This window comes from Pagrus pagrus, assembly GCF_965226575.1.
Source record: "Pagrus pagrus genome assembly, chromosome: 13".
Classification (NCBI taxonomy): domain Eukaryota; kingdom Metazoa; phylum Chordata; class Actinopteri; order Spariformes; family Sparidae; genus Pagrus; species Pagrus pagrus.
Window position 1 is genome coordinate 24,746,974 of NC_140197.1, and position 121,115 is coordinate 24,868,088.

The following is a 121,115-nucleotide window of genomic DNA, read 5'->3' on the forward strand; positions in this document are numbered from 1 at the left end:
TAATATCAATTAATATGGTAATGCGGTCAACGTTTTTTTAATAACAAACTGTTAACAAAACAATATAAAGTCCTACACTATGTAATACATACTAAAGATTCAGGATTAAATGCTACCTAAACTGAATGTAAACATAAACCATAAAAAGGGTGAATACGATATGGTAAAATAATAATTCCGAGTGCTATATTGTAGGCAACGAAGATGATGTGACGTTTGTCGGCGTCTACACCAAACAAATGTTTTCTTACATCAGAACAACATTTGTAAGCAAGGACATCTCTGCAGCGCTTCATTATAATGATGCTTTGTCACACATTCTACCTTAATAAAGAAAAATTGCAGCTTCTTGCAATTTGGATATTGCATTTAGCTATACTGCGATTTTAGTTATATTTTGATTAATTGAGCAGCCTGAACTGTAAAGGAATTCAAAGGATTACATTCATCACTGAGCACAGACATTCATTTCTCATATGACTACATTTCATGTTAATGAAAAGGCAGTGAAGGGGATGTACAATAGAGATCTCTTTATTATAGTGCATTTATCAGATGTTACAAGATGAGTTTAAAAAAGCGCAAAAGGTAATCAAGAAATACATATGCACATACCTTGTCATTTGTACAGAAACGATCTTGAAAATTAAAGCTTCACATCTGAACAAGGGTAGGTGGATGTCAAGTTAAAATACATTTTCTTACAGATTATATACACATTTGTAATTCTTGCGGCATACCAGATCATGTCACTTATCCTATGAACTCTACAGATGTTTACCTAACAGACAAAGGACAAAGAAAGCCCAAAAGAAGAGTCAATCAGTTACTCAAACTTTTCAAGAAAACACCTAAATGTCCAGTTGTAGAAACAAAAAAAGGGGAAATTAATATTCCTTTAGAGGTCAGTGTGATAGTATGACCTTAGAGTCATGTTCATTCAGTCAGGACTGTGCACAGTTCAAGATGATAGAAGAGCCTTGGGTGAATGGATATGTTGGAAATGGTCTTGTTACTGGGTTAACTGGTGCAGCATTCATACTTGCACACTTAAACTGCTGGTTTAGAGCAATATGAAAGGTTATTGTTGAAGTTCTTTGCAAAGGCTGATGGATAAACTGCAGTCTTCACATAGGCCTGTGTTGTTCAAGCTGATGAGGTTGTGCAAATGGCATCAGAGGGCGATGTCAATAACCCCAGGGGAAGTGCCCGAGCTACATGTAGGAACGATACCATAAAGCCTGAAGCATAGAGGAAGCATTTACAGTGCCGATTCTTACAGCAGGCCAGCGCAAACACTTCCAGTTCAACTGTACCGTCTATCACAACGCTGACGATTTGTTCAAGAGCACGTGTGTCCTCACATGAACAAAAGGAGGAGGGCAAATCTAGAACTGAACACAACGAGCCCTTTCTGAATCCAACCAATTGGTCCCGAGAGCATTTTACTCAAAAGACTGCACACCTGGCACGTCAGCTTGCGCTTAAATAAACCAGGTCAAGTACATTAACAGTAACGTAAAAAAAACAACAACAAAAAACAGACCCTTACTGAAAGAACAACATACAAGAGAGAAAAAGACTATTAGTAATTAAAAAGCCAGAGTGGGAGCAACTCTAAAAAGGCCTCACTGTTCTAGTGGACTGAATGTAGCTGAAACCCACACATCCACCAATAGTGCCACACTTGACAGACCTCCACATGATTTTAACATGAAACATTTATTGCCTTTTATAGACCCAGACATGACAGATATTTTAATCTCCATGAAAATAAATATCAGTCAAAACCATGATGGGAGGAAACTTATCTACAGGAACCGCTTCTGAATACAATACAATGACCATTAACAGGAAGATTTAACGGGGCACTATGTAGTTTCGGACAACAAAAATTCAAACTCAGAATATTTACAATATTGATGATGCACACTCAGAAATATTTAATTTTTTCCATTTTCTGAATAAACAATGTAAGCTTTTCTCACAGGAAAATAAGGTACCCACAACACTGTTTGAAGCTAGAAAGGTGGCAGGGTCCACCAAATATAAACAAAGTAAAACAGTATGAGAATGTGTTGTTGGTCTGTTTATTCAGTGATGAAAACAAATAGTTTTTTTTATTTAGGCATAAAAAAAAAAATCAGTCGATGTGCTTCGGATTAAAAATGTTTCCCTAAAACTACATAGTGCACCTTTAAACTAAGAATCTGAAAAGTTGAACTGTTGAGAGAAATTGAAGCAGTCGTCACCAAAAGTCATAATTTTCAAATGAATGTGAACTGCTCTGGGATGTCAGGTATTTTATTGTATCAAACATGACACGGTTACACTGCGTGGCTTCTCAGAGTGAATTAACTGTTGTCAACAAGGCCTTAATGTCACTAGCAGATGTATAAACTGAATTAGTGGCTGTTGAGACCAGTGCCTTTGGATGTGCTGAGAGTTAACTGTTTTCAAGGCACAGCAGGGCTGCTCCCACTCAGCTCTCACACATATTCATTCATCCTAAAATAGTCATTCAAACACACCCACACAGAACACAGAGATGCTGGGAAGCACTGGCCAACAAGTCCAACGCTCCAGATGAAAGAGAAGAAAGTAGAGGAGAGTCAAACCAGGACCAGTGCTGCCTCCCATCACACTGCAGACAGAGATGACAGACAGGAGGTAGAGTGATGGATCATTTTTGGTTCTTAAGCTGGTTTGAAAGCCAGTCTAGACCCTCGTAGAGACCATCTCCACTAGTAGCACACGTGGCCTGGATATACCAGTGGCGGTTTCGCAGGGAGTGCAGGCCAAGCTTGTCTGTGATCTCCGCTGCATTCATGGCATTAGGCAGGTCCTGAAAGAGCAGAAAACACAACACTTAATTGAAACAATAATTGCTCATTTTCAAACAGCTCTGTATTAGGCCTGGGCGATATGGCTGAAAAGTATATCACAACAGTAAAGTAAATTTCGGTCGTTATCATTTTTAATGACCTGTGCTTCTTTCATCATTTTCCAAGACCAGGCGAATTTGGTTGAGTTTAATTCAACCATTTTATCAGGACACACTGGTAATATTCTCTGTCATACCGCGGAGCTGACCTGTCCTTTTTTTTTTTCACCATTTCCTTTCCGTCAGCACTCATTTGGTTGTTAAAGAATCAGCCAGTGGTAGAGCTAGTATGGCAGATTGTGAGCCGTGGTTGTCCCGATGGTCACACCAACCACTTTGACTTTTTGTAACTGCAGCGTCTCTGGGCTCGTAGGTAGAGCTAACAGGCTGGGTGGCAGAGCAGCAGCAGCCTGCCCTGCGGACAGTAACAAGCCCAGTGAGACTCCTCCAGTGAGGAGCAGCTTGGAGGATGAGTGACCCCGATAGGAGCAGCAGATGTCCAGGACAGAGGCCAACAAGGTCAGTGTGTGTGCTGGCCTAGCTGTGGTTCAAAGTCTGCCATATCAGACCGCAGACATTACCAGAATTACTGTGTGAGTTAACCGTTTGATTAAAGAATAGAGAACGGAACCCACGAAGCAAACAGTTTACAGGCAGAGAAGGGCTGGTTTTGTAAGAACTGCTGTGGGCTCTGTAATAAAGCCTCACTCAATGCTCTTCTGTTGTTTCTGATTCATGTGTCAAGCCGGGCAGGAAGTCAAACAAAGCAACAACGAGAAATCCTGTCGATTTTCAAAATGAAACACTTTTCAAAAAATACTATTTTCGATAATTAAACACCCCGATTGACAGAAAACTACTCATTGCCATGAAGTGGACATACATTTACAGTCGTCAGGAAAACATGGCGTTGTGATTTTATGCGGTCATTTACTTTCCTATGGTGAAAAACAGCTCCAAGTGTGACTACAGAACAGCTGACGAGCAGAGCCGTTTGCCGACCGGCGCGGAGAAATTCGTGTCTGGTGTGAACAGAAGCGCCGTGGCAAATTCTCGCGCGGCGCTTCGGCGTCCTGTCTGAACCTAGCGTCAATCAGACCCACATTTTCCAGGAGCTAGCAGAAAACTATTAAGTTTATAAGATTTATTTATTGAGTATTTGCGGACTGAACCTTTCGGTGACAAGCCCATTTCTCTAATCTTTATGACGCAGCTGCCTCTGCCATCTTTGTTTCTTTAGTAGAGTGCCAAACCACTGTTCATACATCAATGGTCAAGTGATGGAGACCAAGTTCTCCAACTAACGGGGCTTGTTTCATTTATTCTTTTTTTTTTGACAACAGTGACTCAAACTCACCTGTTTGTTGGCAAACACAAGCAGCACGGCATCCCTCAGCTCATCCTCAGCCAGCATTCTCATCAGCTCTTCCCTTGCTTCACCAACTCGCTCTCTGTCATTACTGTCCACGACAAAGATGAGGCCTGAAAATGGAAAAGAGGTGAGGATTGTACGAAAGAAAATAAATTAGCCCAAAATTGAGCTAAAGCTTGAAGAACAGACTTGAAGAGCTCTAGAATCATCAAGAAGACTCTCACCTTGTGTGTTTTGGAAGTAATGCCTCCAGAGTGGCCTGATCTTGTCCTGACCACCGACATCCCACACTGTAAAACTGATGTTCTTGTATTCTACCGTCTCAACATTAAAACCTGCAGATGAAAGGGAAAATAAAGAGATGAAGAGTGGTTGCACTGCATGGTCTCTTGTTTCCAGTCACTTAGGTGTAAGCTATGAATTTGTCATTAAGATGCAGGAGAGGACTCACCAATGGTAGGGATTGTGGTAACAATTTCTCCCAGTTTGAGCTTGTACAGGATGGTGGTCTTTCCAGCTGCATCAAGTCCTACCATCAGGATCCTCATTTCTTTCTTTCCAAAGAGACTTTTAAATATGCTTTGAAAAGCCCCCATCTTGGCTCACCTGCAGAAAGACAAGAAATATTAAGTGCTAGGGTACCTAAAAGTGTGGATACCATACGAAGACAGAGAGATAATCAAAGTGGTAATTTTCCAACTTTGGAAGCTCATGTCATGTCATGAAAGGCCCAAACCAAAATCAAAAAATTGTGGCGATGAAAGCTGACTGTGACGTTGCCTGTGTCTCAGCTGAACAACACAACACACCGCAAAGACTACAGCTGACGGCCGACTGCGTGAGAGGAAATAACTATATACCACCAGTGATAGGAGTCCTATTTGTTATTCAAAAAGGGAATCTGAAAATACTGCAGATATATAAACCCATTTTATGATACAGCAGCATCCCCCATATTCATAGAGTTGTTCAACGGCCAACTGTGGGTTTTCCTCCACCTACCACCTGCTTACACCCTGTTACAATCGTTTTAAGTCTTTTACACAATGTTTGTTGACAACTACAGACAGCGTGCCTCAGCTTGTTCTGCTCAGCTGTGTGTTAAATGCACAGGCTAAGAGTGTAACTGGGATTAGCACCATTAAGTAAAAGAGAGCACATTCCTCCAGTTTAGAAAAGGCGCAAATGAGGAACTTGGATGACAACATGCCTTCTGGCTGTGTTGGATTCTGGACAGCTGCATCTATTGTCAGTGAAGAAATTGCTATCACTGGCTAGTGTGTGACAGATTTGTGCCTACATGATTGTTGGCTGACATGCAAAAGGTCCAGTCTAGGAAAAAAGCCTGTTTGTTTCTGTTCTGGGGGGTGGACACGAAAACTAGCATTTCACCAATTATGTTTTGAGTTAAACTGTAGATGTATAGTAAATACTTACAGTACATCACAATCTACTGTAGGGCTGCACTTTTAATAAACTGAGAAAATAATTCAGATCAATTAATTAAAATGTGCAGGTTATAAAGGGTCACGATTTATCCGAACTGAAGTGGATGTCTCTTAAACTTTTTTGTTGGACCAACAGTCCAAAACCCAAAGATATTCAGTGATATCTGCTATGTGTTGTCCACCTCAGCCTGCTGCTCTCCATATTGACAGCTGGCTCTACAGTGCAACACTTCACTGCATGATGAGCGAGTGAACATTTGAGTGTGTGAATGTAAAAACTGATTGGCGATTATTATCAATCGACTAATTGTTGCAGCTCCATTATGCAATATTTCAAAATAACTTCTGACACTACAGTATGTACTCATGACCAGCAGCTGAGGCTGATCATATGTCAGCCACATTTCAAGCTCTCCAATCCAATCTTACAAGGACGTTTACTGAAACTACCCAATAAACGCACACCATTATAGAGGGTGAAGAAATGAATGCAGACTGGTTCAACCTGATTATTTTATGTGCACACAGCACCAGCAAGTTAACAAGCAAAAACCTTATTCGCGCCTGATTTCTTAACATTACAACATTTCCTCACGAGCATACATAGCAGGTAAAACAGTGTGGTAATACCACCAAACTTGTGCAACTGCCTCAACTGCCTCACCTGACTCCACCTGAATATCTGCATGCAACAGTACTCTCTCACGGTCACGTTAGTGTATCAGAATGCAATGTGGTTAAATGCCAAGGATTGATTAACAGGGAGGCTCAGAGTACATGGAGGGGCTACTACTAACTTTATCCTCGGCTTTTATGATGCATCTATGCTTTGGTTTAACATAACAAAGACAGAGTAGATCATGTTGAGAAGAACATTATTTTTAATGACACTGTAAATGTGCCAAATAAAAGTTCACCTTGACCTACATTTAAAAAAAACAGACTAAAGACAGGAACACCTTAAAGACAACATTAATCATTTCGGTGCAACACATTTAACAAAGACCTGGCTTGTTTATCCAGGTGACAGCATGACAAAGCATGCAAACAACTTTGCTTCTGCTCTCCCCATTATGTTTTCAGTAATCCAAACATCCCAAACACACAGATGTGGGAGGTAATTAGCTAAAGCATAATCAAGTATACAAACAATACGATATTAGGATTTGCTAACTGAGTTTTAATTTGGTAAAGTAAATATAAAAGGTGTCTGGTCCTGTCTGTGTCATTTAGGATTCTGCAGGCTGTGAAGGCTGATGACTATAAACTACAGTCCTGTGATGTAGCACAGCCAATTATGAGTCAGCTGAGGCAAACTGTCAAATACAATGACAGATAGAATGAGAGGCTGATATTGCCACATCTTTCTTAAAAAATACACAATAGGGTCATTTATAGACAAAAAATGAAAAACAGTTGTGCAGCCTTGACACGTGCCAGGTAACACAATCGAGAGCTTAAGTTATGCCCCTTCCGGTGGACCACCATGGGACATTATTTCGGAAAAAATATGTATGGTTGTGAATGGAGAGGGACAAATAAAGTTCTGCTCCTGCTTGAATTGTTCAATGAATTACACACAAGATGTTTGATCATTTAAAAGGTAATTTTTCAACTTGAGAAAGTCACAGTTTGTCATAAAACAGTCTTATGTAATATAAGACTGTGAAAATAGATAATTCTAATCATACAAACCCAAATGTTGCGTTAGTGCTGTCATCTCATTGAACAGTCAACAAAACCCTTAACCTTAACCTTCTAGAGCTCCTCTGTATATTAACCTGCTTGATGGACTGATTAATTCTCCTCTCACATAACTGCAGTTGTCAATATGACCAGATTTATTGTAAGTTTCACATATGCTAATACTTTTCTTTGGGAATATATACATCATCAGACTTTTTTTCCCACCAGCATTAACATTTAACATAATTTCTGAAATATTCAAATCCTCAATCAGTCATTTAGGGTTGGGTGTGTCTTACACGCATGAGGACGTGCTATTAAACAGTCCCTTCTTTGAGTAAACATGAATGACAGGTTCTTGTTAACGCAATAAGATTAAGGAAGTAGTCATCGAGGTTTTTGGATAGTACTACAGAATAAGTATTCACAGTCTGAGACCATTCAAAACCTTAGTCAAACATAGGGCGCAATATAAAATGTAACGTGTCTTTATTGACTATTAACTGAGAAATGACACCTATAGTTACAGCACATATATGGATTAAAAAGGGCATCATCTGTTTTGCATTGCTAAAATTGATCATTTTGAATACTTAAGGTCGGTCACTTGAATCCCCCGCGATCAAAACAAAATGCTAGCATCGACATCTTTACCATCGTCTTAATGAAGTTACACATTTGTTGACACTAACGGACTTTGAATGAAGTGTACGTGTTCCGATATCCCTTAACAGTTACGGTGAATTAGTCTGTGGTTGGGTAATTAAGTACATCTAAACTCTCATTGTTAGTGAGATGACATAAGCTATAGTGCTAATAATCTATAAAGTTTTAGGTTGCTTGCCACAGAGCAGGAAGAGGAGCTGGCGTTAGCCCCGTGCCCAAATGGATACTCGTTAATGTTAGCTAACGTTTCCTCCTAGCCTAGCTAGCTAGATCTTTTAGGAACCAAAGATGAACGTTGAGATTAACCAAAACAACGCACAGTAGCGAGACCCCGTACGCACAAAGATGACACTGTCTGATAATTTCCCTGACTATTATTTAATATGAGTTTATACTTGGAAGTAAAATGTCAAAAACTTCCTCATCACAGTCGTGCTAAAGTTAAAATTGCTAAGGAAACCGCTAACCAACTGTCCCAGGTGTCCGGCTTCAAGCCACCACAACTCAGAGGGAAGTGTAACTATAAAGAAACCAAAAGGCTCTTTCGCTCCATCCTTATTTAAATTAAATTAATATATATGACACCATTATATTAAATGTTTCCAAATAATAATTTAGATACCTTTTACTATTGCTTCTCGATCCTTCGCCGCTGGTCCTGTTCAACAACAAAATGGCGTTTTCCGGCTTCGTCGTCGTCTTCTTCTTCGTCATCACAAGCGTCCGTTTCTTCTTCGTGGCATTTCAATGACGTTGGCGGACGTCGAAATGGTGCTATAGCGACACCACAGGGAATGAAGCGAGCTTGCAATAGTCTGTATTGTAAAAGGGTCCAACTAGAGTACAAGGGGTACAGCAAGGGTCACACTAGAGTAAAAATAAAGATATTGTGTTAAATTATTACTTTATTATTACTTTAAAAGTTAATTAAAAAGTCTGATGCCAGTCTAACCAGTGTGACCGACAGCTTGTTGTACGAGTACATCCTGTCAGTGGGAAATATCACTGAAGCTTTGGGTCATTCAAATAACCAGTGTGACTACATTCTGACATATTTTAATAACATAAGCCAATGCAAACCAATGTGTCATTTAATATATTTTTTAATGTAATGTGTTAGAAATACCAAACATCTGTAACTATGACGGCAACTGATTTGTATCTGGGACCAGAATTAGACCTGAGGCAGGCAGCTGCTTTTAGGACTTCATCCGACTCATGGTGACTAAAGCTGCAGCGATCAGTCGATACATCAATTAGTCGATCGTTTTGAAAATTAATCAGCAGCTATTTTGATAATTAATCATTTAAGCCATGTTCCAGGCGAAAACTGCCAAATACTCTCTGGTCCTAGTTTCATGATTGTGAGGATTCGCTGCAAGAAATTTGAGGACGTCACATCTGACTTTCTGTTGATAATTTTATTTAACTTTGACTGTTTTCAATTAAAATTCTTACATATTGCACCTTTAAGGCGAGTCAAGTCCCAAAAAGAGTTGAGAAGTTTATAAAAGCGTATTTATTTCTTAATTTCATCTCAATAAAAAAACAATCCCTTAATTTATTTTCTGTTGAGAAAAAAAAAACAGTGACTTGAGTCCACTCGTGCCCAAGTCCAAATCTCTGGCCTTTCCAAAGTTTAACTCCATGTTCCCAGATTGAGTTTCTATATTGAATCCACTAGATGGGGCTCCGTGGTTGGCTTTCCTCTAAATGAAGGTTGACAGAGCATGGAGTGTAGTTTGATTGGAAGAACAGACCATAAGGCCTTTAATAACACACTGCATGTTAGTGTCCTTTAATCTCCGACTTCATGAATCATTTATTTCTCATCCATAAGGTTCTCTTGAATGCAGAAGGCTTTAATTTGTTCTTCAAAGTTGATGGATTTATGCTGCCTATCACAATGATTATAACTAGAATGGGGAGATTCTCTTTTTACCTCCGCCAAGGAGTTTATGTTTTCACCTGTGTCCATCTGTTGGTTGGTTGGTTGGTTTGTCAGCAGGATTACACAAAAACTACTGAACAGATTTCCAAGAAACTTGGATGGAGGATGGGTCTCGGCCCAGAATAGACCCAATTAACTTTTAGTGCCGGAACATTTTTGTTAATTTCTCAGGGAATAATGCATGGATCTTGATGAAAAAAAATCAGCGATATTCAAGTGACTGGTATCTATGACTGAGCACAATTTCATGTGGATAAAGGGGAGCATTGGGTCTTAGTGGAGGTATGCGCTCTACTGAGTGCCACTGTAGTTTTGAATTTTTCTTCCCCACGGTCAGGGATGCAACCTGTTGCTCAAGGACACTTCAGAGTGGAAGTTTGCTGCCATTCTGGGTTAAACTTGAGGTCTTGTGGAGGGTCACCACCACCACCATGTTGCTTTTAAAGATGCTGGGTGTCATTTGTCAGGAATGCTGATCGGAATGTTAGAAAATCAGTGGCTACATAAGGAGTCGAGACAGACCAAATAAAATGGGCTCAGTCTGATGTTTTGATTCCAGCCCATAACCAGGATGACGGCACACCTGGACATACAGTGATGGGCACCCAGGTGTATTATAGATGTCTATATCACAGCAGGTAAACCCAGTCATTTTGCAGCTCTGACTACCTGGGTGGCGTTCCAGTGGGAGGGAACATACAGTAACAATATTGGAGAATCCAATGAGGGTGCAGTGAGATGATGCCCCCCCTCCCCTCCCTTCCTCCTGTCCCAAAGGGCCCTGCCTCCCAGCTGGGCCTGGCTGCACCAGATTGAAAGTCTGTGTGCATGTGGGGCCCCTTAAAGAGGTGCGCCGACCAGACGGCACGGACTTTCTCCGTAGAAGAATCAGCGAGATGAAGAGCAGCGCCAACCCGGCACCATGCGCTCCAGGCTCCCGCGGACCGCCTGCCTACTGCGACTCATCGCGCTCTGCATCCTCCTCTCGCACTCTGCAGCTTATTTTGGGTCAGCAGATTTTATTTTTTACTTCTCTCCAACTCATTTATTGATTGCGTTTGTTGCTTTAATCCTCGGAAGGGATCATAACAATAAGCTTTACAAACTTTAGCCAAATTACGCACGCGTAATTGTGCACAAACTATTGCGACAAATCGTTATTGTGCTGTTCGAAACTTCTATACTTTCTGCAATTTGTCATGCTAATTTTGTTGCGACATCATCAGTGGTAATTAAATGTGTATCTCAAACTAATTCATCTGAATTATTTGGGCATTTTTACGCGTTTTTCCTTGTTTTAGTTTTTCCTGTATGCATATTTTCATTTTTCACTGTATTGGCATTAATCAGGAGAATTAAGACAAAACACCAATTTTTGTTAAATCCACTGACGGATAAATGAACATTTCCAGGTGGAAAGACTGAGTAAATAACGCAAAAACAAACCACAACACACAAGTTAAAAACGCAACTTTATAATGTGTTTCCTCTCTGCTCTCCAAGGCTGACAGGTCGGGAGCCCTTGGTGTTTTTACCGGGACCGTTCTCCAATGAGCCTCCGACAGGAAAGGCCCACCTTAAGCAGTGCGAGCAGATGACTCTGACCAGGCGGCAGAAGAGGCTGTGTCGCAGGGAACCTGGTTTGGCCGAGACGCTGCGGGAGTCGGTGCGCCTCAGCCTGCTGGAGTGTCGCTATCAGTTCAGGAATGAGCGCTGGAACTGCAGTCTGGACGGCCGAGGGAGCCTTCTGAAGAGAGGTAGGTCGACCATCCAGCCTGTAACTTCTTAGCACTTTGTTGGGTGCTTGGTTCTGACCTGAGAACATCAAGTTACGCACTCTATCTTATCTTTGTTTTTAACCTGAGACAGGTGCACAGCATAACACTCATCTCTGTGATATGCAGTTTGTTATGAATAAAAGCGTCTGTCAAGATAAGGTGTCTCTGGGCAAGACACCAAGATGGGATGCTGAACAACATCAATTTATCTTGAAACCAAGTGATTATCTACAGCAGGAGGAGTGAAAGTGGAGACATTTGTTTGTTGAAATTGTGCATCCCTAGTTTGGAGGCAGGGATAAAACATGATTTCTTTCCAACTTTTATAAAATATTGACAGTTTTTATTATAGGCTTGACACACAAGCCGAATTCAAATATATATTTTCCTTAAAAAATCATGTTAATGATAATCGTTTTTGGACTGTACATGTCTGTGTATGATCATAAACTTTAAAGGCGCACTATGTAGTTTGGGAGAAGAAATTTTAATCAGAAGAGAAAGATTTTTTTTATATAGCTTAATAAACTAAATAAACAAACTCTCTTTGTTTTCATGACTGAATAAACAAACTGACCTTAAAGGACAACACAGTTTCATACTGTTTTACTTTGTTTTCCTCTGAGAACAGCTTGTTCATTCAGTTTTGGAAAAAATTAATATTTCTGAGTTTGTATTATTGCCTCATTCATATGTTAATATTAAAATTCTGTTTGAATTTCTTCTCCCAAACTACACAGTGCCCCTTTAAGATGTTCTGCCCAGTCCCTTTACTTTACAAGTTTTCAAAAGATACAACCATTGATTAGCTACACTTGAAAAAAAAAAATGTCCATACTAAATCACTAAGTCCCTTGCAGGTCTACTGTATACAGAAAACGCTTCCAGGCTTTATGCATATGGATATCAGTGTGTGGGAGAACATGAACAGGTCAGCATGGAGGTAATGAGGGAGTAGAGAGCCCAGAAATGTGGTGCGGTGGTGGAGAGCGCTCGAGCCCTGTGGTTATTTTTATCTGGGGAAAGCGCCCATTCCCAGAGGAAAAGGGTGGCTTGATTGCCCACTTTCATCTGGGAAAATCCTTCCTAGTCAAAATAATAATTAATTGGATCAAAATATACCCTGGGTGAAGCAAATAACAGTGTGTGACCAAGAAGAAAAGGTCAGGAGAGGAATGATGACACGAGAAAACGTGCAGAATAATGCTGAGGTTGTGTTAAACCATGACAACGTAGTGAGCTCTTTGTAAACATTATGGTTTTAAAGGATTACTCAGACGCACAAAGGACAGTTTGGTGATTGCAAACTATCAATTAATCCCTTAAGTTATAAGTAGTTTGTACTCAGAACACATGTTTTTAATGCCACTAACAGGTCTTGCATTCAAAGCTCTTTAAAGGGGCACTACGTAGTTTTGGAGAAGAAATTCTAACACCGAATTTTAATATTTACAATATTAATGAGGGAATAATACAAACTCAGAAATATTTATTTTTTTCCATAGCTGAATAAACAAGCTGCTCTCAAAGGAAGACACTGTTGGAAGCTAGAAAGGTGGCAGGGTCCGCCAAATATAAACAAAGTAAAACAGTATGAAATTGTGTTGCTCTTTAAGGTCAGTTTGTTTATTCAGTCATGAAAACAAAGAGTTTGTTTATTTAGTTTGTTTAGGCAGAAAAAAAATGAAGCTTTTTCTCTTCTGGTTAAAATGTCTTCCCCAAAACTACATACTGCTCCTTTAAATTCGTCCTTGACAAAAACAAACTGATGTACATTTTAATCTCTCTCCATCTATCCCAGCATTCAAGGAGACGGCCTTCCTGCTGGCGGTGTCCTCTGCGGCGCTGACCCATGCGCTCGCCAAAGCGTGCAGCTCAGGCCGCATGGAGAGGTGCACGTGCGACGACTCCCCCGGCATCCAGCATCGAGAAGCGTGGCAGTGGGGGGTCTGCGGCGACAACCTGAAATACAGCACCAAGTTTCTCAAGAAGTTCCTCGGCCAGAAGAGGGTCAGCAAGGACCTGAGGGCTCAGGTCGACACCCACAACATCAACGTCGGAATTCGGGTGAGTGTGAACGAACAGACCCAAAAGGAGTGGAGCAGAAATGTGACATTGAATGTAAAGAGTTGCCTCCCAAGCCCGAGGCGTCAAAAACATCCTTTACCTGAGCTCAATTAGTTGGGCTGCAATTTTACACGACAATTATACCTCTGCCACACTCCTGCGCCATCAGACGATACAGAATCGTAATCCTCACAGTGCCAGCCAGACAAACGCCCCCTTATTTGCTGCCGTCGTTGGCCTTGGCGGATAACACAGAGGCAGAGGGTGAGGCAGTGCAGCAGGGAGACAAGACGGCTGTGGGATCGTTGGAGCCAGGTGTTCTCAGGCATGATAAAGCTTGCTGTGCGGGCCTACAGAAAATTAAAGGTCTCACGTCGGAGAGAACGATTATAACCGTGGCCTCTTTTTAATATACGAGCGAGCATTTTTTTCCACTTACTGGATCGCTGTGCTCTTCATAAATCCACCTAATGTTCATAACCGTCACTGTGGAGCTCCGAAATAGCAGGCCCCAGGGTCCTGGAGCTCACACCTAGATTGAGCCAGAGATGGTGGAGACAGCGAGAAAAAAACCCAACAGGAAGAAGTGAGGGCCTTATCTCATCTTTGTTGAGTTAAATGTTTTCCTCACTTTACACCAAGAAGAGACCACGAGACGGTTCACAAAAACATGAAGTGGTCAGACCCCCCCCTCGTCTCTCAGTAATGGTGCTCTGAAGCCCCCCGAGGGGTTCATACCTGCAAAGGGAGGAACTTAGCAGAACTTTTCAACCCACAGGTCCCCTCTGGCTCCGTCTGTGTGACCTGTCTCTGGCCCCCGCCAAGACAGCAGCTCTCAGGCTGAGTGATCGCGCCCTCGTCGCTGACCATCGAGCTCAGTGAACTATTAACCTATCACAAACAAAACGCTGCTACATATTTTTTGGCACTTCTTTGCGCAGAAATTCTTATCAATGTTTTCCATGAGCAGGCATGTACAAAGAACAGGGTGGAGAGATTCCACTGTCTGCACTGTTTGTCACCTCCGCCTCAGGCTTTCGGAAAGGAGCAGACAGAGCTAGTTTCAACACATTGAGCAAAAAAAAAAAAAAAAAGAAAAAAAAATTGCAAGCGCTGTCAAAGTGAGAAATGTGAGGTAAATGAAAAACGACATGCTGAACAGTCCCCGCCAATCCATTATGTCAAAATTTTTGACTGAGGTGAGCTAAAGGCACCCTCTCTGCAGACCACTACCCACCCTGCAGGAAACTGTCTCACCCTGTCCAGATAGACCTCCCAGATAAGAGGCCAGGTAATGAATCAAACTGGAAAGGAACTGACATGTCTCCCTTTTTTTTTCTCCTCCCTCCTCCCATCTCAGGCGGTGAAGAGCGGCCTGAAAACAACCTGCAAGTGCCACGGCGTCTCCGGCTCGTGTGCCGTACGGACTTGCTGGAAGCAGCTGTCCCCTTTCCACGACACCGGGCGGCTGCTGAAGTACCGATACGACACTGCAGTGCGAGTTCTGAGCGTCACCAACGCAGCCACTGGGGAGACAGAGCTCGCCGGCCCACGTCGACACGGCCAGAGCCTGCGCACTACTGATCTAGTCTTCCTCGAAGAGTCCCCCAGCTTCTGCAGACCCTCTCGTTACTCCCCTGGTACAGGCGGCCGGTCGTGTGCCAAAGACACCAGCTGTCAGAGTCTGTGCTGCGGACGTGGTTACAACACGGCCATGCACCTCACCAGCCTGTCCTGCCACTGCCAGGTACGCTGGTGCTGCCACGTGGAGTGTCAGACGTGTGTGAGAGAGGAGGAGGTGTACACCTGCAAAAACGCATAACAAACTACGAGATAGGAGAAATATAGGCACAGACATGACTGAACTATAAGCGCCTATAGACATTTCACTGAGGGATCCCACATCAGAGCATGCATTCACAGATCTGAACTCTGACCTGTATGTTATTCGGACCTTCACACGGCAGCCATTTTCCTCTGACGTCACGCTCAGGGTGGGAGTCTTTGTTTGGATTAAAAGTCATTAAAAGGTAGGGAATCTGATAGATCGTGATCATTTCACCCCCTCCCAAAATGATCAGCGACTGGAAGTAAGTCAAAAGTGAAAATCTGGAAGGCTATGGAGCCATATTTCAACACATTCGGTGACATTCGCTAACCTGAGCATTAAACCATCATACAGCGTGATTTCCCTCAAGATTTTCACTGTCCATCATCTTTTCAGTTGCTTGTGAAATTTGGCCATATTTCAACGTAGAACAACATAATGTGATAAGCCATTAGCTTTAGGGAGACAGCAGCTAACGTTAGCATTTAACCACCTGCTAGCAAACATTACATTACATTTAATATTTTTACACGATATGACAGGAAAGGTGTAGGCTAAATGAATTATAAAATATCAGCGCGCATCTTGGACACATTTATTTAAGCCTGGAAGTGAAACACACTGGATGCAATCAAACAGTAACGTTAGCTAGGAAGTGGTTGAATGCTGACGTTAGTGAACGGGTTATCAAATATGTTGTTTTACCTTGAAATATAGCCTCTCCAGATTTTAACTATCTACACTGATCAATTGGGAAGAGGTGAAATGATAATGATTTGTCAGATTACCGGTTTTTACTGCTCCAAACCTGGAACACACCAGCACGACAGTTGAGTTTCCCATCCTGAGCGAGATGACAGGAAAATGGCCTCCCACGCTAACATGGTCTATAAACACTTATAATATTGCTGTTTATTTGCTACTCATCACCGATTTGATATGCAGCGGCTTACTGTAGGTGAGGATGTTTTCTAACTCTGCTTCTTTCTCGCTGGATGCACTGAAACGCCGCTCTTCTGGGACGAAGGGGAAACAAGCTCTTAAAAAGAAAACTGGTACTGGACCGGATATCACCAGCAGTACGACGTCTGCAGGGGAGCTCTGACAGTGACTTTGTTGTATTTATTGTATCAGTCATCGTGTCTGTTGTACTGCTGCTTTATACTTTATCCTTCTTGTAAACAAGTGTCGCCACGGAGGCTAAAAACGGCCTTAAAAGGAATCCACCTGTCTGTCCGTCTGTCTGTCTGTCTCTCTGTCTGCTGTGTTACGGTTCATTTCTGATTATAAAGCACTTAAGTTGCTCTCGCTCCACACGATGCAAAGTGTATAATTAACCATAGAAGATAGAGGAAGTGTTCATGTTTAAATAGAATCACTGGAAGCCGCCGATATACATCATAACTAGATGCATTATTGTGCGAAGACACAAGCTGGGTTTCAGTTGCTCTTATGGAAATGTCTATGGAAAACATGCAGCCTAATGTGTGCTCAACAGAACAAAGGGAAATACCCGGGGTAATGGCAAGGGAAACACCAAACACTGTCTTTGAAAAGCAAAGAATGAAAAACACTTAATTTCTCAACATACCAGCCCTCCTCTTGTTTTCCCTCTATTTAAAGAAGCACACACTATGCTACACTTTCATGTTTAAAATTGCCTTTGAAGTGGGCTAATCGTGCTCCTTATTTCCCCCCAGATTGCTAATCAAAGAAAATCACCATGTTTAGTCTCTTAAAGAACTCTTATGTGTCCATGTGTGCGGGTCAAAAGTGCGCACCGGGACCCAAAAGGTTTATTTTATTGGCCAGTTTGAGCTTTATATATATATAATATGAATATAACTCATGTCAGGGTTCCAGCTGTATGACAACGTGGAATCGTAACTTTCTACCTCACTTCATCTTCTGGCAAATATCCGTAAGATTTATGAGCTATGCAGAGCTACAGTAAAGATCATATTTTAGATTTGTGTACAGTTCCTTTTGAATTTGGTAATATATGTCTCCATATTTCAAAAGTTTTTTTTTTTTTTCCAATCTTGCTGCATTACATTCTTATTTAAAATAAATAAGGTTAATAAATGGAAGTACGTTTGTAAGAGCTGTGTGTTTGTTGTGTCTTGTTCACTTGCCTCAGGCGGTCGACCTCAATCTTACACACACACACAGACACACACACTCCACACGCAATGGGGAAGCGAGCACGATACACCTGCCTGAAACTCCCTGCGTCTATCGAGCAAAAACCACTTCCTGTTGATTCGCCCTGCCCTCCTTTTCATCTGAAAGGACTGCGGTCTCGCTGCATCACCCTCAACCGCCAAGTAAAAGGCGAGGGGCGGGTGGCTTGAGGTCACGCTTACAGGTGTTGTGCCTCCAGCCAGCACACCAACCGCGATGACAATCATAATGACGATGATGATGAAGATGATGACTGCTGTCTTGCACAGCGTTTGACCCCTAATTCACCATCAGAAAGTCACATTTGGCTGCCCCGGGATGACGATGAGAGCAGTTTACGTGCTATTATCCGTGAATCATAACTTTCCACTCGTTTGCGCGGCATCAGTGAACCTACAGCACACAGAGGGCCTTTGTACGAGGCATTTATATTGTGTGCTCTGGTGCTTTTGATGTTGCTCTCTAATTACTATGATTACACATTATTATTCCTTATTAGAACATCAACCAGAGAGCCCAAGTATTGCAGTGAATTATGAGACAATTTGAAAATTACTGAGTTTTTATGACCTTAAACATCACATTAAAGGATGAACTGTGTATGGGATTATTGGGGTAAATTATCTCTCGGTGTGATGAGCACACTTGCATGCCTCGGGGGCAGGAATTGCCAATTTTGTGTAACTTATTAGGAAAAACGGTCCTCAGTAGAGCTCTGTCAAGGCCCAACAGTCCCCTTTTGTACTCACACATAGATACCAGTCGTCTAAATACAATCTTTCATCAAGATCGATGCATTGTTCCCTGAGAAATTAACAAAAATGTGGAAAACACTGCCTATCTTGCAATGTTAGAGAAAGTAAGTTCCCATATCCAGATCTCAACCTAAACTTAAAGGGGTCTATCCTGGGCTGAGACCCACCCTCCATCCAAGATTCATGGAAATCTGCTGAGTAGTTTTTGTGCAATCCTGCTGACAAACCAACCAACAATCCAACAGACACAAGTGAAAACAGTCTAACTATCAGATTGTGCAAATGACCCCAAATTCTTACGATATGACGAGGAGTGAATAATTAGAGCTGCAGAAAAAACATGTTTTTTCTTTCTTTCTACATCTATCCTAAAGTTATTGTTTTGCATTCCTAAAATGCAGCAATCATTGTTAAAAATGTATTTTCTTTTAGCACTCAAAATAAACTGAAGGATGAAGTGTTATATGGGTTGAGAATACATTACACCATGAAAAACTTGGCAGAAGAATATTACCAAAAGATGAACGAGACAAAAACACAGACATGATTATTGAGAGTCCTTCTTCTAACTGATAACAAGATATATAGAGATAATAACAATGAGGCATTCATGTTTTTTCGGTTCTTGCTGTGTGAGTAGCGCAATTGTTCTTACTCTTTTGTTCAATTACGGTTACAGACTCTCTCGCCACCTCCCCACACTCGTATTTTGAGTGGATATAATTGCTAGAAAAAAACTAAAACACACAATAAACAAAGTTAAAGATGAATTTCAGATTTTTTTATAGATATTGCAATAATATAATTATCACAAATGCTTTAGACCGCGATAATCGTTATCATGACAGCCCCGTTTTCAACTGATGTGATCTAAGAGACAGTAAAATAATTGGTAGATTCCTTATCGCCTCCTTTAAATGTGAACATGTCTAATTTTTATTTATATGATTTCCTTTTCTTTCCTCTCTTTTATGATTTACTTTTCATTCACTATTAATTTACAGTATATTTTCAGGTTGTTGTCTGTCTGTCTGTCTGTGGTTCATATATTTCAAGTACCGTTCATCCGATCTACTTCACTTTTGGCAGGTTTATTGTTGAGGACCTGAGGAAGTGCAGTGTCGAATATGGTGCGATTTGGACACGCAACACATTCAATATCAATCAATCTTGAATAACAGTGAACACCGCTCTGTGCCATTGCTCTGGCCTCATGGCTCTGTAGACTGAAGCTGGGCTCAAGCCTGATCCCTCTCACGTGATCTCATGGAGATGCAGACATAAACACAGTGAAGATTAGTGTGGTGCAACAACTTGCTGTAGTAACACGTTGCACTGAGAAAAAAAAAACAAAGACAGAGGATGAGTGGGGAGACACGATCAACACAGGTTTTCTATTTTTCAGCTAGAATCGAAGTCAACAGTAGTATGCTAGCTAGCTAACGTTAGCCTCAAGAGCTAGAATGTTTACATGTCAGCTACTCTGGGATGTCTCTCTCATTGTTTGCTGTTGTGGTCCAGCTCAGAAAGAACGGCTGTAATCATCCAGATTTTAAATCATAAGAATATCAAACATGTTTAATATTATCAGGGCGGCCTCGATGAGTGTGTGAACAGTTTAGGGAGGTTCAAGTCTGGATCTGTAAACCCTCACATTACCAGCCGAACAGCATGTTTTGAACAGGCACTAGTTTGATTAAAGGAAATAAAAAGAATTTCAAAAAACAAAACAAAACTGTGGACTGACTGAAAAATAAATTGTCACAAAGCTGAAAACAAGGCTGTTCCTTTGATCCATGCAACAATATGTTTTTGTCTATCTAACAACAGCATCATATTGCCAATACAAACCTTCGTCTGCATCCTTTGCCTCAAAATTAATTTCCCTTCTTGGACAACAAAGTCAACAACTTCACTTCAGTGACACGTAAATGCGTCAGCTGTCTCTCTGGTGTCGGAGGTCAAACAAGTTCACATGTTGTGATTACTGACTCACTATATTAACTCCTCGTATTATAATATGGCGGATCAATATTTAACCTCACTCAACATGAATGCTGTGTTTATAAAAAAGCCTCGTTCTTCTCAGCAGAGCTGTGGGATAAGGAGCTAGAGCGAGAGAGTGGAGTGTGTCGCGGGGAGCAGGGTGGACCGGGGTTGAGATATTGAGGGACATAAAGGAAAAAGATGAGGATGGAAGGATGAGAAGGGATAGTTTGTGGCCCCAGGAGGCCTATCCCCTGCTGCTGCTGTTGTTGTTTTATAATGAACTCCTAAAGCCTTCATTTCCCTCACTACCCTGAGCGGAGGGGGTGCAGCGATGGGGGCTGCTGAGTCCACAGCCGGATTCGCACGCACAAGCCCCGAGGGTGGCTGCTTTGAGCAGGGTGGGGGGTTAGACGGAGCAGGGGTGCAGTGTGCAGTGAGCTCCTGTGTGTGTGTGTGTGTGTGAGACAGTCCTGACAGGAGACAGGTGAGGGCAGAGAGGTTTTTGCATATGTGTGTGTGCATACCTGCCATGTGCACACCTGTGGTCACTTCAGTGGGAGTGATATGTGAATGTTTGTAGTCAGGTTTTCCTGTGCGGGTGTGGGCTACAGTCGGCCTGCTGTATGCTGGAGCTTCCCTCCGTCACCCTGACACACTGAATGACACAGATAATGTAGGGTGACGCTGGCGGTAACACTATCTCTTGTGTCTGCGTCGGCCTGGTTCAGGTAAAGGTTACTATGGGCAACAGTGCACCGTGCTCTGATAGATGAAGATGAATTGGCACACCGGGGTTGAGACATTTTTTTTTTAGATATGTATTATATTTGTGTTGCTTGGCAAAAAGATATTATCCAAAGCAACGTACATAGCTTTCAGGTTTATACATCACTCATTTGTCGGAACAGTAGATGTTAACTGAAGCGTGGACGGCTCGGTAGTAGTTTGCTCAAGGACACAAAGTGTCGTCCCGTCCTGTAATCGGAACCTCTGTGCCCGAGGTGAAACATCTTAACCCTGCAAGACTTCCGCCTCCGAAGAGAAGGTGCTTAGATAGCATCAGTGCTCGGCCTAATCCCCACACCCCGACATGGCACAGAGAGAAAATTAAACGATGAAGAGGATGAGAAGAGCAATGGAGAGGAAAAAAAGAGGGAAAAGAAAGAGAGGGAGACGGAGAGAGTTGTGAATACGGCATGGGGTAGGAATTTGGAATGTGAAATGACTAATGCAATTGCTCAACCCACAACAAGAACATGCACTGCCTAGAGCTACGACAAGGCTGAGTGCATACCTCTATGGGGGGGCTGAGCTCAGAGGTTGGGTGGACGGGGATGGTGGCTGATGAGACGCACGGGTGTAGAGAAGGTGTGCGACGGTCAATTGAGCAGCAACAGCAGGGTTGAAATTGCGGATTCACACCTGAGGACAGAGGAGGAGAAGATCAGAAGATTGTAAGGGTATGAATAGTAATAAACTTTAGACAAACATCAAAACATTTAGGCAGACATTCTTGTAGAATTAAGTAAACTGTAAACTGGCCAAAAATGATTGCCATCTACTCAACCTCATGCCGATGGAACGTCAGGTGAAGTTTCAATGTCCACAAAACATTTCTGGAGCTTCGCAGCAAAACAGCGTTCTCCTAAACAACTGAAGTAGATTGGGACTTGTTTTTAATCCAGGGTAATCCAAGGATCCGGAAGCAATGAGACCCCCAATTGATTTGAATTGATTGAGATACTATTTGCACAATTTTTTTTTTAAATCTTCACTGTTGCTGCTAAGCTAAAAAGGCTAGCGTGCACATTGAGCTCAACTTCGCAACAAGGGTGTAAGTAATATCTTTTCATAACAATTTGGGATCTCGAGGCTTCTGGAGATTTGGATGACTATTATTTGGAGCCATGCTGTGTGTTTGTTTTCGGTTGTTTTTTTATGTTTATGTAATGATTTTATGCTGTGATGCTCCAGAAATGTTTTGTGGACTAAGAAACTTCACCCAACTTTCCATCGGCATTGGGGTGAGTACAAACAGGTTTTCAACAAACTTGTCAAGTGACGGAAAGACAAAAACAGAAAATGGTTTAAAAACGGCTTGATTCTTGACGATGTGGATCACTGCAACAGCAACACAAAGCTTAGCACAGGAGATAGTGTTTGTGACTTGTTTTCACACAGCAGATATGCTGCGAATGGCTCCTGGTATCCCCCTTGACCAGTCCACTGTGAATCCCCCCACTGGGAATCTCTGGGGAGGAGGTTGTTCCCATGCTGCCTCACTGAAGCACCTGCAGCACTAACAGCGGGGTCTACGTTGCAGCCGCTGTGATAGGGCATGATAAGACCTCATCCACCTTCATAACTGACTCCCCGTGCTCGATATATGGCACTTCTCTGCCTTTCTATCAGCTGCAAACACACCCACACTGACCTCCATTACAACCGAAACAAAACTTTCCCAGAGAAACATCGTGCGATGGAGAAAAAACACAGATAAAGAGCAGAGCTATGTGTTCTCTCAGACAGCAACATCTCTCAGAAATAAGTCTGGAATGTCTTCTGTGATTATTTTTGTCATTTCTGCAGCTACACAATTAAACTGTCTGTTGGCTTTGTGTCCTGAAGTGCTCTCACTCATTAAATCATCACTGTCATTAAAGGATTCAAATTCACAATAACGTGCCTTCAAATCTTTTATTATTTGAGCTCCGTGAACTGCACGCTGACTAGCTGACACATACGACTTGATCATGATGGGAGTGTGGTTGAGAGTGGGCGCAGGCTGTGGGTAGGAAGCTGTCAGGCAGGGGAAGCCCAGCGTAGGGCTGTTTGTGTTCCCGTCATCCAACCGCAGGGGTGGACAGCATCTCTCACCCCGAGAGGTCCGGGTGTCACAGGTGGTGTGGCCACAGGGCTGAGTGTGTCTGAGTGTCTGACAGCTGTTTGATCGCTCGATGCTCTTTGAGGTCAGACAAAATAAAGCAGAGAGGCAGAACAAGAGAGGGAAACGCTGAGGCCGACCGCCTTCTCTCGCTGGGAAAGGCTGAAAGCAAATAAGGTGAAAGGACCGCTTCAGGGGCGGGTTTAGAAACTTTTGCGTGCCGTTGTGGGATTTTTGCATCTTTCTACAAACATTTTGCGTCCATTTGTAGTTCTGTTGTGTCTCTTCGTGATGGCATTGCATCATTCTCATTCACATGTGGTCATTCTGAGTTTCTTTGTGTTCATATTACATCTTTCCACAGCCATTTTGCATCCCTTTGTAGTTGTTTTGCATCTTGTGTCATTTTGTGCCTCTTTGTGGTCGTTTTGAGTCTTTTCACAGTTGTTGGCCACCCTTCACGGACATTTTCATCTTTTGACAGCCGTTTTTGCATCACTATGTAGTCATTTTACATCTCTTCTTGTTCACTTTGTGCCTCTTTCTGGTCATTTTGAGTCTTTCAATAGTCATTTGTATCGCTTTGTGGAGATTTTGCATCCTTTGACAACCATTATGCATCCCGTCGTAGTTGTTTCGCATTAATTTGCGGAGATTTTGCAACTTTTGACAGCCATTTTGCATCCCTTTTTGTAGTTGTTTTGTATTCATTTGTGGATTTTTTGCATCTTTCTACAGCCAATTTTCATCCCTTTGAAGTTATTTTGCATCCCTTTGTATTTATTTTTCATCTCTTCCTAGTCATCTTGTGCCTCTTTTCGGTCTTTTTGAGTCTCTTTCTGGTCATTTTGAGTTTTTTCAGTTAGTTGTCTCCCTTTGTAGTGACTTTTTATCTTTTGAAAGCCATTTTGCATCCCATTGTAGTTTTTTTCTTTGTGTTTGTTTTGCATCTCTTCAGGGCCATTTTATGTCTCATCCTAGTTGTTTGGCATTCTTTAGTGGATGTTTTTTCTACAGCCAATTTGCATCCCTTATTTTTCATCCCTTTTTTGCTATTGAGTCCCTCTAGAGTTGTTTTGCATCTCTTTTTGGTCATTTTGAGGTTCTTCGCCTCTTTGTGATATTTTTGGTCTCTTTGTGTTTGTTTAAATTTACAACAAAAAATGTTCCAGTCACTTCACATAGAGGATCGAACACTCACAGGTCAACTACCCCTCACCTTTTCTCTCTGGTGGGGTTGGGGCTGGGGGCTGTGCCACCCCTAGCTCCGCCTCTGGACCCCTTTCCCACCAGGACCCACCGAGACACGGGGGAGGCTGTGAGTTTCTCCTGTCATTTCTCTGACAGGCCCTCATTTGCTTTCATTCAGCGTCTCATCACGGCTTCAAAGACGAGTGGCTCATCTCCCTCGAGGGGGAGTGAGAAGATCAGCGTGCCTCCCAAAAAATGACTGGTATCCAAAAATTGTTGACCCAAGGCGATTTCGCTCCTCATAATTGGCTTCTTCACTCTGTCTGTCTTGGGCAATCATTGGAGAGTTATGGTGTATTATATTGCCTGGAAAACATCATTAAGTGTGTTGCGTAGAAGTGACTCAATAACATGTCATTTTCTCTTGATGAACAAAACAGTGTTATTGAGGGTGGTGGTGGCAGAGTACACTGAGTGCTTTCTTCCTCAATAACTCTGCGGCCATGTTGTCTCACCGGGACAGGGAGACTGATCCAGTGCTAAATTCTGTTTGGTTCCAGCTGGACCCCCCAAAGGAGCAAAGGAAATAGCATTCTTTGACGATCCAGTGAAGCGGCCACACACACACAGACACACACACACACACAAACACACATATATGTATACTTTCCTTTTAAAGCACTTAAGTACAATGTCGAGGTAGCTGTAATTGAATTGAGAATTAAATTTAATGACCTTTTATACATCTCAGAGGGAAATGTTACACTTTTTCTCCAATACATTTATTCGTCAGCTAAATGTACTAGTTGTTCTTCAGATCAAGATTTTATATTTAAAGATGTTTATAAAATAATCAGAGATATAGATTAGACCTACAATACAGTTGTTCAAGCGAGTCATGGCTCATTTTGTGCTTCTGTGTGCATCTTTTAGTATCTTGGGGGCATTTTATGTCTCTTTGTAGTTGTTTTGTTTTAATTTGTGGTTGTTTGGCAGCTGTTCTTGGTCAATTTGCACCTTTTTGTGGTCATTTTTTGTGTCCTTGTGTTAATTTAGCTTTTTTCTGAGTTATTTTATGTCTTTTTTTAATTGTTTTGTGTTACTTTGCATTTCTTCTTGGTCTTTTGTGCCTCTTTCTGATCATTTAAAGTCTCTTAAGGGCCATTTTATATCTATTTCTAGATGTTTTGCATCTCATTAACGGAAGTTATATATTATATATAAATATAAAAATAGTGCTCAAATGGTAATGAATCAATTACAATATTCCAATCATTTATTGTAATAAGCCTACATGATAATTACAACACTCTGAATTGGGCCACCAGGCATAAATAGCATTTTTAGTTTTGATAAGTGAGATAGATGACTTCTTAACAGAGTATGTTTACACTGTGGTATTTCTACTTTAACTTATATAAAAGATCTGAATTATTTTCCACCAGTGTAAAGCGCTAATTCAAAAACGTTTCGAGCAGACAGAACCACAACTTTGCACCATAAATGTGCATTAAACTAGAGCAGTGACTGCATCAAACTAGGTGTAACTACATGTGATCTCTGGGTCAGTCTGAGTGGCGTGATCGTGCTCCACACCTGGAGTCTGGATTCCAGTTTGTGCCCGTGGTGCTCAGGTGTGGAGGAAAACCAGTAAGCTCATCTCATCCTTTCCTCAGGGCTGAAAGATAAACGACAGACAGGGAGAACCCCACGACCTTGACGAAGAGAGAGCGAGGGAGAGAGAGGTAAATGTGTCTCATGTACTGTTTAGAAATGGTTTGAGGGGGGCCTTGTTTCTGCCTTTCCGTACTTCTCCTCTATTCTGCGCAACAGTTAAAGCTGTGCACATCCAACCACTGCCCTGGGGATGTGTTATGACAACCGAAAACGGTGAACAGCGAGAGCAAGAAGTGGCATGAACAGATCTCAAGGCATCTGACATGTGGGGGTGGGTGAAAAGGACCTCTGTTGAGAAGTGTCTAGCCTGAAGATACAACCATCAACTCAAGTACCATCAGGCAGCCGCGGAAAACTGTCTGGGCCGATTTCTGATTGCTGTGCTGAATGAGGTAAACAAACAAACGGGAGCTTGTAACAGCTCACTGCACTTATTAGGTCAAAGGATGCTTGGGTTTTTCTTCGCTTGCTCTTGGTCTCATTGGTTCTTCTCCCCCCTCCCAGTTTGGTAGACAGCGCTGGGATGGAGGGTTGGATCAAGGTGATTGAGATGTGGTTTTGTTAAGGTGCCAGGCAGCGCCCCGGGATGATTTTCCTCACACTAAATCACCAAGAGACTATTGTGAAATGTTCACGGTTTGTTCTGGGAAATACAATCAAGCCACTTTCACACAGTGCTCCTTGACAGGAAACTTCACAAACAACCTGTCTCCTTCCTCAGACATCCTCTCTGAATAGTTTGATATCATTAGTTTTGGTGTCTCTGATTGACCGCAGGCGAGAGGGAGGCTTCTGGACGGACAGACAGGAATATTCTGACACCTATCTGTGGAAAAAGAGGATAGCCTAATTAGACTGAATCAGCCTGAGCTGACAAAAGGTAGCCTCGGGACACTTTTCACAGTCTTTCCTGTCACATGTCTACATGTCAACAGATTATGCTATTTGCTCTCAGAGCTCGTCCTGGTAAGGGGAAAGAGTCTCTGCTATCACACCTGTCAGCTTTTAAGTTTAAGAGAATATCAAATATAATGGAAAATACAGCCTAAAGGATAGATTTAAGTGTGGGAAGTTTAGGAACAATTGAATCACTTGAACTGAAATGTTGATTTGGGATGCAGGATTCAGTGTCTGCATGACATTCAGTGCTAACATTTAGTGTCCTGTTTCATCTTAAAGGGGCAATATGTAGTTTTGGGGAAGGACTTGAATTTTCAAAAAAATGTTAAATTTTTTTTATGCCTTAAACTAAATAAATGAAATCTCTTCGTTTTCATGACTGAACAAACTGAATAAACAAACTGACCTTAAAGGAGAACACAATTTCATTTTACTTTGTGTATATTTGGTGGACCCTGCCAGCTTTCTAGCTTCAAACAGTGTTCTGGAGACCTTATTTCCCTCTTTATTCACTTATGGAAACAATAAATATTTCTGATTTTGTATTATTACCTAAAATTTGGAGTTTGAATTTCTTCTCCAAAACTACATAGTGCCTATTTAATCATGTACCACAGCATGTAGGATTATAAAACCAAGTTAAAATATGCATTTTTATCAGTTTTCTCACCTGCTGGTCTGCTACTTGACACTAGGTGGTGTTTCTTCAGCATTTTGGTGAAAGCTCGTTAATTGAGAAACTATTGTAATCAAAAGAGGGCACTGACTATGATTAGTACCCTTATAACTGCCTTAACCTCACAAGAATTACAGATAAATAGACGATACCGGAAATAAAACCCCAAATACAGATCTCATTTACATTTTCAGGGTCGAAAAATAGAAACAGAGTGAGCCCTCTTCGTTTTTCGCCTCTCTCACGCTGACGCCGCAGCACTTCCGCTTTCCTATTTCCGTACACAAACACTCGTCTGATGACGTGTACGCTCTACTACCGTTAGCTAGCTAGCTAGCTTAGCCGGCTGTCAGAATTAGGGTGTTGTAAACAAGTAACGGTACAAAGCGGAGGGAAACTAAACACCTCAACAAACCGCGGAAGATGGAGACTCTTTACCATCAGACGAACAAGTGAGTGTGTCTGTTTCTTCGGTAACTATGACGACTCTTGGGTAACGTTAGCTAACTTAGCTAATTACCTGCGATTTAACTTTAGCTGTATCTGTAGCAGCATGGGGGGATTATTGATCATTAAAATCGTCAGTTAATGGTTCGTTTATGTTTGTAAACGTTTAAAAATTGCCAGGTTATATTTTGAATGACGTGTCGGTTCCTATCAATTAACGTTATGTTTGTTCTGGATCAGGCAAATCCAGGAGGTCCAGTCTCTTATGGGCAATCTGGAGAAGACGGATCGTCAGTCAGTACACTGTGAGTTGGACATCAGGAGACACTGTTCTGTGTCGAAGTTTAACTATAAGCCCATTTTCCTTTGAATGGTTTCATTCAGTATAGACTCCTTGTTATGGCTGCTCTCATATAATGACAGGAGTGGGGAGGGGGGCGGTGGTGTCTCCCCGCCTGGTTCATTGTTTTCTGCTCTGGGCCAGGCTGGTGCCAGGACAGGAAGAATTAGGGTGGGTGCAGTGACAGAAGCTGGGAGGGCTTCTTCAAGATAATGGTGGGAGCCAGGCAGCAGACAACCCCCCCCACCCCCAGCTTATGACATCAGCTTGTGTTTTAACCCACAGGAGGATGCAGCACACTAAACCTTTATGTTGGTTAATGAGAGAGAGACAATCTACTGATAAATACTAGAGCCTACTTCCTGTTTGATCTTTGGAGCTGATGCCCACAAATGATCAAACACTTCACCTCAAAGATATGAAATGGAGGCAGGATGTTTTAGACTTTAAAAGTAAACTTCATTGTCGAAAATAGAGCAGTGGACTGTAACGGTAAACTATTTGATTATTTTGAAGTACTGTATCCAAAACGTCTTTTCTTCTATAATTGTTAAAAATCAAAGTTTTCCTTTTTGGACATATCGGACAACACATACACGGATACTGATATATCTGTGATCATCGACATCGACCGATACATTGTGACAAAAAATCACATTGTGATGATTTTAACAGATAGTACGACTGTGATTTGATTCACCCATAATGGGAATGATCATTTTTGCAGTGCAGTGTGAATCGTACAGTCCTGGCCTCAGGTTAACCCTGGGTTAACAATCTGTGTGTGAAAAGGGGCAAATTTTTCCCAGGGTCAACTCTTAGCCAAGGGCTAAAGATATGCGGCCTGAAACGCCCTTATTAAATCATTCATCTTTGGTACCCTAAAGAATTGCAGCTTTTCCGATTTGGATATTTGATAATATTTTGATTAATTGTGCAGCCCCGGTAATTTTAAAACAAACGTATTACATTTAACAAGGGTGAGGTTTTACCTAATCATTTGGAATAGATCCAAAAGGAAAATATGATGTAATGTTTTCCTGTAATTATACCAATTGAATCATGTCTCATTTGTATTCTCTCTCTTTCGTGTCCTTCTTTCGTTATTCAAGTGTTAGAGAATGAACTGCAGGCGAGAACCGACCAGATCTTCACTCATTTAGAACGTCTGGAGATCCTGGCCAGCAAGGAACCACCAAACCGCCGCCAGAACGCCAAATTGTGAGTTTGGATTCCCTCATTGGATGGTGACCCGAAAGCGTGAGAGCTGGCAGGGTGAACCATATCTCATAAAGGGTCTGGGAGGGTGGAGAAGATGAGGCAGGCAGCCCTGTCCTGCCCTGTGGCGACGCGGCTCTATGAAAACATTTCCTCAGAAGCCCCGTCATCACCAGCATTCCTGCTGCATTGGGCAAAGATTCATTTCCGAGCTGGGTAAACAGGCCTTAGGGGACATGGCAGCACATCCCATCCTACAGCACCCCTCTGATCTCAGTGGAGCTCCAGTGGGGGCTGAGTGAAGTCAAGGAGGGGGGGGGGGACTGTGAGATTTGAGGGAAAGGAGATATCTTCATCAACCAAGAACAATTATGAATAGTGAGACCTATGTGTAAGATGAGGTGCAGTGACACACTGGCATAAGATGTATCAAGGAGGTGAAGGAGCATCTGTTAAAACAGAGAGAGCGTTTGTCCACTTTGTAACGAGCTTTAATCAATTCACTGTATTCTTTGCTTTCCCTCAGGCGAGTGGATCAGCTTAAGTATGATGTCCAGCACCTTCGGACCGCCCTGCAAAATTTCCAGCACCGACGCTACGCCAGAGAGGCCCAGGACAGAGAGAGGGAGGAGCTCATGAGCCGCACCTTCACGACCAACGTAAGACGGACGATATTATATCGTTATCGCAGAATGAGACTATACAACGTATTAGATTTTGGATATTGGTTAGATAGTGGTATAGGGAAGTGAAGTCGTCAAGTAGTCAATGGGGAGAGAAACTATTTCATCACGTTTGAATTGTGCCATGAATCACACACGATGTCTGTAGACTTTCTAATTATCTACAGTCTTGTACTTGATTAGTTTGATGACAAACTGCAACTTTCTTTAGTTGAAAAATTATCTTTTTAATTGACAAACAGGTAAAAAGGTGACGGTGTTCAGCTCCCTCAGTGTTACATTCAAATGGTCTCAAGCTGAATCATCTGGATTTGAAGAAAAGTGCTTGTTCTTGTTCCACAGGACGCAGATACCTCCATCCCCATAGATGAGACTCTTCAGTTAAACTCCAACTTGCACAACGCACACAGAGGCATGGACGACCTCCTGGGCAGCGGCAGTAGCATCCTCAACGGCATCAGAGATCAAAGATCTACACTGAAGGTAAGAGCATGTGATTGTATAAAAGGCAAGTCAACCATAACAGAGAAAAAACTTCCCTTTCTATTTTTTTAGGATAAATTAACCAGTAAAGCTAAAAATTCAGTTTCCTGACCCGGTTTCTGGTCTCCACAGTGATCACAATAGTCTCATTGTTAGTGTGCATATGCTCAGTTAGAGGGTGAGTCTGTGTTTCCAGGGAGGAGATGGTCTTCCTGGTTTTGCTTCAGGCCTCCTCTTATCAGGGTGTGTCTGTTGATCGGCACTTGTAGCCCGGTTGTCTAGCCATGGGAAACTTCTGACGGAGCGGCGCGTCAGGGAGGGTGTTGGCAACTCCCAAAATCAGATGAATTAGTGTGGATAATTGCATTGTTGTCATGTAATGCCTGAGTTTTCCCAAAACATCGTGTACGCGAGGCTGTGATCAGTGCTGATGACATGGCTCTGTTTGGTCTCCACACAGGGGACCCACAAGAAGATGCTGGACGTGGCCAACATGTTAGGGCTGTCGAACACAGTGATGAGGCTGATAGAAAGACGAGCCACCCAGGACAAGTTCATCATGATCGGAGGCATGCTGCTGACCTGCGTCTTCATGTTCCTGGTAATCAGATACCTGGGCTGACCACCTCTAATCCATCCATCCATCCACATCGGTGGTTTTTTTTGATCAGTCGTGGACATCTCTGCAGCACATCGTCATCCCTCATGATATGAAGAGTGGCAGAATTTTTAACATCAGATTTAAGTGATTTTTATAAATGGTGCCATTGCAGTTTGTTTTCCACAAATGTAAATGGTTGAAGACCTTAATTACAGACAGTATTTTATTCCACTTGAAGCTCCGACAGAGCGTTGAACTTTCTGATCGTAGGTCTGCTGCTTTCCTCAGATTGCTGCCACTCATCCGTAATCTAATCAAAACCACTCGGAAACTGTAAATCCCTCTTGTGACTGTACCCAAATGGCTTTTTAAAAGTACTTATACAAACTGATCTTTGCTTTTGCCTCCAGTGAAAACCTGTTTGTTTCACTCCTTCATTTGTCAGTAATGTGTCGTCAGTGTCATTCTGCCTTGATAAGCGTTGTTCATAGAGAAATAGACGTACTACTGTGCATATACTCATTCAAATTAATTTAGTTTTATGTGTAGCTGATTTTACACACCAGCTACAAACAGGATGGCAACAAGGATCTGTTCAGAAAACAGCAGTTATTTTGTAATTGTTCTCCATTTACTCTGCTTTGGTCGAGTCTCACTATGTGAGTGACTTCATTCAATTAATAGAATAAAACATGTTGAATTTCCTTGGTATATCTTCATCAAATGACTGCTGGTTAACAAAGTCCAGTTCTAACTGATATTATGAAGAGCTTTTCCTTTCTGTTAGCAGCTAGGTGTGTCAGCTCTCCTGTTGATTCATTTTTATGGATTTGCTGCTTTCACAAGTCTGTTCAAGGAAACTAGGGCACCATCTAGTGTTTGATATTCAACAGTGACCTCTGCAGGGATTGCTTGACTTTCCCCAGTCAAGTGAAGTGATGCTGATGTTTTATTCCCTCCACCAAGGAGGTTATGTTTTCATTTGTGTCTGTTTGTTGGTTGGTTTGTCAGCAGGGTTACACAAAAACAACTGAGAAGATTTACACAAAACTTGGATGGAGGATGTGTCTCAGCACAGAACAGAGCCTCATAACTTTTGGTGCAGATTCGGATAAAGGGACGGATCCAGGGGTTTATCCCACCGTAAACATATTTGGGAATTTCTCAGGGAATACTTCATGGATCATGATGTAAAAAAATTAGGCGTATTTAGGTGGCTGGTATCTATGAGCGGGTACAATTTGGCATGGTTCCTAAATGGTCAATTTAAATTATAGGTGGTTTAAAAGTTAAAGTAACGCAGGGCTACCAAGTTTGATACTGGATTAGGATTGAGTTAATTAAAGGCGACTGAGTTTATAAAGTGTCAAAAAATTGTGAAAAACCCAAAGCGACACCATCCAATTGCTTCTTTTGTCCAATCAAAAGGTCCATAACCCAAAAGACTCTTCTTTAACTATCATTAATAACAAAGACAAAGAGCAAATCCTAACATTAAAGAGGCTGGAACTGAAAATGTTTAACCTTTTCACTTGAATTATGACTAAAAATTATGAATTTTCTTTCAATCTAACCGTTGCAGCTCTACTTGAGACTGCAGAGTGCTCAGAGGATTTTAATATTTACATGTGAATTTCATTAACCCAACATATGAAAGAAAAAAAAAAAAGACATGAACTCAAGATTTTATTTGCTGAAACAGTAAGTTTTTAAAAAATACAGAGTTGCTACTGTTTGACAGATCACTATTCCTTTGCCATCCCGGCTGAGATGGGAATTTAGAAACAACCTTGATAAAATACATACATGTAGCCACCTTCCTTCCACCCTTGGAGTTCTGCGTTTTTCCAATGCCTGTCTTAAACCTCTAGAATGTTAATAGGTTAATCTACAGCAGTTTTATTTACAAAATTACACAAAAAGCAAAACACAGCCCTTCTTTTGAAGAGCATTTTGGAAAATAATTTAAAAACAGAAAAATACAATTATTGCAGTATACTACAATCTTATTGTTACATGATGCAAGCGCATCATCTCGATGTACAGATTTCAGTGCAATTCGTTCAGGCGTACCCTCACCACAGGTAACATGAGCTTTGCCTCAGAGCATCGGGGTGTTAGGACCCCTACATCACATCTCCCCTCGCTTAAAGAGGGGGTTCCTATGTGACAATGTCATACCGATTTGGACACCACAGCTGTAATTTCACATGGTCATCATTGGTGGGATTCTTCACATTACACACTGATATATGTACAAGGTACTGCATTACAAAATATTTGAGACCAAGGATCCAATAGAGGGCAAGTAGTCATACGAGAACATAAAGAGTATCAGTAATTATGAAACAAGGTTACTTTACAGAATCGAAGAGCGATGCCACGTTCTTCTCCTGACACGATTCTGCTTTTAGTTTCAGCCATTACGTCTCTTTGGCTGCCGAAATGAGCAAAAAATATAAACCGTGAGAAGAATAATATTTTTAAGTTGAAAAACAGAAAAACACTTCCAGTGGTTTCTTTGACTCATCGTTCAAAAACAAATGGGTGGTGGAATATAAACCAATGTCTTGAGGAAGTCTGTAAATCTACACCCTGTTTTAAAAATTCAGGTCAAAACACAGAGAAAAAAAACCCTCACATGAGCCAGAACAAAATGTTAGTGTCAGATTTGACCCTCACACAGGCAGCACCACTTTGTGGCTACAACTTACTGCGCTGTGTAGGCCAGTAAAATGGTGGTTTGATGACAGCTTCCTGTCTCACTGCCTGCAAAGACTTCATCTGAAAACCCTAAACCAAGCCGGTCGGGTTAAGTCTTCTCTCCAGTGGTTAGGTGCTGAGACTATACTCCTCCACTTGTATCATCACTCAAGAGCCGTGGTTAGGTGGGTGTTGGAGGTCCTGTCCTGAGAAGATTGGGTGTAGCAGTGGGTGGAGTTGGAGAGCTGCTGCTGCGGCAGCCTGTGACGGCCGAGGTGTAAAGAGTGTGGGGTAGAGGGCTGTGTGTGGTACGTGGTGGAGGGCTAAGGGGGTGTGGTGAAGCGCTGAAGCTGGGATGATGTGTATAGGCTGACCAGAGAGGAAGGCTGTCGGGTGGGCAGGAATCAGCCCAGCGTGTCCGAGTGAGTGTCCCAGAGAGTGACCAAGAGAGTGGCCCAGAGGAGACAGGGAGATGGGGGTAAGGTGGTGCTGGGGAATGTGGTGTACCTGGGCCAGCTGGGCATGTGCAGGGTGTGGGTGGTGTTGGTGTGCTGGGTGGAGGCCCATGGCTGCAGCAGTGGCAGCGTGGTGCTGCAGAATGGCGTGCTGCACTGTGGTGATGGACGTGCCGGAGGCTACAGACACAGGCTGCTGAATGTGGATCTGCTGCAGGGCTGGAGGAGGTGGAGCTGGGGCCAAGTTGGCTGCAGCTGCAGCGGCGGCTGCTGCTGCAGCAGCGGAGGGAAATGTCTTCACCTGTTTGGCCAGAAGCTGCTGCTGGATGTGCTGCTGTGCAGCCTGCTGCAGTTTGCTGTATTTCTCCATCTCCTCTGGTGTGAACGTGATGGGCTGACTCTCCAGAGGAGCCAGTCCGTCCTCCTCCGCCTCCATGCCCTCCTCCTCCAGGGTGGGAGGTGGGTAAGCAGGGTAGGCATGCATCTGAGGCTGCTGTTGCTGCATTTCTGGCATGAGGGACTCCATCATGGGGTTCTGTGACGGGTCCTGTCCTGTTTCTGCTTGGTACTGGGGCATCATCATGGAAGGCTCCTGTTCAAACAAAGGCCGGGGCTCTTGGTGCACCTGGGCTTCTATAGCGGGCTGCGGAGTCTCCTCTGGCACCACTGTGCTCTGTGGGACCTCCTCCACCTTCTGGACTGGTGGAGCTGGAGGTGGTGGTGGAGGGGGGAACTCCCTGATAGGCTCTACCAGGATAACCTCTGCCTCAGCCTCAGAGGCCTTCCCTGCTCCTGATTTCTCTCCCTCATCAGGTCTTGTTAGGGGGATCACTGGTTTCTTTCCTGCCTGCAGCTTACCAAAGAGTGGCAGCATGGCTTTGCTTCCCAGGGTCGGGGGTAGTTTGGGACCAAAGTAACCCTGTGGTGGGTCCTTAATCTTAAGCCCAGATTTTGTTCCTGTGGCAGAGTCATCAGAGCTCTTTTTAGACTGAACCTTCTCCAGCAGCTGGCGTGCAGTCAGGCTGTTCTTCTGTTCCCCTGCATCTCGGGAGCTCCCTGGCCTCAGACCCTGCGAGCTGGATGAATGTGAGTTGCGGTTAAGGCCTCGTGATGAAGATGAACGTGGAGACTGTGAGCGGTAGATGCGAGAGCGGTTGAAGTCTCTGCGGTGTGTGTCACTGTCCGCTCGACTCCTAGCACCTCGTCGGCGCGGAGAGCCTTTGGTGGAGCTGGAGGAGCGGCTGGCGGAGCTGTGGCTGCGGCTGTAGCTGCGCCTCCAGGATCTGGCACTGGTGCTGCGGCTCCAGCTACTAGAGCTTCTTGAGCTGCTCCTGTGGTGCCGCCGGTGCCTCTTCCTGCGACTGTAGCTGCGTGAACGTGAGCGGGAGTCTTCTGAGGAGGACGAGGAGTATTGATGTCTCCTGGATCGTCTACGTCCTCGGCTTCCTCTCCGCTCATACTCAGAGTCTGATGAACGCTTGGAGCGCCTCCGTCTGCGACCCTCGGTGCTGTAATCACTGTAGCTGTCTGAGTAGCTGCGGCTGCGGTGGCTGTAGGCACTGCTGCCTGCTGAGGAGCGCTCAGAGCTGCTGGAGTACGAGTGACTACGGGAGTTTTGGCCTCGATGGCGCCGACGACTGCTGCCCCGTCTTTCCCCCCGTCTCGATGAACGGCTGCAGGACCGCCCTGATTCCTCACTATGGTGGCGGCGTTGTTCTCGAGGACTTGACCTATGATGACGTGACCGCTGAGTCTTAGTGCCTCCTTCTTCTTCACTCTCACTGCTGGGAGGTCGACCAGGACCAGGACTCTTTTGGGCTGAGGTGGAGCAGGAGGCACTTTGAGGTGCACTGGAGTCCGTCTTTTGTCTCTTGCTGCCGCTGTGCTCCTCTGAGGAGTTGGTCTTGTCAGTCCCTTTTCCGGCTCCTCCTTCCTCTGCTCCAGACTTGCAAGGCACTTCCTTCGTAGCACGTTTCCTCTTGCCCGGTTCTGATCCTGTACTTCCTGTCGCTCCTCCCCCAGCAGTTGTCAGTTGGACAGAGGAAGCAACAGTTTTATCTTCTGACTTTGGTTTTGCCTTTTCCTTCTCATCACCTGTTGCCTCGTCGTGATCCGGAGCTTTATTTTTACTCTTCTTCCGTTTGTGTTTTTTCTTCTTTTTGGGCTTCTCTTGCGTTGCCTCAGTTTCTCCCTCTGCGTCTTCTTTTGCACCTTTTTCTTTTCCTTTGCGTTTTGAGTGCTTCGAAGACTTCTTGTGCTTCTTCTTTTTCTTTTTTTTCTTGGCACTACTGCCACCAGTTGCAAGTTTTTGCTCATCACCTTCTGTTTGGCCAGTCTCTCCCTTCGTCACTGGCTTGTCTTTGTCAGCGCTGGTCCCAGGTTTAGTAGTTGTGTCTACTTCAGCTGTGGGGGCAGCTGCCTCTTGCCCCTTGTCATCAGACTCTTCACAGGGCTTCGGGGACTTTGTTGCTTTCCCTCCACGCACTCCTTTGTTGCGGGACAGCTTGAAGTCAAAATAGAGAGGGTTACAGCTGTAAGACAGAGAAGGTTGAGCTTTTGTAAATTCGAGGAGCTCAGAGGGCCACTGCAGGGTTGTGCTCTCATCTTTGCTCAGAACTGGGAAGAAGGGACCTGTGGGGATTTTAGGACCCGAGTTTGTATCTGGAGTTTCCTGTGCGCTCTCTGCTTTTTGTGTAGGTGAAGTGGGTACCACGGGAACTGAATCAGCAGCACATGAAGGGACATCCTCCGTCTTTACTTTAGGTGATGGAGGGGTTGTGTCTGTGTCAGGGGGTGAGGTGACAGTTTGTTCTTTCTCAGTCTTGCACTCCGTAACGTCGGGCTCCGTCTGTTCAGAACTATCTTCAACCTTTTTCTCCTCCTGCGCCTCTTCCTCGTCTTCCTCTTCTTTGCTCGGACACTGATCAGTGGCCTTCATAAACAGCAAAAATTGGAAGTGGGGCTTTACCCGACAGTGGGCTGGAGGTATATAGTGATAGTACTGAGGCTCCTGTCCAGCATATCCTTCCTCTTTTTTCATCATCATCTTCAGTTTGTTGAGAGTGGAGGCTAGAGAGGCTCCGTCATCAGGCTGCTGCGCCTCCTCTGTCCCTGCCACAACACTTTCTCCTCCTTCACCACCACCTCCTCCTCCTCCTCCTCCTCCTCCTCCTCCTGCTCCTGCTCCTGCTCCTGCATCACCTCCCTTAGGGCTGTCTGTGCTGCAGCCAGATGTCTCGTCTTGCCCTCCAACCTTCTCTCCCTCCTGGCCCTCCTCCTCCTCCATAGCCTCCTCTCCGTGATCAGCAAACACCGCTGCTGCTGTCTCAAGCTTTACTGGGGCTTTCTTGGCAAAAGAGAAGGACACGCTGACTTTGGATGCACTGCTCGAGGTCGGGGAGGATGAGGGGTTCTTCCCCAGAGAGAAGCTGATGGTCGGACCTGGTCTTGGGGAGCCTTGTCCTGTTTTTTCTACCGGTGAATCTTCCCGGGTATCGTCTGTCATAGTTGTGTTTTCAGGTGTTATGATGTCACCATCTTCTACCTTCTCTCCATCCACGGCAACTGTGGTAGTTTTGAACATAGGCCCACTTCCTGGAGTACTGAAACATAAAAGCATGATAATGTGATGTAAATGTTTCTGACAGAAGTGACAGTTTAACAGAATAATCAAATGTTTGTTTTTGTTTGTTCATCATTACAAAGGGCTTGACAGGCTCCTGATAGTCTTCAGTATCAGGATTCAGTTTTATCATTTTAAAGAGGCTTGGAAACATGCACTCCAGACAAGACAAACATGTTTTTACGATGTGGTCTTTGTCTGGCCTAACAGGTTGCACGACAATCCCTTAACACACAGACATGCAATTGTACTACCATCAGATATAGTTTGAAATCCAGCCAGCAGAGGGCACTCGGGGAATAAACTCTTACCGGTCTTGTTGTTTCCTCTGCTCAGCCAGCTCATGCAATCTGCGCAGCATCTTTTCCTGCTTCTTTCCATCTTTCCGGGAACGTGAGGACACATTGCGAGCAAACTCTCTCTGCTTCAGCTCTTTAAGCCTCTGCAACACACAAGAGCAAAACGATGACACGCCAGGAAAGAACAAAACACGTCAGGATCTCTTCTCGTGCAGTTAAAAAGACAGACGCTTCCCTCATGTTTTAACACAAAACAGATCTCCCATCAAGAGTGCAAATTGGAAATTACAAGTACCTGCTTGTGAGCGTGGTCATAGGAGTTAATGTGGTTGTCAAACTCCTGGTGTTTGGTATACTGTTTGTCACATAGCTCACAGTAGAAATTGGCTCTCAGGTCCTCCAGAGCCTTTGCAATTGCTTTCTCCTTTTCCATCTGGTCCTGTTGTTAATGAGACAAGAGACGCACAAGAATGAGTGACTGAATCAGTTCAGTGTTCAACGAGTAGAGGAAGACACTTGATCACAGTAACTACAGTCTTCTGTTTCCGTCCAAACAGACGCATTTACCACGGCAGTCCTGCTACTAGGGCTACAGGGGACATAACCAACACAAATAATCAGAATGACACAAAACTGAAGGACATCACCTTGTATTTTTGCCGCAGTTCCTCTGTGTCCTCTTTCTCCACTTCGAGCACTCTTCTCTTCTCTGTGGCATCCTCTGCATAGTCCAGCTACAAGCACAGACACAGCAGTTACAGCACTCACACAAAACAAAAGCACCCCTGAATCAACGAGAGCATTTCAGATTCATCTTAGAGGCCACAAGCTGTTATGCTGTTGGCACATATGGGCTACTGGGGTTATGATTGGCCAGTTTGCTATTGCTTGTGTTTTCTTCTATATGATTCAGATGGTGACAGATTGTTTAAGTCCAATGGAAATCTCATTAGCCATCCCTTTATGGAGTAAAATAATGTCGATGCGTTTTTTTTAAATCCATTGTTAATAGTTTTGTTTTATTAAAAAGGAAGAATAACTGTCTTTGGTGAAATATCCAAAATGCTCCTATAGATAAGTTCTCCACCATCATTAAAACAAACAGAAATATAGAATAAGTTTCTCTCTTGTGGCTTCTGATTTTTTCCTCAAAGAAGAAACACAGGACACATGATTTACAGAGCAGATATGTATGCTGTAGCTGACAAAAGAATTTTAAATTTCAGTTATACTTTAATACTAAAGTCATCATGGATTGTGCCAGCACATCAGTGTGGAAGTAAACAGCCTCCTGAAGGCAGATGAATGACATGCAGCCATAATTGTGAAGGTCAAATGCAAATTACTACAGGAGCTACAGGAGCTGTGTAATCAGTGGCATTCAGCAGGCAGCAGATTTGAAGTAGACACGTCTGACCAACTTGTGTTACCTTCTCTTATACCATTTTTAAACCACAATTAGACCACAGATCTGCAACAGACATCTCGACAAACCACTTTTGCATGAACTATGATTTTTGCAAACGATCGCTCTCTGGCTAAAGCATTCACTAGAGCGAAGGGAACTAGCCCATACCATGAGTCTTCTTTGCTGGCCGATTTGCATTGGCACCTATTCATTCATTCTGCTAATGTCCTCCTGGCATCCAACTGCACTCAGATTTGTCTGTCAGACTGCCAGTTGGTAAAGCTTGATTGATAACTTCAGAGAATGTTTTTGCTGCCGCTGAGCTTTACATGACTCCTGCTGGAACTTGGCACTGTGCATGATGCTCTTTGGCTCACGTAACGATTTTCTGCCATGGAAATGTATTTGAAGCACCCAATGATTCTTCCACAGACTGTGTGGATGTCAGCGGTTGAGACCAAGAACAGATTTTTTAAAAATATTCTATAAGCTTCACCATTTTGTAATTCGTCTTTGTGCCAAGTGGCCCACAAGTTTGAGGCTGAACTGCTGTTGGATGGAGTTGTTTCCACTGAACAGAAACAAAACTTGCACTTCATCACAAGGGTTCAAAATGAGTGTACATTTGGCAAACTAACCTGCTTCATACAGAGCTTGACCTATTTATTTGCTAGCTGATGTTATCTGTTGATATTGGCCCCAAAGACCTATTGTACAGGTTTATATGTTTGCCAATATGCACCAATTAGAAATGTTTTGTTTTTAAGAGATTATAATGCAGAAATGCTTGGAATAATCTATAATTATTAAATTCCCAGTAAAGTTTGTTGTTTCAGTGCACTGATGTTTGTTAATCTGTAAAATATGTAGCTTTTGTGTCCGATGCAAAAAATGAGTGTATATTACCTCATGTATTGATATTGGAATAATTCACTCCCTTCTAACAGTAATGGCAGAAAAGAAATCCAGTATCCGTCAGTCTCTTGGTCTATATCTGTATCATGCTGAGAGCTACTGAGATCTTGAATATTAGCCTCATGACCAATGGCTGTTATGACATGCCATCACTTTCTTCTAAATTTATATTTAGTTATAGCAGCAATGGCTGTTGTTCAAGTTCCTTCGTTTCATTTCAGCAAAAAAACAAAACGGTTCACTGCTGATATGGATACATATTATCAGTAATCAAGGAGATCCATACTCAGAAACAATATTCATTTGCAGAAAAAATGAAAATCTTAGTGTAAAATTGAGAATAACCAGTGATGGAATGTAACCAAGAACAATTTACTCGAGTTTTGTACTCAAGTACAATTTTGAGGTACTTTACTTGAGTATTTCCTTTTTTTTCCTCAACTTTACCCTTTAAATCCACTACATTTATTTGCTAACTTTAGTTACTAGTTTCTTTGCAAATAAGCATTATTCAGTGTTGATTGGCTGATCAGATCATGTTGTGGGCAAGACACTGAGTGAGACCACAGGCAGAGAAGATGCTGCACCGGAGCCAAAGCATTTAAATTAATTTATTTTATCTGCAATTGGACACAAAAAACACGCATACTGATAATCGGAAAAAGGTGACCGGTTTTAATAATCTGCCAGGCAGATAACTGATCTATCTCCAACATGTTGGGCCACAGAACGAAACTAGAACATTTAAAAACAGCCTGAAGCTTTCTACCATGCCCCCATTAAGAACATAAATTAATGATAGGAATTAAAATGAACATCATCATACCTCCATCTCCATCCGTCCCATCCCCATGACATCATATTTGAGGATGATGGGCACAGGGTCGGTGCGTCCTGAGGGAGAAGAGACAGAGAGAGGACTCTGTGAGCTTTTGAGACTGTGACGGAGGGCCAGCTCGGAGACAGCCTGCTTTTAGAGCATAGGGTGCTGGGGTTAGAGAATTTTTGCCTTGAAGTGCAAAGAGACCAGAAAGCTACAGTGAACCAAACACCAGCCATTCTCACAGCTTACTGCAGCCACCAAGTACAGATCACTTTATCTTATCTAGCCTTCCTGTTACATTTGATCTGGCTGCTGATTTCCATTTTAAATGAGTCAAATTAGCTGCAATTTCTGTATATCTGGAGAATTATATGAAGTCAAGGGCATCAAGGTTGTTCAGCACTAAGTCTTATTAGAGAAAGACTGTCAGCTTTAAGCAAATCTGTTTCCATATCTTTTTTGAGTGTATTTGAAGCACCCACCACCCCTCCTCCATCCGTTCTTTGCTGCAGTCCTGTTAAACCAGAATGCCAAGTTTATCAAGGACGCTACAGCTTGAGGGGATGTGTGGTGGTGTGTGTGTGTGTGTGAAGGGAGTTGCAACAGGCCTGCGCAGCTGCTGCCACTGCGACATCCTCCATGAGGGGAACAAAAAACCTCCCAATATTATCTAAGGCCGATTGCATCATCTCTTTCTGAAATGTCTGCAGGCTGGCTGACCCTTGCAAGCCCCTTCCACTGTCCTGAGGTCCAAATCTGTTCCCTTGTCCCAGGCCCCCTTCCTCATCATGACACGGAGCGGAAAGATTATTTTCCTCTGTCTACTTAAGCTATGTTATGTAAGCTGTGAAAAGAGCTAGATCGGAAGGAAATTAACTGTAGAAAAATAAACAAACCAAAGACAACCAAAAAAAAAACAAAAAACAGAATGAAACATTAAAGATATAAAATATATCAAAATCAAAACTACTTTGGAGATTGACACAGAATTGCTTAATCCACTCATAATCAGCCAAACAAAGCAGAGAGAAAGACAAGAGTAAAAAATTAAAAAAGGACACAAGCACTGAACTACAGCAGAGTGACGTCACAGGCCAGGTATCGCCATGGTGACAGTGCAAGGGATGGGGATACTTACCTGGTGAAACATGGGTATGGGTAGGAGGAGAAGGAAGGGGAGGACAGACAGACAGATAGATAGACAGGGGAATCTCAACACAAAAGGCATAAAAAGAATTTGGACTAGTCTGCTGCTCCTGTTGCCAGCCAGATACAATAATCAATCTTACTGATAGTGATTATCAATTCAGTTTGGTTTCAGTTTTTTTCCTCCCACATATATTAAAGTTAGTTTGTTTTCATGAATCAAGCTTTTACGTATACCATTGGGCATATGGAATAACTACAAGCATTTGGCTTGAAAATTTATAATAAATGTAGTTTGTAAGTAGTTAAAATTCTTACAAATTTGACTAAAAATAAGAAAATACCGTGCATTTTCCACTGTCCTACCAAAGTAACACTTTGAGCCAAGAGGAGCCCCAAAACAACATGTATAATGTACTAATAATGTCATAAAAAAGGCGTAAATTGTAGAATATGGCCAGAACGCTAAGGTAGCTCCGAAAATATAGGGGGCCGAGTAACCACCTATGGCTGCTCTTTGCTAGCTACCGTTAGCCTCAGTTAGCCATGAAACCAGTAGCTCTAGAGTTTGTCTGGACAGGGACTTCAGATCACAGGGGAAGTCACAACGGGCGATGGGGCCCAGCTCAACTGGATTTGGCCGCCTGACATGAGAGTGGACACGGCTGGACACCGAGCTGGGACTGAACAACCTCCAAGACTGACTGAGGTCAGTTTGACAACCAGGGATACAGTAAGGAGGTGATTTACAGCGGCTCTGACCAAGACTATGACTTCAGGAATAAGACACGGCAGGCGGGTACGGGAGAGGCAGAAAAAAACGGCGTGTAGAACTGGAATATTTTCACGTCTTACTTTGAATTGAGGATTTATTATGACCAGACCAGAGGGAATTGTGGGAAGACAAACCAGACTGTGTTGGAGAGTTTGAATAAAGTGTGCACGATGAGTTAACGAGGCAATAAACTCATCTTAGTTTGGTAAAATACAGGAACTTGAATTCAGACAGTGTACGGCTGGTCAGCACGACAACTTCAGCAGACATCTCCACAGCACAGTACATAGACGTTTTTGACATAACTTCAAAACTGTTGTTTCTTCACACTCTGTTGTTAGTTCATTTTTAAAAATGTTTTAAACTAATATTCTGGCCATATCTTACACATTACTCCTATAAACAGGGCTACTTCCAGGCACATTATTACCTTTCTGGACAGAGGAAGGTAAAAGCCTTACATTTCGTTAATATTTGTTATTCCTCAAGTAATTTAGTCATCATAGCCCAATGACATATTAATTCTGAAATCATAAATGCATGGGCATTGGAAAATATGAAGGCCTGCCTGGACTCTCAGTCCCACTGCAGTGTCTGGCAGCTGGGTGGGTTTTTAGCTAAAAACTGTTACTATGATTGGATGATTGTGGAGGCCTTATTCCACCAAGGCAGTGAGAGGAGAGGACTGATTGTGCGATAACTACATCATAAGACTATCTTCTGACAGACATGTGTGTTCACGTTCTTTGCCTAACAGCGGTAGAGCAGTGAAACCTAAAAAAAAAGGGGGGGGAGTTGGTCTGTTAGCCAGCCACTGCAGTGAAACGTCTGAATAGAGTTACAAGCCAGGCCCAGAATTAGAGATTAATGAACAATTACAGTCATCCCAAACTATCACCAATCTTTAAACACAGTGACAATACTTCCACATTACCCATTCCAGTGGAAAAGAAAGGGACCAGACAAAAACAATGTGCATCTAAATCACAGGGTGTGAATCACAAGGTTTTAAAAAAACTGAAAACAAACAAAATGACAATGTTCTAAGAGTAATACATATGCATGATAATATACAAGCAGCAGAATGAGGACTAATACAGAGAGAATTGAAAGCCTATGTAGCATTGGTGCTCTGATGAGAGGAAAACAAAAAAAATGGGAGGAATCAAAACAAAGTAAAAAAAAATAAAAATAAAACAATTCAATTGGGGGATAAAATAACATTTACCACTAAGTTTACCATCAGCACAACATGGGCAGGATCAAATCGCTGTAAAAAAGAAACACCAATTGGTTAAGCAGGAAGATTGAGGCACATAGAGAAGGGAGGGTGGGGTTGGGAGTGTGGTTGTGGGGTATAGGGGGGGGAAGATTACCAGAGGGGCATCGGTGTGTCACCCCCCTCCCCAGCCCCCTCATCCCTTCACTCAGGGCTAGATGCTTACAGGGATTTCTTCTCACCACTCTCTCCCAACCACTCGTCCCAGTCCCCAGGCCCCTAGCCTGGCGTCATCTTGCTCTCTCAACCAGAATATGCCCTTAAAGGTACCAAACTACCACCCCTTACAAAGGACACCAAAAGTCCCATATCCCTGTAAGAACCCAGCAACCCTTCCCTCTTTACCTTCGCCAAAAACCCCATCAGATAAGAACTTTTGGACGAGCTGTACTGGGTGAGGGAATGGTTAAACATCTACTTTTGGAGTGCCTGTGTCTCATATATCAAGTCTGAGATGATAGATGCCTCTAGGGACGACCACCATTTTCCCCCTTTGAGCTTTTTCGCCTCGCAGACGCTTGTCAGCCCAGTTAGCAAATCTCCCCGAGATTCTCTCATTTCCTCGCTAGCTTACAGCCAGCAAGCTTGTTTTTGGGATGTGCTTGACCCCGGAAAAAGTGAACACATGACACACGTAAAAATGTACCTGAGGAAAGAGCCAGCAAGGCTTTGAGCAGTGCTTAGAGCGGGTTCTGCGTTGCTGTGTAGCAGCAGTTTTACTAAAGTACACTTAAAAAATGTGAACTGTGCGCCCATCTGGAGTGTTACATTTCACTCTATCGTGTGAAAGTAGTAGTTCAGTGTGTTACCTCCAACACTGCTTAAAGCCCCAGGTGAGTGTGACAGTTTGAGGCAGGCAGGTGTGCACCTCTGGGACAAACATGCTGTGCAGGAGGGGCAAAGAAACAGGGGGAGGACGGGAGCGTGTAACCATGGGGACAGAGACATTCGGGGTGTAGAAGGGTGGTGAGGTTTTCCCTGTAAGTTGACTCTATGGCCCGGTCAGTAACAGACACACTCACACATCTCAGTCCCACATAATGACCACACACATACACACGAGTTTCACAGGTTTGGAGGTAGAAACAGGCAAACAAGCAGAGGGGGGAAAACTTGTCTACTTGGCAAGCCATTCAAATTCTGAGCCGTGGTTACAGCCAATCAGATACCCGACAGCAGCAACGGAAACTCAAAGAGGAAAAAAAAATCTAACATACGTGTAGATGATGATTCTAAGGGATGTGATGGAATCATGGCTTCCTAAATCTATCTTGATTTCAAATGGATTTTGGTTCTTTGTTCAAATCGAAGCACTTTACACTTGTGCAGATTGAAATAAAGGTTTAGTGATTATGAAGCAAAGAGGAGGAAGCTGACAGAGGCCATTAGCCTACGGTACACTGTAAAAGGGGTGTTACATTGAGGTCAACTGCAGAGTGGGAGAAAGAAAACACACCCACACACACACATACTGACATACAGAGGGGATCCAACAAACCTTACCTAAAAAGGGGCAAAAAGGACAAAAGAAGAATAAGAACAAAGTCAATACAGTGAAAAACTTAAAAAGGGGACACAATTCTTTCACTTCAAAAATTCAAAAACCTTCTCTTCTGGCAAGGAGGAGAGGACAGGAGAGGAAGATTATGATTGTCCAGCAGACTTCAATGAGATGCAAGGGTGCAATTGTGTTCTGAGTCCACTCTTAAGTGCCTTAGCAAATTTCAATGGAGACGGTGGGCTCCGACACCGGGCCATTAATTCCTACACAACAACTGGACACACTTTGCCGCAGTCTCATCTGCCCACAAAGCAGGATGCTTACATAACCACACATCAGTGATGCCAGCGGCAAAAACAAGAGCACAGTCAGCCCCTGCAACTTGTTCTCTCCTCCACACAAAGCACAAATCCTTATCACATCAAATAGATTGCTATTCAGCTGTTCAAGGCCGGATGGAAATAAACAATGATGAACACCAAACGCTATGCTCAAAAATTACTGCTGTGCTGTCGCTTTGCATTCACTTGTCAACCTGCCCAGAATGAAGCGGCTTCCTGGTCCGCTCTGGTCCCTGGCCACAGTCGGGCTGAGAATACCTATGAGACGACACAGAGGAACCAAGGCCATATATGTACATGAACAAGAGTGGCTGGAGCAGGGACAATGCAGCTCAACAGCCAGTCGTCACATCCGTGTGTTATCTAATTTATAAATGTCAGACAATGACTGATCACTGCTATTTAAATCAGATGCAAATCAATGCGTAGATAAAAATCAACAAGTGATTAACAGCAATACCTCCACACTGACGCAGCTTTTAGAGGATAAAAGGGATATATTTCTTCTTCCTCCAGACCAACTTTTTACACTGGTTGCACTGGAGCGCCTAACTTCTTCATTTAGGCGCACACAATACTGGCTTAAATTTTTAATTATTTTCTAAACACATGAAAATGTTTAGTCACACCCGACAGAATTTTTTGGCACGTGTGACCAAAAAAGTTGCACCCCAGAGCCTAGTTTCTCTGTTGAGTCTCAGCAGGCTAAACCCTTTGTTTTATCATCGCCACCTCCGAACGAACAAGTCTACACTACTATGTTTCAGTGTAGTCAGGCACAAAATTCATTCTGTGTCTGTTATCAGACAACTGAAAATCGACTTTCCAGAACTTTAAATACCAGGACGGCAATTATGTGACTATGCTGCCTACAAATTAAAAAAAGCAGCATTATTCTGAACTTTTAATGTTAGCAACTCACTTACTTTGTCTCTGTATGTTCACATCTATGGCCATAACCTACATATAGTTTGGGCGTGGGCTGGAGACTCCATTTCGCAGTTGTGTTTCTCATTAAAATGCTGACACTGAGCCCATGTTACTGCTGAGTTTACAGGGAGAGCCACGCACTTGAGCAAGAGTTGCAACAAAGACAAATGAAGTGGACGGAAATGACTGCGTGACAGTTATAGGAATGAAACTGATAGATCTGAGGTTAAGGATAGAGAAGAACATGGAGGAGGAGGTAGACAAACCAAAATGCCAGAAATGATGTGGAAAAACAAGCTCCATTCACAGCAGACTGCGAGGACTCATTGGCCTGCCAGTGATGACATCACTCACGGACAATGCTATACATCATCCTCTTTGGAGAGTGCAGGCAAGGGTGAGGCTTTGAGAGAGAGTTGAAGTTAAAAGACAGAGAATAAAGATACTGATGAGGAAACGGGGTGAAGAGACAGGAAGAGGCTCAGTGGAAACATGCCAGGGCTCTGCACCACTGCCTCTCAGCCAATGAGTCCATGAGCACAGCAGGGTTGAGCTAATGAGGTGCTGATGTTAGCCAAGACCAACCCACACACTCGACTGTGTTCAGCCCGCTCCCTCTTGCAGCAAGTCAATATCAACTAGGCCATCCAATTACAGATGTCTCCAGAAAGTAAACCTCCTTAATGCAGCTTTCTAGTTGAAAGCTTTCTACATCCTGCAGAATTAATTCAATGAGCTGGGCTTAAAGAGCCTCTTCGTGATACAGCTTTCCCTTCACTCAAGAGACAGCCATCTTTAATCAGAAAATAAAACAAAACTTCTAGTGCACACATAATGTTTATATATTTTCAGAGGAGTGAATATTATGCAGACTATACACAGACATAGTAAAACTGTTCTGGTATTTTTAAATCTGGGCTCTATATTTACACTTTTTGTTGTTTAAATCATTCATACCTAAAGTCTTGGAGTTGATCTTTTGGGGCAACTCCGGGCATCAAAGCTACGTCCACTTCAAGTACTTGTTTCTGCTACCGACAGGCTGAGGTTGTTATTTTAAGTCTCTGACAACGGTACCGAAACGATTCCCATTGAGATGGACCTTTTTGTTAAATAATGAGATCCTTTTTGTAACTTGAAACAAAGGTCTTGCTAAAGGAGAGGTCTCGCTTTGAAATCTTGACAAGGTGAGTTGTTACAGTTGTTGCCTCATCTCGATTGCCAAAATCAGTTAAGAAGTCAGACATGATCATAAATTCTAGTAAACTTCAAACTCCTCCCTCCAACTCTGACTCGCATCTCAGAACGAGACTACTCCTTAAGCGAGACCTGGTTACAAAACTTGTTATGTAACAAAAAAGGAAAATTGTAATGTAACTGCAGAATCAGAGTTCGTCCACAGCTGAGGCTGAGGTGATCTCTGGACAGATTTAAAAACTTTTGGTAATTATTCGTCATTTCAACACTAAAATGTGTAAATATATGGCCCAGTTTAAGACACAATCCAAACAGACTCTCAAATATATGCCTTCTAGTGCAAATTGGTTCTGGATTCGGTCCAATTTCATTGCTACAGAGGCCTGAAACTGTAAATACAACTGGCCCAGACAAGGCCTAAGAGGGTAATTTGCCTGTTAATTCATGCGCTTTACATTCCAGCAGAGAGGCAGCCATGTTGGATAGTGTTCCGGCTAACATGTTTGTGTTTCCAGAATCAACCATGTGCTCTTCGTTAGCACTCCTGCATCACTGCCCTGAACGAAAATAAATGTTTCAAAAGAGAAACAACATTTTGCTCCTGTAGGCAAGATATAAACCTGATCAGAGGATGTTTGTTTTTAACCAGCGGTTCAGAGAGAGATCGTACGTGCTGGCACAGCAGCAATCCAAAGACCATAACAACTGGCTAAACAACTGGATGTGAACAAAACTGTGACCAATTACACTGTAATTTTGAAGGGAAAAACACCATTTTAATCTGAGTTGCTGTTAACTAAATGCAACACCGAAGACAAATAAACACTTCACTTCCATCTCCCAACCCCCAGAATCCCTGCCCTCATGCTTTCCAAAGCCTCGGGAACATACTCCTCCCTCTTCAAGCTGCAGGAACAACTGGAATTATGTTTGTTTATATAAAAATCCATTTTACCCAGCAAAACACACAAAGGGAGAGTTTAGAGAAAGAATGTAAAGAGAAAAGAAAATTTGCTGATATAAAAAAAAAACCTGGAAAAGTGAGGGGAAAGAAAATGACAGAGGGTAGTGGCACAGTACCACCAGCATACATTGAACGTAGGTGTACAGAAGAGTGAGTCCTTACCCTGCATAGTTTTGCCAAGGCCTTGCCCCAACTTCCAGCCATGTTTCTGAAGCAGCCGGTGCCCGATGTTATCCTAGCAGAGAGAAGAGAGGAGAAAAAAACCAAAAATATTCCAATAATAAGAGAAGCTTTTCCCCGTGGGCACTGGTCAAAAAACAGACAGACAAACAAACAAACAAAATAAAAATAAAACACTCAGATCACGCTATCATCATCAGCACAACCACCACCACCATCACCATCATCATTTTTGTCATCCACATCACCTACAGCGTGTAACATCAGTGTCTTCCAGCACAAGGAGTGGTAAGGGCGGTTGGGGGTGGGAGAAGGGGAGATAGAGGGTGGGAGACTGAGAGGAAGGGTAGGTTTTCCACTATGATGAATACAAGAGGCTATAGGTAGCCTGTAAACTACAGGATACCCTCCTACAATAGGAGTTTAAAAACCTTTTTTTATTTATTTATTTAATTTATTTATTTATTCGTTTTAAAAAAGGCAAAGAAATTGGGCATGAGCATTTCTATGTTTTTTGGATGATAAAGATAAACACATCAAGTCACATCCACTAACTGAGAAGTTAAGAGGAGAAGGAAGGAAGGAGAGGGAAATATATGTATCACACGCATACATATATGAACCACTACAGAGCAAGATCTTAGTACACAAAGAAAAGTGACACAGAACAGGTATGGAAATCTTGCATTAACAAAACAAGACCAGAATCTCCAAGCTTGCTGTGATTCCGTAACCATGACAAAGGGGAGCACCATGAGACATATGCAGCTGTCACAAAAAAATATAGCAAGAGGAAGAGACAGAAGTGGAGCTAGTGGGCCTTGGATTACCATTACAAGGCCCAGTGTGGACAGAATATGCACGTGTGAGGGGATATGTGGGTGTGCAGGTGAAGAGAGGGAGACATTGTGTGCATGTAGCCCCATGAGATATACTAGAAATAGCTATTGTGCATGTTTTTGGACACCTCCAGCATCTCTGGTTTGTTATCAACGGTTTGGTCCCAACCACGCCAACGCTTTTTTTTAAAAATGTGAGACACACTGCATACCTTTAATTGAATCATTCTTGGAGATATCATAAGTATTCTTAAGCTAGAATACATACTTTACAAACTAGATGGCCTTTATCAAACTGCAAAGTGGCCGATTGTGGCCTTAAAATAACATTGTGGCTGTATTGCCAATCACCAAATATATCTCAAGGCTTACCTAGTCTGCTGCCGGCCACATTTTGGGTGTTGTCATGGCTAAAAAACTGACACCCATAGAAGGTATCGTCTCATCCTGAAGTGGAAAGTCTGCATATTAACTTCATAATCGATTTGTTATGATCCACTGAAGTTAGACATGATTTTAACATAGTTAAATAAATACCCAATTTTGGTCTGGCAGGAGCCAGGAGGGTATTCAAGTGACATTCAAATAAGTCACAAAGGTTTCGATGAATCAGTAACCTTTAGTGTTTGAATTAATTAAAAAATGTATTATGTAACTGAAGTAGAACAGTCCGGTAAGTTCAAAATTAAACCACTTTACTGTAATAAAACCTTTAAATCAGGGAAATGACAACACTTATCATATCTAAAATCTAAGATGATATATAGTCTCATGTCACAATATAGATATAATATCAATATATTGCCCAGTCCTAATATGGACAAGATTAGGCAACTGATAATGAATCAGAGAGGTTTTCAGGAGTGCGAGAACATACACAACAGGAATTCTTAGCACACTCTGGGGCAAATGTGCATGTCTGAGACCATTATATCACTAGTATGGGTCAGCAAGAAAACAAAAACATTAAGTGAAATGCAAGACCGTCCCACCAATACACACTACAGTACATCCTCAAGCACAAATAAACAGGAGACAATGAGATTTCTTAATAAGCAGTGTTGTTCTGTTGTGATTATAACTATTCCAAGCTTGTCTAACATTCACCAGAGTGCTGCATTCTACCAAAAAAAACATACAAACCAAACAAAAAGGATATTTATAATCACAAAGAGATTTACATCAACTTTCACAAACAGAAAGTGAAGGGGTTGGAACAAAACAGCATGCAGCTTTTTGTTAAAGAGTTTTAACAAAAAGGATCGTCGGTGTTAGTAGCGCACTGTGAATGGTACACATACAGAGGGGTGGGGCGGGCTGGGGGAGGATGGCGGGGTTAACAAAACTCCAGATGTGTTAGTATCGGGTGGATCAGGCACAAAGAGGAAGGTGATGGCTCAACAGGGCTCAATTAGTTCTCTTTGACAAAAAAAAAGAGGAGGTCGGGACAGAGCAGGCTGAGCCATGATGGAGGTGAGTCTCTAGGGTGGTGGAGGTGAGCTTGGCTTGTATGGGTTAGTGCATGTGAAGGGGAGTGGAAGTCACACACACAGCACACACTGCATCTCCGCCCACAAAGGTCTTATTATGGATAATTGTTTTTTGTTTTGTTTTTTGTATTTCAGAGCAAACTGCTGCCTTCCTTTGCCCTACTTAATATTAACAATCATGATGACTGGAATAAATACTACATCCAAAACATCTGGCTGATGTTTGCCTCTAATACCCGAGGGAGAGGCTGAACCGCTTCACTTCCTGTTTCTGTTTTTCCCTCCATTTCATGCATGTATGCACTGTGCTTACTCTCTGTGACTGTTGGATATCTTCCGCTGTGGGATGAGATAAGACAGGAATTTGTGCTGGGTCTCACATGAACTGGAGACAGCCTGGACTGCTTGTATCATAACTAGAAACTATAAGGTTACATTAACATGCTATCACTGTGTATTAGATGTCCCTGCTTGGCAGCTCCTGGACATTTTTATGAGATATACAGAATTAGAGTCTGCGGTTCTGATAGAGTATGTTGCCTCCTCCCTGGTGGATAAAATGTCCCCTGACTTCACTGTGTAGGAAAACACTGCAGAATTTGCTGCAGTGAGCGCCTCCCCTCCGACCGACATTGGGTATGCTTCTGTCCCTTACTGCAGTATTATGGTGCAGTAACACTCTACACATGAACATTTATATTGATTTGGGGGATTAGCTGATCTATGAGGCTTGGAGCAGGGAGGAAAATAAGATCTAAACTCGCTGAATTCTCAGCCTCTAAACAATCCCTGTTAGCTGTATTTTTTAATCAAATAAGACAAATCTGACCATGTGCATATTCTTTTTTAATAAAGCTAAATAAAAACAAGGGCAGGTTGGATGAGGCACCAGTCGCAACTGCTGACACTGATAAGAGAGATTAGTTCAAAATGGGCTCAGCAAAGGTTAGAGGGCGGAGGTGAGGCGCAGACTGCGTGTTGAACAACAGATGAGTGCACCAAAAGAATAGACAGACAGACGGATGAAAGCAACGACGGCGAGTCCAACAGCAGTGCAAGTGGAGTGAAGGCATTTCCATACGAACCTGGCTTTAAAATACTGGGCTGTCAAAAAAACAGTCACACGTGACACAACGTAAGAAACCGGCCAAACGCTTTCAACTGCAAATTCTGCTAGCTTCTCTAGTTTCTTTAAAAAATGCAAATCTCTCTCTGCTTTTAAACAAACATAATACTGTATACAAACAGAAAAGGTAGGCATGTCAATAAATCCACCAACTGACTGTTAATACAGGAGAAAGAAAAATAGAAAATGTTATCCAAACAAAAGAGATCTACAAAGAGGGGGTGTTTTTTTTTTTTTTTTTTAATAAGTGTGCACTGTGCTGTCATCGGCACAGTGCATGGCAAAAGATGTGGGTCAGGGAAGTGATATGCAGGGGACCCCACCTAGAGACCTCAGAGGATTTAGGAATATTTTTGCTTCTGTCTATGAAGCCATTTGTGTGTGTACGATATGGGAGTGTTTGTGTGCTCCTGTCTGGGTAGAAGAATTTGTGTAACACAGAACAGGCATAGTAATCCATGTAAACCACATATTTTATTTTATTTTCCTAGGGATGACCGCTCTCGACAGATCTGAGATATGAAAAGACAACTGAGGCAGGCCCTTTCGGGATCTGTCCTCCAAAAAGTGAAGTGTGCTGCTGCAGTTACTCATCTTCCTCTCTCGTGTCCCTGAGGAATGTCTTTTGGCAAGTGCTGATGGTGGACGGACAGGACCTGCTGTCTCCTGCTCCTCATAAACTCTTGCAGCTCGCTTGTATTTGGTGCTCTGTACATTCCTGGTCAGTAACAACTATTTCAGGTGTGCCTAAATGGAAACAACTGTCTCAGTGCACCAAGAGCCAAACGACTAAAGCAGAAGGCTCCTACTTCCCAGTAAATGGAGGCAAGTGTGGGGATTAAAGATTTCATTGACTAAGTGAGGGGAAAAATGACAGAAGCTGAGTCCAATTAAGTTAAGTGTGTACATGTAGTAATTCAAAAATACATACTTACCGTAATTCTGAAGCCCCAGTTCATCAACTGGAAGTTTATCATGGTGCAGTTAAGTTAAAAAAACTAAAGGCCAAAGTTTGAGCCGCTCTCCAACGACTAACAAAGACTTAAACACTCGCATTCTCACTGAGTTTGAAGTAAGGCGATGGGGTTTGTGTACAGGTAAATGCTTTGGTTATTTTTTGGTCTGGTTACTGTTTTTGTCTCTTACTCTGTTGCCGACATAAAAGAAAAATATTCAGGGGGACCCCAGCAATGACCGCGAACATCTCTGCTGCTCACCGAGTTAAGACTGGTGCTAAAAAAAGCATGTTGCAGTGTTGTAAAAAAAGTGGGTCAGGTTTTTAAAAAGGACTGGGTTTGACCTTTTCCTCGTGCTCCTCTTTGCCACCGAATAGGTGACAAAAGTCACACAGTTAACAGTGTCAAACACCTGTGTCAAACAACGTTTGGCTTTAAAGCAAAAGGCTACACAACAGCTGATACATTAATACCTACAACGTCCCCTTTTCTGTGCCGTTTCACTTAATGTAACCCAAGTCCTGTTGGGCTCCAGTATCTGTATTACAGAATATAAGTAATGACCTAAACTTGGATAAAAGAAATACACAACAAACTGTTTACCAATAAGTCTTTCTGTGGCCTGTGAACATCTGTTTCTTGGATTTCCAGCGTGCGTGTGCGTGTGTGTGTATGTGTGTGTGTTTGTGTGTGTGTGTGTGGTTTCTGTGGCTCTGAGGCTGCCCGCTGCATATCGCTCAGGGACAGGGTCAGGTAAGGGGAGGAGGGTAGGTTGGAGGGTAGGTTGGAGGGACTGGAAGGGGGCAGGAGACGTGGGAGGAAATGAGTCTGGGAGGAAAATTGTAGTAGTGATTAGGACAGAGTGTTGAGAGAAAATAGTACTGAATGCTACCAAGTTAACACATGCAATGCAAAAACAATGTTAGAGAGAAAAAGAGCAAAGACCAAAGGGGAAGACAGAAAGAGAAAAAAGATCCCAATAAAGTACCACAGACCTCTAGCTGCCTATAGATCACACACAATAAGTGGCAGGGGAGGGGCTCCGAGCAGCTGGGCCGAAGCATTCAGTGAGATGTAACACTGGTGGACAACTGCCAGAAATCGTACCACCTTTAGAGGCTTGCACTGCGGAGGCAGGCACAGACCTGTGTGCCTAACAACAAACTGCATGTTAGTCTATGTGTTTTAACATCTAATGTGACATTTTAGTTATCCTTCTAAGTGATCGTGTCTGTCTCTGATCAGTTTTGAAGCTTCTCCTGATGCTGTGAGGCATTTAGCTCATATGTTAGTACATTTCGAACAGGCACTGTGTCATTTGGATTATGAAAAAGTACCTGATGTAAGTGTCACCAAATCCTCTAAAATCATCTTTAACACTTTCATGATTACTTGTCTGTGGATAAAAAAGTCTGCCACCTTCTTCTTTGGGCATGCAATTTCCAAAGAGAACATGTCAGGTGTGCAAGTATAATTATAAGCGAGTAAGTGACAGGACAGCGCCACTGATGTGTGAAGAACTTTGTGATGCTGCAGCGCGGCCCTCAGCGCCCCTCCAAAAATAATAGCGCAGGAGCAAAAAAGAGCCACTCAAGCCAGGTGAGCAGGCCACCTCTCTCCCTTTGTTTTCTCCCTCTCCACCACCCACACACACCGTGGGATGTTTGTGTGCCTGTGAGGAAGCAGGTCATACATTAAAATCTATAAAATTAAGGAATTTAAATGCTCTTGGTTTACTCGATTCCAACACGCAGTGTGATGTATGTTTTTTCCAACGAATACGACAATTGTTTTTCTCCTGCTGCTGCTGCTTAAATCTTAAGACACGGGCCAGGTAACATTCATTTGCAGCCTGCAGCTCCCTTTATTGATTAAGTGTGCCAGGAATGTTTAGTCTAGAGCCTGACCGACATATGGGTTGGTTGATACTGGCCCATCATAGATACATCGGTATCTGGGTATGTTTGTCGATATGAAATTATATGAAACCGTTTTTTTTTGGTTTTTTTTAGAGATTATAGTGCAGAATAATGAGGCTTGGGGTCATTGTTAATGATGAAATTCTCAGTGCACTGATGTCATTTTAAACAAATAAGTTTATGTTAAACTGTAATATATTCATTCTCTGTTACTAGGGTCTAATAACCACATTCAAGAGATCCTTGCAAAAAAATGTGTACATCGACTCAAATATTGATATTGGATTTTGTGCTCCCTAATAGAGGTATCGGTATCAGCATCGGCCCCAAAAATTGATTATCGGTCAGGCTCTAGTTTAGTTTCACCTAATTTATATGTAATGTTTTGAATTCTTCTTATCAAGCTATTATTTGGGTTGTTATACTGTTTAATTTATGTTATTAAGAATTGTACTTCGCCTCAAGTACTTATGCTGCAAAATGTGATGTCTTGAAAATACAACTTTAATAGAAGAATACAAGCTTTTTAATTTACAAGGTAATAATAAATTAACTAGTGACCATTTACATGGCTGACAACTGATTAAGGATGCCTGTTATGCCCTTTTTGTTACACACCAATGCTCAGTACATCTGTTACAGGCTGGAAAAACAACAACTACAGCATTTTTTTGATCTCTACCTGGTTGCTGATCCTGTAGGATTGGCTCACAAAGCACATCCATAATGTGGAGGAGAGGTGACCCGACACTGTGTGTACGCAGGGGAGTTTGGGCCTGCTCACCACAGTGCTTCAGAGACAAGAAGAGGGGGATGAAGGGAGTGGGAAAGACAGAAAGAAGAGAGCTGCCTGCGCTATTATCTATGTGCCTCTTCAGCGAAAAATGCAGTCCCAGTTGCACAAGCACCATGCCAGCACAGAATGACAGAGGGTACTGTACACCGAATCACTGTGTAGTAGGGAGGGAGCGAGAGAGGTAGAGAGAGAATAGATGTAGAGTGTGACAGTAGTGAAACAGAGAGAGACAGTCAGAGAAGCGTTACAAGGACCCTAAAGATAGGAGTAAGAAAGCAGAGCGTGCAAATACAAACCGGGTCATTGCTGCTTAGCTAATAGGGGCCAATTCGCTGCAGGAGAGAAATGTCGAACACCCCAAGTTGTGTACAATAAGATAACTGTCCTATAGACACAAACACTATACACTAACACATAAATTCTAAAGCTACATAGAAACACACTCACTCAAACACAAATGTAGCCATTCACACCATCTAATGTGCGCTCTCTTGCTTGCTAAATGGGGTGGAATAAGCACTGCACACTTTTAATTAACAAATGAGCCACTGCAAATGCACAGGATAAATAATATGGTTGTCTAATCTACCTAATTCGGCCGTTTTATATCCAAGTCTGCCCTGCAACATTCATTTATTCTGTTTTTCTTATTTAAAAAGGCTGTCATTTCCTTTGTGAGTACATTTTAAAAAACTGGGGCAGGTTGAAAAGATCAAATACATATATCTAACCTGCAGTGCTCTCTATAGCAACCTCACTCAAAGCAGATATATCCAGTATCCACAATAAAATCTGGGCATTATCAAATATGGAATATGTACTGAATACATTTAAAATGGATGAACAACTACAATGTTAATGTAACGGCCATTAGTGGCAGTGCTTTATCCACCCCATGCTTTCAGAGTCATCTCATCTCATAGTGCTAAGATGACTAACAATGACTAATGGGATACTGATACAAAAAAATCAACGTTTATCTGTAAGCTCTACATAAAACAGGAAGATCTAGCATATACATCATCATTTTAACTGTCACACAGGAAATGGAGTAGGCAGAGGACATGGGAAGTGGGAGGGACTTAAGGGGTATTAATGGACATGAGACAAGTGACTCTACAGGTTAGGTGGCAAAAAGTGTGTTCAAGAAAACACTGGATGTATCTACATGGACAGAATGGATGGAGTAAAAAAGGTGTGGTTCTTATTTCTCCCTGGACCAATCATCCACTCTCACAGCTGGTCCAATGGTGCGGGATGATAGATGCAGCCTTACCGATTCGATGGGCTTGTCCAGGGACGCCTGCTCCAGCTCCAACTGGCCCTCTTCATACTGGTCAAAGTGATTCCCACCCTGAGTGACACACATTTTAAGCTTATTTTAGAAATGTATTTCTGTGTAATGAACACTTCTCACCATTTTCTGACATTTTACAGAGCAAACAATTGATTGAATAATTAGCAGATTAATATATGATAAAAATGATCATTACTCGAAGCACTAATCAGTAGCAGTTAGTGTTTCTGAGGAAAAATCCATTATGAAAGTTGATTCCATGAAAACAAGTAATTTAAAACATGAAGACACTGGCTGTATTTTCCTTTCTGTTTTCAAAACAATGAGACAGCACTGTGCAAGGAGGTGCGCCTACTGCCTGTCATTCGCACTGAATAATAGTCAATCACACTGAATAATATTAATAATATGATTAGAAAAACATTCCAGCAGTTATTACCCACAGCACAAAGGAGCATTATCATCAAGAAGCAAACTCAGGTCTGTAATTCAACCAGTGCTGGGTTGATTATGCTTCGCAAGAACCATCAATGATGAAAAAGGTTTTTTTGTCGTCCGATAGATCTGTTACCTATACGTGCGTTTTATGCCATATTCTGACCAAAGTCATTACAATACAAGCTTTCTTGTTAGCAGTGAAAGCCTCACTCCAGTGCACTTTGGCATTTTTATTTCCTATTTTTCAGAGTCACTTCCTGACAATGTTGATAAGCCAAATATGTTCTGACAAAGCTCCATGAACCAGAGAAAAACCGGTATGCCACCATGCAGTATATGTGACTGTGTTAGTCCCTTTGTTACCCATTATCCCCTCATAACCCATCCCATTATATCTTACATCACAGCTATCAAATTTACAAGTTTATTCAGCCATGATTGACTTGATTTCCGTTTCTTTATTTCTTGGTACATTGTTTCCAGCAGTGACAGCAGTGAACAAAGACTTCCTCCTTAGGTTATTTATTGACTGACAGCTTTTACTTATGCAACGTATAAAGAGTAGAGTATTCATGTTTAAGTCTATTCCCGTGTCTGGGATTGACAGTGAGTAATGGGCTTGGTACCCCAACCAAAAGGAGTGTGTTTATAGAGCAGTTTCTGCTCTGAGACAGATGGCTTCCTCTCTTTAGCAGCAGAGGAGAGAAGAAGGTCATGTTTGTGAGTCCGTTTTCCTCCTGACCTTCAAGCAAGCAGAAAACTGAAAGGGTCCGAAAATAGTCCATAGTATTTTATTATTTACTAGTTGCTTGCAGCTTCTAGCAACAGGACATGTGTAGACAGAGAAATCTAATGTTACTACACACAAAATATACAACATACACACAGGTTTTATTTCCTCTTTTCATTTCTATTTGAAAAACATGGAACATGCACCGCAGTATATTTACTTTCTCTTTCTATCATTGGAGACTTATCACATTGGTGAATAACTACAGCTACAGAAGTATGCAGCCAATGTTGCTGTGAAAAGACAATGTAAACATGGGCTGGTCCTTGCAAGAGGCTTTACCCTCCACACTCTCTAGGGGAATCTGGTTTTGCAGCGATAAGCAACTGCTCAAATCAGTCCATAATAATGAGGTGATTTGATGCAACACTGGCAGTCATTAATTCCAATGAAACAGGACCCTCATCAGCATGAGTGAAGCTGGGGATTACGAGAAGGGGAGATGCAGAGGAAGAGCAAACGACTTATTTATGAACAAATCAATGACTACTACCCCCCACTCCCATCGCTCCCCCATCCACCTGACACTCTGCTTAGACCACTTAATGTGCCATCAGCACAGCGTCTTCCCACCACAATGACTTCTATTATTCCCTGCTGCTTGCTTCCTCATCACTCTGACTCTGGTACATAAAAACACCACAGCACTGCTGTATAGCAATGATCTTCACTTTGTCCTCTGATGCACATTATTAGAGTAAATTTCCATTTGTTCTACGACAGTGAAATGGATGCTCAACACCCCCCACATTAGGAAATGAGAGCGCTACCGCAGACCAGCTCTATGGACCTTCATAAATTGCCTGCCGTGTTTCTGCAACTAAGGATTAGCCACATGCTAAAGCTTCAACAACAATGTAAATCAATGGGGCAGATTGAGCTGTTGGACTGGTTATACTGTAGATAGAGGTAGACCATCTGTGGGTGTTTCCTGCGCTGTGTTGCTTGGCAGCAGGCTTCAGTCCATGGAGTCATAGAGAAACTTTCTGAATACTGCGCATATGAATGCCTTCAGCAGATCTCACACACAGTGCTCCACTGTGCTGAGCCAGAGCTGCTCTCAACAGACTCATTCAGACCACACAGCAATTCACCTCACTGACAAAATAGCAGAATACTGAGTTCCCACTGGACACCAACATAGTGGGCAGACAGGAAAAAACATGAGCAGTTTCACAAACTGTTCCTTATACACATGCTTAAACTTGTAGCAGGTTTCGAGTCATACTTGTCTGGCAATTCACCTATTTCGCCACATCAGTCCTACAACAGAAAGCTGATTGCTTCTACAACAAACAGCCTTGAAACCAAGCCAGATCCCCACTGGCTGTTGTCCTTGTTCAAAAACACTGCTATATTTTTAATGGGCCGTAAATGACGGAACAAAATGCTGTCCGCACAATGTTTAGATTATTTAACCAAGCCCTTTCTCTGACCCTGAACATCACTGTTGATACAGCAATTCTCCATTTCCTTCACAAATCACCAGGAGAAAAAAAAGCACACAGGGTCACAAACAGGAGAAAAAGCTGCAATGTGCTTCATATGGGCATGAAAATATCTTTACTGTACAGCAATGATCTTCACATTCATAGTAATGTCCAGGCTATATGTTTATACAGTTTAACGTGTTGTGTGAAAAGGTGATTCCTGGAGTGAAGGTTTTGAAACTTTTAGGTAATGACACCTACGCATAACTGGGCAAAACAGCCTCCAATATAATCCAAAAACTCTCGACTCAAGTTTGAGGTTAGTTGAACTGGATACAACCACTCCAAAATACTGCAAACCACGTTAACATGTGGAGCAGAACGACATCTAGTTACACTTAAGATGTTTCACAAGTTGTTACATTGGCCATTGACATTTATGTCAAAGAATTACAAACCTGTTCGGTGGCTTAATAAAACGGATGGGATACCACTGTATGAAAGATGCTGGGTGAAGCAGGGGGATTATAATGCCATCTAAGGGATTCAATACAAATACCGGTGATGAATGACTGATGAAAAACTACACATATGGATTAAGAAGTTTTTGTAGTCTCGTCTGTAATGCTATGTTTGGCTTTTACTGGGTGCGGTCTTAGATCACAGATAGACAACTGAAAAGCAAACAAGTCATACAAGGGTTGTGAAATTCAGCAGCTCAGGTCAAGTAATAATACAAATACTCAACCTGGAAAACGTCATATATACATAATGTTATTCATGTGCAGTAGGGATGGATTTATTAGTATAATTGAGTTACATACTTCACACAAGAAAATCAAAACAAATCCCCTTGTGTTTTCATCCTACTTTGTTTTCCATTAAAGAATATGTTTCCACTCGCATTGTAGAAACAAACAAAATCAAAAATGAAACGGTGCCACCATAACAAAACCAAAAAACACAAGTAATGCAGTTTAATTAGAAGAATATCAGCAAAAGAGTGGCCAAGGACACCTGTTTATCTTAAATCCACCCCACACATCTTTTCCGTGCGCATTTAATATGAGAGATAATTTCACGTCATGTCATTACATTATTGGACCAACAGATAGCTGACAATAAGTAGGTCAATTCAGCTTGCTAACTAGCTGCGGTTGTTGTACTACTAGGTGTCAAAATGATACAGCCATTTCTTGCTAGCGCTAATATTGCCCAACGTGCGTACAAGTTAGCTGTCTGCTAGCTAGCTACCCATCGTTAGCATATGTCGATAAATAACCAGTCTACCCAAGGTCACTAACAAGCTAGTTGGACTTTATCATGTATTTTGTCGTAGCATGGTTAAGACGGTTACGTAGTATGCATAGTGTTACAGTGCGGAGTCAACTATAGCAGGCAGCCAAACCCTGAGACGTAGGGGAAGTTAAATTCAAAAGAGCCGCAGTGCACTAGACGTATCCACTAGCGGTAGCTTAGCTAGCTTGCAGTGCTAGCAGGCGTCATGTAGACCGAAATGCACGGTGCCGTTTTTAAGTAATCATTAGCCGTCCGTCGCGTTTCGTCCCGTCTTCGTGCGCTAAAACATCCAGACGTGCTAAAATATCTGCAAAGTGTCAATCGTCTGACATGCATTACCTGGAAATCACGCTCTTCGTTGAACCTAGAAAATCTGTCGGCCATTTTCTGAACGCAGCAGCAGCTTCTGTGCTCGCTCCGTCTGTGTCCGACAGAAGCGCGCTGGAGACGATGTGCACTCCGCAGATCCGCTGTATGTGAATTGACCTTTCACAACAACATCCAGCAGGATGAAACACTCTCACCGATGGGAATCTATTGAAGCCGCATTAATACGGCGATGATTATTGTTTTATTTGCATGCATTCTTTATATATATATTTATATATTTCGCTTTACACAAAGGTTTGTTTAAGTAATGGGTGTAAACAAAGCTGGATTACCCACTGACTGGGCAACTGCCCAGGGGCCCCAGACTCCCAGGGGGCCCCGGATTTACCTATTTCACTGGGAGTCAGTTAATTTCAAGTATGTTTGGAGATTTGCACCAATAAAGTGCATTATTAAGTAATTGTGTGGTTGTCTTGTAGAAGGGTCATGTTCCAAATATAATTTAAAGATATTTATAATTTACTCAATACTCAAGATCATTAATTTACTATGGATGCATGATGTATATCATACTGATAAACTATCAGTTCAATATACTGTTTATTGGTATTGGTGGAAGAATAGCCGATAAATGGAACGGATAATATGAGATACAGTAAGTTGTGGTATGCAAAAAACTGTTTTGTCAGAAGAAGAAGAAGCTCAACATGCTGTTATCGCGCTCCTGATGTCAAAGAGCCGTGCAGTGTAGACTAGAGAGCCAAACATGTCATCAGCAGTGTGGATGTTTTCAACAGTTTCAGAGGAAGGCAACACAACTGCAATTTGCAGCACAATTTCCACAAATGTTCAGAGAGGAAGGAAACGTCTAGGAGTTTTAACACAACAAATCTGATCAGATCTGTGGACTATTATCTGTCTTTACTTAGCCTTTCTTAGGAACTTCTTAAAATATAAAAGTGTGAAATTAGTTAGTTTATCCAAAAAAAGAAAATCAATCTCTGTATCTCTATTATTTGCTCAAATTAGGACAAACTGGTGCACCAAAAACCTGGAAGACAGGTTTTTGGTGCACCAGTTTTTTTTATGTATTTGATATTATTTCTTGAAAGGACCATGTATAATAGTAAATGTTGTTTTTGATATATGTTGGTCTCCTTGTCTCTGATCACATGATGAAGCTCATGTCTGTTGTCTACTTAAAGGGTACTTGACAGAATACATATAATCCACAGTGGGTGGAAAGTGGGGAGTCAGAAAAGGGACCAGGACAATCCAGCCATGGAGTTAAAGGTAACTATGATACCAGTTGGGTGTCTGAGGCCGGTCCATAGGCTGTGATGGTATGACTATGAACACATTAATCCCATTAGAATCTGATGGAGATCTATAAATAGACCTATATGTTGTTTTTGTCCCCATGATCATCTTCAAACTATGCATAACATTTCCACACAGCATGATTGTAAGAGTAGGAGACAAAATGTTGCCTTTTATGGTATCTGCCCCGACAGTCTATCCTTGTTGTTTTAGAAAAGTAATAAGAGGAGAAACTGTTGTTTACCATATCCCATATTTATGTCCTCTGCTCACACGTTGACTGCTTTGCCTGAAAGAGTCATTTCAATCTGCAGACGAGAAAAAAAGCTCAGATTTCCTGTTTTCGTATTTTCTGCTCCAAACAAATACTTGTCTGGAGAAAATTGCAGAGTGAAATCCACTCATCTGCTTGTTTTGTTTAAACTAAATACTTCCATTGTTTGCTCCAAGAGTCTCTTGGCTTTTGTTCACACATGTGTGGTGAGTCACGAGAAGAAGATATCCAGGGATTTTACTTGGTATTAAAAAGGGGAAATTAGCAGATCATCAATATCTTTTTTGGCTTCAACTGACGCATGACACAGACCTTCGGCACAATTCTGGATGCCGGTGTTTGAATGGCTTCAGTATGTCCAGATTGATGTAAGAAACATAGATCTATATATATCCAGTGTTTACGCAACTGTGTTGTCAAAACTGATGGACTAACTGAACAAAAGCAGTTTAAAACCATGGACACTGTCGTAGGCAAGTTTGCCGTGTTCTTTGTTTTTTGTTGAAATTTTGGACAGATCCTTTATATTTTTGGAAAACCCCCCTTTATACTGATAATGGGAACATAATAAGCATTCATTAAAAGTTGTACAGGAGTGAATGGGAATGCTACATGTTATTGTCCCACACCTTAACATTTCAAAATCACATGGATATGGGGACCACTGCAAATCTCAACATATAACTAGTATGAAAGACACCCATACTTTGTCTTTTTATTGCATTTTATACCAGTATAGTCATCTTAGATTGCACATTTTGCAGCCTATAAAGTTACATGTAAATAATAGTATTATAATAATATTGATGCTTGTAGTGAAGCAGAAATGCCTCTTCTCAGAAGTTTATGACTCCATCTTGTGGTGAACCTTGGTTAATACAAATAACCCCAATAAAAAAGGTATATTACAATGTGCATACAAAAATTATATTATCTGCAAAGCTAGATCAAACTTTTGGGACTGTCTAGCCTTATTGATAGTAAGGAAGTATACAGGGGAGCCAACAACACCTGAACACATCAAGGTAAACAGGAAGGTGGCATTGAATAGACACCAAGAAGAAAAATAAGAAATAAACAAGAACAAGTAATAAACACTGGGCTTTACATTGAAAGGGATATTCTATGCAGTATATTACAGTGCTGTTGCTTGAACAGTCCTCTGAGTGTACACAACACATCACCATTTCCTCCTTCTCTCTGCTTTTTCAGGAACTAATCTCAAAACAGGCGCATACAGGAAGTGCACACACATCAGCTTCAAATTAAAAGCATAACGCATAAAAAATGCAAAAATACCACTAGAGCGCAAGCAGCAATAAGAAATACAATCAAAACAATCAGTGAATAATAACAAAAGTGCCAAGCCTTTTTTGTATCAGCGAATGTTGAATATAATGACTGTAAAATAAGTGAACATAACATTTGCGTTTGAAATTAACAACCGGAAGTTAGCTAGTTAGACAGCGATCTCATCGCGATCGGCCGACGCCTACTAATTGGGAGCTGGGTAAGTTAAAACTCTCCTGTGTAATTATCAATAAATTACATTGCTTAACTAGTGACACCGTTTTCAGACCACCCTCAGCCTCTTCTCCTCTCTTTAAAGACGACGGTTTTGTCCTCCAAAAGTTCAGCATCTCAACGGAAAGCAGAAACATGTCGGTCTGATTTTGAGCTAATGTGAAATGTCGGTGAATGTGGCTAGAAGGAAGTTATTATTGTACTACGCCGAGAGCGCGTACAGACCCTCAAATAACAAAGCTAGCGGGAAGTATACGCTCAACTTTCATGGTTATAAACGGTCAGTTTGTGACAAAGGTTAGAATAATCCAAACCGGGCAGAATAATACGCTGCCGTTACTGTAACTTTGGCTGTACAGGTCACCAAACTTTTTCAAAACCGCACATACGCCTGCATGAGCCAGATGTGGATGATTACAACAACTGTTGTTCTCCAGCTCGTACTTTATCCACTGCTATTGACTGTTGTTGGGTACATCTGCTTGTTATATACGTCCTATAACAGCACCAATTTAAATCACTTCAAGAAAAAAAAAAGAAATACTCAGAAGATCATATAAGAAGCACACAAGTGATTACAATTAGTACATTCAATGCAGATAAAAGCAATTAAACTAGACGTATTATAACTGTACTAAGGAGCCTCCATAAGAGTAGCTATTATGTTCATTTCATGTTGTCCAGTATTGACATACTTCATAGCATAAGCCCTAATGTGGCTGATTGATCTATTAAACATTAAGCCATTATCAGCTCATTTCTACCACATTTCTGTGTTAGCATTAATCACCCTTAACAGGCACTGTATGTTGAGTCCAAGTTCTGCTGTTTCTCACACACTGTACAAACACAAGCCGGATCATTCTTGGCCCAGAGTCACACTCCTGGCCTGCATTTAGAGCTAAACAGCACTGGCCTTGGTCCATCCACGAATGAGAAACCTATGGTGTCCTGTCAGTGCAAATGTCCTTTCTCCTCTCCTGTGCAAAAAAAGGAAGAAAGTGCAGAGAATTAAGTACATTGTATGAAATCTGTTCACTACAAACAATGTAGGGCACCACACTTGTACACTTCTACATCATCAGAGGAGATCACTACATAACTATATTAGACTACAGTATAGTTTGATATAGCATAAAATACAAAAAATGCATGCCAGATTTCCAGTTATACATGCTTGACTTGGATTATACTGCAGTGCTTCTGCTTTGAATTTTACCATTTCCAATCCACGTGTTCAGTTTAAGTGTTTTTGATCTTTTTCTGTGTGTAAAAAATGCCATTCGGCAGAATATCCAGGCGTGCAACCAATGATTCTTCTCATGCAGCAGATTATAGGTCTGGGCGAAATGGCCTCATAATAGTAACATGATATTTTTAGGCTATTGTGGCAATACACAGTATAACTTATCTCCTCAGAAGCACTTCATAAATGCTAGGACTGGGCGACAAAATCAAATACCTTGATATTGATATCTCAGCAATACTGTAGGATCGACTATTGGTCCTTTGCCAAAATATTAACACAATGAGATTTTTGATAAATAATCATCAGTAATGTGGATATAATCACTAATTGGGTAAAGGCAAGTATTTAGTAGGAAAATTACATCGCTTTCCTGCAGAGCAGCCTTTAAAAACCAGGAAAAGACAGCACTTATGCAACAATATGTAGTGTCACGATTATTTTCTAGATTAATCAATACATCTTTGTATCTATAAACTGCCCAAAAAATGTCCATTAAATTTCCAGAAGTTCAAGGTGAGCCCAAAGATATTCACTTTACAATGATAAAAAACAAAAAATTAAGCATAAACAACATTAATAAAACTGTGGTCATATTGACTCCTACATTTTCTTACATAATCCACACTTGATAAGGGAAATGATCATTTGCAATTACCCACAATTAACTTATGGAAACATCATCAGTTGAATGAAAATTTACAGAAAATGGAGGGCTCCACAAAATTGCTGTGTTTTGCAATTTAGTAACCTCTGTTTTGTTATTTTAAAGGGAAGGGAAAAAGGGAAGTTAGAAGAGACACAGAGGAGTGACTGAACAGTGTGAGTGCAACTTGTAGTCACATCCTGCATATGGTTTCTTAACGGCTCTGGACATGTGTTAGTCCAGGACTGAGACATTTTCCTAAGAAGCAGCGTTCCTTAAGGAATGCTTGGATGTGTGTGTGTATGTGTGTGTGTGTGTGTGTATCCGTGGGAGACTTCAGGTTGAGTCCCTTTTCACTGTCCTTACTAAAGGCTTTGGAATTTCATTAATCTGTGTGGGTGTACAGCAGAAGTCGGCTCAATATAGCCACTGACTGCAGTATGTGCAGTTAAGCTCAGGATTTCTCTGCAAAAGTAGATTGTACCACTTCAAATTTACGATGCAAGTTCTTGTGTACAAGTTTATTACCTGTGCAGTCTGATGTAATCTAGTGCAACAGCCCGTAATAACTCCTATCTCTTTGAATCTCATGTGTTCAGTTCCTGTTGACACTGAGAGAGAGAGAGCTGTGGGTTCAGCTTGGCTGTGGATTTGAAGGCAGCGGTTAATGGTTGCATTGTATTGCATTGTAGAACTGAAACAATTAATTAATAAATCACTTAATTGCTTAAGTTAATTGCTTAGTCTCTACCTTAGAGTGGCCGAAAATGACTAAAAATGCCCTTCACAATTTCCCACAGCTTAAGGTAGCGTCTTAAAACTGTTTTGTTTTGTCCAAACAACAGAACAAAACCCAAAGATGTTCAGTTTATTGATACAGAAAACTGAGACTAAGGGTGCTCTGATTGATCAGCTATGGCGACTGATTGTGACTGGCTACACCTAGTTTGACCGGTTGTCTCCATAACGGCCGATCAGATAAACACGTAAGACAGGTTGTCTACGCGCTGCTAAAATGCTAAAGCATTCTGCAGGGCTCGAGACTGAAGTAGTAGCTTAAGGGCACAGAGACTTGAGACTGAGACAAAATCTTTCCTAAATACTGTCCTATTTATTTTCCTTTATACTGTTTTTAAAAAAAAAGTAATTATTTATTTTCTCAACACTTAAATATAAGCTGACAACAAAGTTAAGAAACATCCTTTTGATTGGTGATTGGCATCGGCCAATACTGCTTCCAGTAATCAGTGATCGGCCCCAAAAATCCTGACTGGATAAAACATTAAATGATTAATGACTAACAAAATAGTTTCATATTAATTTTCTGTTTACTGGCTAATCTTTTCAGGTCTGTAACTGAGAGAATAATAAATAATGAATACAATCCTTTGTTGCCTCCCTAATGGAATTATCTTTAATGTTTAATGTACTGTATCTTTTGATGAAGTTAAAGATATGACATCTTTTCATTCCCGTGTTTGGCCATGTTGATTTGTGCTGCTAATACTCACTCTCCATGTCTTGTTCTGTTCATTTAAATTGAATCACTGCTGTTAGAAATAGAATTGTATGAAACATAGCATTTTCAGACTTTTCTGCCATCTTAACTTGCAATGAGGAAAAACTGTACAACTTTTTGATACACAGACCCTCATCGGGTTATTAACCTGGTTATTAACCTGATGAAGTGTTTTCCTGACTGCAAGTGACGATGACAGTGTGTGGGAGTTTTCTGTCTGAATTTTGTCAACCCTCAGTCTTCTCCTATGCACCTGTTGATCCACAGGTGTGCAAAAGCTTTGCTCTGTGAAACCTTACTAAACAAATTTCAGAAGTTAGAAGTTTTGAATTAGTCAGAGGCTAAAGAATAGCCCACATTAAACCCTAACTGCTTATGACAATGTCCACAATCCCGATCCTAAACAGTTGTTCTTAGATATTGTTGTCATGACAGCTAACTAAACATTTATCCTCATGAGGCAATAAGCAACTTGTACTTTAGCTTTTTTTTTTTTTTCATGGTTTATGGCGGAGCCTCTCAAGTGGTATTCTGAATTTCCTGTGCTCTGTCTTGGTTTATATATGAGTAAGTTGTTTTGCCGCTGAAAAGAAAAGCAAGTGAGATAATTTCAGATAGAAGAGGACACCTCACATTTAAAGTGACAGCTCATGCATTTTCTCCAAATTCTCTCGGTGGCTAATATTTTCCGTACGGCCGTCATACTGTCAGATAGCAAACTGTCACTTTTTAACAGACGAAGAAACTCTGTTGTTGTTGATGTGAAGAGTGTGTGGACGGATGACATGACATGTGACTTATATATATATCAGCTGCTACAGGGTTTGTTCGTCAGAGCACATGAAAGGTCACAAAACTCTTTACATTTTATGAAGTATTGTGGTTGTGTGTGTAAAGGTCAAACTCTGACATCAACGACATCATGCACGCAGAAATGTGACTGTTCTGTGGTGTTTTTGACTTTATTAGCAAACATCTATTCCTCAACGTTCTGGTTTTAATTTGACTTTGAAGCGGTTATGATCCGATGAGACTATTAATTCTACTTGGGTATAAATCAACAGTCCACAGAGAGCTCATGTTCTGCTTTTGTCAGTCCATAGTTCACGGTTGATCATCAAAAGCATAGCCAAACATGTTATCCTTTAATCTAGTCAGAGGGAAGAGCAAGCCAGCCCTGTTGGAGGGAGAGGAGGGAGGGGGGTGCGTATGGGGAAGTGGAGATTCATTTCCCATAAGTCATTGTCAGCCAGCTCCTCCCCCGGTTGGCTGAGAGCCAGCAACAAGAGAGCGAGAGAGAGAGCGAAGAGCCTGAGCTGAGACTTTACCGAGAATCAGAACATGACGGACGAGGCAGACAAACACAGCACCTAGTTTTACTAATGTAGATGTCAGGTTGTTCAGAGCGGATACACGGGAGAGAGAGCAGCTCAGACTGGCATCTGTCGGTACGTCTACACGCCCCTCAGCCTCTCACACACACAGAGTTGTTTTTGTGGTTGTGTTTATTGCAGTGGGTTTTTCACTATTTCCTTTCCACGTAAATTCATTGGGGTGTGGTGTTGCGCCGTGCTCTCAGCACCGGTGCAGCGTCTTAAGAAGGAAGTGACAGTTGCTTTGTTCTAGAAAGTCTTGCAGTGCATGAAGTCGGCACACAAGGTAAAGACGTTACTAAACTCAAACAGCTTTCATTCAAGTTTGATGTCAGTTTTTCTTAAGTATTACTTGTGTTAAGGAGCAAGAATACGCAAAAAATTACTGGGCAAATGTTTTGGCAGCTGTGCGTTTGTTTTAAAAGACCTCTGTCAAGAATGTCTATATGTATTTGTGCAGAAAGAGTCGAAAGCTAAGTGACAGGAAGAAGCTGCTGTTAACTGTAAAGGGCACACTGATGCAACATGCTGCAACTGTAGTACCCAGTTCTCCCCTTGTGCTTTTAAAACAGTTTTTAATGCAAATAATCAGTGCTGAGATGAAAGCAGTAAGTCTGAGTGTGCTGATTTTACAGTCATACATGTTTTGAAGATCCATCCAAGCCATCGGCAGTCAATCACGCTAATCTTTATTGGAAATTCAGCCCGGCCATGCCTAATGCGCCGTAGTTGACTTCCTCTGAGTGAAACAGAGTTCTTGCTTTTAACGACACATTTGCAACTGCCAAAACAAGGCCAGGGTTGAGTTTCCTGTCTCATCTGCCCACCGCAAACTTTCAGAGTTTCACTTTGTTTCAGATCAAGCGATCCTCATGATCCTGAACTCACTTGACAAAGTCAAATATGTTAAACAAGCTTTTAAGAAGCAGATTATTTTGTACATAATCACAGTACAAAGCCTGTCATTGTTGCGTTTAGGTGTGTGCATATTTCTGTGGTAAAGGTTGGACATGAGTTCTACTTCTGCTTTACTTGATTACAACTGGTGATCCTGCAAATAACAAAAGGAACAAAACAAACAACTAACCTAAGACGAAAATGGAAATCACATAAGTAAAAGTCGGTTTAAATGTGAAAATATAATATAAAACAAAATATAACAAATATATTTGTTGTTTGTCAGTCACTGTCAGGTTTTTGTCTTTATAGGAACCATCACCCACACATTAGCAGATAGTAAAAAGTCCTTTGTTACTTTATGGGGAAGCAAGCAAAAACTTAACATTTCTAAAGGTCAGTCACTAGTAATGATGAGCCATGCGATTTACTGTATAGACATGATGCGGTAACACCATGTTGGAGTTTGACTTAATCAGTTTTAATGTAATGATTAATTGAAAGAGCATTTAACAATTACTGGGTCCCACTTCTCAAGGATTTGATGGATTTCTTGCCATATATTAGTCAGCTGAATATTAAAAAAACATCTTTGAATCTTATGTTTTGACCAGCCATCCGTCAGTACATAAAATTCAAAGATGCTTTTTTAATGACCTACTTTGGCTGTGGGCATTTTTATAGACAAAACGATTATAGGTGTTATGTCATTTGCCAGGCAATGACACTCAACAATCAACTATCTTTCTCCAGAATCACCTCCCCCACCTTTAATTGAGAGTCAGCAGAGTAATTGCAGCCCCCTTATAAAGTGAAACACGGTATCGTCAGTTAACTCCAATACCCAAAGAAAATATTTGATCAGTTTAGGGGTTTCACAAAAAATGACACCAAGATTTCATAAAATAGCCACAAAGAGGCTCAGGGGTATATGATTAGATATTATTACAAATATTACTTATTTGTAGAGTACATCAGTTGGCTGATAATAATGGCCTTTCACAGATAAATAGGTATCGGAGTAAATGTTGTCTGTTTTGTACCAATATAAAAATTAGATAATAACGCAGAAAAAGATGCCTGGAGTAATTAAATAAAATTCCCAGTGACGTTTATCTTTTAAGTCCACCAGTCATTTTAGACAATTGTTAAATATCCTGCCTTCGTTACACATCTTTGTCAGTGTTTGATAACCACATTTTAGGGATCATTGCAAAAAAATGTGTGTATATTGGTCAGACTGTGCCACTGTAGAGAAATCAGTTGCTTACGATGTTCCCTCTCTCCCCAGATCCAGCAGATGAAATGGCGGTGCGGCAAAGGATTTTCAACTCAACATTACCCTTCTCCGGCTCCTCCAAGGCCGAGCTGAAGGGGTCATTGCCATCCTGCTCGGCTGCGGACCAGGAGACGGAGGAGGAGGAAGAGGAGGGCAAGGATAGCAAAATGAGCTACACAGCCTGTCCCTACAACCCTACAATGATGAAGTACATGACACATGGGACTGCAGAGCAAGTGGGAGAAATGCCTCCAAAGACCTCATCAGTCATTGCCCAAGAATGTAAATATGTCTTTTTGATGTATTTTTTTTTACACTAAATCAAATAAAAGTGTGTCGACAGAGAATTTAACATTTACTCTGTTTCTCCTCAGGTGAAACCCAGGACTTACAAAAGTTTAGTCCATCTGATGTGAAGCCTTCCTTTGTACCCTACCCTAACTGCCTCACCAGGTATGACATGCAGCATTGTTTCTGCATTTCACACATCATTTGCATTTAGAGAGGCTTATTATATGTTTAATGTCATATCTGGAATTTACATCGTTGCCATACTTCTGCTTCAGTCTTTCCTCAGAACAAAACAACGTGGCGTGCCCGACCACTGCCTCCATCCAGGAGCCGAGCAGCTCATCAGCTCAGCTCACTCCAAGAAAGAAGACCAGGAAGAAACAGAAGCGCAAGGGCAAGAAAAAACAGGAGAACAAGAAGGAGAAGCAGCGACAGAGACATCGAATGCCTTCTGGAGTCCCTGAACAGGAGAGTGGAAGTTCTCTGGTTCAGATCCTGGTATGAACTCTCATTATTCTTCACATCTCATTGACTTTTTAATATACAAAAGCTGTCAAAAGTACCTTGTGAACTCCTTGTGAATCATCTCGATGGATAGATTGCCACATACTTTGGCAGCCGGAGGTTCGACCTCTTGACTTGCCCATGCAAACATTAGCTTTCCTGTGTTGTGGAAGTGATTCACTACATTTACACAAAGCTGCCCCTCATGGCCTTGAACGTTCAGCCACTGAGCAAACACACCTGAGAATGTAAACAAAATGTAGTCTGATGGTTTTTGCTTGTCTCCTGTAGGTGGAGTCGTCCCTTGGAGGGAGAAGCAACCTCAGCACTTCTTGCTGTAGCAGCATTGAAAGCTCAGAAGAGCGGGACAGAGGGCCTTCTCTCTACAGCCGGCCGATCTACAACACAGGCTCCAGCTGCTCTCCTGTGCCCTGGAGGGGCGACCCCCACTCCAGTGTCTACTCCTTTCAGCAGGTCAGCGACTCAGACAGCTTCAGTAGTCTGAGAAACTGTTCGCTGGCCCTCGCTGGTCTCAGGGGTAGCGTCAGTCAAGGGGACCCGTGCTACGCAGGGCCCTTTTTCAAAGATGTGGAGAGGGATGTCAGAGAAGAGGAAGAGGAGCTCTCAGAGTCTGATTTTGTCCCCAACGAGGGATTATTCTACTTCAATGAAGTACGTAGTGCTTTAGTCTACTTCCTGTCTTCCGTCTTGGTTTAAATGTGGTTCTGCTTAACTAACTGGTCTCTCTTTAGAATAAATTCCACCTTGTGGACTCCGAGTACAAGGAAGGGAGGGAGTATGTCCTCAAAGAGTTTGTCAAGGAAGGCTCCTATGGCGAAGTACACATTGCTCAAGATGTCAACACAGGCTTCAAATTTGCTGTCAAAAAGGTAAGGCAGAGCATATCGCTCTCTGTTTTTTTCCACTGCCTGGTTTCAAAGTGTGCTCTGATTGCTCACTGATTTTTTCCATCCTCACAGATCGCCCTGAAGAGGTTCAGCAGTGAGGAGGTGGGTGCGTGGAGTACCCTCAGATCTCCTCGTGTGGTGGAACTCTTTGGAGTGGTCAGAGAGGGGCCTAACGTTGTCCTCTTCATGGACCACAAATCTGGTAAACAAGCCTCACTTCTGACTGTGCTTGGAAACTTTTGAGTGAAATGTGGTGAATTAAGCGCACAACACATGCACAGTAGGTGCAACCTGAGGATAATGAACTACAGAAATATGGATGCAGTTAGTGTCAAGATGTGGAAGTGGGTGGTTAGGATGCCAGAAATGACTGTTGACCTCCAAATTACAGGTGGCGAAGCCTGCCTGATAAACATAATTACATATCTCATAGTTTGTCTTTGTCATCAAATTCCAGGCCATAATTAAAGGTATGAATGTCATCAAGATAAAGTCTTTATCCTGATCTGACCTTATCTTTTATTTCAGGCTCTCTGGGCCAGCTGATAGCAGAGCGTGGACGGCTGCCAGAGGACCTAAGTCTCCACTACCATTCGCAAGTCTTAGCAGCGCTGGAGTACTTAGTGAAGAAAAAAGTGGCGCATCTAGACATAAAAGGTAGGTTAAACACTTTTTTTTATCTCTCCCTTATTGTTTCCTAACACACACAAATTCACACACAGGAACTCCACACAGACTGCCACAAACATTCTTCAACATATAGTGCCAACATCCCAGTACTATGTTTTTCTGATGTCGCCCCTCTCTGTATTCAATGTTGTTTGTCCTCCCATAATGAGCTTATCCTAATATGCCTAGTTGTGTCTGGTGTTGTCTCACTTGTTAGGTCTCGCTTCACTAAATAAAGGCAAAAAAAGGGGGAGCCCATACATAAGAAATATTTTACTACAGAAAACAGAAGTTATGTTAAGAAGCCAAAATTAAAAACTAAATTGAAGTGTTAACTAAAGTCATGACTACAATTCATCACTTTTATGAAGACATACAAACATAAAAAGACATACTAGGGTATTTATATTTAAATTGGTGCTGAACACACTAGGTTTAACCTCAAATGAGCTGTCATCATTAGTTTATCCAAGAAAATAGAGCAGCAAATAACGATTATGTTCACAAGTGTCTTGTTTTGTCCACAACCCAAAAATAAAAAACAAACCAGAACATATTCACATTTACAAAGCTCGAATGAGGGAATAAATAACAAAAAAACAAACAAATTAACTGATCAAAATAGTTGGTAATCAAATTAATCGGTGACTAGTAATCGATTACTTGTTGCAGCTCTACAGCAAAAGCAAAGCAAGAAGCCCTTTAAACATGTGGGTGAGAACAAAATGTTCATCTCTTCATCGTCATGTGCAGATATTCCCACTTGTACGTCATGTCAATTTTTGTTTGATACAGTCCACTACCTCCAGGATGACGAACGATCTGAAATATGAATGTAAATGTTCGGACTAAAAAAAGTAACTGCAGTGGGTTAGGGTTAGTTATCACACCAAAACGCAGACATCAGATATTGGCATCGGCCCCTGACAACACTTTCAAGATGAATTTCGATAGAAGTAATTGTTCAGATCAAAGTAGCACAACTGTAATATCAGTAAAACTGGATGTGTCAGCTCGACTTTTACTTGTTGTCATACCTAGTGGAAAACAAAAACACAGAGAGAGAGTAAGTCAGATTTCTAATTAGTTCTCATCAGAGGACTTTGTGCAGCTGTTGTGTGGAACACAAGTGTCATAGATACAGTCTTGATCTGATCCTCAGCACCTGTGTTGTGAAACCAGACTACCACAGAGAAGGGCTGGGAATTTCCCACAGTGTGACTCACCGCCGCTCTTTAGAAACGGCGCATGTGCACAGAATCAGGAGAGCTCGAAAGAAAAGGAAGAACGAAACAGAGAGGGGGGGATGGGACGGACGGGGAGCAGGAAGTAGTCAGAGAGAGAAGTGCAGACTGAGACGTAAAGACAGAAAGCAGAAGATGAAAATAAAGTGGAAAGAAGTGTAGAAAAGAAGAAAAGAGAAAAACAGAAAGGGAACAAAGGGTGAGAAAAAAAACAGACTTAAGCTGTAGGACGGACAAACAGCTTTATTGTCCTCTTGCAGCTCAGGCGCCACCTGGTGTCTGTAATGCCTCCAGAAAAGCAAGGCAGTAACACCAAATCGCTTTATCTGCTGCCTGTTTGTAACCAGACTCCACATTCATTCCACATTAAAGTGTTTTCTACAGCAGCTGTCCCTCAGTGACCTCACATATTCCTCTTATTCTGCCCCATTTGTCTGTGTTCTGTCTGTGCAGCTGCCCTGTTTCTAATTATGTCATCCAAAAACTGAACTACACAAGTCATGGAAACCAACAAAGTGCCATTGAGTTCACTGAGCAGTGCCAAGATTAATGCAGTGCATTACTGACTGTGCTTGTTTCACTCAGCTGACAACGTGTTGCTGTCGGAGGACGGTAGAGACACCTTCCTGTGTGACTTCGGACACGCAGAGAGACTTGACAATCAGGGACAGAGTCTGAGTGGGTCAAAAGGTAAATACTGCAAAACTTTTCACTTAAGAAGATGAGTAATTTATCCACTTCCTTATCTTAATTGGTTGTCCTGTCCATGTAATTCAATACAGATCTAAAGGGCTCAGAAACCCACATGGCCCCAGAGATTGTTAAAGGGGAACCCCGCGGAGCCAAAGCAGATGTGTGGAGCAGCTGCTGTATGTTACTGCACATGCTCAATGGGTGTCAACCTTGGACCAGATACTACACCTGCAGACTTTACCTGAAGGTATAGTTAACAGTGACACTACACCTTGCTATTTCAGTACAGATGTTCAGTACACTCTTCACAGTATTCAAGTCAGACTTTGACCGAGTTTGTGATATTCACAGATCGCTAACGAGCGTCCGCCTCTGAGAGAGATCCCACCTGACTGTGGCCCGCTCACAGCTGAAGTTATTAAGGCGGGACTTCAGAAGGATCCAGCCAAGAGAGCGTCAGCATCTGACCTCAAAGAAAAAGCCAACAGAGCTCTGAAAGAAGGTAACTATACTGTACATTATATTTTAACCTGAAAATATTGTTGGTGTACCTTTTACAGCCCAGAGTAGTGTCTGCAGGCATTCCTTAAATACATCAGACGTCTGTATGTACCCTGAGAGGCCAAACTGAGGGCATATAAACGGTTTATAGAATCTACAGTAAGAAAATCTCCTTAATTGGAGATTAAGATTGATCCTTACGGTGTGTAAAGACTTCATATGTTTGTCTGCTCGCAGTGGGAGGACTCACCAGCCCAGTGAAGGGACCCTACACCGAGCCCCTGTATTTTGCCGACAAACCTCCTGACTCCCAACTCATCAATAGCAGCATTGACTGTGAGGATGAGGAGGAGCATCAAGAGTCTGTAGAGAAACTGATCACAGTGGGGAGGAAGACAAAGAAACTGAGAGACGACGATGAAGAAAGGGAGGCTGAGTCAAAGCGAGGCTCGCCTTTCTGTCCACAAACGCTGATTTCTGAGCCGAACCATAAGAGGGCCAACAAGATCACCACCGTGCCTGAACTTGAGCTACGTAAACTAGAGCGAGGTGAGGTTTTCTCACAGTTTCCTGCTTATTTTTTGTGTGCGTCAACTATTGGAACTCTTCTCATTGTTTTCCTGCTTGTTAGTAGATTTCTACCTGAGCAGTCTGTCCCAGCTTCACTCGGCTGAGATGCAGGAGCAGCTGTTGTCTTGTCTCAGCAGTGACCCATATACCAACTGGGAACCATGGGACAAAAAGGTAATCAATCACACCCTTTAGGTGCCTCAAAGTAATGCAATAACAAGAGATTAATTGGAAGTGTATGGCAATATTTTTTTAGGTTAGCACTATGGGAAGACTTTGGCCATTCGACTCCATCTATGTGGAGCGTCTCCAATAAGCGTAGGCCCATATGAAGACAAGAGATGATGAATGATAGCGTCCAGGAAGTAAATGTCTCGAGGAATGCCCAGAGATAGATCAGCAGTCAGATACGGTTTCGTTTGAATTGTGACTTTATGAGCTTTGAGAATGGGGAAGTGACAGAGAAAATTAGAAGATGAGAAAATGGCAGCCATTCCAATTCATAACAATTCTCTATAAAAGTCCAAATACTCCATTCAAACACAGTTTTGTTGGTATTCATCCACCTTGGCTATTAGTATTAACCGACCCACTGTTTGGCTTGTGTTCCTCTTTTTAACCCGTTATTCCAGGACTCTGGCCGCTGGTCCATGAGCCCAGCAGACGACTTCAGCTCTGGTGTCTTCTCCTACAACAGTCAGCCAGATGTGCAGCTTTTCAGTGTGGATTTGCTGAGTCACACACAGATACCACCTCCCTGCTGTTTTGAAGGTGAGATCAAACATCAGTCTCTCTCTTCTTTTAAACTAATGTGGGACCAGCTTTTAAAATGTGAAATCATGTTGCTCCAGGGGTGGATGTCTGCATCAGAGACTTCAACAGGAAGAGCATTCGCATCAGAGAGACACGTCGGGTGAAGGTTGGCCACATCGCCACTGGAATCAGTGATCAGGTGAGGGCTAGCAGCCTCACACATGTTCCATGTCCGTCTCTTTCAACGTTTGTAAAGATTACATCTGTTTAATGCCTACGTGTGTCTCCTTTTTAGATCTCTGAAAGGGTTTTCACCTTGGAGACCCAGCAGGGCCAGCATGTTGCTCATGATGACGAGGTGCAGGAGTCCGGTCTGGAGCTCTGCTGTGTTCTTGCTCCAGACTTCGACCCCGCCTGGAGGTGGAGGATCAGAGACGGAGTGCTGGAGACGAGACAGAGGCTGTAGCTCTCTCCTCACATCAGCCGCAGCCTCATCTTAACTGTTTTACATGTGGCCTTCTGTTGAATTGTGCTTTCATGAGGAGTAAAAAGAAATCAGATGAACCTGCCTTTTAGCCAACAGTTTTTTTGTTGTGGTGTTGCTTTTGGTCTCTAAAGTGCTTATTGCTGTCTGAACTTTTGATCACTGTGATGTTTACATGTTGCACCTTTTCTTGTTGCATGTTTACATTGAGTCATTAAATGGTTGATGAAGCTACGCTGAGTGTGTGATACATTATTGATCCATGCTGCTGTTGACATGCATTGTCCTTAGTTCTGCGAGTAAGTAAGAAGTAAGATAAAAAATCATATCAAGCTGAAGTTTAGACCCAATGATGGCGCTGTTGCAATCCATCAAATAGTGGCTGACAAGTTTCAGGAAACTAATACGTCAACCTCAAGGTGACGCTACCAGATATATTAGAGGATCACTCAAGTCTGGGGAACATGATATGAAAATATGTATAAAATATCATGGCAATCTATTAATTGTTTGGATATTTCATTATTTCTGAACCAAAGTGTCGCCAACATGGCTAAAATGTATTAGTATACAATGAATCCTCTAGGAGCCTAGCAGGGTAAATGGTTTAATTGTTTATCAGATTAATTTTTCACGTTGGTAACGCTGTAAGACTGTTGAACATCATCCTCATTCTTACATAAACATACAAATCCACAGCCACAGTAAGAGGTAAAAGATTTATTTTCAATATTACAGCTTACAAAGTCACTGCAAAAAGATTTTCAGGGAGACTGGAAACTAATTTCAACTTTACAAAGGCGATAGAAAAAAGGTGAAAATTTGAGATTATCAAAGTGATTTTGTTGTAAAAAAAAAAACAAAGAAAAAAAAACACCAAGGCACTGACAAACAAAGGGAAAATGTATAAAAAGCCGTTTACTGCATTGATAAGATTGCAGTCTGAATTACTCACGTAAAAATACAGTACTTTGAACATGTGTGAAGTGAGGTAAGCATCTGTGAGCAATCCAGTGCTTTCTGTGTCTGCAGTGCAACACCTACTGTAGACCACAGGACATGTTATTTCATGACATGTGGCTCCGTTTACAACATATACAAAAATAGGCAGGTTTTTTTTTTTGTTCAACTGGAGCCACATTAAGGTCACAATGCTGGTCGAAATGCCCCCAAGGCAGCATATGATTTAACGTTGAACAAGATAATAATTCAGATTTTTTTTTGATGATTCGTGTAGAATGTAAAGATAACTTTGTACACAGGTCCCTGCTGTGGCAATTTGATAATCCACTGAAAAGAGGTCAAACTGTGCATTCAAGGGGAGAAAATATTTAACGTAGCTTCAGCCTAAATATTATCGGAGGTGTACTTTCTTTTCAACTGTATCACTTTCTTGATACAACTCTCTTTTTAACATGAAGGAATGTGACCACCCTCCGTTCATTGCCAGCAGATCGTTACAGATTTACAGCAGTAAACACTCACAAATACATATGAAGATGGAATCTCTAGCATACAGACACCATGATGAGGTGGATGGAGAGAGTGGGAAGATCGGAAAAGCAGTCTGAGTGGAACAAAAAATAAAACTACAATAGAAATAATGCAGAAAGGAAACTTCCAAAAATGTTCAGTCCATATATCTTTTTATGGCAGAAGACAGAATGCAGTGACTCTTTTTATACGTACCAAGTAAAAAATAAATTACTTAAAATGCATTCTCTGTTCAAGTCTAGCAAACTCTCCACCATCCGACTGCATGGTATCATGCACCGCTCACTTCCTCTCTGGCAAAGGGATCATGGGTACGACGTTAGTGCATTCAGTCCAACTCCCAGTCTTTGAGAGCGAAAGGGAGGCAGGAACGAAGAATGGCTCTTCGTATCCAAATACATGTTTTCAGCTCCTTCACTCTGCCCTAACTTCTTTCAGTTGCTCCTGTTCAAGTTTCCCTCAGGCGTAGCTCCTCCAATCTTTAATGCGTCTGCTCTTCACAAACCCCTCACAACTTGCGAATGACGATGACAGTGGTGAGAACGCCAGCCAAGAAAACACCCACCGTCTGCCACGTGGGTGTGCCAAAGTAGGAACGAATACCCTCCTAAAAAACATGAACAACAAACCATATATGAGCATGTGTCACGCAAGCAATCAGCAGCAGAAGCTCAATACTAATTAATGATGTTTGAGCTGCGTTTGATAGCAAGCTCCTTACCCAGCCACCTTGCTCCCTGATCCAGTTGATCAAATGATCCTGGAGATAGTCGATGGTCCAGTTGATTATTGTTCTGATGATATCAGGAACTTGGGTCAAAAGAGCCTGAGAAGGTGTAAATGAGAGATGATTCAGCCTTGTGGTCCTTGTTAATTAATCCCAATACAATAAGCCAGGTCTCACTTTGTTTTTGTTTTTATAATTCGGTGAGGTACAACAGAGGAGTTTAACTCACTTTGATGACGAGTCGACAGGCAAAGTAGAACAGCGCCACCACCCTGCCCCAGTTGAACTTTCCATCTGAGAAGATCTGAAGGGCAACTTCCATAAACACGTCTTTTGTGGGATTGAGTGCGGAGTTGTTTATCATACTGAGGAAGACAACATTTAGCAATTAGGGACAAGCTAATGCTATAGCGCAAACTGCAGATGGAGGGCAGAAAGTGAATTATGATACAAAGTGATACACAAGATTCTTGGTGATACGTAGGAAGCTGAGATAATGCTCATTTATGCAGTGGCTACTACTTTGCCAACAGTTTCCATACTTTGTTATGTTAAAGTCAGTTTTTTTCCCCTTCTTTTTTTGCTGGAGCTTGTACCCTTTTAACAACAACAACAACAACAATAACCAACTTCCCTTTATCTAATCCATTCTGCTTTTCACTTCCGTGCTCCTCTAAATTTCCCGCGTCATTAGAATCACATGACTGCAATCAACCTATTCATAATTGCTCAAGCCTGGAACTGGATTGAACCGACACATGAACAGGTAACTCACCTTTGGAGCTCTACATTGCCATCCAGCTCATCTCCAATCTGCTGCAGGCACATGGCAAGCTTCTTGTGGTTTGGGTCACACAGCTCTCCTCCACCCAGCTGTGCCCTGGTCACTGTGGTTTTGCTGTCCCCATGGCGCTGAACCCGCTCGTAGATGAAACTACACGAGACACAGACAGATAATAGCAATTGTGATCTTATTGCCCGATTCAATACCAAGTTAAACTTAAGTTAGTAAGTATGGCATGTACTCACTCTTTTAACAAAACAGCTCCTACTTCCAGTATCTGATCTTTAGTATTTCCTGAAAGACAAAGGTCAGGGTCATATTACACCAATGTTGACACAAGTTTTACAACCAGTTGCCTCCGATTAGAAATAAATTGAGTGAAGGATCGAAGAATCTAGAACCGTTTACTTTCACTTTAACACGAATCTAAGGCTATCCTTTACATTGAGTTACCATTAGAGTAAACATTATATTATTGAGTGTTTGTCTGTTAATGGATATATATTCGTGTGTATTCTTAAATACGTTGTGTTTGTATGTAAAAGCTACCGTGTGAGTGACATTTACGGTGTACAAAGGCAGCACATAGAAACACTGCTATTTGTTAGCTAAGTTAATTAGGCTCAACTAATTTGCCGAAGTTAGTCAGTGTTGTGTCTGCATAATATTGCACGTCTATTTTGGACATTTTCGAGGTGAAATAATGCTCCTATTTCCACGTTTTGGGTTTGTTAAAACATATCTGCTAACTCATCCTTGTATCCAGGCAGCTAACCGAGCTAACTTATCTATAAAAACGCAGAGCAAGTGCTAACAGCTAGCTAACGTTTAGATTAGCTATCTTGCTAACCTCAGTTCAGCTAGCTTATCTCACTGCTGACAGACAAACAAGCTACAACCGCAAAACAAGCGATAGTGGTTAAAGTGTCAGATTATATATGTGTACTACAGTGTTAACGACGCTGTCACAGTCAACTTAAATGTAGCTATAACATTGCTGATGCTAGCTAAGTACCTTGCTCGCCTACTCCCGGGTGTGATGCCATCTTGTTGTCTTGTTAAGATTGTTCGTACTTCCGCACAATCATGTGACAATTTTTTATTTGTTTGTGTCAACCGCAGCCGAAGGCGCCTCACGGTTTTCAGACGTGCTGCTCTTCATCAAGCCTGATGGGACTGTTGTGCTGCTGCGTTCACGTTGCGTTAAGTAAGAGGAGGTGACATCATCCACTGTTGACTATGTTTTACAGATCAGCGTGACGCACACAGCGCGCGCGGACGACGTTTTCACAGAGTTTGAACGACAAATGAACAATTTAAAATATTATATTCACGCAATTATCTGTGTATAACCGTCTGTAATGGTAACGAAACAATAAAAACACATGTGTTGATTTTTTTTTTCTTTCAGCCTCGCCTTTTCTGTGACGTCATTTCCCGTCTCTCGCCGTCTTCCGTTCGTCGCGCGCACTCTCAGGCCTCTTTACGACTCGGCTGGCAAAGATGGCGGACGCACAAGTACGTTCAGCAAAACGGCGTGGTGAATTTAAATCGATCATTTTACATTTTAACGAACACATTTACCTGATTATATTACCTATATGCCTTCACGTAGCCTTTATACACGCCCCTGGGCTATTTCAAATCACTTTCAGGCATTTATCTGCCATTTGTTGATGCCGTTCTGTATACCCTCGTGTAACGTTGAGCTAGCCGGGTTGCTAACTCGGTTAGCCTAGCTTACTACAAGTGAACTCCCAAGTAGCAGTGCCTTTCTTTGTACATACTGCAAGCGGCAGCGATTCGCAGCAAAACATTACCCCTGTAATTTATCTTAACGATATGTCCTTTCAGTTAAAGGCGATCCTAGTCCTTCATTTGAGGAAGTAAATCTTAGCCCTTGGGGCCGGGCGGTGTTAGCTTATGCTAGTGCTTCTGCCGAGTGCAGGGAAGTGTGGATGGCGACGTGGTTTCTGTGTTAACTTGCCGATCTTCTTATTTTCACAGACCGAGCGGGCTTACCAGAAACAGCCCACCATCTTCCAGAACAAGAAGCGTGTTCTGGTCGCTGATGGTGGCAAGGAGGTCAAGGAAAAGCTCCCCCGTTACCACAAGAGTGTCGGGCTGGGCTTCAAAACCCCAAGAGAGGTAACTTGAATTGTCCAATAAATAATCCAAACTAATGTAGACACTATTAGAGCTGTTCGGTTGTTTTTGTTTGCTGCAAATGATGTCTTTCTCACGATGGTCTTCCAAGCCTACTAGGTTTTGACGATAATGCCTTATGGCAATGCTGATGCAGTCAAGAGTTATTAAAATAACCTGTTTTCTTAGCAAGGTAATATGTAATGTATAACTCTAACAGTGACTTGTTTTCATCAGGCTATTGACGGCACTTACATTGACAAGAAATGCCCCTTCACTGGAAATGTCTCCATCCGTGGCCGTATCCTCTCTGGTAAGTTTAACACTCCACTAAGACATTTGCCTGCAGCTCTGGCTTGGGATGCTGAAACAGTGTTGACCTGTGGCCTTGCTGTCATTTAAGCATTGCTTGGCTTTATTATAACACAGATAATGTCAAAGTGACCTGTAAACACTTAAAAGCATACCTGACTCTACAGTAATGATTAAGGTATTTATCTTGCACGTAATCCAGAAATATAATTTACAAATGAAACAAAGTCCTGGACTAGTTTAAGAAGTCAGGAAATGGTTAGTCAATTTTGTTGGTGTACAGGTAGGGACAAGTCTAGAAAATGAGTTTAAATGGTTTAATTTTAGCACTACGTGGGTCAGAATGTTACCGAGTATTGAAGTCTCAGTTTTTGCTCTGTTAAGCACAAGATGAACACTATCTTACTGCAAACACTTAAAGCAACCCAAGCCAGAACAGTCCTTCTATAGGCTAACTTACCACAAACTCCTTATTGACTTTATATTCTTGTCACTGTCCTGCAAATGATGTTTTTCTCACGATGGTCTTCCAAACCCTCTGGGTTCTGACGATAATGCCTAATGGCAAAGCTGATGTAATGGAGTGACACTTTTATTTAAAATAAAATTAGGCTACTTTTTGTTGTGTTTTTTAAGTCTTCACTCTATTAATAGAAAGGGTTAAAATTCAATTTCTGTTTTCTGTGCGGTCTACAGGTGTGGTGACCAAAATGAAGATGCAGAGGACCATCGTTATCAGACGCGACTACCTGCATTATATCCGCAAGTACAACCGTTTTGAGAAGAGGCACAAGAACATCTCTGTCCACCTGTCACCCTGCTTCAGGTAATTAACCTTTCATGGCTCCTGCAGTTGTAGCAAACATGGAAATGTGTGTTCAAAAAGTCTGAACATGGTGCAGTGATTTGTTTCCCCCCTCGGCCAAGTTTGATATCGGGTTTAATTTCATAACGGTGAAATTGAAAGGCACAATCAGAATTGGTGTATTTGTCCTGTTATAGGTCTGTTTAAAAGTCACTACTTGTGATATGATCTTGCTAAGAAAATGTTTCATAATTTGCTGCAAATGATGTTTTTCTCACGATGGTCTTCCAAGCTTAAGAAGCGCTGACGACAATGCCTTTGGCAAACACTGATGCAGCTTAGCTTTACACCTTCTGCTAAAAAATGTTGTGGTCAAAGTTACCTCAACAATTAATATCTGTCTCGATTGTGTTTTTCTGCAGAGATGTCACAGTTGGAGACATCGTGACCGTCGGAGAGTGCCGACCACTCAGCAAGACTGTGAGGTTCAATGTCCTCAAAGTGACAAAGGCCGCTGGAGCCAAGAAGCAGTTCCAGAAGTTTTAGATGTGACTTTGAGCAGGAAGGCTGATGTTGGCTAACTTGTGTCACTGTCAATAAAGAAAATCTTGTTTAAATAATTTCTGCTGTTTGTCTCATCACCCCCCTTGGATTTTGAACTAAATAATATATATATACATGTAAACAGTTCTGCTCCTTCTGTTTTATTTGAGTGTATTCAGTTATATGTTTACATAGTAATTTATGTGGTGGCACACTGCATAATATCAGCTGGTATATTTTTGTAGATTGCCTCCTGAAATGGAAGAAAATCAATTTTATTGGATCTATCATTTTGAACATTAAATTAAAATCTTCCTTTTAAAGGTGTTATTTTTAAGAGTTGATTTTGAGTGTCATTCCCACCTTGTTATATACTGACGCTTTGGGGATGACAGTCAGCGTGACCTACGATCCTAAAGTTTCAGTATTTAAGTTAACGACTCAAATCAACTTTCTTACATATGGGATCTTTTCAAAGGACAGTAATATCTGCTCTGAACAATTGGAAAATTAAAGCCTGAAATGCTAAGCAGAACGAAACACTCAACATAATTAAAGTGGTGCAGATCACATTCAAAATTATGTTTTTGAATTTAAATTTCAATACTGGATGTTGAACCGAACAATGAGCAGTAAGGAAAATGCATCCCAAGATTTTCTTAAACTTAAAGAAATAGACCAGCCATTCTAAACAAATGTATTTACTCCATCTAAAATCAGCATGCCAATAGTGATGTGGCAGCTAGGCTGAATTAGTAAAAAAAAAAAAAAAAGGTTTTCTGCTCCTTGAATGGCCTTTTCAGCCTCGAGCATTCACCAGACCTACTATTAAAATTACCCCAACTTTACACAATCAGTCCCAAGCACAAACAGATTTAAGACATGACTGGTGGATACAGGGAGGTCCCTCTTTCATACATTTTCATCCTAAAGATATCGTACAATCCCTTTCTTTAATGTTATAAACACGACCAATGTTGGGAAATCTGGAGTTTTTATGTGCTTTTTGGATTAGATAATACCAGAATATACAGTAAAATGACAAACAAGGTTGTGGGGGTCGAGATGAAACCATATATTTCTGTATTTGTAGAGGCTGCATGCTGGACCCACAGTAAGAAGGCCCTTGATCCTCATAACTCAACTAGCTGTAATAAATACATTGTTACACATACACATTATTTTCATGCTTTATCAATACAACAGTGCACAACAGCGCCTCCCAGTGTTTCAACAAGGTCACAACATTTTCTTTCCAATAAAAAAAATGTGTCCTGCAGATGGCGACAGATGACTGTTTGATGCTTGGAGGCAATTTAGGACACTGGGTCAGGTCTCATGTTTAGTATGGTGCACTGGTGGAAAGTAACTAAATACATTTACTCAAGTACTGTACTTGTGTACAATTTTGAGGCACTTGTGCTTCACTGGAGTACTTCAATTTTGTGCTACTTTATAGTTCTCCACTACAATTCAGAGGCGGGTACTGTACTCTGCTACATTTATTTGATACCCTTAGTTACTTTGTAGTTTCAGATTAATAATATAAAGTCAGTAAAATAAGCCCTGTTTTATAATGTAAAACATATTGTTCTGAAATGGGCAATTCTTCTTAATCAATATGTTTACTTTTGTTACATAAAATATGTTTTTTCTCTAATATTTCTTTGAAAATTTGAATTTGTGACATTTTTGATGCATGAATTTCACTTGTATCAGAGTATTTCCACACTGTGGTATTGCTACTTTCACTTAAGTATAAGATCTGAACACTTCTTCCACTGCTTGTAATGTGAGACGAAGTAACAAGTGGACAATGCAGGATTTTACAGCTATGAACAGACATATTGCTGAGCAGGAGGGGGGAGCATTATCAGAAAAACAAGGTGATTGATCACTGTCGTCCGATGGCTTCGGCCTCAGTGTGATGACGCTGTGGCATTGAGAAGATTTGACCTCCTTCTTTTGTACATTTCCAGCCGTGATGATGCTCAACAGTGTCTGAGATCCGTACGCTCAACAAGCTTGGATGCGAGTGCATTCATGGCCCGTCTGCATCAGCTGAGTCATTTGCATTTGTCCTTATTTCTGCTCTAGAGGATGACAGCATTTCTGTATGGGAATCAGTAAATCCGTCCCCCCTCCTCCATCCTCCATTTTGCACTCAGCCTGGCCTTCTGTCTGCTGAGTGCCACATTATTAACATAATGATGCCGTAGATGTTTATTCTCTAATGCCCCAGTGAATGTGGACCATATGGCGATGACGTGAAGAGGGGAAAGTGCTTCATGTGAGCTCAGCCGTGAAAGTAGTTCCATCACAATCATTAGCAGAGTTTTGAAATAACCAAACATTTTCCTCAATTATAGTTTTCCCTTCTGTGTTTGTTGCACTAACAACAATCCCAGCTCTCCCCCCACCATGCTACAATATTTACCTAAACAGCAGAGTCTCAGCTTCTCACCACAAATTGGTCCTCTTTTGTACCGGGGGCTTTCCCAGCTCCTTCTCTCCATGGGCGCAGACACTACAGGAGGGTGGGACGGCCTCAGGATGTTCTCTGAATAACAGCCCCTCTCGTGAGCAGACACCCCGGGGAGCAAGGCAGCCCAGCAGGCCACCCAGCCCACATGAGTGCATACATGCTCCCACAGAGTGTTTGTCTGAGGGCAGAGGTTCTGATCCCTCAGAAAGTCCGAGCAACCATAATAGACCCGGTGTTGAACTGTGCTGTCAGAGAAGCATGTTAGTGTAGCTGCTGGTTATCTGCTGATCTATGTATGTGTGTTCTTTAACTTAATCAAGATAAGAAAGTCAGGATAAAAACATTTGATAGAACTGGTAAACAATCTTCATCTTTTCATGATCTACACATTTATACGCAGGGAATTATGGCGCAAAAGTTATGTAAGATTTAGATTTTCAGTGTGTTGACAGTGAAGAGGAACACTTGTGTAACCAGGCAATGAAATAAATTGCTCAAGTGAATCTTCACTGTTGTGACACAGTTAGATCATTTCAGACCATCTTGAAAGCCACAGGATTTCATTATACTATTTATGACCCTTCCACTTTGTTCCAATTCAAATAACAAATCAGCTGCTGGGTTTAATTGTATGTTACGTAGATTATAGAGATTGTTTTTCTTTCTTTCTTTCTTTCTTTCTTTCTTTCTTGTTTTTTGTCACAGATTTATTGCTGGTTTAATTCAAACATTAAACTCCAGTGCTGAGGACTGCCATTAAATGGCAAAAACATGAATTGTTTGTTTTTGATTTTAGCATATTCAGACCTCCATGCATCAAATCTTGAAAAGTGAAATCATGTAATTCTCCAGGCGGTGATGTGAGTTTCAGTGACGGAGAAGCCATCTCATGTTTCTGCTTAATAACTCTCAATTTTCCATTTGGAGCCATCACCAAAAGGTGGAGGTGAACAGTGATTTAACAGATTTAGTGCTCCGTCCGTCACGGGCTGACGACCCACCGAGGTCAGCCCGGTCAGAGGTGGCCTTCTGTAAGTCTGTAAAGAGAGTAAGAAATGCCATAAACAGATTTTTATAGAAACTCCTGGATGGATGTCTGTGCTTTGTGTGTGGCAGCAGACACACTCAGTCTTTTGAACTGTCTCGCTTCACATTCCTCCACTCTGCCAACATGTTTACCCAGTGTCACGGAGCATGCTTGCAGTCGTGCTTACTTGTGTATCTAATGGCAGGGATGTTAGCTCAGAGGGTCGACCCAACGAGGGTAATGGCCACTATGAAAACAGAGGCCTTCTGGTGTCCCAGCAGGAGGCGTGGGCATGACGGAGGAGGAGGGGGTCGTATAGTCCCATGCTGGACCGTCGTTCTGGGTTGTTTGGAGGCTGTCAGCAGCTTCTCCAGCAGAAGCAGCAGCAGAGGACCTGATGGGCTGAACAGATGGAGGTTAAATGTAGACGAGCCTGAGCTGTAACAGATAAAGCCCTTCATCCTCTGGTCTGTTTGAACAGATGTGCAGTTTAAGACTTTTTCAAATGTGCATATGTGCATTCATTATCTATTTACTCTATTGGTCTAGACTGTGGCTAGGGTGGGTGTTCAAAATGTGAACGTGCGACCAATCTTTAATACTTTCAAGGCGTATTCTTACACCGCAGACTTTCTTCTTGCCATTTTTTCCCTTCAAAATAATAGGCATCCATTGAACCCGTCATCACTATCCAGCGTCTCACTGCTGGGATGCACAACAGGAACACTGTGGGCTCCACTTCAGGTCAGCGCAGGGTCACTCTCCACATCTGGACGTGTCATCAGCCCTCCAGATCCGCACAAAGACAGCCAATGTCCTTCCACCAAAGACGGACTGCAGTCTGACAACATCCTCCTATAAAATATGTTGTGTCGCAAACAAATGATGGCTTGTATGGGCTGCAAACATATTAAATGTGGTATTGTGGGGCCTACTGTCGGGGGTTTGGTATTGAGAGAAAGGGAAAGTCGATCTGGTGGATAATAAGCATGTCAAGATCTATTGCTGTCAGGTTAGAGGTTCTGGTCACAGCGATCAGTGTCTGATATCTGCACCGGGAGCTTCTTAACTGATTTTAAGTGATTTACCAGATGTGGCTCTTCACTCACACACACCTTTAATCTCATCAGAACCGCAGAGTGTGTCCCTGATAACGTGTCTGTCAGCACATCGATTACTTAGATTTCTGATTTGTATTTTCATGCGAGTTAAAACAATCTGATGGGTAGAGTTTTGAGCCTGCAGAGCTCCATGTTCAAGAGTATCAGTGACACAACCTTGATTGATCGTCGCTCACCTGGCCTGTCTGTTAAGCCGAGAGCCAAGCAACACATCCAGTCCGCTCCTAATTCAATATTCTCATGTTCACGCCTGCCCGTCAGACAGACTGCATGTCTGGCATGCTTGAGCATAGTGGGCATCTCCAATTTTACACCATGTTGTCAGATCAAAGTGTGGGGCTGGCGCTGGCGGGTCACAGGACGGGGGTGTTGCGTGCAGCAGCGCTCTCGGGTCATGTGTGAACCATCTAGCATGGCTGTCATCGGAGCATCCCCGGGGTGTGCTCTCGATGACTGATGGCCTCACGCTGGAGCCCCGAAACCTACAGTCCAGAAAACAGGCAGATCTGGACCGCAGTGCTATGTGATGGTGCCAGAGGGCTTATAGGCAGGCAGATGGAATATATTCATGTACACAGATATGCTCTGTTTTGGCTACAAATGCATGACGTGACATTTTAAAGCACAACAGATGAAGCAGATCCCCTCCACACATGTATTAAGGCATAAATAAAGGCTCTCTAATGTAATTACTCTGATATGCAAATATTTTTAATTTCATCATAACTGAGACAAGATGTCTCCTGCTTCACTGTGAAGTCCACTCTCATGTTTGAGCGCTGGAGGCCTCACGTTTCTACATCACATTTGTTTATGCTGAATATTTGACCAATTAAAGGTGCAATATGTAAAAATTAGTTAAAAGAATGTGACGAATTAACAGTTTTGATGTTATGGCATCTATGTGTGAAGTTAGCATGCTAACTAGCTAGCCAATGCCTGTTACAGTCCTGAGATAACACCCCACCACTGCTCTGAGCTCCCAGTCCGGGCCGCTAGTTGCATGGCTAACTGAGCTAACTAGCTAATGGCAGTTATAGTTAGTTTATTTCTGAAAGGGGAGTACAGATCTTTCTCTCAAAATCTGATTTTCAATGAGCACAGAAAATATTTACACTCTAGTGTCAAACTCTACACATAAATCTTTTTCACACTGAAGCCAAAAAAAGAAGTTTTTGAGTGGACTGGGACTTAAGTGAAGTCAGAAAACAACAAAGAAGTACAACACAACTACCGGAAGTTTCGGTCCTTTGTCCGCGAGAGTTTCTTGCATTCTTTGAGCTTCTGTTTGAGACTGTAACAAAGGAACTGTAAAGTGTAACACTTCTCTCTATGAAAGGTAACAGGAGAAACTCAAAGCAACGCCCCACAGCAACAGTTTGTGCTGCTATTGAGCGGCTCCTCTCCAGCGGGAGGAATTCACCCCGGCAGATGGCGGGGCCGAGGCCCCCGAGGCCCCAGGCAATGCTACACCCTGGGACCCGGATACCTAATCGTGCCCTGTTGAGCCTCTCACCTGCTGCTCCGCCGCTCACAATGTTATCTCATCTCCCTGACCTATTGTGGCTCCCACTGGTGATAATGACAGTTGAGAGACCCACGCAGCGCCGGAGCAGAGGCTCGCTCTCCCCGGAGAGAGGCAGGATCATGGGAAACCTCGGAGTAATCGATCTCTCCATCTCGCCTCCTCTGGTGGATCTCGTTTCTTATCACGACCTGTGGACAGCTTGTGTTTAAGGCTTTGATTTTCAGTGCAGCTATTAGAGTTTTTTTTTTTCAATTAGGTGTGGTTGGTCCCTTTAACTCTTTGACCTTATATGTTGTGGTGAACATAAAGAGGAAGTAACTTCAGTGCACTTCAGAGGGAATATTTTAATTAGACAGCAGAGCAAAGCAGCGTAATGAACAATCTGACATGATAAATAAGACATTTCATTTGTTTTTTGATGTTCTGTTGTTATTTCTCTACAGTGTAATTTCACAACGAGACAACATTTCCACTCTGAGCTCATAAACTATCCAGACCATTGATTTGGTCTCGGGTAACCACACTTGGTTGCATTTTGAAAACCCAGTTCTCGCAACCTTCTTAACCAAACCACAGTGCGGTGTAGAGTCTTGTTGTTGTTTTGTCCTCCTTTTTTTCTTGCCCTCCACTGTTTTAATTTTCGCTCAGTCATTTTCCCTGAGAAAACACCATGCAGTTCCTGCATGACCTCGGTTCCCACCGGCTCAGTCAGACACACAGCGTCACAGTGGCCCAGTTCTCACTGAGCTCCAGTGGATCCTTAATGAGACTTTCATTGCTTCGGCTCCTCGTCAGGCCGTATGATGGAGTCAATGAAAATGATCTGCTTTGTCCGAAATAACTGGGATTCTCAATTCTGTTGTTCGACATTTTCTCAGCAAATGACTCCAGATACTTGATGAGAAATTGAAATTACAAGAATGTTTTCTTGTAACGATGTTCAACATAATTGGTTAGTTAGGCCCTGTATATTACCACTACAGTACACATTATTTCAGAGTCACTCCAGTTATTTGGTATTCCACCTCTATAAAGTCCTACACTTCCCACAATGCAGTTCAATAAAAATGTCCTTCTTGCATCCTGAATGTTTGTGTCCATCAAACTCAACACACATGAATTTGAAATCTAACTAGCTTATTTTTTTCAAATTTGAAAAGCTTTGAGAAGCTCATAAGTACTTTTTTTGTTGTCTTTAAAGGGGCAGTTCACCCAAAATATCAATGTATCATATATGAGAGGCTAGCTAACTAACGCATGAACGCCATGGACGTTACATTATAATGTGGACACAGTGTTCCACTGAGCTAGCCGGCTAACGTTTTAGTGCCCGACTACCTTGAACAGAAATAAAATTATTTTTAATCTTGCGGCTCCTCTTGACATTCCCAATTTTATGGGACCGAAAGGCTTATCTTATGGGAGTCAAACGAGCCACGCGGGCTAAAAAAAATTATCCACCGTTTTACAGCTTCTTTTGTCACAATGTAAGCTTATGGAGAAGAAAAGGCAGACAACTCCATGGCTGATATCTCCAAACAAAACAGTAGCGCTCCAGATCAGAGGAACAATATGTATTTTGTGAACTTCATGTGTAAAAGTGGTGCCCTTTAAGAAAAGAAGTGAAACTTAAGTTGTTGGTGGCAGCGCTCTCTACAACCCTGACGATCAAGTTAAATGAGGATGTGTTTCCAAATCTTTTGTCGCTTATGTGTTGCAAACATAAAGAGAAGGAAGTGAAGGGAGTGTCACAATGATCTGTTTCATTACCAGTTTCTATATGAAGAGAAAAATGAGGATGTTTTGCTGCTGAAGAGAGAACAAGAGAGATCATATGGAGAGAGCACACCCGATTACAGTGTGTGCGACTTCTCTCTTTGTGGTCTTACAATCAGTGTGTGACCAGGAGAAAGGAAATGGAGTTCTTTACATCTCAGACAATGTAAAGAGAAACGGTGTGTTCGGTTCTCACACCAGACCTCTCACAGATTTGACCTCATTTAACATTAACGGCCAGGTTACTGTAGCTCTTCGCTTTAAGGAGAATACGTCGAGTGAAACATGCTCAAACCTCACAGTTTGACAGCAGACGTTTGGTTTCAATATAATTTGTGATGCAGGAAATCTGGAAGATATTTTATGTTTTTCCAGTTTGGCAGGACAACAAACTGAACCAAATATGCGTAATGATAAAAATCTGCCCCTAATCATGAGCTTCTAGATGTTTTTTCAGTTTGTACAAGGCTCGAATGTCAGTTGGACCAAATTTATAGAACAAAGATGTTGTTGTTGGTGAATCCTGCAGCTTTTCACTGACAGAAAAAGGGGAACATCACAGAAACAACGTTGGATTTTTAGCTTTATATAACAATAGACAATTGTGCAGTTTAAGCCCGCATGAAACAGAAGGCAAAGTGTTATTTGATTCTGCATATTTAGGTGTTTACTGCATAAAAGGTCAGCAGCCAGTAGTGTTGGCAATGTCAATGTCAGTTACGCCCCCTCGCCATGCAGCTACATGTCAAAGTAGCCAACTCTGTCTGACCGGCAGCTCCCAGTGAACACAGACAATTGAGTGATGACAAGCTCGCCAAAAACATCCTGAGTGGAACCTTACGCAGCATCCGAGACCAGCGGCTGCCAGTTTGATGACAGGGAAGACAGTACTGAGGTTTGGCTCTACGCTACCCCAAGATACTGCTGCTCCCTAATGTTAGGCAGCTAATAGGACTGCTAACGTTAGCTGCATGACTAAGAGAGCAAGCGGTGACTGTCTAACAGCAGCTAAAAACAACCGCAGGACTACCATGGACGTGATTAAATATGGTAAAAAAAAAAGCATTTCAGCTCAACTTTTTTTTAAGTAACTGATTTCCATTAAAAGTCAGACTACAAGAACTTGAGCAGACTTATTTAAATGGTGTCTTTGTGTGAAAAATGGAAATGAAGACGTCCATTCATACAGAGATCATGACCTCCATGTCCTCAGTGGAAGTTATGGCCTGGGCTGACATACCTCTTCTGCAGGCAAAACAAATTTGGGGTAGGGACCCCCGCCCTGAGAAACAGAGGAGAAGAGGGGAGGTTTTCATTGCGACACGAGCGATAACCTCGTGCCATTGTGTGCCCGGCTGCCTGAACATCTCTGTTTCACCTCCGTGTGTAAAACATGATGGAGATAAGAGCAAATGCCAAACAATCTTCAGAAGAAAAAACAAATGGGACATTTTTCTTCCACTTAAAGCAAACAGCGAACCTCCTTATCTTAAGATAGATTGCATCTGCGAGACCACCGCAATTCAAAGAGAGGAAAGTCTGATGTTTACGCCTCTGGGGACGAAATGGCATTTTGTAACTTGTATGAAAATATACTTTTATGTTTACAGACTTAATGGAGCCCAAATGCAGCCATTTATAGACAAAGCTAATGGCCGATGTACTTCATCATAAATCAGATCATCAGTCATGCAAGGCTAGAACAGCGTTATATTGTTGTGTTGTGATTTGACACACTGTCATTTTTATTTGCCTCCCACAAAGCAGGCATTGACCAAAGTGGGTGTCTCTGGAAAGAAAGAAAGCATCATGACCACGGAGTGTGTGCCGGGGGGGGGCAGGGCGAGAGGGGACATTTATTTCTTCCCTTTTATTAGACTTTTATGACAAAGTGACAACTCAGATTTGTCCCTGGGGCACTTGAAGGGGCTATATGTTGGAATTTTAGTTGTAAACATTCAAAACTGAACTACAGTTATCAACAGAATGTGAATAAATAGCAGTTTTGACATTATGATGTCTGTGTAATGTGTCTCAGAGATATCTGCTATAGTCGGCATGCTAACTGGCTAGTCCAAAGCTCTCCTGGTCCCAGAGTGCCCAGTTTTAACCGCTAGCTGCACGGCTAACTGGGCTAATTAGCTAAGGGCAGCTACAGTTAGCAGCAGTTACTTTGGCAAGAGGGTCCTCCTATTTGTTTTGAGTATGAATTTGACAGGTGGCCAATTCTTACATATTGCACCTTTAAATCTGTCTTAATCTCAAGGGAAACAGCATTTAGCATTATCTTGAGTAAAATTGTGGATTTCTCTGGGTTTGAACAGAAGATACAGAAGGACAACAAAGGATCATTTTTTCGACATTTTGATTTAGAAATGTTACATTACATCCTTTAATTTGCTTGATGTCACAGCTGTTTGACGTTCTGACATGAACCTGTTTCAAAGTTTTGTGTCCTTTAAAGGGGAATGCTTATCGCTAAAGTCGTAGCCTGCACACTGGCTCTGTTCGAGGCACAGATGTGATTTCAGTGACGGTCCACTTGTTACATAAGTTGACCTACTGTCCAAACAGAATCCGTGCATCGTTCCAGTAATGACAATAAATTGCCTCAGAGTCAGTCAGAGGAGGATTCCCTTTCATCAAACGCATCTTTGTGGTAAATCCAAGAGCTACATCCTGCGCTTCATCAATAACAACAGAATCAATTTGTTTGCTTTCCACTTATAAAGTGGAAAAAAGTGACTCTGTTAACGACACACACATGGAAAAAGAAAAAAAAAAAAAAAAAAAATCAGCGCTGCTCTACATCCCAACGTGGTGGCCCCAACATAAACAGAGATCTGTGGAGCAGGGGTAAACTTCCTCTGCTTGCACTGGTGCACACACTTCCTGAGGGGATGAGCGGTGCATCAGATTAAGCGCCGATCTCCATAAAGGCTGGAAGTGTTTCACTCTGCTGGCAAGTGAGCCAACCAAACAAATTCAAGCCACATGCTAAACTCAGGTCTCCATGCCCTCATGTTGCTGTATTTAAAAAAAGGAGTGTATAACAAAAAAAAAAAACCTCAGAGATTTTGTTGCAGATAGCCAGATGTCTAAATATTTGCCATGCTCACAACATGCCTCTAGGTCTGTGTGTCCAGCGCTCTGCTCCAGACTGAAATATCTCAACAGCATCAAAAGATCGGCATGAAATTTGCAACAGATATTCAAGGTCAATAAAGGATCAATTCGAACAACTTTGAAGGCACAGCGAGTGCTATTTGTAGCGCTTCCAGGAAGACAAAATGTTCTCTTAAAGACCTCAGCGTCTGCTAGAAGGATTAGAACAGGATTCTGAGTGTTTACTCATGGTTCCCAGACGATATACTGACTAATGACTTTGGAGATCTGCTGATTTTTCCATAAGCCTCAGTCATACTTTATTTTCAGTGCTAATTAGCAAACGTTAGCATTGCGATTGTGAATAAGATAAAGGTTATATCTGCAAACGTCAACATGCTAGCATAATCGTTGGGCACATGTTAGCATGCAGATGTTGCATTCAGCTATGCACCACTGGGACAGCTCGCCCCAAACTCAAACATACTAAATATAAGTATTTTAGATGTATAGGCCTAAAAATAAGTGAATGTATTTAATGTTTAAAAATGTGGAGAACCTATTTGATCAGACTGGAGAGCTGAGCTACATGAAACGGTATGGAAAAAAGTATAAATTAAAAACAAAGTCAAAAATGTGCATTTTTCCTCTCACCTGCCACCTATTTATTCATCTAGATTTGTTTTTTGTGTGAGCTGCAGAGTTTTGGAGATACCAGCCTTTTCTTGAATATAAGGGAACATTTGAAAAAGTCAACAGTGGAGTCTCTTTCCAGAAATTAATGACCCAGTTACTCAAAATAATCCACAGAGCTTGTTGTGAGCAGTTTTGTGTTCTCTATCACTGCATCTACTTGTGAACGAAAACTTGCTGATGTTACAGTTCCGCTGAGGAGGATGATATTTATGTCCACATCCTGCGCTGTCACGAGCATGACCTTCTCGTCCTGCATGTCGGTACTGTTTGCTGGTTTATTTTGGCTGAAAGAAAATGAAATGAAACTGGTCACAACAAGGTCTGTGGTCTGTCTTGAGTAACTTTGTCATGATATCTGGAAAGAGACTTTTTAAATATATTTCGGCACTTTGAGCACCACAAGCAGAGTGCCATCTAGTGCCATTATAATTAGGAGAAGGCAGATTTCTCTACAAAATTAGGCAACTCACATTGTAGACAGATGAAAATCTATGAACTGTGCCTTTAAACACTGCCATCTTGGGAAATTTTCTGTTTCAACCTGAAATCAAGCAAACTTTTAATTTTGTCTACCGTTCTGTTTGCTTAAATTAAAGCAGCCAATGACTCGACTTCCCGGTATTTTCTGCGTTAAGACGACTTTCCTCTCTTCTAGATGATCTCAGCGCTGAGATGTTTTCTGAGAAACATGCCTGTTACTTTATTGTTACGGGGAAAGTGGATTATCTAGCTGTTTCCACTAATTCACTGTGTTCGACAGCTTATTTTTGATTTCCTGCTCCACGACTGCAGATTAATATCTCGGGGTGGCAGCAGCCCAACTGCAACAAACCCTCTCGACAACGAGGGTCCCTGACCTCAGCGCCCTGAGAAACACTATAGCCGGCCTGAGAAGGCATAGCAGCGCATTATTTGAGACATGATTGTTGAACAGTAGATATGTGTGAGTTTTAGTGGCCTGGGGGGAGTCCCACCCATGGAGACTGGAGAGGAAACTGTGCAGATGGAGGTCAGAGTTGGGCTGCTCACATCCTACTCTCTGTTTGTCCTGTTATTCCAATCTCCGCCAACACGCAGGTGGGATCTGAGATAATGTTCAGGGAATCTTCTCAAAAAGCCTTTTTCTTTTTAAAGCTCTGCTCCGCAGGAGGATTTTACATTCAACACGACCACGAAAGCACGAAACGACACTGAAGAAGCCACAGGATTTAAATAAGCGGTTGTAAAATGTGGTCATAGGGGTAAACTTGCCTTTAAATCTTACAAAAGCCACATAAAACAGTATAATTAGACAGGATTTTTAATCTTAACTGCCATTTGTCATCTACAAAGCACCCCAGAAACAACATTACAGCATGACTTGGCAAGCGTTGACGTCCTCAGAGGCTTTGAAGACCCTCCAACTGACGTCCATCGTTTCCATACATGATGTCCCTCTGTGATTTCTTTGCAGGATTTGTATTATATTATTTCCAGGCTGCTGCTGGATTTGGCTTGCAGAAGATAAAGTTGGCTGATGTCATGTTTTTCATGGCATCGACCATCCACAGATGTTAAATATATCTGATATCTATAACGGTGCCTACATGGGAGTCAGAACAAGAGTAGTTAAAGTGTATATGAAGACAGGTCACGGGCTGATTGATATTTGCTATCTACTAGAGACCAATAACACCATCATATGTTATTTTGAGCCTCAAGTATTTTGGTGATATTACAGGAAAAAATATCCAGGACAGTGTTTGACTACAAAGGTAACATCACAATGAAGACTCCTTCCTGGAGATGTGACTGCGTCCAGGTCAGGGCGAGCCACGCCAAGCCAACTTGAGACCAATGAAGCGGCGGCGATGACCTGGGAAATCAGGATGTCTTCCGTCAATACTGCAGAGACAAAGAGATGTCAGAGGACGATGACCCTTTCCTGCTAATCAGAGGGAGAATCGTGGAGAGGAAAGGACTCCTCCCTGAACCTCTGCTCAGGCAGTGATGAGGTTTCCATGTTTGTGTTGGCTCGTGGAGGTACGACAGTACCTGTATCCTCTCTGGCAGAAGACAGGGAGCTTATCTTTTGGCTTTGTGAAGAGACAGAGTCAAGTTTGTTTATCATCTCCTAGGTTTTGAGTGAATTTCCCTTCTATCTGTGGATCTGTTTAGGCTCACGGTGTTCAATACTTGCCACTGTATAATGGGCCATGTAATAACGTAGTTTCCTCTCACATTGTTTTGCTCACATTCTTGTCTAATATAATCCATAAACAAAGTTCTTGTAAACCACAACTGACCTACACTAACACAGCCCGGAGTCTACCTGTTTCCACGTGAGTCACCCTCTTGTCTGTTGCCTTTTGAGCCAGATAGTAGCATGTTGGTTTGCCGGTGCAGACTGAAATATCTACAGGATACAGGATGGATGCTATGAATTGTTGTACAGACACTCACAGTCCCCAAAGAATGAAGCCTGCTGACTCTGTTGCTCATCTGATGTGTACTTTGTGTTTATTGCCAAGTAGGAACATGTTACACCAAGATGGTAAACATTATTACCAATTAAACATGGGTTCATGGCCATACTTGAAGTTGAGTGACGATCGATTAAATATGGGGATACCGTTGCACGACAGGCATGAATAGCGTTGCACTCACTTGTAAAAATGAGAAGCGACATAAATTGTTGAGTAAAGAATAAAGAAGAGAGCTTGAGAGTATTTTCATTGCGCAAAAAGAAACAAAACAAACTTTAAAATGAAATAATTCAGTATTTTTTAGAACATTCCTCTGAATCCTTTGATGGGTTTAGTGACATGACATGAAACTCTTTGTGAAGTTCCTTTAGATCCTTCAACAATAGCTCTACTTTGAGGAGACCTTTTCAAACATTATGGCCAACCCATTGGCTGAAGATGCATATCTAAGTATGATCTGACCTGTGCTTTCTTCATGCCGACTGAAGTTCAAGATTTGTCCGGAGCCCTGACTCGCTTTCTTTCATCCGACGGGATCATGTTGACCGTGGGCTGTGACCCCGGTAATGTTATACAAATGTCATGCATCATGGGACTGGCGGCTCCCGTAAGAGGCGAGCATTTGGCCTGCGAGCATTGTCGCAGAGAGGGGCTCTTTGTGGAGACCTCTGGCAGAACGAACAATGGTGTTTTACGGACGAGGTCAGCAAGAACAAAAACCACAGAGACTGTTGCGCAATATTTTCTGCTCGTAAACTTATCTTAAAAATGCTTCTGCTGAACATTTTGTGTAATTTCTCAAGCTCTTTCTTTGGGCAATGCTTGAGGGGAACAACGTTTTAAGTGTTGCGGTGCAGTGCTGTTTATTAATTGTAGCTCTGTAACAGTTTGCAGATTCATCGTGTCCTTTATGGCCGTACATTCTGCGAGCTTTGATGTTCAAGGTCAGATGATGAAACGTTTTTGTGTAAAAATTTGGATGGTAAACTTTCTTTAACAAGCTTGGCAGCAGTCTGTTATCATAATCCTGCCGAGGGAGGATTCAACCTACAGTACACTGAATGAAAACCTCGCCTAACAGTTGGTTGCGATAAGGATGTGACCAGCTTTCCTTCAGCCAGTTGAATTCAAAGGTTTATTGCCCGTTTAGTGCATACTGAGATAACCCGATGCAGCCGGGGCTTTTGATCAAAGACATCAGCACAACGTTGAGTTCCTCCGCAGTCGTCACCTCAAAGGAAATGACTCACAGTCCAGCTACAGTAAACATTCAGGACAACAAGCTGTGCTTTTTATCTCCATCTTATTTCTGCTGCACCCTGCGGCTTTGAAGCTCCGCGGCTGAAACCGTCCCCAGACATTAAAGCTTCTTATTATAGTCGTTGTTTATCGGTTCGAGATTTAGCATTGTGTTTGTGTGATCTGCAGAAACATATGAAAAACAATGGGGAGCGAGGAATGATGGGAATGATGCACAAATATAGTGCTACAGACGTTTAAGTACAGTTTTTGAGACACTTTAGATGATTATTCCCATCTTGTTTTACTTTTACACTTATACGCCTATCTTTCAGAGGAGAATATTGTACTTAATACTACACTACATTATCTGACAGCTCAGTTTACAGTTTGATTAATTCATCCTTTTTTCAAATATTTCTGTATTTGACCTCACATCTATGTGTGTTGCAAGTGATTATCTGCCTTGTAAGACCATTTGGGTGGTTACATGAGAAGTTTTCTGCAAAAGTAGACCTTTATGTGATATATTAAAGATCCTCAATAACATATTTTTGTTTAATGGACTTTTACACAGTGAATTTATTGTTTTCAGGTATTTTAAAAGAACATTTTGAGTTTGGCTACGTTCAGGCAGTAAAACTACCTGGTTAGACTTAGGAAAGGATCGTGGTTTGAATTTGAAATAAATGAACATTCAGTTTTAATTTAACATGAGTCAGGAATAGTGATGATAACAAAAAAAAAATCATCTCTGTTTGAAGTTACAATCGATGAGACACCCAATACGAGCAGACGGAAATCCACTTCAGGCACACAACACTCTGTGTGATGCAAAGCGTTAGGTGCTGCCCCCAGGCAGTATTCAGGGAGTCGCACCTGGGGACAGCCACCAGGGACAACAATGCCTCTTCCTGTTTTGGTTGTGCAATGGCAGAAGCGCTTCCTTCGTGCTGTAATTTGACCTTTGTTTTACCATGAAAAATTGACCGAATAGCCTGAATAGACCGAATTTTCAATTAGCTTCAAGCCACAATTTCTCTTTTCTACGAAGGAAGTACCTCAAAACTGAGTACTTTTACTTCGATTCCACCACTGCTGCACACAAAGGGGAGTTGATTTTGAGATCTACATTTCATGAAACTGCTTGTTTGTTTGTCTTCCTGTTTACCTCGAACTGATCTCATTTTCAAGTCAAATTCAGCTGTAAATGTTCTTGTTGAAAGTGAATCTGGTTCTGGAGTTTTCTGCTATCAGAAGCAGAATAAAGCCTCATTCTGTCTCTGATCCCGGAGCCCAAAGTCATATTTTATGTCTCGGAGAAAGACGGCTTAGTGATGCAGCACGCTGCCATGGAAACCAGAGCGGTCTGTTGTGTTGCTTGTGTTAGAGATCCGCCCTTTTGCCCTGACCCCTTCCCTCTGTGGCGGCACACTTTCCCCGGGGGATTTCACATACAACATCTGCCCTGTCCTCCAACCCCCGACCCACCCACTCCAAAAGAGCTTCTGGACGGGCTTTTCTCAATAAAGGCCGTCCAACACACACCTGCTGAGAGGGTTAGAGGTCAGCATCCAGGCAGGGACACACTATCCAGCCTGATGGGCATTCTTATACAACATGGCACAGGAGAAAATTCTTACACTTACTGAGTAAGAAACAAAAAACAAATGATCGGCTGTCCTAGATCATTACATCAGCTTCTCAGAACACTTTCCCTTTTTCATTTTCCTGAGTTGTAGCGTCTGGCAACCCCGTCACGTGACCGCCGAATGTGTGGACAGAAGGAGAGGGAGTTCCCTGTGGTGTCTGTTCGCTCGCAGCTCTGCCTGCTGCCTCACCAGGCCCTAAAGGAATCACCAGGCCCTCATCAATCTGCCTCCGCATTCCACAATAGCTGACAAAGGGACTCCACTCTCTCCGCGGCAGATGGCTTCGCCTCGGGCAGTCTACGCCAAGCTCCCATTGTGTAGACTCCAGGGTTTGATGCAGGGACCTTTGCTCCCCCTCCCCTCAGTGTCACAGACGGATACGAGGGTGCAGAAGTTGAATTAAACCGCTCTGTGTTTGGGTGAAATCAACAAAATATTGTATATGAGCAGCACTGCATGTTGATGAGGAAATCTGAAGTTGATGTGAAATTCAGAGGGTAGATGAAGGAGAGAGAAAGCCGTGATCTTCCTGGATTATCCTGATTCCCAAAGGAATACAGGAGGTGAGCGTGCAGCAGCACTCACAGTCTTGGAAAGCCGTGTTTTCTGTTGTTGTCTGCGACCAGGAAACATTGAAATAGAGCAAAATAGAGCAATTTTGATGGAAGACAAAAAAACATTTGAGGCAAGGGTGGGAGATGAAGTAGTAAACCCTCCATCTGAATCACCAGTATCATTACCAGCTTAATGTTTACTGCTAATGCTTTGGTAAACCGAACTAATGGAACAAATGATAAAAAAATGACATTAAGATACTTGAAAAGGACAATTCTCCATAAAAGATACTTTTTTCGTTTGATGCCTTTAATACATTTTGCTGATAATACTTCAACTTAAGGGGAGACACTACAAGTGAAAACATTTTTTGAGTAAAATCTTTAGTTTTGGGGCTATTTTGCTTCCAACCAGTGGCATTTCTAGAGTCTTTTCGGGCCCCGGGGCAAAAATTCCCAGGGGGCCCTGCAACCAGCTTTCATCATCATTATGTTATAATTACGAAAATCCAAACCTTTTTTAAAAAAATGTGTTTGCACTGTTCACATTAGTAGAATTTTCCAATATAAATAACATGAAAAACAAGAACAATTACCGTATAGTGCCTTGATAGGGAGTTTATAAGAGCGACCATCAGGGCTCCCAAACGTTTGCCTGGTTTGCCTCTCCTGATGGTGCAAGTCTGTTGATAACACGTCTGCTTTCACACTTGTGGAAAATAAAAATCCAAAACACATTTTTAGTATTTATTTTAGTTCAGATTTCTGTTCTGGGAATAAATAGACAGCCCGTAAACCTAAAATATCATAAAACGTGTCATACAAAAAAGATTGTCTATTGTAAGTAAACAACGGGAGGAGTTTTATAGGGATATCTATTAAAATTTTTTACCATATTCACAATTTTCTGGTCTTAAAATGGTCTGGTCTAAAAAAGTCCATCTTTTTCTATTCTGAGTGAGAAATCTGTTTATTCTGAAGGTTTTGAGCGAGGTGTTTAACAAGGCCCGACTAGTGGTGGTGATTTGGTGATTGCTCAGCTTTATCCAACCTCCTGCTGTAGTTTCGCCCCCAGATAAAGTCACACTGAGGAGGTTTTTGTGGGATGTAAAGGTGCAGTTTGGTTAAAGGTCTTGTAACAATTTTATGGCCTTTTCTTCGCGGCTCTTCCCTCCAAGAAATTGGAGGGAAGTGAAGTCCTCTTTATGACGTGGCATTCCTCCTCGAACGTGCTCACTAAAAGCACGCAGCAGCTTTGACCGACTCCATTCAGCAATTAACACAAAGCTGCCTCCCCATTAGAGAGCACGCAGCCCGACTCTCCGGGCTTTTTGTGCGGGAGCGGGCTGCGTTTAACACATCTGTTGTCTCCCATGTCTGAGCAACCCACACACAGGTCTGTTCACAGTGATCCTTTTATTCAGCCCTGAAAGGACCTATAGGGGCTCCTGATAGATGGCCTTCATTCCAATGAAAATGGAAAGCCGGATAATGAGAAGAATGGCGAGCCACCACTCCAGCACACCCCCTGGTCCGAGCCCCTAAACATCCTTTTAAAAGGCTCCTCTTAAACAGTCTGATGCTGAGTCTAATCATGTTGAAAGGAGAAACCATGTTTTATTTCCCGCTTCTTAAGCTGGTGCTGTTTCCATTAACGTTACAACAAATTGAAATTTTAAGAAAAGAAACTTCCGTCCTAAACATTTCAGTCGAAGTGAGGAGGAACAGCCTCCTCATTCGTCATATGACGTCAACCCGTCAGCCCAATCGCCAGAATAAATATTCAAACTTTACGTTTCTTTAGGTTCAATTTTCAATGTTATCCTGTGACAACGCTGTTCTTCTGACCTGGTTAGGTTAACGCGCAAAAAACACCTGGTTAAGGTTAGGAAAAGATCACGTTTGTCGTGAAATACAGTGGCGTCATTAGGCCTATTTTAGGGGGGCTTCAGCCCCCCTAAAATATTCTTAAGCCCCCCCTAAATAATTTTATGTTCATTTATTAAATTTTTTTTTTTTTTTTTTTTTACAAAAAAGTGCAGACAAATTCAATATAATGTGGCCAGACTATGAGTTTAAATAAATAAACCACTTATTATTCACTTAAATGTGATCATAAATCTTAGTTTCCCTTCACTTCATAGTGGAAGCGGTAGAGAGTCAGAGTCAGTGCGTCGTTATCCAGTCCATTCCACTTGTTCACATAGAGCACGCCCACATCACTGAAATCCAGTCCACGTTTTCCCTGCAACCTAGGTTGCACTCGGTACCTGTGTACCTGCAGTGTGTGTACCGGGGGCGGAGCACACAGAACCGACTAGAGCAGCATTAGGAGAAGAACGTGAACAAGAGTGGATATACGAAATTTTTTCAAGAGAGTAAGTATTCATCACTGCTGATAGTAACAATAAGTTAGCTGCAGCCCCCCAGCTAACAGCAGAAAGTCCCACGTAATTGCCAAATGCTCCCTGTTTGACAAACAAAAACCTGGCTTGCACACTCTGTAGCTGAGAGCCCCCTGTACAGGAGGCAGCGTGAGATGCTGCTGTATATCTCTGTGCACGTCTTACCTTTGTTGTTTTGCGTCCAAAAGTTACATTTCAGCTCAAAAAGAACTCTGCTACAGTAGCTAGCTAGTTAGTCCGAAATGCAATGTGAAGGTCCTGGTTGTTTATAGAGTTAGGTGTGCACTCTTCATATTATCTTTGGGGTGACTTCCTTCTGGAGCATTAGCTCCAGCATCAGATGCACACCGTGAAACAGCTCATTCACGTATGATTATGTGGATAATAATAATAATAATAATAATAATAATAATAATAATGACAATAATAATGATGATGAATGATAATACGGTAATAATAATAATAATAATAATAATAATAATACACTAATAATAATCACTCCACCACCCCTATTGACCTGTAGGAGTCAGGGCAGAGGAGCAGAGAGAGTGAGAGGGGAGAAACCTCTACTGGAAAGGTGAGTCTAGAACACAGTGCTCTTTTTTTTGCATACAGTTTTGGCTAATACATGTAGGCTCTTAATGAATAAGAAGCATTGGTTAAATATGGCACTGTAACTATGTGGATTTTTTTCTTTTTTTGTTGTTGTTAATGCTGTAAACATACAGTACTTCCTGTGTTTGTTGTTGTACTGTGTTAAAAATGTAATGGTGGCCTAAAACATTTACACAGTAAATTATCTCTGTTAAATCTGTCCAAAACGTGCAATTTCTCAGTTTTTGTTAGCTGTTTGTGAAATTAAACGTTCGCTCACATTCTGTGCATCTCCTGGGGGCTAAGCCCCCCCTGTCCTTTAAACCTAGTGACGCCCCTGGTGAAATACCTGCTTTTGTCGCCACAAACGCGGCTGGAAATTGTGCCGAGGTCTCCTTAAAAACATTCAGCGGTTTCACGCTTACGAATGTTGAATCGCAGTCTCTGACTGTGGTTGCTGGCATGGCATGGCCTAATCCTTTGAGAAACACAAATGTTATTAACTCAGCTCTCGTTTTATGAACTTCTACTATCACAACTTTTAGTTAAGTTTAAAAATGAAATTTTTTCCAGCTCGTTCCTACAACACAGAGGCCTGCGTGTTGTGATTGAGGTCAGAGTTTTGTGTTGGGGGGTCAGAGGATGTTTACCGCAGCGCTTCAGCATCAGTGATCAGGACAGCACATGGATGGAAAGACAATAGACAAAACAATGTCCTATTTAAAGATGGGTCACTGCTATTTATAAAGCCGTGAAGAGGCCAGAAGGAGGTGGAACGAACACGAAGACAACATTTCTTTCTGTCTAAGATTCGTCTGGTTTATTCTTGTGCATCCACTGCGACACAGTCTCCAGATTAATTAGATAAAATTAGATTTTGAGTTGATTTCATGACATTTATCAGCCTGTATGGCTGCCCAGTGTGTCTCTCACTAATGACCAGTAACGCTGCTATCAGAGTGAATCCAGAGATCCGGAGGTCTCGTCCATTTATCACACTAAGCTCTTATTTTGACATCTCCAAGAGGCCCAGTGGAGCTTGTTACATCAGTTGAAAACAGAGATAAGTTTCAGTCTGTCAAAACAGCGACAGAGGGCATTACTCTGCAGGGTATCTCTGAGGCTGCGTCTGTTATCTGGAGGATGATGCCGACACACAGGAGCTTGTTAATTTTCTGGTGGTGTGCCGTCCTGGACGTATCCTGTGTGTTCTTCAGAGATCTTCCCTCATCATTGTCTATCTGCTCGTGAGATCCCCCTTTAAATCAAAATAGACACTTGTGGCCGGACACAATGGGCGGCATTGTCTCCTCCTGAAAGGAGAGCATGTGCTTTGCTAATGCCGCACTCGCAGCAGCCAACCTCCGGGACAACTTCTACATTCAGCCTTTGATTAAGGAGCACAGTTATGCATGGATGACTTCCTCCAAGGTGCCTGGAGGTTGTGGGAAAGGGCCAGTGAGTAAGTGTGGCCTCAATCGGGGGGCCGGGCCTGCCTCGCTGAAAGGACTACACTGACGCTGGGCCCAGTCCAGCTGAGCGAGAGGGGGCTCACTGTAGATCACATGACCAAGACTGTCTGACTGTGATGGGACACACGTGTGTGGGCTCTGACTAAGACTTGTAGGGCATCTCAAGGCATATTAAGATCATGTTGAAGGGTTTAAAGCTCATCTACAATATAAACAAAGCAGGAGTTTGGATAGATGTGGGATTACTTTTAGTGTTTTTAAGCCAACACCAGCCTTTGCAGATCATTTTCATTGTTTGTTCACAGTTCAAACATTCAGAAAATGTTCTTAAATTCCAAAAAATTCACAAAAAAGTCAGTTTTAAAAATGCGCTGAATTATTTCTTCATGCGTTTCATATGGTGACAACATGACAGCTAGGAGAAACAACTGTTTGAACATTTGTAAGCACAAGACATGTTGATATTTTTGTTATGTTATTTATATTGATTTAATCTTTCCTAGTGTTTCCCGTCATGAGTTTGCTGCTTAATGATCATAGTTTATAACCCTAATATTTCCCTGTTTCTGATGAAGTCATTCTGTGAACCTAAAGGTTGAGGGGGCATCCGGATTTGAACCGGGGACCTCTTGATCTGCAGTCAAATGCTCTACCACTGAGCTATACCCCCTTATTTAAACCTGTAGAAAAAGAAGTTGATGAATTATCATATTTTCTACAATATGTGTCATAGCACATACTCATATACTATATAAGCATAGGTATGATGGTGGCTGGCAGCTCGGTGAGACAGCTGCCGAGCAAAAGATGACGATGAACATTTGTAAGAATTGACAGCTTGCTGCGACGTAATGAGATAAGCAAATGGCTCCATTTCTGAAAATGTTTTACTCCTGCAAGAAAACACCAGTTAGATTTTTTTTTTTTTTAAATCTGTTTATTGAGTTCTGTCAACACATATTCACTTTTTTGTTCAACATACACAGAACCCCCTTTTCCCTTTTTTTTTTTGAACTACCTTAACAACAGGAACACACAAATACAGCAGGATAGCAGGACTAACAAACAAACAAACAAAAAAATTAATAAATAAAAAATAATAATAAAATAAATAATATAAATAATATACATATATATACACACACCACCAGATTTACATTCAAGGTACCATGATATGCTGTAGCCAGCTCCATTGTCATTAAACAGATAGGGCAAAGTTCAGATTGGAGGGGTCCACCGTGTCCAATACTGGTTGCCAGATCTTAATAAATCCGTCCACATTGTCATGAATGGTGTAGGTCAGTCTTTCCAGAGGGAGTATTCTCAGTACCTCCTTATACCAATCGTCCAGTGAGGGGGTGTCCTTAGAAATCCAGAGCTTGAGAATGGTCTTTCTCGCTGCATACGAGAGTATTCCAATCAGTTTAGCATTAGGGTTGTTTCATGCACTGTCCAACCAGTTAGATTTTAACTGGAGTCTTCTTCACTCTAACAATGGGCTGCATACATCACTGAAGTGTTTCAGCCTGTCTATCTTTAATTCATCCATTGTTTTCTTGCATAACTTCACAGTGTTGCAGTTCAATGATTCTTGCCCACTAAATGCTTTCAAACGAAGCCATTTGTGCAAACATTGGACTCCATGTGAGTCAGGGGGCATCCGGAGTTGAACCGGAGACCTCTTGATCTGCAGTCAAATGCTCTACCACTGAGCTATACCCCCTGTCAACCATCATGAAGTAGAGAAACTTCAGGAAGGAACAGACCTTACAGAAAGTGGTATATTGCTGATATTTATTCTGATGATTGGGTTGCAATAATATCAATCCTTGAAGATCAAAATATAATTTCCTTTCATTTACTATTTTTTCTTTACCACAGATCTTATCATTATTTGATGGATTACTTCCTTTAGGTTTACAACAGTGCAACTGGCTCATTAACTTCTTTCAGATTAATCATTTCTGTACAAGTAATGAACAGGGGGCATCTGGAATTGAACCAGAGACCTCTTGATCTGCAGTCAAATGCTCTACCACTGAGCTATACCCCCTTAAGAGCTGCCAGCAGAAAATGAAGTACTGATGGTTCAAGAAGGATCTTTCACAGGGACCAGGTTTGTCCTGATGGGGATGTGTTGTTTTGAACTATATATAATATATAATATTCTAAAATTTAACACTGGGATTGTACATTTTTGCAAAACAGTGACACTTTAAAAGAGTGATGTTGACATTTATGAGCTGAGAGTTGGTATCAGTGTGAGAGGCCACTGTCCCAGAAAGCCCTCCAACACCTGTAGCATGTCGCGCATGAGTTTGGGACAATTTTATTTTTGTGAATGTCCAGCCTCTGCTAAAGGTAAGGGGGCATCCGGATTTGAACCGGGGACCTCTTGATCTGCAGTCAAATGCTCTACCACTGAGCTATACCCCCACAGAAACAAGCATTTTTTTGTTGCCAACAGATGCCAGCAAAATGTCCCTGTGGTCCCTGGCTTGACATTGGAGGTTTAAGTTTGATGATTGGCTGCCAGAGTTAAGAATAAACTAAACACATTTATGACTCGAGGAGGATTACAAAGAACTACTTTTTCTTCTAATCGTTTATTAGTAAGTCCAAAAAGCAATCCAATCATCAAAAAGAGCCACACTGAGGCTGTATCAGTGCAGGTCTGGTCCTGGAGGGTTGATCCGGGGTCAGGCCTGTTTGTGCCCAGCCTGATCTCAGGACATCTGTGGTGTCGGTGTGAGTGCTCGGACACAGACGACCTCCTATTAAACAGTATGATTAGTGTGGCGCCCGTATGGAAGCCTGGGAGGGTGACGGGTCGGCTGCCTTCTGAAGGAGATTAATACAAGAGTGCAGGCAGGGAGGAGCACCTGCCATCCGTCTACTCAAAGACTGGCAGAGCGGGAGATCTAACAGTAACTGTGTTTGAAGTGCAGGGCGACCGCAGAGACCCTCGGTTCTCGATCGTGAGGAGCAGCAAAAGAAAGCAGCGGAGCTCTGCTTAAATGTGTCCGAGAATGAATGCAGTCTGGTGCGAACCTTAAACCCTTCATGTCATTTTTCCAGATATCTGTAACGTGATCTCTTCATGCAATGCAGCATTGAGGGCCCAGCCTAACCTGCTCCTGTCATGGATGTCTCCCATGGGAAATCACAAAGCTTGTAAGCAGTGCTAATGCTACAGTTTCCCACGGATACTACGAGGGCTAAACAAGGCTGATACACTCCGAGAGGTCAGCGACGAATCGTGTTTCTGACACCAGGGCGCAGATATTCACTCAGTGTGAACAGGCTGGAAGATTTACTTTCAATGAGAGCATGATTTTACATTTACAGTTTGAAAAAATTTGTCAGAAAAAAAAGCGGCAACATGCTAAATCCCTGCTCCTTTCACAAGCTCCTGACAGTAGAACAAGGCCTCCGCTAATCCATTTAATATGAGAGGATCAGACCAGTTGGACCCACCACAAGGGATAAACTGCTGCTCTGTGGGGTGGAAGCTGCTCTGGAGCTGCGCCAAAACCGGAGCCAGGAATTAATCCCGGTATCAAAATGAGCGGATTCCCTCAGCTGACCAGGTCGGACAGTCTGGGAAGAAGGTGAGTGTTTACGTGCGTGTCTGTAACGACGGTGGATTTTCTGACAGGCGGTATGTTAAAATACGCCATGTGGCGACCCCTGCTTAGCCTCGATAGCCTTTAATCCTGCTATCCTTTAATTTTTGTCATTTAACGCCCGTTTTAATTGCAATTAAGGGATCACGAAAATAAATAACAGCTTTCGGAGATTTAAAAAAAATGGCAACATCTGCATTTATAAACATAAAGGACAGGAAAAACATCTGCTCCAACTTTTTTATTCTCATTGTCGCATGTTCAATCAATTAACAGAATGCCTTTGACAATTAGTGAGCATTTACCATATTATCTCTCGCTGTTTTCAAGTCATAAACTCTCCTTCACTCACATCTGTGTTTCATTGTCATGCCTCCTTAATTTGTCAGGCCTCCCCTGTTGCTGTATATCACCCTGCTCCCCACGGAGCTCCCTCTCAGTAAACAATAAGCCACTATTGAACTTTGTCACTCTGCATTAGAAAAACATGAAGAAAAAATCCAAATGAGTCATAAAAACAACAAGTAAAAGGTTGAAAAAAGAGGGGGTAATTAACCTCGATCCTCTGTGAATGATTAATCTCGCTGGTTGCTAATGGACAAACATTGAAATCCTAAATAGATACAGATGGAGTGTCTTGCAGACATGATTGACCTTGACTTTCTAACCCATCTGTCATTGTTCACAGGATCAGAGGAGAACATTGTGTTAAAGCGTATCAGGAATATTCAGGCCTCTCCTGACGGGGAATGTCTGCAGTGGTTGAGTTTCGGGATACCACAAAGCCCAGAGGAGCGGGAAGTGAGGAGGTTTCTAAACAGATCCAGTAACAGGACGCTGTGAAGTGAGAGACCCAGAGGAGTCTCCTCGCCTTTGTACCTGTGGTCAAAGAGCCACCAGAGTCAACAAAGGAGCAATTTGCAGCAATGAATGATGCTCTTTTTGTCCTTTCATGATCAAGATAGTACAAAATGCTTTAAGATTAATAATAAGTTTTAACTATATTCCCCCCAAACGCTCTACCACTGAGCTATTCCCCCTTATCCAAAAGAAGAGAAAACGAAATTGAGGTAGTACCATAATTTCTAAAATATATGTCATAGCACGTACACAGTATTAGAGTAGGGATGGTTGTGTTACACAGCTCGGTGAAACGGCTGCCAAGCAAAAGATGACCGCTCAAGATGGCGTTTTTCTACATTTGTAAGCACAAAAACACTGGATGTTTTAAACCAGACGTTGGGAGAATTCACAGCTTGTTGCGACAGAACGAGATAAACATTTCTGCTTCATTTCTCCTGCACAAAGGAGAAGCTTCTTAACAGTGAACCCTGCCAATGTGCTGCATACATCACTGCTTTTTAAGTGTTTTAGCATGTCTATCTTTAATTCATCCACTGATTTCTTGTATATTTTCACAACACTGCAGCTTAACGACGTTTGCTCGTGCATTCCTTCCTGATGAAGTTTGTCTCTGTGAATCTAAAGGTCAGGGGGCATCCGGAATTGAACCAGAGACCTCTTGATCTGCAGTCAAATGCTCTACCACTGAGCTATACCCCCTTGAGATTTATCAGAGCTACAGGAAGAAAAATAATGACCCACTGGCACATGAACACGTCGGAACATTTTCCAGCTGTGTTTTTGGCAAAAAAACAGATATTTGTGTTGAGAGTTTGGGACAATCGGCAGCTGAAAACTCTTTTTTCATTTTTTCCCTACTATTTCCAGCTGTTTATGTGTCGACAAAAGCTTGTTAGCGAAAAATGATGTTTTCCTTACCCTAGCCAAGTGTTTTTTGCATCTAAACCTACAGAGACTATAAGAACTCCAGTGTGCTGCTGTGATACCTTTCATTCATTCTTGTGTGTTGTCTTAACGATGCAGCTCAATGATTCTTACTTTTAATTGAGTCATTTATGTGAATCTAAAGATTAGGGGGCATCCAGATTTGAACTGGAGACCTCTTGATCTGCAGTCAAATGCTCTACCACTGAGCTATACCCCCACAAAACTTGCTTGTAGTACAAGAAGTAAAATAATGACCCACAGATATGTTAAATTACCTATCATAGATGGCTTTGTAAGCATGAAAACACTGGATATTTTTAACAGCACATAACCAGCTAAGCAAAATCATGATGTGATGACATAACAGTAAACAAGTGGTATTTGTGCCAAAGCCTAACCAGACCACACAACTTGTCAACTATATGAGCCTCAGTGGGTTTCAGTATTTTAACAGCATGTGTATCTGTGAGTAATCCACTCATTTCTTGTGTATTTTCCCAACAATGCAGTTTAATGACTTTTGCTTACAGATCCCTTTCCGATGAAGTTCATCCATGTGAATCTAAAGGTGAGGGGGCATCCGGAATTGAACCAGAGACCTCTTGATCTGCAGTCAAATGCTCTACCACTGAGCTATACCCCCTTAAAAAAACAGGCAGAAAAAAAAGTTGGAGAACTTTCATAATTTCTATAACACACGTCAGCACATACTCTATAAGCTCAGGCATGGTGGTGGTATACTACGGAAGCGTATTGCATTCACTTGAGTAATTTTTTTTTTTGGTTTGTTTTTCGGGGTAATTATTTCTGTTTTTCGGAGTAATTTTTTTTTGGTCTGTTTTTCGGAGTAATTTTTTTTTTGGTCTGTTTTTCGGAGTAATTTTTTTTTCTGTTTTTCAGAGTAATTTTTTTCTGAGTTTAGAGAGCATTTGAAACAATAGACGCATTCATTCCTTTATTGAAAGCTCGATAATGGAGACAAACATGACCGACTTGTTTAATTGAATCAAGTTTTACTTTGATCTGGGTTTAAGACACTGGGAGATAGTCCTGTCTTTAAGTCATATAGATGGTATTACCATTAGTTTGTCAACTTTACGCAGGCACCTGAGGACGGCGACAGGTCGCCACTCCGAAGGTTCACTTTCATGTTTCGGAATGCCGGCCCTTTTTTGAAAAAAGATCGCCACTCCAAACCTGAAACCCTAACCGTAACCATAACCCGGTCGGAATGGGGCTTTGCGGTTGTTCAGAAGGAAAGCCCATTCAGATCTGCTAGACACAGTAATGTTTCTCCAGAATCAGTTGGACAGATATGGCAGTTTGGAGGTTCTCGCGGGAGTTCGAAGTATCGCGATAATTCAGAAAAAAAATTACTCCGAAAAACAGAAAAAAATTACCACGAAAAACAGAAAATAAATTACTCTGAAAAACAGGAAAAATTATTAGTCAGAAAAACAGAAAAAAGAAACAAACCAAAAAAAAAATACTCAGAAAAACAGACCAAAAAAAAATTACTCAGAAAAACAGACCAAAAAATAAATTAGTCAAGTGAATGCAATACGCTTCCGTAGTATACAGCTAGTAGAGACAGCTGCCAAACTGTTCGACATGGCGTTTCAACATTCGTAAGTTTGATAGCGCTGGACATTTTTAATTAGACTTTGGGACAATTTCCAGCTGTTTTTCTGGTGAAAAAATAAGGTAAGAAAACCCATGAGTTTTTCCTAATGCTGACCAAGCGGTGTAACTAAAGGTGACCAGTACAACATTGTCAGAATTTGGATTGGATTTTGAGTTTCAGCATGCTTATACTTAACACATCCACTCTTCAGTTGCATATTTTCACAACAGTGCAGCGCAACATGTCATTGGCATATCAACAGCTTTCAATTCAAGTTATTTCTGTGACTCTAAAGGTAAGGGGGCATCCAGATTTGAACCGGGGACCTCTTGATCTGCAGTCAAATGCTCTACCACTGAGCTATACCCCCACAAGACAAATCAGTTGTAAAAAAGCTAAAACAATGACCAACATATATGTTACATTTGCACACAATATCTATCATAGATGGCTTTTCAAGCTCGCTAAGCATGAAAACACAGGATATTTTTAACATGACCTCGGGACAATTTACAGCTGTGACGGATCCAGATAAAGCTTGATTTATGCTTCTGCGTCGCGGCGACGGCGTAGCTACGTCGTCGACGCAGACCCCTACGCCGACCCTGCGCCGTAGCCTGACGTGCGCCTCCAAAAAATCCTGACTATGCGTCGCGTCGACACGCGAACGGCAAGGACTGTGATTGGTCCGCTCAGAACGTCATTTCCGGCAGTTGCTTTTCCGGTCAACAGTATAACAACACCGGTTGGCGGTGAATTGCAGAACAACGCGTTCCCTCGACGCAGAACTTCGAATGCTCAATGACAGCGCAGGGTTGACGACGTAACTACTCCGTCGCCGCGACGCAGAAGCATAAACTAGGCTTAAGATGAAACATAACTACAAACAAGTGGTATTTGAGCTTAAACCTTATTAGCATGTATATCTTTAATTCATCCACTAATTTGTTGTATATTTTCACAACAATACGGCTTTAATGACTTTCTTTGTGATGAAGTTCATCTCTGTGAATCTAAAGGTGAGGGGGCATCCGGAATTGAACCAGAGACCTCTTGATCTGCAGTCAAATGCTCTACCACTGAGCTACACCCCCTTAGGAATGCCTTCAGAAGAAGTGAGACAACTTTCATAATTTCTATAACACACTACATAGCACATACTCTATAAGCTCAGGGATGGCGGTGGTATACAGCTAGTAGTGTTTCAACATTTGTAAGTTTGATAGCACTGGATATTTTTAACTAGACTTTGGGAGAATTTCCAGCTGTGTTTGTGGCGACAGATAAGGTAAGACAAAACATGAGATTTCCCTAACGCTGACCAAGCGGTGTAAGTAAGGGGGACCAGTACAATAGTCACAATGTGGTTGGATTTACCATTTCAGCATGCACATTCTTAACTCATCCACTCTTTAGTTGCATATTTTCACAACAGCGCAGCTCAATAATTTGGGCATATCAGCAGCCCTCAATTGAAGTAATTTCTGTGACTCTAAAGGTTAGGGGGCATCCGGATTTGAACCGGAGACCTCTTGATCTGCAGTCAAATGCTCTACCACTGAGCTATACCCCCACAAAAATTACTAGCAGTAAAAGAGGTAAACGAATGATCATAGATGGCTTTTCAAGCATATAAAGCATGAAAACACTGGATATTTTTAACATGACCTCGGGACATGTCAGATAAGCTGAAACATGATGGCAACTAAGTGGTATTTGTGCCTAACCCTAACCAGAGCACACAGCTTGTCAACTGTATGAGCCTCAGTGGTGTTTATGTATTTTAACAGTATGTAACTTTAATGACTTCTGCTTATTGATTCCTTTGCGATGAGGTTCATGTATGAATCTAAAGGTAAGGGGGCATCTGGAATTGAACCAGAGACCTCTTGATCTGCAGTCAAATGCTCTACCACTGAGCTATACCCCCTCACACAGATAGGGTAAAAAAATGAAGTTGAATGAGGAACAGATCCTCCACAGAAACCAGTTTTATTCAAAAGGGGATGTAAAGAACTGGTGATCGTCCTTTTGTACTTAACTTCTTTATTTCAGACAGTCATTTTCATTGTGGTTGTTACCACTAACCCCTAAAATGTCTGCAGCCACTCAGATCTCCTTCGGGACAAAAAAAAAAAGAGAGAAATTACACAATGCGTGCAACACCCACATAACACTCCGTGAGTGAAACCTCAGCAGTTTCCCACCGGAGCCGGAGCTCCGCTCTGCCTGCCGTCCCGTGAGAGTCTGACACATCAGACTGCCCTGTCATTTTCACAGTATCAGATCCCACAGCCCTATTCTTCCACCATAATACACACACACAAACACAGATCATATCTCTGCACCTCATCATGTTTCACAACATAAAGCCCTGCCTGTAACTCTGGTGAGAAAAGAGACGGCACACAGCCACTCTCCCCCATCGTATGTGTGGAGTTGTGAGGCTGTAAGAGACCAGACTAGACTAGAGTCCTCCTAATTTATTGTGTCGATCATTTGATGCTCCCAGAACAACAAGAGCCGGCACAAAGAGAGAGTGCTGGGAAGCATTAGGCTGACAGAGTGGAAGTAGGGCAGACCAGGGGGTGACGAGCAGGTCTGAACAGTTATGCAAATGGCTTGTGTTCGCCTGGTTATGGAGAAGAGAGTGAAAAAGGGAACAATTATGACGGGAGGGGGGGCCGCTTTAAAATAGGACATCAACCACCAGCCGCGAGTTTCCTGTTTTCATTGGATCTGCAGAGTCGTGTTTTTCTCCTCGGCAGCAGAGATCTCCCTCGCCTCAGAGCGCCGAGCTCGTTTATTTAGCCAAGAAATTTTGAGTAAACTTCATCGCTACTGATACATCCTCCGACAAACCGAGAGTCAGCCGACTCCCACATGGATGTTTTACATTTACAACAAACTCTCTACATGTAATGTCCAGTGATAACAGAAAAACAAAGTCATACTCAAGTCATTTATAAACATATTTGCATGTATGTAGTATTAACTGTATAGTATGGATCGATTATCGGATCAGATATTCAGCATTTTTTTGGTTATAAGAGTTGACCAATCCAAAGTCAGGTGATATAGCATCAACCCTAATAGCACACATACATCTTGCAGAGCGAGTTTCGTTGGCAAGACGTCGACCAAACGTCTTCAAGTACCTCAGATTAAGTACTGACTATGCACAGTGCCTCTTCAATGGCTCACACATTTCATGCATTTCGATGAGAACTATTTAAAGCACCTCAATGGCTCCTGTGTCTTCTCTTTGTCTGCTGGACCTCCCATTGTTCGTCCCAGCAAGGTACCTACAGACAAAAGGACACTGTGCATTGGTCGGGAAAAATGATCATTTAACCCGACACAAGGGGCCTTTTCATAGGCTGATTTTGGGACATACAACCATCGACCTCCTAGCTCTTAAATTTACATTCTGATATGGAAATAACTCAAAGTTGTCAACGGCTCTTAGAGGTCCCTTGAGTTCAGCGAGCTCTTAGTGGAAATATAAACCTGAGGGGTCTCCAGTGAATATCTAGTTTCCAGCAACAATAAGTGGTTTTGTACAGTGTGGAGAGAAGTCCGTGCTGTTGTGAAACAAAGACAAATATTCATCTGATTTAACAAGGCTGCTGTTTCTGACTGATGATCTTTACAGCTCCAATTATTGAATAGAGGAAATTATGTTCGACATGTCCGGGCATGCCAGCATGTAACCTGACGCTCCTGAGCTCCTGACTGATCATTTACAGTTGGAGAATCAAGTCTGCATTCAGCTTTGAGAGTTTTTAAGCAAACCAAAAGCAGGATTTTGTTTTCAAGGCTGACGGCTTGTTTCCACGTAGCTCTGTGTGCATGTGAGTCTGCCTGAAGTCCATTCACTCATATGGGATTCCTACAATCTCTGTGTGATGTGTTTGGGGTGTTGTTTCCCTTATCTCAGCTCAGAATATGGTCTTATTCTCTGTTTCACCGGCTCGTTGCGTTCACCTGAAGGAGCTCGATTCAGACTGATGGGAACTGCAGATCAAATCCCTGATCAATAGGAATGGGTCATATTTATTTGTCTCTGGGAGCAGCTGAAGCGTTCTCAGCCGCGGTCCTCGGAGAGCTTCCTCTAAAGTTGCATGTGGAGGGAAACTGAAGCCGAGTTCTGAGGAGGACGCCCGGTCCCCCGGCTCTCACTTCTGGTGTGACCTGTAATCCCATCAGAGCTAGTGTGTCCATACTGGGAAAATAAACAGAACTGAAGACTGATCCCGTCACCCAGCTCCCACTGATCTCCACAGGGTAGTACCATTTATACTTCATTATAGCTCTTGTATACATGTAGACGCAGACATTTAATACTAGACACGCAGGAAGAATCCATCATGTTTGACAAACAACTTTTAACTCTGCTAACATGCTCATCTTGTTTTTTTAGAGACTTACACCATTTTTGCACCAAAAACATTTAAAAAATAGGCAGTTAACTTCTTTCCCATTGCCAGCCATTAAGTTTGTGACAATATTTTACGGTGGTTACTATTTTTCCACCCAGGTGTCATGTTTCCATCACAGGAAAGCGTCGGAGCTGGAACCAATAAATATGAAAAAGTCATTTTAACCAGGAATGAATGGCGATTGTTCCCTTTCCAACTGAAGACAAAAGCCATATGTAAGTGAGTATTAGTGGCTTTTCTGACCGGGGCGTTTATTTAATGAGCTGAGCGGACTCAACTCAACATTTTAAGTTGAAATGAACTATGTAGTTATATTGAGTCTATTCTTGCAGTATGATTTTACATTTGAGAAGGTGTCCTGAACTATTCATGTGACCCTACAAAGGCATGAGATATGGACGTATGTTATTATTTTCGATATATTCATTGAGTTTATTATACTTTTGGAAATTACTTTTGTCTCTGTGACAACTGTTGAACAAAAACCACCACAACACATTATAACAATTACAATCAAAGACAGATATTTAACAACAAAGTGCTTCAACATCACCAACAAGATATTACAAGGATTCGTTGGAGTGTATAAAGGATCTCTGGGCATTAGCTCATATTAAGGAGCACTAAAGAGAAAAATGTCTTTAAGAACATGATCCAAGATCCAAGAGAGTTTAGTTTGCGGGAGGTCTCAGACTCGTCGTCCACAGCGGCATCTTAGATTAGTATATGAAAGACTGGAATTCAGTGGACACATATTTGAATCAGTAACTAATAAACAAAAGCTTCAAACGCTCAGAGAACCATCCGGAGGAATGTCAGACGGACTGAAATATAAAAATAAAAGCCAGCGATGTGGCTTTGAGTTAATGTCTTCCATGCTGCGTTGGATCCATATGCAGAGTATCAAGTTATAGCTCGTCGTGCACATGTGTTTTCACTCTGTTGTGTATCAAAGAATGAAAAGAGACACTTGGTGTTTTCTGGACAGTTGTGGCGCTCTTTACCTGCCATATTCATCATACATAATCAGCTTTGTATAGGCAGGATCTATA

The 121,115-nt window shown here is 42.0% G+C and overlaps 7 protein-coding genes and 1 long non-coding RNA gene across 11 annotated transcripts; 4 read left to right on the forward strand and 4 right to left on the reverse strand.

Moving 5' to 3' along the window:
* Positions 1-518: 518 nt before the first annotated feature.
* Positions 519-8,786, reverse strand: arf2a (ARF GTPase 2a). Its single transcript, XM_084372004.1, has 5 exons — positions 8,679-8,786; positions 4,708-4,862; positions 4,481-4,591; positions 4,242-4,366; positions 519-2,845 (listed from the first exon to the last, which is right to left on the reverse strand). The coding sequence occupies exons 2-5, from the start codon at positions 4,850-4,852 to the stop codon at positions 2,684-2,686; spliced, it is 543 nt and encodes a 180-aa protein (XP_084228130.1). The 5' UTR covers positions 4,853-4,862; positions 8,679-8,786; the 3' UTR covers positions 519-2,683.
* Positions 8,787-10,857: 2,071 nt separating this feature from the next.
* wnt9b (wingless-type MMTV integration site family, member 9B) lies at positions 10,858-17,764 on the forward strand. Its single transcript, XM_084372274.1, has 4 exons — positions 10,858-11,015; positions 11,511-11,764; positions 13,587-13,852; positions 15,213-17,764. The coding sequence occupies exons 1-4, from the start codon at positions 10,930-10,932 to the stop codon at positions 15,672-15,674; spliced, it is 1,068 nt and encodes a 355-aa protein (XP_084228400.1). The 5' UTR covers positions 10,858-10,929; the 3' UTR covers positions 15,675-17,764.
* Positions 17,765-21,514: 3,750 nt separating this feature from the next.
* LOC311268583 lies at positions 21,515-28,120 on the reverse strand. Its single transcript, XR_014623982.1, has 3 exons — positions 27,931-28,120; positions 21,903-22,030; positions 21,515-21,679 (listed from the first exon to the last, which is right to left on the reverse strand). It is a non-coding gene; the product is annotated as an uncharacterized lncRNA (long non-coding RNA).
* Positions 28,121-28,242: 122 nt separating this feature from the next.
* gosr2 (golgi SNAP receptor complex member 2) lies at positions 28,243-32,412 on the forward strand. 2 transcript variants are annotated; one of them, XM_084372275.1, is made up of 6 exons: positions 28,243-28,388; positions 28,624-28,688; positions 29,836-29,944; positions 30,468-30,600; positions 30,967-31,107; positions 31,568-32,412. In XM_084372275.1, exons 1-6 carry the CDS (start codon positions 28,360-28,362, stop codon positions 31,727-31,729), a joined length of 639 nt encoding a protein of 212 aa, XP_084228401.1. In that variant the 5' UTR covers positions 28,243-28,359; the 3' UTR covers positions 31,730-32,412. The 2 variants fall into 2 exon arrangements, with proteins under 2 accessions (XP_084228401.1, XP_084228402.1); XM_084372276.1 differs by lacking the exon at positions 28,243-28,388 and adding an exon at positions 28,459-28,527.
* Positions 32,413-33,381: 969 nt separating this feature from the next.
* Positions 33,382-63,080, reverse strand: gpatch8 (G patch domain containing 8). The gene is given in 10 exon segments (XM_084372273.1): positions 33,382-37,975; positions 37,978-38,038; positions 38,040-38,468; positions 38,800-38,930; positions 39,083-39,226; positions 39,435-39,521; positions 41,937-42,004; positions 50,229-50,301; positions 58,649-58,726; positions 62,966-63,080. Coding segments are annotated over 10 exon segments (4,512 nt in total). The 5' UTR covers positions 63,011-63,080; the 3' UTR covers positions 33,382-34,579.
* Positions 63,081-65,958: 2,878 nt separating this feature from the next.
* On the forward strand, positions 65,959-79,886 carry map3k14a (mitogen-activated protein kinase kinase kinase 14a). 3 transcript variants are annotated; one of them, XM_084372391.1, is made up of 16 exons: positions 65,959-66,060; positions 73,047-73,316; positions 73,409-73,487; positions 73,601-73,823; positions 74,121-74,501; positions 74,582-74,719; positions 74,810-74,939; positions 75,266-75,394; positions 77,236-77,340; positions 77,433-77,590; positions 77,695-77,845; positions 78,082-78,393; positions 78,479-78,588; positions 79,047-79,185; positions 79,266-79,366; positions 79,463-79,886. In XM_084372391.1, the coding sequence occupies exons 2-16, from the start codon at positions 73,061-73,063 to the stop codon at positions 79,631-79,633; spliced, it is 2,583 nt and encodes an 860-aa protein (XP_084228517.1). In that variant the 5' UTR covers positions 65,959-66,060; positions 73,047-73,060; the 3' UTR covers positions 79,634-79,886. The 3 variants fall into 3 exon arrangements, with proteins under 3 accessions (XP_084228517.1, XP_084228516.1, XP_084228518.1); XM_084372390.1 differs by lacking the exon at positions 65,959-66,060 and adding an exon at positions 70,789-70,933; XM_084372392.1 differs by lacking the exon at positions 65,959-66,060 and adding an exon at positions 71,124-71,144.
* A 470-nt stretch (positions 79,887-80,356) lies between these two features.
* On the reverse strand, positions 80,357-84,025 carry LOC311268388 (apoptosis regulator BAX-like). The gene is made up of 6 exons (XM_084372017.1): positions 83,672-84,025; positions 82,902-82,950; positions 82,648-82,806; positions 82,102-82,237; positions 81,867-81,971; positions 80,357-81,752 (listed from the first exon to the last, which is right to left on the reverse strand). Exons 1-6 carry the CDS (start codon positions 83,700-83,702, stop codon positions 81,654-81,656), a joined length of 579 nt encoding a protein of 192 aa, XP_084228143.1. The 5' UTR covers positions 83,703-84,025; the 3' UTR covers positions 80,357-81,653.
* A 42-nt stretch (positions 84,026-84,067) lies between these two features.
* Positions 84,068-86,538, forward strand: rps11 (ribosomal protein S11). Its single transcript, XM_084372018.1, has 5 exons — positions 84,068-84,174; positions 84,664-84,804; positions 85,039-85,114; positions 85,810-85,939; positions 86,341-86,538. The coding sequence occupies exons 1-5, from the start codon at positions 84,160-84,162 to the stop codon at positions 86,462-86,464; spliced, it is 486 nt and encodes a 161-aa protein (XP_084228144.1). The 5' UTR covers positions 84,068-84,159; the 3' UTR covers positions 86,465-86,538.
* Positions 86,539-121,115: the final 34,577 nt, after the last annotated feature.

Coding starts and splice junctions, on each gene's coding strand:
- map3k14a (XM_084372391.1), top strand. CDS start 73,061: ATGGCGGTGCGGCAAAGGATTTTCAACTCAACATTACCCTTCTCCGGC. Junction 77,591..77,694: donor CCTGCAGACTTTACCTGAAG/GTATAGTTAACA, acceptor TGATATTCACAG/ATCGCTAACGAGCGTCCGCC. Junction 78,589..79,046: donor GGGAACCATGGGACAAAAAG/GTAATCAATCAC, acceptor CCGTTATTCCAG/GACTCTGGCCGCTGGTCCAT.
- wnt9b (XM_084372274.1), top strand. CDS start 10,930: ATGCGCTCCAGGCTCCCGCGGACCGCCTGCCTACTGCGACTCATCGCG. Junction 11,765..13,586: donor AGGGAGCCTTCTGAAGAGAG/GTAGGTCGACCA, acceptor CATCTATCCCAG/CATTCAAGGAGACGGCCTTC. Junction 13,853..15,212: donor ACATCAACGTCGGAATTCGG/GTGAGTGTGAAC, acceptor CTCCCATCTCAG/GCGGTGAAGAGCGGCCTGAA.
- rps11 (XM_084372018.1), top strand. Junction 85,115..85,809: donor CCGTGGCCGTATCCTCTCTG/GTAAGTTTAACA, acceptor TGCGGTCTACAG/GTGTGGTGACCAAAATGAAG. Junction 85,940..86,340: donor CACCTGTCACCCTGCTTCAG/GTAATTAACCTT, acceptor GTTTTTCTGCAG/AGATGTCACAGTTGGAGACA.
- arf2a (XM_084372004.1), bottom strand. CDS start 4,852: ATGGGGGCTTTTCAAAGCATATTTAAAAGTCTCTTTGGAAAGAAAGAA. Junction 4,592..4,707: donor TACCACAATCCCTACCATTG/GTGAGTCCTCTC, acceptor TTTCATCTGCAG/GTTTTAATGTTGAGACGGTA. Junction 2,846..4,241: donor TTGTGTTTGCCAACAAACAG/GTGAGTTTGAGT, acceptor CTGCTCTTTCAG/GACCTGCCTAATGCCATGAA.
- gosr2 (XM_084372275.1), top strand. CDS start 28,360: ATGGAGACTCTTTACCATCAGACGAACAA. Junction 30,601..30,966: donor GCCGCACCTTCACGACCAAC/GTAAGACGGACG, acceptor CTTGTTCCACAG/GACGCAGATACCTCCATCCC. Junction 31,108..31,567: donor ATCAAAGATCTACACTGAAG/GTAAGAGCATGT, acceptor GTCTCCACACAG/GGGACCCACAAGAAGATGCT.
- LOC311268388 (XM_084372017.1), bottom strand. CDS start 83,702: ATGGCATCACACCCGGGAGTAGGCGAGCAAG. Junction 82,951..83,671: donor CCCGGGAGTAGGCGAGCAAG/GTACTTAGCTAG, acceptor TTTGTCTTTCAG/GAAATACTAAAGATCAGATA. Junction 81,753..81,866: donor TCAGGGAGCAAGGTGGCTGG/GTAAGGAGCTTG, acceptor CATGTTTTTTAG/GAGGGTATTCGTTCCTACTT.